This window comes from Pelobates fuscus, chromosome 6 (genome assembly GCF_036172605.1).
Source record: "Pelobates fuscus isolate aPelFus1 chromosome 6, aPelFus1.pri, whole genome shotgun sequence".
In the NCBI taxonomy this organism is placed as follows: domain Eukaryota; kingdom Metazoa; phylum Chordata; class Amphibia; order Anura; family Pelobatidae; genus Pelobates; species Pelobates fuscus.
In genome coordinates, this window is record NC_086322.1 from 272949894 (window position 1) to 273094072 (window position 144179).

The following is a 144179-nucleotide window of genomic DNA, read 5'->3' on the forward strand; positions in this document are numbered from 1 at the left end:
GTCACATTCAAGTCGCACTGGGAAAGTATTACAAATCAGGAATTTACTCCCACCCAGTGGGAAAAAATACTCATCTTACACCATAAATCTTCGGTAAGCACCCGATATCAGGAAGTTAATTACAAACTCTTATCACAATGGTACAAAACTCCAGCACAAAAATCACAGAGATCCTCCGAGAACCGTTCCCCCTCAATATAAAACAATACTTACTGCACTCGACACAACAACTAATCTCACAATACAAAAAATCCATACTGCGACATATGCTGGATGCAGCCAAAGCACTCATACCCTCGATGTGGAAACAGACAAAGCCACCAACGTTAACCCAATGGTACGACAGAGTTGAGATCCGCTCAGCAGAAAAGATGAGGGCATCCCTCATGGGACAAAGTGAAAAATATGTGGAGTGATGGGGGCCTTGGGTGGGGCATGTTGCCGGGAGACGGGAGGCCGAAGGCTCGAACCACCGTGTTGGCGGGGCGGGGGTGGGCGATAGGGGCCGCACATGCCTGCCAGAAGACGGGACCTCCACAAGGAAAACCACCACATAACCGACCTGACACTAGGGACCAAGCCCAATAAACGGCATACAAGACCCGACCAAGTACTCTTACTAGCGCGACGGGAACACATGTGGGAGATTAAGGGAGACGATCAACACGAATATACGCACAAGCCACCTCTAGAACATACTAAAACAAACAGATGTACATGGGTAATAACACAGCGCACATACCATACCCTAAGGTTAAAGGTACCCCAACCACCGGGACATGGAGAGCCAACAGCCTAGACATGGGGTCACACGCACGAGAAGATATACTTGCCCTGATCCTAGTACCCTTACCACGCATACCACGCCAGCTCAAAGCAACTACCCAGGTCAAAGCAGAACTTTACCCCACATGATACACGATAAACACACAGGGAAACAAAGCCAATACACTCCACAAACGACGGGACACGGTCTCGACCCAACCACACGGACACAAGCACACACCAACATAAGACCCTTTAGGGTGCCCGCACGCTACTGTATTCACCACCTGAACTCCGGCAAACGACTGCAGACAGGATTAGGGACCGCCTGACGGCCGCACTCTCACAAGCACAACTTGTTACACAACAGACTGGCACTACAGTATTGGAACAGAATGTTTTGTGCTCTTCTTTCTTTCCATTCGATACTAGTTCCTTTAAGATTGTTTATGTTTTCATGTTATGGGTCACCTGACTGGGATACCTAGGGACCTTTGTATCTCATTTTATGCCTTTCTCTCGGGAATCTAGGCACCTCACAAGACCAAATAATGTTTAGCAGGTCGAAAACCTGCGAGTTTCCACCAACCTATTCACGTTATGTCACGAAAACTTTGACAAATTTTCAATAAAAATTTTTTTTTAAAAAGGCAACACATGAGACACAGGCACTCACTATTATCTGCTTGGAATACGTGGAACCTGCGAGTCCGCATAGCTCATTGGGGCCTGCAAGCCCACATGCAAATACTTTATGTTGTTGTTTCCAGGGACCTGTGAGTCCAACCCCTTTTTCTTGTTGAAAATACATTGCAAATACATTAATAAAAATCATATTTACAAAAAAAAAAAGTAAATGACTTTATCTTTGTACTCTGCGTGGTTTTGCTCAAAATGACGACGTAAATTAGCAGGTGCTAATGAACTGTTTGACAATATTTTATTGCAAAGTACGCATTGTGCTTCAGGACAATCTTTATTTCTAGCACTTGTGAATCCAAATGACAAGTAGCTTTCATCATATTTTCTTTCCTTTGTTTGAGAAGAAGATTGGCTAGCATTGTGTGCTTTTTTTTTTTTTTTTTTTTTGACTTGTCACTTGTCTCTGCTATTTGAGGAACAGTAGATACAACTATTTCGGGCATGTTTTCTGGATTTTTAGTTATATCTTCCTCAGTTTCTATAAGTGCCGAACAGAAAGAAGTAGAATTATTTTTTTTTCTCTGAAGAGTTCCCTGCTTTAACCAGCTTTCCAAATTCATGGTTGTTTATTGGTAAAAAAACAAATCAAAACCAAAAAAACAAATCGCACAACCTGACTGAAAAGGATGCTGGTTTTGATAACATTCTTAGAGAGAACTGAACTTAAAGGACCACTATAGTGCCAGGAAAACAAACTCGTTTTCCTGGCACTATAGGGTCATTAGGTCCCCCCACCCTCAGGGCTCCCCTCCCACTGGGCTGAAGGGGTTATAACCACGGCAACGATCTGTGCTCGCGCAAGAAGGACCCAGAGGAGCTGCAGGCTGAGCTCCCGGGTCCTCTCTTCCTCCCTCCCCTGCCGGCTGCCCGCACGGTGCCTGCGGACAGGGGAGGGAGCAATTGCCCTCCTCTTACTCCCCCCTCCCCCTCTTCTTACCCCCTTCTTACTCCCACTCTCTTCTTACCCCCCTTCTTACTCTCCCCCTCTTCTTACTCCCCCCTCTCCTTACTCCCCCTTCTTACTCCCCCCTCCCCCTCTTCTTACTCCCACCTCTTCTTACTCCTCCCTCTTCTTACTCCCCCCTCTTCTTACCCCCTCCCCGCTCTTCTTACCCCCTCCCCCCTCTTTTTACTCCCCCCTCCCCTCTTCTTACCCCCTTTACTCCCCCCTTCTCTTCTTACTCTCCCCTCTTCTTACCCCCCTCCCCCCTCTTCTTACTCTCCCCTCCCCCTCTTCTTACTCCCCCCTTCCTCTTTTACTCCCCCCTCCCCCTCTTCTTACCCCCTTCTTACTCCCCCCTCCCTTCTTACCCCCTCTCTCTCTTCTTACCCCCCTCCCTCTTCTTACCCCCCTCCCTCTTCTTACCCCCTCTCTTCTTACCCCCCTCCCTTCTCTTACCCCCTCCCTCTCTCTTCTTACCCCCTCTCTTCTTACCCCCCTCCCTCTCTCTTTTTACCCCCCTCCCTCTCTCTTTTTACCCCCTCCCTCTCTCTTTTAACCCCCCTCTCTCTTTTAACCTCCCCTCCCTCTCTCTTTTAACAACCCCCCTCTCTCTTTTAACCCCCCTCTCTCTTTTAACCCCCCTCCCTCTCTCTTTTAACCCATCTCTTTTAACAACCCCCCTCTCTCTTTTAACCCCCCTCCCTCTCTCTTTTAACCCCCCTCTCTCTTTTAACCCCCCTCCCTCTCTCTTTTAACCCCCCCTCCCTCTCTCTTTTAACCCCCCCCCTCTCTCTTTTAACCCCCCTCTCTCTCTCTTTTAACCCCCCCTCTCTCTTTTAACTCCCCCTCCCTCTCTCTTTTAACTCCCCCTCCCTCTCTCTTTTTACCCCCTCCCCGTAGCGTGGCCGAGCTGCTCTGCGTCCGCGGTGCCGGCAGGATTGATAGGAAGGTGCACACACACTGAATGTGCACCTTCCTGTCAGTCCGGCCGGGTACAGGAAACAGAAACTCCTGTTCCGCGCGGAACAGGAGTTTCTGTTTCCTGTACCCGGCCGGACTGACAGGAAGGTGCACACTCAGTGTGTGTGCACCTTCCTATCACTCCGGCCAGCACCGCGGACGCAGAGCAGCTCGGCCACGCTACGGGGAGGGGAGGTGAGAAGCTGCAGCCGCCTGAGCGCTCTTAAGAGAGCGCTCAGGCGGCTGCAGCATTTAAAGGGGCGGCCGGGCCCCCTGATGGCGGGCCCCCCTCCCGGCCGGGCCCTCGGACCATGTCCGAAGTGCCCGACCGGTCAGTCCGCCCCTGATTGGGAAACACTGGCCTAGATGCATCAAGAAGCATATTTCAAATCAAAAAAGACAGCTTATATAATCTTCATTCTTCATACTCCATGTGGAGTATTTTTTTAGCTTAGAATTATGGATTTTGGTAGTTTCAGGTGATGTGTCAATTGAAGGGTAAAGTGACAACTCTTCACCTACAATTAGTATTGTGGTGGCCGCCCGGATAGGAACACGGAATTCAGCGCCAAGGATGTATTTTTCCCCTTCTCAGGAACTCTGCTGCACCAAATCCAGTAGTAGCACTGTTGAAGATTATAGCTTCCCAAGAAATATAACTCCAGAGTAGGTATAGCTTTCCCCCACAGACATTAGTCGAGACTTAATGCTGGAAGTGAACTGACTTTATTATGGGCCACACAAGACCTTTTAAGCATAGACCCCTATATGGGGTTTCTCACACAAACATACAGTGTTTTTCTCCCAAGATCCTCTGTGCCTGAGAGATAATTGAGTAAGAAAAAACTATAACTCAATTATCTCACCGGTCTTATATCTCCAGATAGCCTTGATCTGAGCACACAACATATCCAAAAAGCGCTCAGATCCCACGAACACAGCTGAAATGCCACTGGGGTAAAAGTTTGGTGACATCATTGGCATAGTTAAAACGGAGGTCCTATTGACCACAGTGCGAGTATACGAATATTCAGGGTGAGAGAAACATAAGTAGTACATTGCAGTAATTATAAGCCTGGTTGGGACCCATACAATTGAGACCTTTAGACAATAGCTGCAACTGTGTATTTCAAGTCCCGTCTGTGGTGTGTAGAAGAATAAGAGGAAGAGGAGAGGGTGAAAAAGAAGAAGAAGAGAGGTTCATCATGAAACATGGTTTGCAAGGAGGGCAGAGGTGAGGGGTGGCATCCCCTGGGACCCAGTAGACTGCAGCAGTGGTCAGGTTAGGTCGCACCAGGGTAAAGTTTTAACCGACTGCACACGAGGCGCCTGCCCAAAATAGTTTCAAGAGAAAGGTGGCGGCAGTTGGTCTCTTTTGGGAGTACAAACCGCACAAAATCCTGAATGCTTCCTCAGGTTCTTGGGTAATGATTGTTCACCTAGTTTGTGCGAACAACCCTACCGAACAGCGCTGGGTGTATGGAAACAAAAGCAGGTGAGAATGGAAGTCCAGCGGTATTCGCGAATTAGAGTGTCCAATTTTAGTTCCATGCACTCGATGACAAAAACAGCTGTCTGCATTCTTGTGACAAGATTGCCGCCAACTCATTTTCCATGTGTTCGTGCATACGAACGGCGGCCACCCAGCAGAACGCTTAGAATCCTGAGGTGCGAACTGATGATGGAGGTGTCAGTATAGGTCAATGGGATTAACAAGCTCTAAGTGGGCTGAGTCTAGGTAGTAGAACAAGGGGAATTCTTATGTTTATTCGGTTAACGAACGGAACTGGGAAAAGGGTGTGAGAAAGGTATATACAGTGACAGGGTGTTCTGTCACAAGTATAAACCCCAAAACTACCAATTGAATCCCCCCAAGGTGTAGTGACAAATCCAAACTAATTAAACTGTATTTACCCTCTCACGTACAAGAGTAGATATAATTAAGGATTCCTATACATCCTCAAAAATACAAAATAAACTGAAATATATCTACAAAAATACAAAACACAAAATACAACTCATAGGGTAGTATTGTTAAAACCCTCTGGATGTTATAATTTCTAGGTACCATTCACAAAAATCGGATGCAAATTCAGGCTCATCAATATTATGTAGATATCAGGTGTAGAATATTCTCCAAATATTCAGAGGTACATGTAATGAAAAGTAAAATTAGGCATAGTGCAATACTGACAAAATTAGACGTTGTCTAAGCTCCCTATGAGCTCTCTCCATCTCAATAGCTGTGTCACATGCCCTACCCAGCACCATATTAAATAGGTGCTGCAAAGTTGATTGCAACATTTGTGAGGAACCTTCTACGATGGACATCTGATCTTAATATTATTACAACGTCCCCAGTTCTCCAGGTTGTCTATTCGATGTGGTAGCTGGGCAAGCTTTTTTGAATTTTAACTTGGATAGCCTTTGTTTTTAGCTTAGCAAGTGCCATGTTTCCCAGCCACTGGGGAATCAGCCACTGCTTGTTGTGTAAGGGTGCCAGGCTCTGCTGGCTCCACATGCTGTGTAGGCCCCAGTGATGTAGTGGTGCAGAACTGGGAGATTAAAGGGGGAAAGAGCTGAGAATGTGGTCCTGCTTGTTTAGCTGAGCCTGCTGATTGTTTCTGCTTGCCCTATGTCTTTCCAGGATCGGGGAAAATGCTTATTAGCAGTCTTTGAGCTGGAGTACCAAATGACTAGGCGTCCATCTTGGTCACCCACACATGCACACCTCCAGATAAAAACCTCTAAAGTAAGTTATCATCTGATTTAAAATTAAGCTGTTTTTTTCATGCAGGCTGTGTCAGTCACATCCAAGGGACATTTGGCTAGATTGCATAAACAGAAATAAAAGTGATTCAGCTCCTAATTGGCAGAGATTTGAGAAGTGAAACTACAGTGGCATGATCTATTCGCCCAAACTGCTTCATTAAGCTAAAGTTGTTTTGATGCCTATAGTGTCCCTTTAACTTCTTTACAGAGCATCCGTCACTATTATTCCTGATTTGTGGATGTTACAATAATGAGACATCCATCCCCCTCTCTCACCTAAACCCCTCCAATTGGAACTACTTGAAAACACTTGACATAGGCACCGTCGTTATTCGGCAGGTGTTAGTTTAATTTACCTTCAATAAGACTCGGACACCAGTTGTTCTGTTGGAGCATAACGTCCACAGCTTTTATTAAATCTTAAACAAATGAACATATTTAGGGTCATTGTCATTTCTGACATTTCGTTACTATCCCCCCCGCACAATAACCCCTGACAATGACCCTAGCACTTAAACAATAAATAACATTCCAATAACATTTAATTTATAACACACGGCCTACCAAAGAGGCCCCAACCAAACGTTACTGTAGGGGTGTACCCAGACACCCCTACCCCTTAGGTTCGTAGCCACCGAAGAGCTTGAACCTACCAACACTCTTATCCATCTGGCCTACTCCAGCCTAGGCCTTGGCCTATCCACTTCCAAATCCAGCCAACTTCCGACTTTTACCATGCCCTGTTCCGCCATAGCACATGCCTTGACCCCTTAAGGATATGTGCGACCCCCACCACACAAAAACAGGGCCCGATCAATACCCTCTTGAAAGCCTAGATTAAGTAAATCGCTCCCCACATCTGATAAATGGACACCGTCCCTCCTGAAGTAACCAGGCAACATGCCCTCTAACTCCCTGTGCCGAACCACTACACCTCCTAAACGCCGAATAAACACTGACATGGCCCTATTAACCTTGCCCCTGCAGCGCGCCACTGCAACTGGGTCCCTGGCGTGTCTCCAAGCAAAACGGGGGACCATCTCAGACCAAACCACCACCAGCCAGGGACCAGCTCCAATAGCCGATCCATGTCCCTCTTCATTCGCCTCACTAGCTCCCTCTGGAGGACAAGCCCTAGATCGTTCCCCCCGCCATGTATCACCACCACGTCTGGCTTCGCCCCTCCGTACAATTTCCTGAACAATACACTGCTCAAACCTTGCCAACCAAACCCCCTAAAACCAAACCATGAGATCGCCACCCGTTCCCGAGGAAAGCCCAGCTGTGTTCCGCTTCTTCTAGCTGCAGCTCTCTTCTGTGCCCAATACACAAACGAATGGGCGATCAACCACACCTTCCAACCTGCAACTAAACAAATGTTAGTGCCTTGGCCTCCAACCCACAGTCCCATTATCATCTCCCCCTCCCCCTTTTTTTTTTTTTACACCAACCTGTCGGGTCTCACATACGATCGGAAGCGCACGGATTCCCATCTACACATACTTTTGATCCTCTCGTCCCCCAAACCCAACCTCGCCGCCTCCGTTGCGGCCCCAATACGGAACGAGTGTGTACCAAACTGCATAGGCTCCAGGCCCATTCTCAGCCGTCCCATCCGAAAGACCCTAGTAAACTGAAAACGTGACAACGCCGTCCCATCAGCGTGTACGAAAAAACAGCCCTTACCCTCAGGTCGGAGCGCAAGGTACCCCGCTCCTCGCAGCACTGGGCATACCTCGGACCCCGGTAGCTCATACAATACCACCGTGCAGCCTTTACCAAAAACATCCGTTTTTGATCGGCACAGCTTGATACTCACCCTGTCAGTATTGATCACCACATCCTCTTGTTGCAGCCCCCCAACCCCTGCTGTGTTCCCACTTACCAACTCGCCTATACGAAAAGCCCCAAAAAAGGCCCAGACAAACGCTTCTGCGAACAACGCTGCCTCATAAGGCGATCGGCATATTGAGGGCAGCAGCTTCACCAACCCCTGAAGTATCCCAAAAGACACTGGTCGCCTCGAATCGACTGTTTTCTTTCCTCTCCGGAAGCCCTTAATTGCCTGCCGGACCAAAAAATGTTTAGTAACATCTTCCCACCCATTAAACTTGAATAGAAACGCCAAGGCCGACATGTGTCTGTCGACCATGGCAGGTGAGGCCTGTTGTGCAAACAACTGGCAAAGTATCCATAACAAAACATCCAGCCTCCGCTCCCCGGAAAGCTCACCCCCTACCTGTTCCACCGTTTCGTCCCACACTTTCCAGACCTTAACATACGCCAACCAGGTGCTTGGTGCCAGCGACTTCCTTATGCACTCCCCAAGCAGGCCATCCCGAGTTGCCACATTTCGACTGGGCACGCCCGCCCTATCTTCGCTGCACCAGGAGCCGCTTCCCCAAAACGTTCCCACTGCAAACGAGACAGTGCATCAGCTACCACATTCTTACACCCCGGGATGTGTCTAGCCTTGAACACAATGATAAATGACATACAAAGCAAAACTAACCGCCGTAGCAAGTGTACCACCGGTGGTGAGCTAGCGGACAGGCTGTTAATAGCCTGCACAACCGCCATGTTGTCCGAATGAAATGTGACTCTTTTGTTAGCAAGCTCCACGCCCCAAAGCGACACCGCGACCACCACAGGAAAAAATTCCAGAAACGCCAGGTTTCTGATAAGCGGGGACACCTTCCACGACTCTGGCCACCTTTCAGCACACCACTCCCCTGCCAAATAAGCTCCGAAACCTATGCTACCCGACGCATCCGTAAACAGCCCTATAGCGTCAGACGACACCGCCAGTTCCCTAAAAAACACCGTCCCATTAAAGTCGCTTAAAAACTGATCCCACACCCCTAGGCCCTCCTTCATGTCGGCCGACACCCTAATATAGTGAGATGGCAGCCGAACCCCACTAGTTGCCTGAGCTAACCGCCTGCAGAAGACCCTACCCATGGGGATAACCCGGCATGCAAAGTTAAGACTCCCTAAAAGTGATTGCAAGCCCCGCAACGTAACCTTCCTTACCCCTTTGACCGTGACTACCAATTGCCGTAGATTCTGCAGCTTATCGACCGGCAGCCTGCATTCCCCAGCACACGAGTCGATTTCTAAACCTAAAAAACAAATGCACGTGGTGGGGCACCGTTCCGAATCCTGAGGGCCGACGCATAAAAAATCGTCCAGATAGTGTACCACCGAGCCTCCCGCTGACTCTTTGCGCACCACCCATTCCAAAAACGTACTGAACTTTTCAAAATAGGCGCAGGATACAGAACAGCCCATAGGTAAACACAAATCCACAAAAAACCCGCCCTCGAAATAACATCCCAATAGGTGATGACAGTCCAGGTGTATGGGGAGCAGACGAAATGCTGCTTCCACGTCCACCTTCGCCATTAACGCCCCGAGCCCTGCTCTCCGAACCAACTTGACGGCCTTGTCAAATGATGTATAGGAGACAGAGCACAGGTCCGCGTCAATGTCATCATTGACCGAAGCCCGTTTTGGGTGCGACAAGTGATGAATCATACGGAATTTACCCGCCTCTTTCTTTGGAACAAAACCCAAAGGGGATATCCGCAGATCCGCCATTGGCGGGGCCGGAAACGGTCCCGCCATCCTCCCCAAGTGAACTTATTTTAACAACTTTTCTCCCACCACCCCCGGGTGTTCCTGCACTGATTTAAGATTCGCGCTTACCCCACTCGGACGCTTGTCTTTGAAGGGGATTCTGAAGCCCTCTGTGAAACCCCTCCATAAAAACTCTGCGTCGTACTGGTTATCGTATTGCCTTAGCCATGGCAACATCGCGCCGACCTTCACCGGAGACCGCCCCAGCGGGAGTTGCTGAGGCAGCTGCACCTGCTGTTCCTCCTCCTGTACTACTCTTCCCTTTCTTGAAGCATCTATTGACCCCGTGGCTTCCGCCGCAACCCGAACATTCGTGTCTGAACCTACACGAAGCCCCCCACTTACGCTGGCCTTCATTGTACGCCCAGCAAAAACCCTTTTTTGGACCCGCCGGCACTGTGCTCCCAGTGGCTGCACCGACTGTCCCTGGAAAGGGCGTGTTTTTCTGTGCCATCATCAGCCTCATCCAGAGCGGTAGGTCCATTTGGTCCCACCGCATGGATGCATTCGCAGCCAGACGTTGACGAAACTGTTCGTCATACTTCCACCATGCCAGCCCCCCGTAAGTCCGGTACGCATCTCCTATCCCGTCGAGATAGCAAAACAACTGAGAGCAACAATCCGCCCGCTTTTCACCTATAACGCTCGCCAGGATACAAAATGCCCTCAGCCAGTTCCCAAAAGTTTTTGGGATTTTTCGATACTTACGCCTCTTTTCCTCTTCTTCCTTTTTGGCATCTTTCTTGTCCTCCTCTTTGAGGTCCAAGAACTCCTCCAGAGGAAGAAGGGAAAATATTTCTACAAACTCACCTTTCCATATCTTCTCTTTTACCTCCACCTTCAAGTGACAACCCAAAGGTCCCGCGAAGGATACGTGCACATTTTGCCGCGCTACCTCTGAGATGTCACCGCACTCCACTGCCTGCTCTTTGACCCCTTCGGGCGACTCAACAGGCGTCAATGCTTCTCTTGCATCTCCACCACTAGCCCCCGCCATGAACGATCCCGTTCCTTTAGCCACTGTACCTGGATCCCCTTCCGCGACCCACACTCTACCAAACTTAAGCGACTCCCTACCCTCTTCCCAAGAGTCCAAAAAGGATTTTAAACAGCCTATGAGTGTTCCTGGGTGTAATGCAGAGGTGGACTCACCGTTGCTGCCCCCGGCCGCTTCAGGCCTCGGGGATGCCGTCCGTCCACCAGCCTTATCAGGCCCCGGAGCGTCCATTAACCGCCGACTCCTGATCGCCTGGTCCCGCCGTGGGACCGCAGGTGTATGACTCCGCGACCTGTAGGGAGAAGACAACCTGGGCAGTCTGTTTGATCGGTCCCTTGCCCGCCCTTCCTCCCTACGCTCTTCCCTGCCTTCCCAATCCCGGCCTCTCCTCGCTGCCCGACTATCCCTGCTGTCAGACCTCCGCCGCCGTTCCTGGCGACTCCTGTCAGATGAACCTGACGCACTACGCCGATTACTCCTCCACCTGTCCTTGGAAGCTGACCTCCGCTTCCTGACTCCACTACTGGACCTGGAGTCGCCGCTCCTGCCCCGCGACGGGCTCCTATCACCGCTCCTCTGTCCCCTCGCCATGCACCTGTCCCTGCTGCGCCTGGCGGTAACGCTGCGCCGCTCCTCACTTATTCCCCTCCAAGCGCTTGTACCGCTGAGCACGCCCTCCTGGGAGATGCCTGTCGGGCCCTCCCACTCTTCCCTGCCTTGTCTGTTTCCTCCAGCCGCTCCGATCCCCTGTACCTCCCTGCCTGGCTGTCTGTTAGATGTCATCCCTCGCCCTGCGCTGACTTCAGCCGACTGACCACTAATGAGCTCCCTGGCTGTTGCCGCGCTCCGCAGACTGTGGCTGACCCTGCTGCGCTCCCTTCCTTCACCCCGCTTCATGCTCCCCGACCTGGCCCTTGGAATGGCCGCCCTTTGTGTACTGCCGTCCAGATCCCCCCTAGCCTGTAGTGGGACCGCTGTATAGGGGCCAGCAGCATTACTCTCCCCTTGGCTCTCCGAATCCCCCCTGGTGGCTGACTCACCGCATCCAGATACTCCGGTCTCCCTGGCCTCCTGGCCGCCTCCCGACCTGGCCACCTTCCCGGCCGCACTGGATACCAGCTCCGCTCCCGCCTTCCTGCCAGCCGCGGATCCGCGGGGCGCCATCTTGCCGCGTGGTCCCTTGTTTGCGGCCTTCCTTGCCTGGCTGACCGCCTTGCTTATCGGCGCCGGCCCGAAGGGCTCCTCCGACGTCGAGTTGCGGGTGCCAAACCCGGGCTCAGGCGCTGGGGCGGCCTTGTCCTCCGCGCTGGTCTCCGCTCCGGCTCCTGGGATGTTGCAGCAGCGCCGAGCTGCTGATGTAACCACGCCATGCCTCTGTCTCTCACAGCTGCCCGAACTCCCTCCAGGATCTCTTCCAGCGACGCCATGCCTGCAGAAACGAGAAAAAGAGAAGAATCCCACAGACCTGACAAAGAACAGGTGAGTGAAATTCTGTTAAAATGGCCCCTCTCTTAGGATGGCCGATTTTTAAATTGCTCCTAGACCACCCCCACGCTGCATTACCCTAAGCCCACCCCTCAATCTTTTCCCTGCCCACTCTCTGGCCCTGTCAAGGCCCACTCCCCCTCTGCGCTGTTCCATGGGCTTCAGTCTCAAGCCAGGTGCACCTCTTGATTAACAAGTGATTAACAAGTGAGGCAAGGCAATGTATTTCTAAATAGCTTTTTCCAAAAATATACACATTTGCTATTAATTCTACTAGTAGATTATGGAGATTATTTTAAGATGTTCATTAGTGCCTGTGGTACTATACGCATGAAAAATACACATTAATACTCTCGATTTAAATTAAAAAATAAAATGTAAATTTCGTATTGCAGAATCTGTCTTCTACATTTAAATGATTCACTACTTTTAATAATGCTCCCACCTTTACACATAATATTTATTTCTTCATCTAAATTTTTTAAAATGTCTTTTTACGGTGTACTAATTGTTTTAATTAATTCCACAGAACAATTCTCCCGCCAGCATGACACGTTTGTATTAAATTTCTTTTTTTTTTTTTTTTTTTTATTCAAATTTTCCTTTATTTTGTTGTGCATAAAAGATTACAACTTTGCCTGTATAGCCACAACAGCTTCAACAGGTGCGATGGTCACAGAGTTTTGAACAAAATTATGGCATGAAAACAACTTACGTATGTTTTAGTCATATAAACGTTTCCTAGTATAGTTAACAGGTTTAACTGTAGCCTTATATCATTAAAGAGACAGCAGCCTAAGGTCGAATGAGGTTGTAGCGAGTGTGAGCCGTGGGTAACAGTGCCCTGGTTGCGTATTTGTACATACATTAGTGAAGGCAGATATGTGCTTCAGGGATAATGTGTAGGTTTACATTTCCATGGTCAAGCATATTAAATGACTGTAGAACAGAGAATACCCTAAGCTCACAGCACCAAATTTAGTCAGGTGATGTCATTATGTATGCCAGATCTAGTTGTGGCGAAAATGTGAGTTCCAACTAAAACGAATGGGGGGCGGCCTGTGGGCAGCAGGGAGATGTGGGTCGAGGTGTCCCTCCAGTCGCTTTAGCTTGGCGCATGAGGGAGTGGGCTTGGAGGTCCTCGGTAGTAGGTCATTTTGTGGTGCGTGTCTCGTGGTCCGTCACTGGAGGCCTGTAGTGTGTGTTTGTCAGGGGTCCCCGACGGGGCCCCTGGGAGCCGCTTGGGGTGTGGTATGTGCTGGCCTCGTCTAGGTGAGGGAGTAGGTCATGTGTGTCTGGTATTTAGAGAGGCTTTCTGTCTTGGAGTCGTCGCTCCGGTAGGGGGTTACGGGCGGTATGGGGTAGTAGATAGGGGGAGCAGTGATGGTGGGGAGTGGCAGAGGGTTGGAGTGGGCTGGGGTGTGAGAGGTGAGGCGTGGACCTCAGGGGTCCGCGCCCGGGTCCGCGTCCCAGCCCCCCCCGCCCCCGGAGCCGGCAGATGCATGTTCGTCCGAACCTGTCTCTGGTGTTCCGTTGTTCCTGCTAGGTCCTGTCAGAGGGGGGGGCCTTTCGGCCGTTCCGGGGGGCTGCGTGTCGTCTCTGGTACTGGCTGGGGAGGCGAGCCATCGGAGCCAGTGGTACCATGTGTCAAGGTAGCGCTGCGTGCGTCCCGCCGCCGAGAGGATCAGCTCCTCAATCTGCCTAATATCCTCCACCCTGGCCAGCCATTCTCTCAGTGTCGGGGCCGTGGTTTTTTTCCAATGCTTCGGGATGAGACTACGTGCCGCATTTAGGAGGTGTGGTATCACTGATCTTTTAAATCCGGATATGGGGATTGATGTTAGTTGGAGCAAGTAGGTTTCCGGTACGAGTTGTATGTTCGCATCCGTCATGGTCACTATTACCGCGTGGATCGCCGTCCAAAAGGGTTTAATAAATGGACAAGTCCACCAGATGTGGAAGAGGGATCCCAGTTCCTTTCCGCACCTCCAGCATTCGGGTTCGCAGGTGGTCGTCATTATGGATAGCTTCTCAGGTGTCCTGTACCAGTGTGATAGCAGTTTATACCCGGTTTCCTGGAATTTGGTGGCTATGGATGCTTTGTGTATGAGCGTAAACACTGTGGTCCATTGTTCCGCTGGTAATGTGTATCCTAGGTCCCGTTCCCAGTATTTAGTGAAGTAGGGGAGAGGCGTGTCGGTGGATGGTGTGATCTGCATGCGGTAGAGGAACGATATTGCGTGTGGTGGGCTTGGAGGGTTCGTGCATACCGTCTCAAATGTAGTGAGTGCACGGGCTGCTGAGTCCAGTCCGGGTGTGGTCTTCAGAAACCTCGTTAGTTGGTGGTATTTGAAGTGGAGTGGCCAGGTGTGCGGGTTATTCTGGACCAGGTCTCCCAGAGGCGTGATTGAGCCCTGTTTGTACACGTCCTTCAATCTGCAGGGGGTCGGTAGTCCCAGCGCCGTAGTGTAGCGGGGGTCCTCCGCCAGGGGGAATCTTGGGTTGTGCGATACGGGACAGAGAGGTGAGAGCTCCGGAGCCATGTCTTTTTGCAGTGCCAGTTTCCTCCAGATGGACATGGTGACCGTTTGTATTAAATTTCAGTTAATTCAAAACAAAATCAGGGAACTTATAAATCCATATACCTCTCGGGTGCAAATCTCCATGTGTGTCGTTTTCTAGAAAAGAAATTGTCCCACGTTTCATCGTTTCTTGCTTTCTGCATTTCACTAAATTGGAAAGAGAATTATCTAATACAGAATAAATTCTATGTGGGATTGGATATGAGAAAGAGAATATACCTCTTGGTACATTACTTTGTCTCAAATATAAAAAGGCTTGAATAGAATGAATCATAATTATGAATTATATATACACATGAAAAGCGTTATTTAAAAGATTGAGACAGTATAAACGCAGTAAAAAACCACAATAAAACTGTCCCCTTATAAACAAATGCTTCTTTTTTAGAAGTTAAAAAGTAATGTTTATCTCTAAATTGCCTAAAAGACATCAGACATCCCCGATTGTAACCCGGTAGGTTCACACAGGTGACGAGACACATTCCTGCACCTCCCATCATGGCAACACATATTGTTTTACCTTCAAGAATTATTGACGCTGTTTGAATTAACATATTTATTTTTCCAACCAAACTGACAAGCGGTCTGTTTATAACTAATTGTTTACTGATGGTTGAGATGTACTATTGTAAGCATGTTCCTCGACTTTACTGTTCTGTACCCTGCTCTTTACTATATATGTAAAACGTAAAATGGAAAATAAAGATTGTCAAAAAAAAAGTAATGTTTAAAAACAATTGATACTAATAAGTCATATTAATCCTTTAGGATAAAAGTGATGGTGTCTCCCATAGAAGTGTGCTAAATTATATTTATCAGAGTCTGTATAGATGTTTAAAGGACCACTATAGTCACCCAGACCACTTTAGCTCAATGAAGTGGTCTGGGTGCCAGGACCCCCAGGTATTAACCCTTCAGATGTTTACATTGCAGGGTTAATCCAGCCTCTAGTGGCTGTCTTCCTGACAGCCGCTAGAGGCGCTTCCGCGACGCTCAATGCGAAAATCGCAGTCAGCGTGCAGAACATCCATAGGAAAGCATTGAGAAATGCTTTCCTATGGGCAGTTTTAATTTGCGCGCGGCTCTGGCCGCGCATGCGCTTTCCGCTCCACTCGGGCACTGATGTCGGAGGGGGAGGAGAGGTCACCAGTGCCGAGGGAGCCCGGCGCTGGATTAAAGTAAGTAGATGAAGGGGTTTTAACCCCTTCAGCCCAGCGGGTGGTGGGACCTAAGGGTTATATAGTGTCAGGAAAACAAGTTTTTTTCCTGACATTATAGTGATCCTTTAAACAGCATTTGGATAAATACTTGCAAAAACACAATATTCAGGGATATTTATTTATTTATTTATAAAATATTTTACCAGGAAAGATACATTGTGATTTCTCTCGTTTTCAAGTATGTCCTGGGTCCACAAATCATTGCATTGTTACAATTAGGGTACAATAAAATACAAAAACAATATTAATACACAATGAATACAAAATTTACCATAGAACAGGTAGGAAATATATAATCAACCATGACAGGTGCATTCTGTTTTGAGGTATGTAGAGAGGGATCTCTTAAAGGACTTTAGGCTTAAGGAAGATTTGAAAGTGTGCGGGAGGTCGTTCCACAATTGCTGAGCTCTGTAGGAGAAGGAGGATCGAGCTGCTTTCTTTTTGTATTGAGGTAGACTAAGTAAAGTGTTGGTACTGGATCGGAGGTTATAGGAAGTGGGAATAGCCGGGGAAAGCATTGTGCTCAGGTAGGGTGGGAGTTTCCCAGAAAAGCTCTTAAACACAAGGCTGGAAAGATGAAGGGTGCGTCTGGATTCCAGCGACAGCCAGTTTAGTTCTTTTAGCATGTCACAATGGAGGGTCCTGTAATTACATTGTAGCACAAATCGGCAGAACGAGTTATACAATGTGTTGAGTTTATTAATGTGGGATTGCGATGCAGGTGCATATACTACATCCCCATAATCAATGATTGGCATCAGCATTTGCTGTACAATCTTTTCCTTTACTGTAGGGCTTAGGCAGGATTTGTTTCTGTACAGGGCACCTAGTTTTGGATAAAGTTTAAATGCAAGCTTTTCTATGTGCAGGCCAAAAGATAGATTGGGGTCTAACTGCGGTCAGTGTGCCATTTGAATTTGTTTTTATGGATAGATGGGAATTGTGTAATTTGTGTAATTTAGATACTGTTCCAAAGATCATTGTGACAGTTTTGTCAGTGTTCAGGAAGAGTTTGTTTTTTGCGATCCACTTTTCTACCTCTGTAAACTGGTCTTGGAGCACAGCCTCAAGCTGCGGTAGATTGGAATTGCTCGCATAGATTACCATGTCATCTGCGTACATGTGTACATTTGAGGATTTGCAGACATTAGGCAGATCATTTATAAATAATGTAAATAGTAGGGGGCCGAGAATGGAACCTTGGGGAACACCACACGTGACTGGTAGAGGGAGGGAGTTGTTGTCAGAAATGGACACATATTGTGAGCGATCCGATACATACGATCGAAACCAGTCTAGCGAATGATCACCAATACCTGAGTTTTTGAGTTTGTGCAGTAGAATGTCGTGGTCTGCTGTGTCAAAGGCCTTAGCAAAATCAAAGAAAATAGCTCCAGTTAGGTCTCCTTGTTCCATGCCAGTGTGGATGTCATTACAAACTTTTAAGAGGGCAGTTGTAGTGGAGTGATTCTGGCGAAAGCCCGATTGATCAGGGGTCAGATAGTTTGATTGTTGGTAGTACTCACATAGTTGCGTATGGACGCATTTTTCTAAGATTTTTGACAATACCGGGAGCAATGATATAGGGCGATAGTTAGAAACCAAAGTAGTGTCACCACTTGGATATGGATAGGCACCATAGGCGTGCGCAGCCTATTGCATTAGGGTGTGCAACCTAAAGCACAAGCACACGCCGCGTATATATATGTATGTATGTATGTATGTATGTATGTGTATATATATATATATTTATACATATATTTGTGTATATATACATATACACATATATACACACACACACATACACTGCTGTGTGTGTGTGTGCTGTTAGTGTGATGTGTGTGTAAGGGTGCTGGTAGTGTACTATGTGGGTGAGGGTGTTTGTGTGTGCGCGCTTGTGAGGGTGCTGTTAATGTACTGTGTGTGAGGGTGCTGTTTGTGTGTCTGTGTGTGTGTACACTTGTGAGGGTGCTGTTAATGTACTGTGTGTGAGGGTACTGGTAGTGTGCTGTGTGTGTTTGTTAGGGTCCTGTTTGTGTTTGTGAGGGTACTGTTTGTGTGCTGTGTGTTAGGGTGCTGTTTGTGTAATGTGTGTAAGGGTGCTGTGTGTTTTTGTGAGGGTGCTGTATGTGTGGGTGCTGTATGTGTGTAGGTGCTGTGTATGTCTGTGGGTGCTGTATGTGTGTAAGTGCTGTATGTCTGTGGGTGCTGTATGTCTGTAGGTGCTGTATGTCTGTGGGTGCTGTGTATGTCTGTATGTGCTGTGTATGTGTGTGGGTGCTGTGTATGTGTGTAGGTGCTGTGTGTGTGGGGGTGCTGTGTATGTTTGTGGGTGCTGTATGTCTGTGGGTGCTGTATGTCTGTGGGTGCTGTATGTGTGTAGGTGCTGTATGTGTGTGGGTGATTGTGGGGGGTGGAGGTGGGGGTACATTACTCAATATCCCCCCTCCCTTCTTACTTTTTGAGGGGAGGGGGGATTCTTGTTCCTTGCTAAATTCTTGGTGGTCCAGTGGAGGTGGGGGCAGATCAGTTAATACCCCCCCCCTCCCTTGTTACCTTATGCCTGGGAGGGGGGATCCTTGTTCTGCCATCCTTCCCTGGTGGTCCAGTGGTGAGTGAACTCTAGCCTGCGGGGCTAGAGTTCACTCTTGCGAGATCTGAGCGTTGCCGCGGCAATGCTCAGATCTCGCGAGAGGAACCCGGCGGAGCTGCTGGTAAGAGCTCCGCCGGTCCTCTCCTGCCTCCCTCACTGCCTGTGGGTCGGTGGGGAGGGAGGCTGAGAGCAGAACCGGTGTTTGGATAGCGCCGGCTCTGCATGAGCCAACAGGGGGGATCCTGAGATCTCCCCTGCCGGTCTCAATACATAGGCGTGCCGCGGGGATTAGGGTGTGCCCAGGCACTACTCTCGCAGTCTTCCAAAGTTTGGGTATGTATCCAGACACTAAGGATTCGTTAATTAGAGTTGCGACAGGTTTAGCAATTGCCGGCGCACTGAGCTTCAACAACATTGCTGGGATTTGATCAGGTCCGGACTGGTTTTTCATTTTTAGATTATTAAGATGTTTTTCAATGACACTAACAGGTACAGGTCTGAAAATGAACTTGTCTATATTGGAATTTTGCAAATTTAGTGGGACCTGAACCACATTTGTAATTTCAGGATGCGTGTCATTTATTAGCTTGGCAATCAGGGCAGTAGAGCACCCGACAAAATAATTGTTAAAGGCATTTGCTACATCTAAGGGAAGTTGCAGGGTTTGGTTATCCACTTTGACAGTGGAGGGTTGGGAGTGGATTGGAGGAGTTTGTAGTTTATTTATGACTTTCCAAAAGTTTCTAGGGTTTGAGATGTTATTGTTCAGATTTTCATAGAAATATTGGGCCTTGGCCAATTTTGTCTGTTTTGTGCATATATTTCGCCATTGTCTTGTCAATCTTTCTTTTATTGAAGCATATTAGATGGGGTACAGAAACAAAGAAAGGGAAATGCAAAAACTGGTTACATTAGAGGGTAAGTACATCAGTAGCTTGAGAAATTACATTTCCTGAGTAGAGGATGCTTCATTTTTATATATTTTTAAATCGTGTCAACATAAGCGTATAGTAATTAGTATCGATGCCTATTCTGCTAGACTAGGGTAACAGTGGACTATGCAATACTTTGGCACAGTGGTATTTAGTAGAATGTGAGGTCATAGTAGTAGAGATAATAATGCGAAGTACCATAATTGAAACATCACATAAGTTAAGACGGTTACATGACAGAAGACTCAAGGCTTATGTGGTATAACTATGACATGGCAGTAGCTTCTTTCCGCATGCCTATCTAATCATGCTTGTTCGGCTAGTAGGTTTGAAGTTATTTGCTTAACTGATAATATGCTCTCTGAATAGCCACTAATCAGGGGCTGTACATGCTAGGTAGTGGGAAGCAGGGTAAAATTAAAACGACAGCTAGAAGTGCTAACAAGTTGGTTGGATATCAACCTTGGCATGGTATGCACGCTTAGTAAAAACATCAAAATACAAGCTAGTACACATGTCGTATGACTACATAACATAGGTTGGACACGTTAAGAGTATAGTGCCGCTGAGTGAACACCATAGATGCTAAAGGCTTGTAACCATAAAGCAGTAGAGACACAGGACTAGGTTAGTGTGACACCAGGTGAATGGTAGGTATGCCTCATAGAACTGTGGTATAATACCAAAGCATAGTAAAACCTCTGGTGCTGCAGCTATAGCAAATGGGACCCTCTAAAGGCAACACAGGTAAGGCGGGGATAGACACGTTTAGTTTAAAGCATGGAGTATAGTCTTTTCGCCCTCATATTTCACCGGTTATTCAGCATGGTGAGTATTGGTGTGAGTCTCCCAGTGTTGTGGTGGTTCTGTATCCGTGAGCCACCGACCTTCAGCCCAAGGCCTTGACAGGCGCTCGTGCCCTTTAGCCATTGATCCTATCAGTGGGATCGTGGGTCCTGGCTTCTGCCGGGTCACGGTTTTCCCCCGAGGATGTATGGCAGGCTACAGAGGGGTTCCTCTTGGTGAGCGCCCAGCTCAGAAGAAGGGCAAGATGTCTCACGGGCAGCTCCGTCCACGTGAGTACCGTGTAGTTTTGGTGCCTTAGTGCCTTGCGTCGGCTTGGACTCTGGAGTTTGGTGCCGCTTAATGGTGTGGGTTGTCGGGTGTGTGCAACTTCGTGTGCTGTGCCAGATTGTATCTGTAGTCGGCTTCACGCTTTTGTTTCCCGCTCTCGTGGCCTCCGCCATCTTGGCCGCGTGTCTGAGGCCTGCATGGTGGTCTGCGAACGCCTCCGTGTGTGGCTTGGGGCATGGACCGGGATCACCCCCCCGGTCCAGTGGGGGGGGAACAGGACCGGGTCCGCCGTTGCACCTTGTGTGTTCCGGGCTCCGTTGGGCGGGATAGTGGAGCGGCGGCCGTCCACTCCACTCACCGCCAGGCAGGTACCTGCTGTATGCTGCAGGGGACCCCTCCTCCGGGGGACTAGAACTCCGGGAGCAAGCCTCTCCCCGGCTCCGGTAGCCCGTGCACTTTGCGGGTCGAGGTTGGTGTTCGCTGATTACAGTTAAATTTACGTTTTACAGGTGAAATCGAGTATATTGTGCAGGAGCTGTGCTTTCCTGCGACTGCTAGGCTCGGCGGCCCGGCCCCGCCCCCTTCGCCATTGTCTATATGCACAGTGATCATTCATAGAGCCAGTACGCTTAAACTTTGACCACAAGGAATCCCGAAACTGGTACATTTGGATGAGGTCAGCTGTGATCCAGTTCATATGTGCTCCTTTTACCCTCACCTTACGCAGCGGGGCATGCAAATTCCAAATTTGTAGGAGTTCAGACTGAAAGAATTCAACAGCACAGTCTAGATCTGGGATAATGTTTAGTCTGTGCCATGGGAGGTTCTTGCGTGCAAGAACTATTATTTTTAGGATTCAGCCAATCAATATTAAAATCTCCAAAGACCAACCGTTCACTTTCATGGTTTTGAGCTATGGTTTCACTAAGAAGATGGGCTATGTCAGAAAGGGAATGCACAGGGGAGCTAGGTGGGCGGTAGATTCCTGCAACAATGATTGATTGACTGCACGGGATCTCAATTGTGCCAGAAAGGAAGTCAAAGGTGGCAGGGGGACTAAGGTTTTGTAAAGGGGTAAACTTTATGGAATTGTCAACATAAATAACAATGCCTCCTCCTCTCTTTGCTCTGTCATTTCTAAAACATGAATACCCCTGTATTGCAATGGTGGTGTCTGGTATTTTAGTCGTTAACCAAGATTCTGAGAGCACAATGATTTTTGGTTTGTTATGGGAACACCAGGCTTGCAGTGCATCCAGTTTAGGGAGTAAACTACGGATGTTGCAGTGCACAAAAGAGAAACCTTTTTTAGTGGGGAGATTAGGACTAGAATTAGCTGGGGGACCAGGGTCAGACTCCACATCATTTGCAAGGGCAAGTAACATAAGGAATAGAAATTTGGACATCATTTTTGTTTGGCCTTATAGTGAATGGGGTACTTTATAATTTTGTGAGGTGGGGGTAGGAGGGCTATTTTTTAGAACTCTCCACTAGCACTCAGCAGATACGTTACAGGAACAGAGCATGCCATGGTGTATGATAATTTGTGTTCCAGTTTGAGGTGTGTGCTTATGCTGGTGGTGTGAACAAAATTGGATTGAAAAAAGGGGGGGGGATGCATAGATTGACATTTGATTTAAGGTCATTTAAGGAAAAACAAAAGCTAAGATTGAGAATTACAGAGATAAGACAGAGGTATTTAAGTAGGGAAATAAAACCATTAAACAAGGAACAAGAAAGATATATGGGCCTGAGCTGGTTAAACTAACGTTTAACATGATGGACAAAGACAAAGGTGCTAAAATACTTTGCATGATTAGCACAGGCTATAGTTACAAAGACATGAAAATGTATACATTGAAAATAATAAAACTAAATAATAGTCACAAAATATAAAAACATACACATACAACAAAATTAACAGGGTATGTAGAAATATAATGAAATGTCAATCTTCCAGAAGGCTATCTGTTTTAAATGGCCATGGGACAGCTGATGGAGCTCTGAGTTCTATGCTGGACTGGGTATGTTTAAAAATCAGACTGATATATAGATTCTTGATCCAAGTAGATATCTGACTGCCATTCTGGGGTCAAGAAGGATTTTTTACATGTAAGATTTTACTATATTTAGGGAGACAAGAGGGGACAGGGGGGGCTAGATGGTCTTAACACTAAAGGGTCAGGAATACATGTTTGTGCTCCTGACCCTATAATGTTCCTTTAAAATAGTTTTACAAAATAAAAAATGGACTCTACAATTTAGGTAAGAGGTTATCAACATATCAAGTAGTGCAACATGCAAGGGCTCACAAACTCTGTTTCTCCTAGTATTGGACTCAATAGCAGTTAAGCACTGGAGTGAATAATATCCAATCCTGGCTGGGTGCAAACCACCCAGGTGCTTTGTAGATAGGTGGGGTGTGCATCGCTAGGCCCACGCCCTCAGATCCCACTCTTCTCGTTAGGCCCTGTCCCCCATGATCGGTTCTGGAGGGCAGAGGGGACAGGTCTTATGAGAAGGTCGAAGCCTACCTGAGGGAGTGGGGCCTAGTGCTGCACACCACGTCTATCTACAGAGAACCCGAGTAACTGTTATCATTTATATAGCACATTTAATTGCAATGTTGTTGCCCAAAGTGCTTCACAGTTACATTAAAACATACATTTATAAAAACATTAGCAGGTGTACAAAAGGCCCTGTCTATGACATCACTTGCTGCTGCAGCCTGGCACAGGGCAGAGTATTTTGGCGGTTGCCATCTTCAAACGATCGTATTTTAAAAACTATAAATACTACAACAAAGAGCTTTATATTGTGAGTCACAAGACCCAGACCTACATTTTGATGTATAGTATGTCTCTGAAGTATTAAAAATGAAGGCACAGTCGCAGTTTAGAAATTGCCCTTCAAATGTGAGCTTTGCAGAGTGTAGTTTCAATGAATGTCAATGGACGGCGTGAGTTGCAAACAAATGGTCATATTGTGAAAACTATAAGGACTATGGCTTAGCCATGGACATTTTTAGTGGCAGCAGGGATAGCTGAACGTTTTGATATAAGATTTGTGTAGGTGGGCTTGAAAATGAGGGAGTGGTGGCAGTTTAGAAATCATGTCCTGATTTTTCAGCTTTTGACAGCTCCCACTCTAGTTTTGAACATTCTGCCATTCATTCCTATGGGACCAATTTCGCCACAAGAACGACGTTATTCCGTGAACCATTCGGCGAAACGTTCCACAACGTAATAGCAATCCGATCGGGAACAATCCGCCCGTTTCGGTATATTACTGTCTATGTAGTGTAAAAACTGTGGGAGGAGTTAGGGTGGCAAATTTGGCTATAATAAGAATAAGAATAATATATATGTGAGATAACATTAAGTGGTCTTGCTATGCAAGAACACTTAATAACGTGCACAGTAGTATCATTCAATGAAGTGTTTAGAAGGAAATAAAATGTAAGTCTTATGATTATGTTCCGCTAGGGGATATATATGATTTGATTTTTAATTTCTTTAAAGTATATTTTAATAAATGCCTTTTATTGTTTTTTTTTTAACAATATTATGCTACCAGTGGTTTTCTATAACTCCCAATCCCTTTTGGTGTTTTTTTTTGCGTATGGCATTTTCGTGTTAGCACACCTCTTTACTGTGTTCATACTAAGTATCGGCCTTTTAAGTAGCACATTCCCTCTAATTTAATTTTTTTGGGTTGTTCTACTTACCCTAAAAGGGTGCAAGGGCACTCCTGACACCTTAAAGGGACACTCAAGACCCCTAAAGCACTTTAGCTTTCTGAAATGTTTTATGTGAAAGAGTATGTCCATTCTTTTCCATTTTGCAAAAAGTGCAGATTTCAATAGAAATTGACACTTTTATAAATAAAAATGGCTACACCCCCCTGGCTTCTCAAGCAGAAAACAGGTAATGTTCCTTCCTGGTTTGTTAGCTCAATGCAGCTGACCTCAAGAGACAACAAATGCACAGAACACCTAACTTACAAAGAATACTAACTGAGCTGCATTTGGTAGTCTGTGATTGGACAGCCACAGAAAGTCTGGGCGGGGTTAGAAGGGGAGGGTTTGCAAAGGCAGCAGACAAGAGAACTGTAGGTTTTGCAAGCTGTTTTTATATATACCCCCAATATAAAATGCATTATTAAATGCATGTAAGTTTTTATTTAGGGTATAATTATTAAACAGTGATTTTAATTTATTTTGTGTTTGGGCACTGGAGTGTCTCTTTAATGGTGCTGCTATGGGTTTTTATTTAATGCACCTTGAGAATTTTTGCAAGCAGTATTACTAGTACCCAATACACTGTGTTATTACTTATTTAAAGGTAGTTTATTATGCAATACAAATATTTTTGTGAAATGTGCAGTGGTGAATAAAAAGTCGATTAGCATACGTACAAAGTGGTCTGCAGTGTATGTGTCTACCTCTTCCACAGTGTTAATGTCTTAACTAAGAAATATTTCTTCATATAACAGTCCATTTAAATAAAAGAAAAAAACTGTTGTCTAAATATATATATATTTTTTTTGCATTATTTTTATGTAGCAGCATAAAGCAGTTTAGTTGTTCTACACTGTTTGCCGCGGTATGCATACCACATCACCCACTTTCAACCAATCAAATGAGTTCTTCATAATTGTATGTGGCGTGTTCTGAAAGACCATATCACAGCTCCAGTTTTGATATCATAAACATGTCATGTTTAATTCTATCCACTTAAAATCAAAATATTTGGCAGCCAACTTCCAATTTCCTTTTGCTGATTTCTGCAGAGCTAAGCAAAAAATAAAAATACAACTTGCATGAGACTTTTCCTGTGTAAAATCAGAATATGATGTTTAAACTTAATAAAAGTTTGATTTTTTTAAAATAAAAAAAATATTTATTCAATTACAAAAAAATATTTTATTTTACTTTAAAAATTAAACACAAAATACAAAAAAGTGATGCGAATGTGCATGTAAGGCTGGGGGATGGGAAAGGGGGGTGGAAAAATCTGTTCTACATTGTGGTGTGTATTACACACCCTTTGCAAATGCGTTTAACGTGATATAAAGTTTTGTAGACCAAAATGTTACTTGAGGCAATTGATACAGGGAAAATCCTGAGGAAATGTGATATTTGTGGAGAGATTAATAAAAAATATCCAGTTGTTTTTTATGGCAAATGTTCGAAATATTGCTTAATAAACAGCGACCTCAATATTTAAAGTCGCTACTAGATTGTCTCCTTGTCATACCCACGTCTAGTTTTAACATTTCTCACTCAAAAAAAACGCTCTTGTATTCAAATGGCTTGAATTCAAGGCTGCACTGTTTATTATATAAATACTGCATTAGAAATTGGTAGAAATTAAAGGACCACTATAGTGCCAGGAAAACAAACTCGTTTTCCTGGCACTATAGGGTCTTTGGGTCCCCCTCCCGCCAGGCTCAAGAGGGGTTAAACACTTACCTTTCTACAGCGCCGGGCTCCCTCAGCGCTGGGGGCTCTCCTCCCTCTTCCGACGTCATCCGCCTAATGCGCATGCGCGGCAAGAGCCACATGTGCATTCAATCAGTCCATAGGAAAGCATTTATGAATGCTTTCCTATGGACGGCAGCGTCTTCTCACTGTGATTTGTGAAAATCACAGTGAGAAGCGCGGAAGCACCTCTAGCGGCTGTCAATGAGACAGCCACTAGAGGCTGGATTAACCCTAAAGTAAATATAGCAGTTTCTCTGAAACTGCTATGTTTACAGCTTCAGGGTTAACCCTAGATGGACCTAGCACCCAGACCACTTAATTAAGCTGAAGTGGTCTGGGTGCCTATAGTGGTCCTTTAAATAAAAAAAAAAGAACTCAAGGGGGGCGGAGTCAACAGCCAACGTGAGCAGACGCATGTCAGCACAGTTCCGCCAAAATAAGCCTGAAACAAGCGATATAATCACCCTAAAAGCATCATTTCCAACCCCCGCTACGATACCGCAGGATAGGGAAGAAATCCAAGCACCAGGGAACCGCAAAACCAGCTGGGGCACGCGACATTGGGGACCTTCTCCTCCGTCCCGCAAAGGCCTCAAACCTCACCACGCCAAAACAACATGGCAACGCGACCTCGGCCTCCTCCGTGGAACAAGCAATGGATGAGCTGGATGAGTTCCCGGGCTCTGGGGGCTTACACCAGCCCTCCTCCGACGAGGACAGCGAGTTACCCTCCACGAAAGGAGATATTAAAGCCCTCCTCCGCAACCTCCGCATGATGTTTGCCGCAGATGTAGCCACTCTGCGCAAGGAAATACAAACTGTGGAGGGGAGAGTCAAGACTATGGAGGGACACTCAGAAGACCTAACAGCCCGATGTATACAGCTAGAAGCCCAAAATACTGAGCTGCAGCGCAATCAGTCTCAACTTACCTGCCGCCTCGACGCAATAGAAGATCGGCACAGGAGCAGAAATTTAAAAATCCGGGGAATCCCGGAGACAGTGACCCCGAGCGACTTACCGCAATACTACAGGAGACTACTCGCCTCCCTACTCACACCATACCAAGCAAACCTTGCCATGATCGACGGGATCTACCGCATCCCGAGAGCCGCCAAAGCCCCGACAGACACCCCAAGGGATGTCATACTACAACTACAGACATGGGCAGCCCAATTGGCACTTATGACAGCGGTGAGAGAAAAAGCTACCCACCTTTTTGAAAACGCTACCTTGTCTTTCTACCGGGATTTGTCCAGGCCAATGGTGCTCTGGAGAAGCCGATTTAAACCACTGACAACCGCGCTCCGCCAACACTCCATCCCATACCGGTGGACATTCCCCAGAAGCCTGGTCATCTCCCATGGAGGAGCCACAACCCGCTTAACAGACGCAGCGGAAATGGACTCAGTGCTGATAGCTCTAGGATTGACGGCATACCCAGCACCAACCACCCAAGCCGCAAGACAGCAGCCCCCTCACGTCTGGGACATGACCAAAGTACAACCGTTCCAGCCGTTTGGGACTCCCGCCTCATCCTCCACTGCATTCAGAGCGCAGAGGGTCGGCCGCCAACCAACTGGCACCTGAGCCAGGGAGGTGCACACAGAGGAACAGAGACTACCAGACCTGTCCGACTATACTGCTGAGTTTACATTTTATTTTAGTTGCAATTTTCATTATATGTTCCGTTGTTTATGTTAACTGACCAGTCATTGCATGTTATACTTACCTTCACGCCTCAAAATGTACATTGTCCAACACTAGAGAGAGGACAAACTCATACAGACCACACAGGGATACGGGGATGAGGTACCGAAGACGGCCTCGAACAGGGCAACCGTAAATGGGCCAAGCATAGACAGCCTACCCCCCTGCAGCAAAGAAATACCTAGGCCTCCTCTACACACCATTTCCCCAAGACCTAGTTTTTTACCCTGGCAACATTCACTAAATGAAAGGAATAGGCTGCACCCCTTACTTATTTTTTGTCTGCTGCTCCTTAACTTTCTGCGGGCAACAAATTCATTGTAACCCTGTACACCAATTCCCCGAGCATTTGCCACCCAGAGGCATCACGCAGCTAACAGCTGTTCATCAGGTCTAGCAGTCAGTCTATGCTTGAATGTGTTATTTCCCCAATTGGCTAGACATCTCCGCACAACACTATAATTACCATACAAAATGGGCTTCCTTATCGGCAAGCCACTCAATGCAAAATTCTTGCAGTACAATCTATATTATTCCAGTGAATGTCTCTTCCACGTACTGAGCTATACCTATATATCTCCAACTCAAGTTATACACAGATGGCAAGTTTGAAGGCTAGTGTGTACTGATGAGGGTCGTTTACCTCGCATGATAAGTGACCACCTACCTTAAGTTACAACTATGTATCTCACAGCGTGATGTCACACAGGTTCATCCTGACTTCGCATGTTCAATTTGCTATGCCTGTCCCATGACAATCTCATACCACATAGATAAACGCATACTCCCCACTACGACTAGGCATGTGTATTTTGTTCTTAGATTGTTTAAGAGCCTGCTTCACATTCTGCATGTCTAGTGTACACACGCAGGTTTGCATGGTTACCATACCTTTACTGATGAAGCATCACTGAGCTAACTGTGTTTATACTTTATATTTTATATTTTAAAATTGCATGGACAAACTCTTTTGTTTACGCTGATCGAAAACCTAAACTGTTGCAATTTTGTTATCCTTAACCAAAAATGTGCCTGACAATCGATTGCCACGACCTGTAATGCAAATGTTTATTAACGTATCCTGATGTCGCTATTGTGGCACATCGAGGCTTACTGTTACTTTTTGCACACCAAAAATAAAGAATTACAAAAAAAAAAAAAAGGGACTCAATTTACAAAATCCCAGCCAAATCATAGTTTAGTGCAGGAGTGCCAATAGGTAGATCACCAGATGTTGTAGAACTATAACTCCCATGATGCTTTGCATGCCTTTGGAATGCCTTTAGAATGGCAAAGCATCATGGGAGCTGTCATTATAAAACATCTGGGGATATACATTTTGGGCACCCCTGCTTTAGCAGCTGCAGAAAACCCCCTCACACACCAGGATGAGATGCTCCAATAATCAGCGTCTGTCAGGGTGGCGGTCCGGTGCCCGGGACCCAGACACAGTCCGGGCGGCGGTGCGAGGACCGGAACCCAGTATGCCTGATGTTCAAAGTAGGAGTCACAGTGTGGAGGTGGATTAACAGGGTCTGGTGCAGGGTAACCGCACACCACCTGGTGTTGAGCACCAGCGTTTGTGCAGCCACATACCAGAACCCTGTTTCAGCTCATGCGGATCCCAGGAACTAGAAGCAGGAATTAAGCAGACCTCCCACAGCTGAATAGGGAGGTACTGCAGCAGATATGTATCCAGTACAGAAACAAGGCAAGACTAGAGATAGGCACCAAACATGGAAACGAGACAGAACTAATAGAACCCAGAACCAGAGAAGGATAGTAAGCTAAACCCAGAACATGTACACAATACATAAGGGAAACATTAACAGAACATGGGCAGGACAGGACTGTACATGGACTGGGAATACAAACTAAAACAATACAAGATATGATAGGCAAAACAAGAGGAGAAATAACTAAGTACTATATATGAAAATCATGGGGATTTAGTCACATTATATGATCATACATCGCATAAGCCTGCCAACAACGCCAATGTACTTAGGAGCAGACTCCTGTAGCCAACTTCACAGCTTCCAGGGCTTCTTGGTTCACTCCGATTGAATGATAATTTAAACGGAGGCAAGGGCTTTCATAGAGATGCATTTGTGACGAACTGAGCCTCGTCACGTGTTCTTGGAGGGGCCGGCTGGCCAGCTTTTTACCCACCGACTATGGGCCAGGTCAGCGACTGTAAAGACAGCGGGGAAGAGTCTGCGCTTAATAACAGAGAAGAAAGCAGCAACCCTAAAAAGGGAATCCCTCAAGACCCTTGATAAGATAAGAGGAAAAAAGAGGAGTTAAGGGCTGCGGTATTGGACAGAAAACAGTACCATAAAGTAGAAACCAATTGAAATAAATAATCAGCAAGCGATAAAACCTGGGTATAGTAGTCTCTATTGCAGTTATTTAAAAATAATAAATAAAACAGAGTCCATCCAGATGTTCAGTAAAAATCAAATGATAAAAAAGTTGAATAAAATCAATAAAACCGTCTCACTGATATATGGATAGGGTATGTGTGTCATGGAGTAACCCTTCCGGGTTCGGCACTCAGCTGTGAGGAGCCAGACCCCGCCCCCCTCTGACACAGCTCTGACGGTATTTAGGGAGACTGGGCCAGAGGGAGGCTGCTTGGTGATTGATTGTGTGAGCTAACGTGTGAGCTGCCTCCGCGAGACCACAGGCTCAGCTACTGGGATCTACTTCCACCGGACTTGCCTCTCCACAAGCTCAGAAAAGCCGTTCCAGCCTTTGAGCAAATGCAAGGATTGCTGCATGCCATAAAGGATTACTGGAGAACGGATACTTTGCTACTTTACAAGTGGACCATATCTCTGAACTATTGGAGGACTACCCATATTAACCTTAAGTATATCTTTCAGCTATTTGTCTACAAAATCATTTATTAATGAACTAATCCTTGCTTACTCAAACCTTCATTGATACAAGTTACTAATCTCACGAAGGACAACTCCCATCATGCTTATTCACTATGAACTATTCTTGCTTTGCAAACATTCTTAGCTACTTGATTATTGTTCCTATTGAATATTATTCTCATGAACTTAAAGAATGTTACTTAATGGATCTCTGAAGAAATACTTAATAATGAACTTTGTGTTGTTGATTACTTGCACTTCTTCTTATTGGATTATTGCCTAAATGCAATTCATTTAAGTTTAACACTTATTAAAACTTCGGTTGAATCAAGTTACCAGAGATTCTCTCTTTTCTTAAAGCTACAGTATTGATACTTAGGGATTCTCCATTTCTTCACTATTGTAATTAGGGAGTTTACAAGCTGCAGTTGAGTTCCAATCCAAATCACCCCTAGTAGCGTAACAATGTGTACAATCCTCAGGAGTTGATCCGTCCGGGTTGTAGATAATACGTATATGTGAAGATAAAAGAAAACACAAAAAACTGTCAATGGTGAAATATTTTAGCTTCAAGGGTAAAATAAATAAAAAGGGAGGATGGTACACTCACATTTGATGGAGCTAGGGCCTGCTCTGGGGTGAAGGGCACTTAGTGGTATGATCCCCACTAAAGACCCATATTTTATTCTTCTGGTTCGGCACTTGCCATTTGTGTGCATAGAACCGAACGTTAGCTCCCTGGCGGCCGTTCGCATGGACCAAAACCGCAAATAGACTTCAGGGGGACTTACCTGCGATTCCATGGAACTATTTTCAGCATGAAGACTTTGCGGTTCCCGGTCAGTCCCAAGCGGCCACTTAGCCGCGATTCTATGAAACTATTTTCGGCTAGGGGACCATCCATGTGGTCGGTCAAATTATGACTTCCACTAAATTTCTGTACCCTTGAGCCGATCTGGGTGATTTTTGGATATGTTGGGCACCCAGATCAGGGCTATCAGTGGGGTTTATGTATTTTTAAGGCTGTTTTGGGGTGAGAAATGTGTGGTTTTTGTGCCTGGAGATAATTGAGTTTAATACAGTGCTAACTCAAATATCTCCCAGGCACAGGGGAGGGATTGACCTATTTTGTATGGGAGTGTCCTGGACCTGAGAACCAATGTAATTGTGTATATGTTTTTACTGTAGTCTACTCCAGGGGGGAGTTCCCCTTGCATGGGGACCTGCATATATGGCCAGTTGTGGCTGCCTTTAAAAAGATTTGTTTTACCCTTCATGAAGTCTAGGCTCATGTTTGGGGGATTGCAGAGCTATATTCACTCTGGGGATTGCTATAATCACTATACTCCTCTTAAGAGCAGCCTGCTTCGCACTCTGGACTAGGAGATGTCTACCCACTGGAAGTTGGATCCTAGTCTTGGGTCCAGGGTGGGTGGAGGACAGCGAGACCCCAACCAAGCTGCGGCTGTTTGTGAGGTTTACGGTGGTTATGGTGTCCGGTGCGGTGCTTATGGTACTCAAGGATTAGCAGCAATTGGCGGAGGTACCCAGTCGGGTGCCAGGCGGTCCATCACATTGTCAATTTAATGTTTTCCTATATGAAGCATCTTACAGGGAAATTGCCCCATCTAGCTGACGCATCTGTGGCAAATGCAGCAATTGCACCTGAAAAGAAATGGAAATCATCACGGGCAGCGGAGGCTTACAGCAGCAAGAGAGGGCTCACCTCAGGAGAAAGAGCTGAATTTACTTTATTTTTTTCATGAATTGGGGAAGGGGGTGTCTGGCATTAAGTAAAGGAACACACTGAAAGTTAAAGCCGAATATTGTTTTTTAAACTCTAATCACAGAAAATGATCTGTAGAGCAGATGACAATATAAATGATGAATGTGTTCAACTGCAGTAGCTCCAGATTAATAAAAAGATACAGAGCCAACGTGAAGGTTAACATAAAGCAACAAGCAATTTTAAAGGCATAAAATACAGAAAAAAACAGGCCGCGCCAAATAAGAAATACTAAATAGTCATATACAGATACATATACACAATATTATATATAAAAATATTGAGCTACAACTTCTGGAATAAAAGGGAATAATGACGGAATATTTCCGTCATGTGTCCCTAAGGGGTTAAAGAGTCCCAGCAAAAAATATATTTTTTCTGGAGATAAGAAAGATCAGTCTGTTATCCTCCTTAGTGTTCACTATAACAGTGTCCTGGCAGGGGGGATGTACAGGTGGTGAGGGAGTTTATTTACTGTACAGCGCCCTTGTGCGCCCTGCAGTATGCCGGCAGCCGGGATATGACGTCACCCCAGCATCGACATCACTAGAAGGCAAACATCCGATCTCTGCAGGGAGAGCACAGTGATCACAGCACAACCCACTGCCCATCAGGGAGAGTATCCACTATTAAAGTGGGTCCAGTGGAGGCACAATCTATCAGAAAGGACTTGATTAGTGGGCCCACATCAAATGCATGCGCAGTCGTTGGGAGATTAAATAATATAGAAAGTCAGCCTAGTAAATCCTCCGTCAAACAAGAGGCGCAAATAATGCCTTATAGACTTGTGTGCGGTGGAAAAGTTTGGTTCGGCCGATTAGCTTCATCTAAACAAAAATGTTTTTATTTGGCCAACAGAATATCATTTATGCGCCTGGCGTATTGTCTGAATTTGTCCATGCAAATGATTCAGACAAATCAAAAGGGAGCAAAAATTCACCAATCATTGGACTTCAAAATACATACAAAATATTCATATGGAATAATTTGCATATAAATATGGCTAAATCATGACCGATTACAATGGTATTTTACCCTTCAAATAGTCAGTCAACATTAATTCATTTGAGCATTCATTTAGCATTTGGTTGCGAATTTGAAGTGTTCAGTCTGGCTTACTTTTTGCTTTGATTGATTTATTCAAATTACTGTCCCTTAACCATTAATCATCTCTTTTTTTGACGCTATGGGCAGAACTTCGAATCACAAGTAAACCGAATCAAATCAACCATTGCCGGTTTATTTGTAATTCGACCGAATGGAAATTCATAGTGACGGAATTCAGATGAGCCACCAATCACCCAAAATTCTAAAGAATATCGATTCAGTCTAATGCCTAATTGTTGTAAACAGATTCCAGAAAATATCTAAACTACTGTCTTAAAACGCAATTTAAAATAGATAAATTGATAGATAAAACCTGAAATAAATGTGCAAACTTGGGATATCTATATATATTGTGTCATATTGGTCAGTATAGTCATATATATGTGTATAATTAATGAATCACACCCTGAAGCTGGGCACAGATGCTGCAGTGAGATCTGAAGCCCATGTCCTTTATCCCTGTTTCCATGACAACCGTTGGGCTTATTCCATGTCGGCACAACACAGAACTGAGCTGAATCGCTCTACGTAACTCTTTCCATCCTCCCTCCATACCTATTAATTTTACTCCAGCCCTTTCGCTAAATCCCTGCCTCTTCTCATCCCCTTCTTTTCATTTTTCTGGTTCGATGTCCCCTTCGGTCTTTCCCCTTATGACAACGGATTAACCCTGCAAACTTGGAGGTAGGTAGCAGCCACTATCACTCTACTTACATTCCACAGTGAGAGGGATGCAAACTAGCGGATAAGAGTTAAATGTATATCGGGCAATCTACTATTATTAATGGGCTAGAGACAAACATCTATGGGGTGATAGAATACAGTATATGAATGTAGATAATAGACAAACATGCATCGTGACGCACTGTATGGAGGGCAGATAGAGGTGAAAACATATTGGAAAGGAGGTGTTGGATCATTACACACACAGATGGGTTAACGCACCACATGTAAGAGTCAGATGAGAACAGGCATCGCATTAAAGGTTCGAGGTAAGGATGCATTTGTCATAACACAACAGGCCTTAAAAACCGATGGAATGTTCGTATTGATTGCCCCACATTTAGCATTTTTTCCTAGAACTGATAATATGTGAATGTGATTCTATGGGCTAAACATAGCACGGAAAATAGTTCTTCGTTATTAGGACAGATGTAATAAAATAAGAAGTCCGAGAGCTATTTATGAGCATTGATTGTGGGTGTTACAGGTGGCCCTGCTTTTGGGAGCTACAGACTTGGGAAAGAGTGTCTGCAGGAATTCAGATGTGGAATAATCACAATTCGCATGATTCTCAGCCAACTACAGTTTTAGCATTCATTTTGGTTAATCGTGAGGGTATTATTTCTCAATAGAGGAAACGTTGCAGATTGATTACTCCTGATCAATATATCTGCTAATAAATGTGGTATGATCTCAGATCATGTGTATTGGTTTAATCTATGTCTTGAAAGGTTTTAGGTGAATGAATATACATGTATGGGAGCAGACAGTGTATGTAAATTGCTTTGTATTTCAGAAAATGTATTTCTGTTTCACCCTGGTATCTTTCTTTACGCACAGTGCTCTTCAGCAGCAAAGCATCGTAACCGTGATCCATATTTATAATCCGTGTTATCTCTCCTCTCCTAATTTGCTGCACCCCTCAGGGTTTGACATTACCCCATCGCCAGCTGCTGAATTCTTGCTAATTATGTCCAGCTGTGACGTTGAATCCTTGGAGCCACTGCTCGGTGCCCTGGAACTTGAATGCAAGATTTGTTACAATGGATTTGATACAAGGCAACACCGCCCTAAAATGCTGGGCTGTGACCATCGCATGTGTGCACGCTGCCTCAAAAAGATGGCTTACACCTGGGGATCGGGTCCACCAACCACCCTCAGCTGCCCGTTTTGCCGACAGGAAACCGCACTACCTGAAGATCTACAGCTCCTTCCAGACGATAGCTGTCTGCTTTCCAAACTTAGCTGCCACGAATGGACCAGAAGGCGTGGCTGCTCTGTGGCCCCTGAAGTGCTCCTAAGCCCTGGGGATCTATGTGGAGGTCCTAGTTCCTCCGAGTGCCTGGTTATCACTATCATGGAGGTAGCTGAAGAACCCCCAGGTCCTGGCGAGGACATGCCAGTGCTGGACATTCTTAGTGTGAAGATCTCATCCAGTTTGGCATGGCTACCTAGTTCTTGTGTCCCTCACCATTGTTGCCCATGCAGACCTGTGCCACGTGTCCTATTAGGCTTCCTGTGCCTCGTGTATTTTAGTTCACTGCCTCTTGGTGTCTATCTCCTTATGATACAGCAGCTGCCCCTTGGCATTGTTCTGGTCAGCTTAGTGCCATGCACCCTTGTACTGTGTCTATTGTGCCAATGTTTGTGCCACGAGCTAGCCGCAAGTCTATCTGACTAACCCTGGTCTTGCATTCTACCGAACTTCACCACAAGCGCCCACAAATAAGCAATGCCTGTGCATTTTGTCTGTGCTGTGTTCAATCCTGGTTTCAAACCTGTTTCATGTATGTTCCGAACTGTAGTACCAAAACTACACATTGATATTGTGTATTCGAAGGGTGACGTTTATATTGAGATATAATTAGATTTCTCACGCAGTTCAGAATTTTTTTAAAGATTTATTAACTCATTCTGTTCTAGTTCGTTGTCTGTATGTCAAATTTACATATTTTTTTGTTATAGCACCAGTCAAAAAATAGTTATATATTTATACGAGAGAGAGAGAGAACGTTTAGTTTTGTTGAGTAAGAGAACATGCTCCAGTGATTAACATAGGAGCTGAAAGATAGAGTTGCTCACTGCAAGGCTGTCAAGAAGCATTTAAATAGGCCAGACGTGCTGATTAAAGGATACCTCAGACTGCCAATGTGTCACAATCCGTCCTATCATTGTGATGCTAAATCCCTTAAATATGCAATATTTTGGACACTGTTTGCCAATCTCTAGGACAGTGCAAAAATCTTTATGTGACCTTTATCTGTGGCAAAAGAAATAGAAGCCAAACCGACTGAAATTGATGTATTATAAAAATATATATAAATATATATAAGTGGTTCATCACAAAAATAAAAAAAAAAGGTATTAAAAATGACATGATAATAAAAATAACATAATAAAACATTGACAGTAACCTTATACTAGTGAACTATGAATATTTATTAAAGCCTTGAAACGATATTTATAGAACTCATAGATCTGTTATAGAATACATTATGTGGTCATTCACTTGTTTTAGAGCCTAAATTTTCAGAATGTCTCGCCAGCTTGAAGGGGTGCCGGTAAAGGTGGCATGGGGACCACTAGCAGGGGCATTGCTAAGTGACAGTGGTTTCAATCTAAGGTTGAATTGCAGAATTCAACCCTACATCATGATCTATGTCCAACATCAACTTGTTCTATGGATACCAAATCTTTGTCTGATTTCAGAATAATACAGAAACCAATATTTACAAACCACACACACCGCACTAAACTGTTTGCATTTAGAAAAAAAACTATTACCCTAGAGCAATACCCCATAACAACCTATATAATTAAAGGGACACAAAACAGCTTAGTAGATATATCCCTAAAGAAAACATACATTTATTACTTCTGCATGTTATCTTTGGGGGTTTAGGAAAAAAAATTAAAAACAGCTTGCAAAAGCTGCAGACCTGCTGTCTGCAGCCTTTGCAAGCCCTCCCCTCCAGCAGTGACTTTCGTTGAGAAGTTTCTGTGCCGGAGCCACGAGCGTGTGCACGTGATGGCAGCTTCCCAAAGTTTTTGCAAGTAAATGTAAATACAGCTCTTTGAGAAGTTCGGAGTCATGCCCTAGCTAAGTGCAACTGACACTTAGTGAGCTCTGTGGACCATTACTCAATTCTTAATTTCTATATTCTACTTTTTTTTAATTGTGTAGCATGGCTGAGATTTCAGAATTGGTTTGTGTTCCTTGCTAGGATCTTCCTTCTGCCTTGTGGGAGAACTTGCTAAACAAAGGGCCCCGGTGGTGAGGACAAACCCCATGCCCTTCGGGCCCTGCACCCGTCACTCTGGGCCGCTGTGATTAAAAAATTCCCTTTGGCCAAATTTTTTTCCCCAAGCCCAGTCCCTCCAAGGCTTCCCAGGTTCAGAGCCGTGCTGAAGTGCTCTCGCATGGAAGAACGTTTGTTTTTACGTAATGCAAACAATCTTAATAACATGCTTGCGCTGCATTTACTGGTAAATTGTCTATAGTTTCCCCAAAGTGAGATACTGGAGAGTAAAAGTGTGGCAGGGCTTGTAAAAGGCATCGTGCTTGTGTAGGGCTGCCTGTGGTGTTGTATGTGTTTGGAAGCTGCTTGTGAAATTGTACGTGAGCTGTTTGTGGTGTAGGGTTTGTGTAAAGGGGTATGTTTGTGGTGAACTTTGTGTGTCTATGGGCTGTAGTGTGTGTGTCTAGAGGATGTAGCGTATGCATTTGTTTATGGGCTGTAATGTGTGTTGGGACTGTTGTGTATGTGTGTCTAGAGGGTAATGTTTTGATGTCTAGAGGGTGTATCGTGCGTATATAGGGCGTGGTGAACGTGTGTGTGTATGTTTGTTTATAAGGACAGTAGTATGGTGTGTGTATGTGAATAGGGTCTGTACTGTGGGCGTTATAAAAGGGGCTTTAGTTATGAAGGAGGAATTAAATAATAATAATGTTTTTTTTAAATGAGTGTAACAGTGTGTATGTGAAGCCCATTTCATTAGGGTGTGCACCAGGAAATTATTCCCCCATGTTTTTTTCTAATGTTATATAATGTGACTATTTAGTCAAATGTTGAGCATTGAGCAAGTTCCTCTCTCCCCAAGGAGATAGTACCCTTTGGATTATATTTTAAAGTAATAGACCACTTTGCTTCACTAGTAGACAAACTGGTCACTCATTCACTCACACACACACACACACACACACACACACACTGAAAGACAGTGACACACACAGTCATACCTGAAGATGCACTCACAGATATACACAGACACACAGTCACACAATCATATACAACTGAAACATGTACACACAGATACACACTCTCAGAAATAAAGATAAACAATCAGTCATGCAGACACAATACACACAAGACAAAATACATGTGGGAAGTAGTGGAATTTACATTTAGTACAAGATGGGAAGGGAGATTGTAGTCAGCCGCCCCTTAGCTCAATATAGCTAGTGGGGGTTTAGGTGCTGTAGTGTGTGTGGGGGAGGGCTGTAGTGAGGGGATAGGTACTATAGCAGTGGGCTAGAGGCAGTAATTGGAGGCTAGGGGCAGTAGTGGGGAGTTTGGGGCTGCAGTGGGGTATTAGGGACAGTAGGGTGTAAGTTGTCGGGTTAATAGATGTAGTAACAATGGGGTGTTAAGGGCTGTATGGGGGTAGCAGCTGAGGTGGAATTAGAAGATGTAGTGGGGGATAGAGGCAGTAGTGGGGTGTTTAGGAGCAATAATGGGGTGCTGGAGGCAGTAGTGCTGGTTTAGGAGCTGTAGGGAGGGGGGCTAGAGGCAGTAATGGAGGGCTAGAGTCTGTAGTGAGTAATTAGGGGCTTTAGTTAGCCAGTATGGGCTGTAGTCGGGGGAGGGGACTGGGGTTGGTCTAGTAGTGGGGATAGGGGCAGTATTGGAGGTTAGGTGGTCTAGTGGGGTAGATTAGCAGCTTTCTGATCCCTGGTGGTCCAGTGGCAAATACGCTCGTCAACACAGTTCATAGCCTCGCTGTGTGTGAGCAGGGATATGACGTGTTATCTCCCACCACTCTTCATAGCCTCCGGCATGAACACAGAGCCTGAGCTGGATGGAGGCGCTGCTGCTTGGCCACGGTACAGTAAAGGGGCGGAAGAAAGAGACAGCGGCATGCCGGATCTATTATTAGTCCTGAGTGCCCTGTTCTAGCCAGACAAAGGGCTAATTATAATAAATGGCACAATTTAGGCTAGGAGCTAAAATGACTCAGAGCCCCCCCACTGCTGACACCCCTGATGGAAGGTCTGGCAAGTGAGTTGTGGACCTACAACTTCAAGACATCACACATCCCAACATTTCAAATGTGCTAGGAGGGACACTAATTTTAGGGATGTGAGTGAGTGTGTGGCCAGGGGTAGAGCTCTTCTGAGCAATTTCTGGTGATTAATAATTCATGCAACTAAAATGTAATTAAGACAAGAGCACTCTTATTTACCCAAAATTACATTGTAGTTTAAAGACACATTGTTGTAAGCTCTGTAATACACTCAGACACACCAACAATATGGAGGGACATTAGGATAGAAAAGAGAGACAGAGGGATTTGGGCCCAAAATAGGGACTGTCCTTCCTAAATAGGGACACTTGGGATACATGATTCAAGCTTCTGAAAATAGTGGGAGGTGTTTTGGGATGTCTATTAGACCAGTTCTACAGGAGTAAGGCAATAATTATATAGGGATAAATTGCATGTTCTATGTGTGTCGGACCATCCACACAAAGATCTGTGCGTTTGGTGTGTTTTCCTCTACCGCTCAGGCCTGTGCTTGCTAGGTTATAGGCATTTAGGCAGGCATCATTTAAATTGCAGCTCAGCAACATCTGTAAAGCGGTTTAGTAACCCTGAGAAAGACAGATTTTTCACCAGAGAATACGGGTTGGGTAAGTGTCATGGCAATAGACAAGGTCGTCTCATAATAATCTTCTTGTATGTGTGCTGCATGTCAATACACTTAACGGTTAGTGCTTAATCTTGGTTTGTGACATTTTTATCACTTTATCAATTACTTAAGGCTCAACGACTCAAAAAGCTCCACTGTACAGTCATCCTGTTGCATTGATTACGATTGGCAGAACCTTCCTTTATGTGTCATTTAATTAAATTAATTCCTACAGATTATAATGGAAAGATTAGGCCCGTATTATGTCTTCTTTAAGTTCCTTTTATTGCATAGGGACATATAAAACAACAGGGTGCAATATACACAATAACATTCCACATATATAGTGAATAAGCTTGTAGAAGACATGCCAAAGAAGTCCTAACAATATATGTAATTGTCAAAGGTTATTGGAATTCTGTCAAAACAAGATCTAAATAAAAGGGCAAGTGATGTAGAACTGAAATTCATGCAGATATGAGAAGGGTAGGTGAAGGTCGCCTTTGAAAATCATGGTTGTGCTAATACAGGAGCTACAACTGTCCCAATTCCAGGATTTCAGTTAATCCGACCTACGTTCACATTAGACATGTGCAATTAGTTTAGTTCCGAATGTAAATTCAACCAAATTTCGACAATTCGGACATTAGGACACTTCCGAATGTCCGAAGTGCCAAATTACCAAACCGCCGAAGTGCTTTGGATTTGTGAAGAGTGGCAAAACAAGAGAGGGAGGAAAAATTACGTAAATGATTACAGCAATCTAACCCTACCCCTAGATGTGTAATTGGTTGTGTTGGTTAGGGTGTTAGGGGTAGGGTCATAGTTATGGGTAGAGTTAGGGGTTATGGTTAGGGAATTGCCAAAGTCCTGAATTGCGGAAGTGCAGAACCGCCGAATTGCCGAAGTCCTGAATTTCCGAGCCGAGCCAAACCGAAGTGCAGAGTTGCCGAAATTTCAGAAGTGCCGAACCGAACTGAATTTTTTGCCCATGCACATCCCTAGTTTACATCAGGATGACATGTTCCTTCTCTGGACAGCCATGCTCATTTTAGGCCATTACCAGTGACATTTGGCATCACCCCCCCTTGGTCCCAGAACTGCACAAATGGATGGTATTGTATAATATGGGGGAAGACCGTATGCGGAATCTGAATGTAACGAGTTTAAATCCTGGCAAAGGTCATTTCAATATCAGTTTAAGTGAAGGTTGAGCACCATAACCTGCAGGATTATTAAAGAAATACTTCAATGCCCAAATACAAAATAAAAATCAGTATTGTATTTATCCCATAAATATATCCCAAATGAAAACATTTGACTATGGATTTTTTCATTAGGGGTATATGTAAAAACATCTTGCAAAAGCTGCAGATCTCTAGTCTGCTGCCTTTGCAAACCCTCCTCTTCCAACATGCCCAGACTATTTGTGTCTGTCCAATCACAGACTTCCCAATGCAGTTCAATGAGAATTCTTTGCAAGGCAGGTGCTCTGCCTCTTGAGTTCAGTGCAACTAAGCTAACAGAACCAGGAAGTAACAGGACCAGTTGTCTGCTTGAAAAGCCAGAAGGGTGTAACCAGTATCATTTTTTTTTTAAAGTGCCGATTTTTATTGATATCTGCCCCTTTTCTGAAACGAAAAAAAAAAAATAGGACACACTCTTCACACTTAAAGCTTATCAGCAAGCTAAAGTGCTTTAGGGGTCTGGAGTTTCCCTTTAAGTAAGGATGCATTACAGCAGGGGTCATCAACCTGGTCCCTACCGCCCACTAGTAAGTGATTCAGGCTTTATTGTGGGCGGTGGTGGGTTCTACGGCACAAGCCTTGCTGTAAGCCCTCTCGGGCTGGTGAGAATATCACAGATCTCCCTCACTGGCCCACTGCAACTTAGTTCCAGCAGAGGGAGGAAAGGACATGGGAAACAGTGTGTTCTACCCGCAAGCGGGCAGTAGGTGTTAAAAGATTGACTACCCCTACATTACAGGGACATTTAGCATACCCATGGGATGGACAATCCCACCATCTTCATACCAATGAAAATATACCATTTATTAATTCAACATTTTTATGTGATGTGTCTGTACTCACTCGAGAAATTGGGTAGCCTGGTGGTGAGTACCCTTTTTTTCTGTGTTCGTAGAACAGAAGCGCAACTGCTGAAGATTACAACTCTAGGACAAGCATACAAGCTGTGGTAATAAAAAAATTATAAAAAGGCACAATATTAACGGCTAAAGAAGCAATGATCATCTCAAAAGAGATGCCAATTGTCAATATAGTGAACAACAGATAGTCTTAGAAATAGTATGACATACAAAAAAACTGTACAACTAACCACAAAGAGTATAACATCTTTGAAGAAGATTGTCAAAAGCCGAGCATGTGTCCTTTGTAAAAACTGTAATTAGTACAGGACTCATGCTAAGGACTCATGCTAAGTCCATTGAAAGCACAACAGATGATTGCTGGTAGGCAAATTGCAAGCATATCATATTCAAATATAGCAGCATACAATACCTTAGTAAAGAAAGCGGTAGGCATGTGTAGGTAGTCAGTGATACCTGTTGGGGTGGAATAGTGTTGTTTGACAATAGGTGAGCGTCTGCGGATAGTGGCTACTGTTCCAGGTGGATGACTCACCATATCTTCAAAAGTGGCAACAGTGGTGAGACTGCAGGATCAGCTGAATGGATGATTCGAGTATAAAGAAGATGAAGTGGATTTACAGTTACGTTTTTCTTCATGCGGGAAGCCTCAAATGCAGGTTGAACCACAGTCAGGTTAAGAAAAGATTTAGAGCCATGTTGGTTAAGAGCAATGGAAGTGGAAATGTGCTGGATCTCAGCTGCAGAAAATGAACTGAGCTGATGGTTCTTGAGCTTAATTGTTACAGGTTGGAACATATTGGCAGCAGGTATCCATGCCAATCCACTCACAACAAATAGTTGACGTCAACAGCTGTATTAACAGTGTACGTAAGCAAGGCAGTGGCCACAGAAGCAGAGTCAATGGATAGGGTAGTAGTCATCCCTGGTTGTAACCAGAGGATAACTAAAAAAAACTAAATGGTGGCCAGAGGTCAACAGTAAGGACCTTAAATCCACATGATATTGTGTCCAACAAAGTGTGGTAGGTATAAAATGTTGTCTGTGCTGGAACCGTCATGATTAAGGTTTGTAACTAACAGTGAGAGCAATGGTGCAGCCTAGATAGGTGTTGAGGACCAGTCGAATGGTGGAGTGACTGCTGCTAATTAGATGAAAAGTTGTTCCCAAAGCCCACAAATGGCCTGGGCTTCTCCATCTGCTTATTGCTAACTGAAGTAGGTCAGTTATTTGGCTCTGGTGCAAGATAATGTGGATGTTGGTGGACTGCTTGGTCTTGCCCAGAATGCTCCTAAATGTCATTGCACAACCCCTCCTACTGGAAGTTCACCACATTGTGTTTATATGTAATATATATTCAGTGTATAGACCCACACAATACCAAAATAGAGTATAAACATTTTTATTATCAGATTTTGCAGTATTATCTCTAGTCCATAAAGCTTCACTCACCCCCATTCATACTTTAGTTATGTTTTCCAGTCTGTAGAGGAACAATTTACTCTGCCAAAAGTCAGTAATTGCTGATCTAATGAATGTAAAGTTGCTGAAAATGTAAGCGCACCCCCTGCGTGATATTAATCCTACAGTCAGGAAGGGGGAGGAATGAATAGACTACACCATTTCACTGTCAGCACTACATTAGCATTCCTGAGATTCATAGTAATGCCTTCAGGGTTGGTGCAAATACCTATAAAGCTACATTCAATGCACGTAATATTTAGCTAAGCCAAATTGCATATTAGCATACGAAATATGCAAAGTGAGAGAAAAACTGAAGTTCCCCTCCCTTTTTTACATGTCGGCAATGAATGAGCCTTTTTCTTTTCATGACAAAATTCTAGAAATGCTTATAATGTGTTTCTGAGTTATACGACTGTGTGGTTTTTGTTTGAGAGGATTCAGGAGTTCTCTTTATTCAATTTGTTTGATTGCAACCACAATACAGAATGACTAAATGCAATTACAGACAAACATGGAAAATAAAAAAGAAATCAATAAACTCATTAATCCCCAAATTGCACAGAATGTTGAGAGAGTCAAAATTTCCATCTGTAGATTTGTTGTTCAGCAAATAAGCTTCCTAAATTTATGAGATGCATGTGGGAAAAGTTAATTAATACACATAAACAAAGAGCAGCCATGATGGCCGTGCGTGATTTAGGTTTTGTACACATGGAAAGTTTATTTATATGTCGATTCAAAAATAAACCACTTTTTAGGCATAATTGGTTTTGGCTTTGAACAGAACTGGAAGTGTAAGCAGAACTAATATACAGAAAAAAAAATAGATAACAAAACTGCAGCGTATGGATAGTTAAGAAATCATGTTCACAACTATGAGAACTCTGATTAAGGAAATAATCATTGTAAAATCTTAAAGGAACACTCCAAGCACCATAACCATTACATACAGCTGTGATTAAAGGGACACTATAGGCACCGAATAAACTTAGGCGTTATAAAGCAGTTTCGGTGTATAGACCATGACCCTGCAGACTCACTGCTCAATTATCTGCCATTTAGCAGTTATATCACATTTCTTACGATTTATGCAGGCCTAGCCACACCTCACTAGGCTCTGACACCCACACGACAAAATAAATATTTCATTTTCAATCAGATGTTTTTATTTTAACTACTGCTCTGTAAATTAAACTTTGAGAAATTCTAAATTAAACAGAATGTGCAATAAAGGCAGTGTAAACATTAGACCTCTCTTTACAGGAAGTAGCTGTGTAAGTCACATGCAGGGAGGTGTGGCTAGGGGTGTATATAAAAAAATAAATAAAAAAAAAAGTGACAAACTTGTGAATGGCAGATAATTGAGCAGTGAGACTGAAGGGGCATGATCTATAGAGTTCAACACTGCTTCATTAAGCTGAATTGGTGCCTAGAGTACCCTTGCACTCTCCCATATCAAGTCGTTAAACAGTTTGAGAATAGCATGACCACTTAACTTGGGTCTGCTGGGTGCTACCTCCCCTGGAGCCAGTTTATTCTCCTGCAAGGAGCTTTCATTAGCTTTAGTGAACTTAACACTGCTATGCAGGGCAGGTTCGTTGGCTAGAGCATTTTAAACAGTTTGACTACTTTCTGTGGGAGGATGCCTGGGCAGACTGTAGTGGTTAAGATGCTTGCAGTATTCCATTAAATTTTTTGGAATTCGCTAATTACGAATGCATTCAATCAGGTTAAATAGTGGACAACCCTCAACAATAAATTATGAACCTTTAGGAGACTTCTTAATGAGGTAATCTAAAAGGAAAGCCAATCTGAATTAAATTCAGTCCACGGGCTGGATAAGTATAATGAGAGTTGTAATTTTCTAACAGCCGAAGGGCTATCTGTTGAGATGCAAGCATCTCCACTAACCCACAAAAAAAAAAAAAAAGATTGTCCTTAACCCCTTAAGGACCAAACTTCTGGAACAAAAGGGAATCATGACGTGTCAGACATGTCATGTGTCCTTAAGGGGTTAAAGATAAATTCCCTTGCTGGACTATTTCGTTGGCCACACTGGACACTTCCAAAGATCACATCTCTTAACCAACCAGAATTTAATTTTAAACAAAGACAAGAAAAGAAAGTGGAAAAATTCAGTAGTTTGCTCACATGCAAATGGCATCGCTGTACAGCAGTGAGTAGCCTGTTTTTTCTTTTAACACCACCACATCATTTGCAACAACGTAGAAAGGGAGATTACCTGAATTTATGCACTCTCGAGATTACATCTCCAAATCTGACCTAATCTTCTGAATGTGATAAAGGGTGAGAATCCCTAATCAGACTAGAAATCTTTAGATCTTCCCAATACCTTACACCACGTTCCTTGACTTATCTTATGGCCATTAAATGTTTAGTGCCATTATTGTAAATTTGGAAATTAAATAATCCGACACGGATTGCCGCAAGAAAAACAGAAGGTGAGAAACTGCTGTCTCTCGGACTCTTCCCCCAGTTGTTGCTGAACTACAAATCCCATGATTAACTGTTGCGTTCAAAGAATTTTGGATGTTGCAGGCCATCAATATCTGGTGGTGGGGGCAAGTTTGAGATCCCTGACTTAGAGAGAACTTGCTGGAACAGGCAACTCCACAGCCAGATGTAAATTCAAGGAGAAAACAACGTCCTGTTGCATTAGCGTTCGCAATATCAGTCCCATCACAGCCTTCTTCATATAGAACCTTCTACGTTCTCTGATAAAGTGCATTGCATAAAGGGAGCTTGAAGCTGGACATCCGTTCTCAAGAACTCTGTTGATGAAAACCTCAGTCCGTCAGAGTGATCACATCATATTCTATCTCATGCTGTAAGGCAGTTTCTCTTTCTGTCGTGTACATTGTCTGAGCCATTGCTGCATCCGCTACAGCTAGCAAAAGAGAAACAGGTTAGGTCTGTTATACATGGTAGCCAATCAAATTATGAATACACATTTAGCCAGGATTCTCACCTGTAACTGCAGAGTGTGCAGCAGCTTCAAGCTGCTCCTGTGTTAAGAGCTGGTGCGTGGGTGACATGGGAACAAAGTGAATCTGTGGATAAAAGAATTCAATGCTTAGACGGTTTGATCAAGTCTTACATAACTGGCAGGGGTAGGCTGGCAAAGAGACACTTGCTAGCGTGAGCTGATCGATTGTGATGGTCTTTTTTTTTTTTTTTGTCAGTCCTGTCACAGTGCATACAAGAGTAATAAGATACCTGTGGGTCCTGGAGAAACTGCGTTCCTGGCTCATACTGAATGTGGGTAATTTGTCCATCCTGAACCTGTGGAAGAGAAATAAACACCAAGACATAAATCAATATTAAAAATTAAATAAATAGGTATTGCATATATATTAAACAAAATGCCTCCCCAAAATATAAGAAATTTTATAACAAAGTATAGAATATACATTAATACCCTTAAAATGATAAAAAATGAAGGGAATCACTGTGCAGAATAAATTAATGTTTTAAAATCTATAAGAGTGTATGGTGAATGCACTGTGCTCAGGATATGAGTGATTTTAAACGGATGAGATGCCATTTACTGGAAGCATGATGGTAGATTTTTTTTGTAGATTCCTATGAACTGCAAAAATCCTGTATAAAGCATTCTATTTTATTTAGAATACTGCCGTATTTGACATTTCAATGAGCCACCTAATCAAAAGGTTTCCAGGACTCTGATTGTACTAACCTTTCTCTATGAGCAGATTATCTGAGTGAGACCAAAGATCATGCAATCCAAGAGAACTACAAAATTAATTAATTAATACAAATATCTCTTGGTCGATGAAGGAACAATGTCACTTAGGTTAAAACACTATTATTCCTCAGAATTTTAAGCAAACAGTAAGTTTTGCATCACGTAGAAAGTCAAAGTGTCCTTAGATAGTCCTGTTATTTTGAGCCGATTTACCAAGACAATGTTGTCACCGGCTAACTTAATTATGATAGATATATATATATATATACACACACACACACACATACATACATATATCTATACATATACACACACACACACAATATTATTAGTGAAATCTCAACCAATATGGGACCTCTATGTGTGACATGCAAATAAAAACAATCAGGGTGCTTAAAGGAGAAAACCTGTTCCCTCACCAGGTATTAACAAGCTTATGATACAATAATACCCTAGGCACACCAAGGATAGGAGTACAACAATGTATATTATTTCTTTGAATATATATTTAATGGAAAAAGTGCAATAGTACAGCACAAATGTACACATAGGCTCTAGGTCAGTATATCTGGTTTATATTTTATGGGTTGTTAGTTCAAGCACTCTATATTCAGAGCAGTTTACTTACCATGCATGCAAGTTGGTATATTTAATGGCATTATTTGTACCTTTGCTCTGTACTATTGCAATTTTACCATTAAATATGCATTCAAACTAAAATAAATTTTTGTACTCATATCCTTGGTGTGCGTTGGTATTATTGTATTCATAACTTAGTGATGGATCAGCTAATGAGGTTAGCTAAAGCATGTTATATCACCAAGTCATTGAAGTTACCCCTGATTTATAGTGATGTGAACGGAACCTGGCTTCCTAACAGACACTGCTGGAAGTAATTAGATATGACAACACACTAGCACTCTATGTTAGCATGCCAACGGTAGTGCAAGGAGAAACCTTAAGTTTTCTCTGCTGTGGAAGCATACAGAGATGTTCTCTAACAAGCTGTGGGACCCGGTCAGGGAAGTTAAAAAGATATAGAGACAGCTTCTCAGCTTGGGTGCAATTTGTCATCACTGCTATTTAATTTGTCAAACCCTGATTTAATCAGCAATTCTGATCGGACTGACCAGTAGTGACCAATTGTGATATCTGAAATTAATGGCTTTGATCTTCTCATTATAAGACAATGAGAGCAAGTAAGAATGTTTACCTACATTCAAATGTAGGATTCTTTTTATAATCAGAGTGTATTCCTTCATATACAATAATTACCATTTTACAAGAAAATAGAACTTAATGCAGGCAAAGATTTCAGAATGTATACATACAGTAAACTCCTCCTGTTCCCCTGAGAGATAATAGAGTCAGGAACTGTACAAACTCAATTATCTCCAGGTGCAGAAAAATACAACAATTTTACAACACCCAAAAAGTACCCCCACAATACATGGAAGCCCCTCAAGAGTCACATCCCCAGATAGCCCTGATCTGAGTGCTTAACATATCCAAAAAGCACTCCGATCGGTTCAGTAGTTTGGAATTCCCATTGAGGGAAAGTTTTGACCGGCCGACCATGAGGTGTAAGCCCAAAATAGTTCCAGAGGAATCGTGGTAAGGGCCGGTCTCAGTTCAAGGAATTTTGTACGAAAACCACAAACGAAAGCTTTCAAGTGTTGAATGTTCTCCCCAGTCGGTAGTTCGTATCTCCCGAACGCCGTTCGTATAAGCAGTCGGGAACTTAAACAGGCAGTAGTTCCATCTTCACTGGTGTACACGGGAGTGCCTGGCTGAAATCAGTTCCAGGCACTCGACGACCATGTACAGCTGCCTGCGTTCGGGAGACAAAATGGCCGCCATCCATTCTGACCACCACGTGTTGCACAAAATGGCAGCCACCCAGGGGAGCATTCTATTAATTGTTTCTATTGTGGTTTTCATACTGGATACTTTGTATTCCATGTTCTAATGAGGTGTTGTGGTGGTCCTTGTTCGGGAACTGAACCAGGTGGGTTCGAACAAATAAACGAACATAAAGGAAATTAAATGTGCTGCACCAAGTGATGGGGTTATTCCTTCACACTGCTCAAGTGGCGCAAGTTAGAAACCCCAACCATGAATCAGTGGATGGGCAAAGTTTAGGAATTATACAAAATGGAGTCCCTCACGGCCTCTCTATATGGAACGACTGAGAAATGTACCCAGACATAGGCAAAACGCCTAACCAACCCTGTCTAAGGGCCTTTTGTCTCTTCATTCACAGAGACCTGTGACTATTCCTGAAACTCATGCTAGATCAGCCAGGGCCCGATAGGTGTCCATCGGGCCCTGGCTGGGGAATAAAGGGGGTCGCAGCCTTTGCAGAATAGCATACTCTTTTGCAGCCTCTTGTATCTGCACTCTGAATGTCAACACCCAACTTCTGTGCCAATTATGGCTTGATCATTTACTACATGCATAATACAGCCTCTGTTATAAACTGAGGAAAATACAAAAACTAAATAAAGATTGTCCAAAAAATTAATTAAAAAGGTGATTTTACTCCCCCTTTTCTCCCACTCCGCAACGGCTGCGTCAATCATCATCTCCTTATAGAGCTGCACTGGATCAATGAATCTCTATGGGGAACGTTCGCTGTCTCCATGCAGATTTTGGAGACACTGAACGCCAGTTCGACTCTGAAGCAACTGTAGTGGCCTTCTAAGTGACCGCCTCTAAAGGGGATACTAGCCAGCAATGCAGACATTGCCTTTTGTCTGAAGACTATATGGAGAGGTTTAAATAAGACTCTACTGCCAAAATACAAATAAATAAAAAACACTGTTTAGTATAAATACCACAATGAAAACATACATACATTCGATTATGATTTTTTCCCCCATTGTGGATATATCTAAAAACTGCTTGCAAAAGCGGCAGTTCTCTTGTCTGTAGTCTTTGCAACACCTCCCCTTCTAACTCCGCCAAGACTTTCTGCTGGTGTCCAATTAAAGACTTCCCAATGCAGCTCAATGAGAAGTCTTAGTCAGGTGCTCTGGGCAATTATCTGCATCTTTAACTTGCTGCTACGGAGCTTAACAAACAAGGAAGTAACAGGACAGCCAGGTGAGTTTAACAATGTTATTTTATAAACTAACCATTTTCTATTAAAACCTGCACTTTTTGTAAAAAAATAAAAAATAAAATATATATATATATATAAATATAAAATAAAAGACTTCACGCACGGACTTCTCAGCAAACTAAAGTGCTTCAGTGGTCTGGAGTGTCCCTTCAATATAGACGAAGGGATTTCAGATGTAAAAGCATGCAGTAACCAGGATGTAAAAGGGACTTAACAGACAGAACATTCTTATTGAAATCTTCACAAAGAACACATAAAACACAAAATTATTACTGATTAGGCCTTAATGGTGTTGTAAAAGTAAATAAGGATTTTTAATATTGTGTTCACTTATCCCCTATATTAAACATGTTTAGGGGATAAGTGATCATAATATTAACAATCCTGAGAAGTGCCAGATAACCTTGAAAGATTTGTAACACTATTAAAAGCGAAAATATATACATATTTTTGAATTAAAAAAAAATAAAAAATTGCCTAACCATATATTTTTTTTTTTTTATTCTTTATTTTAGGTTTGTCAGAAAATGCGAGAACACGTCTTGTGCAGTTGGACCGGTTTGCGCAGAAACCGTCCATTGCGTATACATTTTTGTTGTTACAAGTCATAGTTTCGTTGCTTACGCAGAAGCCAATATAGACTTTAGTGTGGGTGTCTTCACAGTCGGTTTGCGTGGGTGCCGACCAGCACTCCCATCATCTGACATTTTCAACATTTAGTAGTTCAAATCGTATTATACTTGTGCTCATTACATGTTCTTTGATCATTATTCAGTAGAGAAAATAAGTTTGGAGGAGTGGTTAGGTAGGAGAAGAGAAAAGAAAAGAAGAAAAAAAAAAAAGGGGGGGGGGGGAGAGGGGAGGGGGAAAGAGACCCATGCTGTGGGGTATGCGGGTCTGTGCGTTGGGTTCTTGCCACATGGGGCTCACTACCGGAGGTCTGAGTATATTCTCGAGCCGGTGCTGGTGTAGGGGGCCTAATTCTGGGCAGTTGGAGGCGCACCTTTCCCGGGATGGGGTGGGCTCTGCTGCCGGGAGGGGGGGGGGGGGGGAAGGGTTATGTCATTCTGTGTAGGTCTGAGTATTCCACCCAGGGTTCCCAAACTTTGAGGAAGCGTGGGTATGTGTCTCGTACCTGAGCTGTCAGCTTGTCCATGAGACAGGCTTCTTTGATGTTTTGTATTATCTTGTCCATGTGTGGGGTGTCTGCTTGAAGCCATGTCAGTGCTAAGGCCCTCCTGGCTGCAAGAGTTATTTTGTTTAGGAGCTTTTGGTCTTTGTTGGGTAAGGTGTCTATTGGTTTGGCTATTAAAAATGTCCAGGGATCTGGTCTTATTGGTTTTTTAAGTATCGTTGTCAGGAGTTTGGCCACCTCGTCCCAATATCGGGTAAGTCTCGGGCATGTCCACCACATGTGCAGATAGGTCCCCTTTTCCCCGCATCCTCTCCAGCATGTGTCTGTGGGGGTCTTGCCCATTCTGTGCAGTTGTACAGGGGTCGTGTACCATCTCATGAGTGTCTTGTAACACTGTTCCTGGTGTATCACACATATAGAGGATTTGGCTGCCGCCTCCCAGATGTCCTGCCAATCCCCTCCCTCTAGAGTCTGTTGGAGGTCTGCTTCCCACTGCAGGATGTAGGAAGGTGTTTGAGTGTTCTTTGTGGGTGCACTCAGTTGGACATAAAGACGGGTAATAAGGCCGGCACGTGATTCGTCAGACACGCAGAGTGTTTCAAAAAATGTGGGCTTGAGGCTAGCCGCCTGTGCCACCGCAGGCGTTTTGGCAAAGTCCCTAAGCTGCATATATCTAAAGTAATCTTTCGTGACTAGCGGTGCCAGGGTTTTCAGATTTTCGAATGTGCGGAACACATTAGCCTGGAATAGATGGCAGTAGCGTTGGATTCCCGTGTCCTCCAGACCTCGGAAGTCCCTTGGGGACATTCCCGGGGGGGAACGCTTTGTTTCGGAGGTATGGGGTCAGGGGCGACGTGGGGTAGGTGAGTGCATATTTATGGGCCGTGGCATTCCAGACTCTGATGGAGTTTAAGATAGCCGGGCAGGTGGTGTGCAGGTCGGGACGGTCAGCTTTTGGGACCCATATCCAGAATTGCGGTAGGTCTGTTCTCATCAGGAGCGTTTCTATGTCTACCCATCTGTGTCTGTCAGGTGGCGAGTGCCACTCGATTATCTGTGCTAGATGAGCTGAGAGGTAGTATAGGTGGAGGTTTGGCAGGCCCAGACCTCCTTTGCTCTTGGGTGTGTACATTGTATGTCGTGCTACTCGGTGTCTTTTCCCGGCCCATATGAAGTTGTCTACTGCTGTTTGGAGCGGTTGTAAATTGTTTTTTGATACTGCTACCGGCAACGCCTGGAAAAGAAACAACAATCTCGGCATGATATTCATTTTGATGGTGTGCAGCCTACCCAACCATGAAATGGGTTTGTCATGCCACCTTTCTAGGTCCTGTCTTAGGGTGGTTAGCAGCTTTTGATGGTTCTCGGCATATAAGTCCGAGTAGTTTGGCGTGAGTTTAACTCCTAGGTATTTGATGGCCTGTGTACTGATTTTTAGGTCGGTCGTCTGTCGCAGCCACCGGGTCTCATCGTCAGAGAGGCCCAGGGGCATACCCACCGACTTTTCCATGTTTATTTTAAAGCCAGACACTAATTGGTATGCACTTAGGATGCGGAGAAGATGTGGGATCGATTTGGTGGGATCTGTAATGGTGAGCAACACGTCGTCCGCATATGCCGAAATTTTAAATTCCTCAGCCGCGATTTTCACTCCCTCAATTCCCCTCTCCGTTCTGATCATATGCAGTAAGGGTTCGAGTGCAAGTATGAACAAGAGGGGGGAGAGGGGGCAACCCTGACGAGTACCGTTTTGAAGATCAAAGGGCCGAGGGGCTGTACCGGGGAGTGAGATTTGAGCTCTGGGGGCCGTGTAGAGCGCTCGGGTGGCCTGTATGAACCTAGGGGGTAGCTGTAACCTTTCCAGGACTGCAAACATGTAGGGCCATTGGATTCTGTCGAAGGCCTTCTCCGCGTCCAGGGAAAGGACCAGGGAAGGCCTTCGGGTCTCGTTTGACCACCAGATCAGGTCCACTGCCCGTCTTGTGTTTTCGTAGAGTTGCCTGGTCGGGACAAATCCCACCTGATCCGCGTGCACGAGTCCCGTTAGTACTGAGTTGAGTCTGATGGCCAGGATTTTTGCAACCATATATTTTTTTTAATGTGTGCTTATCCACAATAATGCAGAGTTGGTCTTAGTCAGTGCCAAAACAGCAATCTCGCTAAGCATTCTTACTTAAAGCATTTTTAAAACCACAGAAATGCCAAGTATCATCATGTGATGAAAAAGGTTACTACTATGGAATAAAGTATAACAATTTGGAGGTCTAAACTGGTATTCTGAATGATGCTAATATTGCAAATTATTGTAATCTTAAAAGGATACTATAGGCACCAAAACCACGTTAGCTTAATAAAGTGTTTTTGTATAGATCATGTCCCTGCAGCCTCACTTCTCAATTCTCTGACATTTAAGAGTTAAATCACTTTATTCATGCGGCCCTTGTAACACCTCTCTGCAGGTGACTTACACAGGCTACCTAAACGGCCAGGGAGGTTTGCAGACTTGTTTCTGGGGACACACACACACACACACACACAGACTTACGACTACTAAACAGCCACTTTCTTTTTGGCTCATTTGGGCAATGGTGTTTCCCTTTAACTCCTAAACGGCAGAGAATTGAGCAGTGAGACTGCAGGGGAATGATCTATCCACCAAAACTGCTTCGTTAAGCTAAAGTTGTTATGCTGCCTATAGTATTCCTTTAAGTTAGGTAAGCAGGAATAAGCTTACCTTGATTGTTAGTCAATACTGTGCATGAGATTATAGGGACACTAAACAGCAAAACTGGTTTTAGTGCACAGTTTAGGTTTCAGGTTAGGAAATGGCTGTGGAAAGATATTTTAGACTAAATTTTAAGTAACTATAATACTAAATTCATCTCCTCGGACCACATCCCCACAGCCACATCTTCAATTACCCCACCACCAGTGCACGTGCCCACAGCCACAATCCACCACCAGTACATGGCCCCACAGCCATATGGCTCCCAAGAACATCTCTTACAGCAAATTCCCTTCCCACAGCCCCTTTTAGGTGTTTGCACAGAGACTATCATGACGTAAAGGAGGGTTCAGATGTCAGGCACCATGATATACTCATCCCGCAATGTAGTTTGGGGTTTCAATCTATGTACATAGAATGTCACCCACTATAACATTTGAAGGGGGAGACATTAACAATAGGCGCCCATAAGTCATGAGGGATCAACGTTAAATACAACGCGCTGGCATCTTATTTTAGTTTGACACTATGAGCTGTGTCCTTCATCTAGCTGCACTTCAATTTTCAAACAGAACTTCCAGGCAGATTTCGTAATGCAGGATGGGTTTGATGGGGTTGTTCTAGCAAAAATGGGATAACTGGAATGTCCGCAGCTGAATAAAACCGATATATCAATTTATTTATTTCTCCTTCTGACGGACAGTGGCTTGATGGGTTAAGTAGTGCGAGGAAGTCCTGAAACCTAGCTGTTTGATATCAGTTCTATACACGTAAGAGACATGGATAGAACAGTTATGTTTAAGGAGAAGAAAGGCACTTTTAGTGTCAGAGGAGCAACATAATTGTTAATCATTGAGTGGGGTGCAGATTGTAAACAGGACAGAAATCTGTTATCCAGAAGTAACTACCTGAATATGGTGTCCCTCTGGCAGCACTACATATTCCTGTGGAAGTAGGTGAGGGACTCCTTCCTGTGAAATAATGTACTGCACCTGCAGAAAGGGTTATAAAGAGAGAGTATAACACAATGGAGATGGGTATCTTACATATATAGATGTATGGATACAGTAAGTACCAGGGAATGATAAAACAATTGGAAAGAACAAACAAAACTGTGTATAAATGGCAACACATTTACCTGGTTATCTGCGGTGACCAGTTGCTGAAGGGTTTGTCCATCCGCCGTTGTAATTTCTTGGATGTAAGCTGTATTCTCCTATATAGAAACAGGATACAATAGTGTTCACTTACTTTATAATCAAGATTAATACAACCCACTAAAAAAAAAAAATAAACAACCCCTTCAACAAAAAAAAGAGAAGAAACAAATAAGCACATGGTAGTGGAGAGAAGGATAAAACCAAGAATAGAAGACCAAAAAAAAACCCCAAAAAACATACCGTATTTATCGGGTATAACACGCACTTTTTTCCCCTGAAAATAGGGGAAAAATCGTGGGTGCGTGTTATACGCCGATATCCCATAATTACTTACCTGTCCTGAAGCGTGGGCCGGCTTCACAGCGCGCACCGCGGTACAGGAACTTTAATTTAAGGTTCCGGTTTCCGGCGGGACTGAAAGGAAGTGTGCACAATAGTGTGCACACTTCCTTTCAGTCCCGCCGGAAACCGGAACCTTAAATTAAAGTTCCTGTACCGCGGTGCGCGCTGTGAAGCCGGCCCACGCTTCAGGACAGGTAAGTAATTATGGGAGGGGAGGAAAGTACACTATGGGAGGGGAGGGGAGGGGGAGGAAAGTACACTATGGGAGGGGAGGGGGAGGAAAGTACACTATGGGAGGGGAGGGGGAGGAAAGTACACTATGGGAGGGGAGGGGGAGGAAAGTACACTATGGGAGGGGAGGGGGAGGAAAGTACACTATGGGAGGGGAGGGGGGGGAAGTACACTATGGGAGGGGAGGGGGGGGAAATACTATGGGAGGGGAGGGGGGGGAATACTATGGGAGGGGAGGGGGGGGAGAATACTATGGGAGGGGAGAATACTATGGGAGGGGAGGGGGGAGAATACTATGGGAGGGGAGGGGGGGGAGAATACTATGGGAGGGGGGGGGGAGAATACTATGGGAGGGGAGGGGAGGGGAGAATACTATGGGAGGGGAGGGGGGAGAATACTATGGGAGGGGAGGGGGGAGAATACTATGGGAGGGGAGGGGGGGAGAATACTATGGGAGGGGAGGGGGGGAGAATACTATGGGAGGGGAGGGGGGAGAATACTATGGGAGGGGAGGGGGGAGAATACTATGGGAGGGGAGGGCGGAGAATACTATGGGAGGGGAGGGGGGAGAATACTATGGGAGGGGAGGGGGGAGAATACTATGGGAGGGGGGAGAATACTATGGGAGGGGGGAGAATACTATGGGAGGAGGGGGGGGAATACTATGGGAGGAGGGGGGGAATACTATGGGAGGAGGGGGGAATACTATGGGAGGAGGGGGGAATACTATGGGAGGGGGGGAGAATACTATGGAAAGGGGGGGGACACTATGGGATGAGGGGGGGGGAATACTATGGCATGAGGGGGGAAATTTACTGGAATTTCTTTCTAAAAATGAGGTGCGTGTTATACGCCTGTGCGTGTTATACGCCGATAAATACGGTACTTTAAGAATATTAAAAACATAACATTGCTTAATGTTAACCTGATTAGTAACAGTTTCCTCCTGCGTTAAGAACACATGTTCCTCTTCCAAAGGGGGCCCGGATGTCAGCTCTGGAAAGATAGTGAATGACAGATTGAAAAATGGCTCCTAAATACTATACACATACAACGTGTTCTCTCTATGTATTCTAGCTAAACCTGACCTTCATTCTCAGGCTGTGGAACGCTGCCTCCATTATGTAGTCGCTGTATGTGGAATTTCAGATGACCTTTCCGATTAAACCTGAAAATACAGCACAGGTGTAAAGGAAGGAAGGTGGAGTGGTAAAAAAAATAAGCTTGAGAAAACAAGGCTAGACAAGCAAAAAGAAGGATAAAAGACAAGAGTGTTGTAAAACAGAATATAGTGTGAACTGAAACATAACAAACAGACATGGAAAACAAATGAGGCTTTAGAAAGCACAAAAAGAAGAACAATAAACCGGAAGGGATTACAAAATAATATAAGTGGAAGGGTACAGATGTAAAAGAAAACAATGTATAAAGAAGATACAATAATTCAATTAAAAGATGGGGTTCGAGAAAACAAAAGGAAAAATGGGAATTAAAATATAACCGATAGCAACACTATCTTAGTACCTTTGTCCACACAAATGGCAGAAGTGCGGCCTGTGGTTGGTGTGCGTCATGGCATGTCTACTTAAATCTTTCTTATTCCTGGAGGCAAAACTGCATTGATTGCAGCGGTGAGGACGAAGATCAGCATGCAACGTCATGTGATCCTGGAAGGAAGATGTCAGAGAATTTAGAGTAAGAAGAAGATATTCAAATTGAGCAGATGTGACATGGTCGTGCATGTGTCATGGCTACTGTGAAGTTAGATGTGATCAAAAACTACAAGTGTGAGGCTAATGCTGTGTCAGAACTGAATGTCTGGCTTTTTTAGGTAACCAAAAAAAAAAAACTCAATGGAAAGACACAAAGGTGACACATGGACTACCACAATGCTGAAACTGTTAGTGACAAATACAAGTTTGAGAAATGTTCAGTTTTCCCAAGTTTACCAAAGCCAGTGGTTTACCAAAACCAGTGGTTTGTTCACTAAACTGGGTGTTCTGGAGAATTGGAAACCGAATTGAAGACTAAAACAGAAAAATACCCCAACTAAGTTAAAATATTTTAGGTTTTAAGTTAAAGGGAAAGAGATTACAAGGGGTCTATTTGAATAGACAGGTCCTGAACGATGGTAGAGTGTAGAAAAATAATAGGGAGAGTATAAAGACAAGGATGAAGTTTAGGGATATCCAGCAATACAGCTCCCAGCGGTTTTGAATCATGAAATAGAAATACTTAAAATAAGACGTACAATCATGAGGCTGAATGAACGGGATATATATTGTAAGGTTATCTTTGTAAAAGAGGGAGAGCACATTGTAATAGGTGCTGTAAGAAAGAGAACCATATGATTACATTAAAATTAGTGAAGAAGCAGTAAAGTAGAGCTTTGAATTGCCTTACCCGAACTTCAGGCCAGGACGGTGCAATGAAGTTACAATCGTGGCACTTAAATCCATTGCTTCCCTCTACGTGTGCTCTCTTGTGACTCTCCATTTCTGCTCGACCCCAGAAGGAGGAACTGCAAAACTTACAGGAAAACTTCTTAGCAACAGGAGGTGGAGGAGAATTACCTGAGGCAAGCTGAAGGATGGGAAAATAAAATATCAAAATGAGAAGAGTTTTGGGGAAATCAAGCACATGAGAGAACTGGAACACAAGGAAGAATAATACGAAATGGGACATTACCTGAACTTGTCGAGGCTTGCGTAGGACCTGAAGTGCCCTTTTGTCTTTTAAATTCTCACCCAGAAGAGTTTGAGGGGAATCATTTGGGATGTCAGCATCACTGTAATCAGAAATATAGAAATGGATATTGTATAAGAAACTTGCATAATCTAAATGGTACAAAATAACAGATTTCCAGACTAAACACTACAGTACCCCATGTTGTGCTCTTTCTTTATCTACAAATGTTCTGATCTCCTGTTAGTTACACACCAGAACAATGTCACATGACTAATTTGCCTCAATAATTTCTCACAGCTCCAAATTAATTTCTTTTTCCCTCCTTGAGGAATACCTGCAAAGCGATGTCTGGATGTTCTCTGCATTTATTAGACTATACTCTGCAGCTGTGAATGCTGTGTTAATGGTGATCTGCTGCACGCCTGTCTCCTCAAATCCAGCCTGATGAACCTCTGACACTTCTCTTTCATCCATATGCAGGGTCAAGACCTGAGTCATTGGTGGTTCTTGGGCACCATCTGATGCCTCCGATCCTTGACCATCCCCACAAGTGCCAGACTTAACCACAGCAACCTGCAAAATACATGTGTGATGGTTCTAAACAGAAAAGTACCCATAAAACAATACATCAGAAGAGTAAAAAAAAAATAAAAAAAAAAAGGAAAACCAAACAAGCCAAAGGCGAACAATTGTAAACAAGGACATCAAGATCAAGCTTCAGATACTGATATCAAAAGGAGTATAGAAGCTTCCTCACACCTGGAAAAAACATGCATGTTTGGTGCTTTGTTCCGTACAGTGTCATCGGTGTGCCTGCATTGTGAGACATGGTTCCATGTGGTGTAATTCTTGTGCCCTGTCAGTCTTGTGTGCACGTAGAAAAGGTGCTAAGCACGGAAACATTCCGATAGGATGATGGAGGATAAATATAGTGTGAAAGATTGCAATGTGATGCAACTCAACTATGGAAGGATAACAACAATCCAGGTGAAATGAATGCTGGATTGAAAAGTCTGTTGGGAATTGTGCACCTTAAAGGGAGTTTTACATGAAAAAGCCTGAGAGTCCTCCTTAAATTTAATATAAATACTGGATTATTAATATTGCACTTTGATAACTATATGCTTTGGGAATATTTGCATGGATGGGCAAAAGGAAAAAGTATCTCTATGGCTGTTCGCCTGTAAACATGTGTAGGATTATTTCGGAAGACATACCTGCAGGCCATCACCAGAAGCATCTCTTTGTGCACTCATATTTAAAAGCAAGTCAAGAGCAGCTCGAGTCGTGAGTTCTTCCTCACCTGAAAAGAGAGGGAGCAATGAGTATCTCATTTTCAAAACTTTTTTCCCTTAAGAGTGCTGCACATCCCCCATTACAATAACTAGCTCTTTGATCCACAAAAATATTAAAATCTGCAGAAAGGGGCATGCACATTGATTCAAACATAATGCTTCAGTGTACTAATATTTTTTCTCACCTTGGTCATATATGATTGCAGCAGTTTCCAGACTGTTCTGAGACTGCTCTTCTCCTGCTTGTTGTGTCGGTTGGTGCAGCATTGCTAGTTGTGTCTGGGGGTTCTGAACAGAAGCAAGTCAAAAAAAAAAAAAAAAAAAAAAAAAAAAAATGTGTGCACATTCAGAATGAACAGTAAAAAAAACTACATTACCTTGTATGCCTAGTTATTTTCACTACAGATTATTATCTACACATCTTTGTGCCTGCTGATCAATCTCGAGGCTTACATAGAAACATAGAATGTGGCGGCAGATTAGAACCGTTTGGCCCATCTAGTCTGCCTAATTTTCGAAATACTTTCATTAATCCCTGGCCTTATAGTTAGGATAGCCTTATGCCTATCCCACGCATGCTTAAACTCCCTCACTGTGTTAACCTCTACCACTTCAGCTGGAAGGCTATTCCATGCATCCACTACCCTCTCAGTAAAGTAATACTTCCTGATATTATATTTAAACCTTTTCCCTCTAATTTAAGACTGTCCTCTTGTTGTGATAGTACTTCTTTTAACCCCTTAAGACCGCAGGACGCTCTATGCCATCCTTATTTTGGTGGCTCTAAACGCCACAGGACGGCATAGAACGTCCTGCGATCTTTTGTACTTACCCGGTTGCCGGCGATCCCACGCCGGCGATCGCGGTATGGGGGACTTACCTGGGAGCCCAGGGAGTCCCCCTCTGTCCTCTTCGGCCCCCCAGGGCCATGTGATCGCGAGGACCCCGCGATCACATGGACGGCATAGCCGTCCATGTCAATGCCAGCAGGGGGAGTGCCTGTAATGACAGGTACTCCCCCTGCTGTCTGAAAAAAAATAAAAAAAAATGTTAAAACAGTGTAAAAATAAGATTATATATACTTAGATCATATATATATATATATATTTATTATATATATATATGATCTAAGTATATATATATATATATATATATATATATACACACACACACATAAATATACATACACTGTCTACGTGTATTTTAATATTAATATTTACATAATTATATATATATATTAATATCAAAATACACGTACAATGATATTGATTAAATATATATATATATAATTTTCATTATATATATATTTATATATATATATATATATATATATATATTTATATATAATAAAAAAAATATATATAAATACGTTAAAATTAAAAAAATAATAATAAATAGATAAAATATATAAACATGCGTAATTTCGGGGCGGGGCCTGACCTGCAAGCCGATCGGTCGCATGGCGGAGGAGCTCCCGACAAACATGCTGCCTACAAGGAGAATACCCACCGCTACTAAGCTTAAAATCTTGTCGGGAGTAGCTACCCAGGACGGGGGCACCCTGGCGAACCAGAGGATACCAGACCCGAGTTCCTCCTGCAATCCTGAACCGATGAAAGCGGACTGCGGCCCACGGCAGATGGAGCTGAGGGGAGACGGCCGCTCTCCTCGCCCAAAAGCTGGGGGTACCGAGCTTTTGCATACCCGCTCCCCCCCCTCAGGACCGGCGGGGGTGATCCCGGTCCAACCACCCCTGGCATCAAGGCTTATAAGGGTGAGAAAACAGACTCACAGCGGGTTGCCTGCAAAAACGGGGGGACACACAATGGTGGATGCCACGTGTGAACGCAGAGACACAAAATGGCAACATATTTGGGCACGAATTGAAGCCATAATAGACACCCTCTGGGCAAGCCTGGAGAGCAGACAGCAACAGACCGCAAAACCGGCGAATACGCCTGACAAAAAGCCCAAGGACCCCCGCTACAGCCACTTTAGCGACCCCATGTTACAATCACGAAGATGGCGCCGCAGACGGAGACCCCACCCGCGTGCACGCAAACCGACTCCTCAGCGGCACATGGTGAGGCTGACCCGAAAAGGCCCAAGGGCCACCACTAGACCCAAGGCTTGGCAGAGAACCGCGAAGATACCGCCAGCAAGAGAGCATACCGCACCACATCAAGCACAGCCACAGCTGAAGAGCGTCCCACTCACCCAGCCGAACACTCTGTACACCGGCAATATCTGCGCAGATCAGCGTAAAGGCAAGTGGCCGAGGAGAACGACGGCATCCACACCACCCCACTCTGCCCGACCTCTGCGGGACACTCAAGCATACCCGAAGCCCTCCTGTAAACGAGGCATAGGCTGATTGGGCACAAGCACCCCAGGAGTTGGTAGAGGCCTTTACACACTGCCTCTGCAGTTCAGGACGCTGCCCAGACCTTTCCACTACCTCCAATACTGAGACTGACTTAGCACTTAAGTAAACCTCACAGCCCCAATGTGTAACATCTCTCTTGTCTGGTTCACACAAGTTTAACAATTGCATGTCGCTCTTAGCCTAAATGTTCTATGCTGTACTGTCCACACGGGGCTATGTCACCTACTACTCACGTCCTGAGCTATCATTTGCAGACTTATAAGCTTGATATGTCTAGAGAATGTAACAAGGCTACTTGACAGTCTAAGAGGGCTAATGTGATGTTTTGCAGCGGGACATGAGTAATCTCAATGATTAATGATATTATAGTCGTTTTATGCCTTCACCAGTTAACTGCCTCCTAGAGGTCTCCTTTTGCATAATGCATGCGGGTGCTGTTTTTTCAATATTTTTCTTTATTTCTCACCTTGATTTTAAGTAAGTACCCTTAAACTACTCATGTATAGCCTGATGCCGGGGCTAACAGGAAGTTTTTCAAACAGTTCACCTAAGCGACTTACTATGAGGGCTTTGGTCATAGCGTGTACCCAGCTTGTGCAGATTATTAAACTTCCTGAGGGGCCTACTGTGTGATATTTAGCGTGTTCCCAATCAGATTTGACCAGGATATTCACAGTTGTTCCCTGCCTAGCATGTAACCTACCCTTAATATTAACTTCAGTAACCATAACGTAAGCGTTGTTTAGCATACTTAATTTTTATTTTATTAACCAAGCTTGTATCAATCTGTTTGCATGACGTTTCTAAAAACAAAAAATATGGCAGTCTTTCTTAGAGGTGTATTGTTCACTATATTGTTATCGTCAACTCGTGTTACCTCACAATGCCTCCTCTTTCTTTTCTGTACCCCATATCGCATGTGCCATAATAAAAGAAATATTTACAAACATGCGTAATTTCGTTCCAACTGTATTTTAAAATTAATATATATATATTGATATCAAAATACATGTAGAACGAAATATATATATCTATATACATAAGTATATACGTGTATATCACTATATATACCTATATATAAATAAAAAAAAAAATTATATACATATATATATATACACACACACACACATATATATATATATATATATAATAATTCTACGTATATATTTATGTAATAATTTTACATAATTAGGTCATTTTATTAATTACAATTTGCAGGACCTGCCTGACCACCCAGGCCGAAAGTTCAGGGAATTAAATTTTCTAGCACTATATTTAACCCTGTAACTTTCCAAGACACCATAAAACCTGTACATGGGGGGTACTGTTTTACTCGAAAGACTTCGCTGAATACAAATATTAGTGTTTCAAAACAGTAAAATATATTACAACGACGATATCGTCAGTGACAGTGACATTTTTTGAATTTTTCACACACAAATGCACTTACACTGACGATATAATTGTTGTGATATGTTTTACTGTTTTGAAACACTAATATTGGCGTTCAGCGAAGTCTCCTGAGTATAACAGTACCCCTCATGTACAGGTTTTATGGTGTTTTCAAAAGTTACAAAGTCAAATATAAGGTTTGCGTTTCAGTTTTTTCACATTAAAATACGCCAGGTTGGCTTTGAGACCGTATGGTAGCCCAGGAATTAAAATTATCCCCATGATGGCATACCATTTGCAATAGTAGACAACCAAGGGTATTGCAAATAGGTTATGTTCAGTTTTTTTTAGTAGCCACTTAGTCACAAACACTGGCCAAAATTTGCGTTCAAATTAGTTTTTTGCATTTTCAAATATTAACACTAACTTTGCCCAGTGTTTGTGACCAAGTGGCTACTAAAAAAGACTGGACATACTCCAGTTGCAATACCTTGGGTTGTCTACTTTTGCAAATGGTTTGCCATCATGGGGGTAATTCTTATTCCTGGGCTACCATATGGTCTCAAAGGCAACGTAACCAATCTGGCGAATTTCAATGTGAAAAAAACTGAAATATGTAACACGCTATATTTGACCCTGTAACTTCCCAAAACACCATAAAACCTGTACATACCTGTTTTACATGTGAGACATCGCTGAATACAAATATGTGTATTGTATTGCAGTAAAAGCAAACAGTATTTTGACATTCACAGTTAAAATGTCACGTAGAACTAAAACAATTAAAAAAAAATCTTATTTTCTCCCATTTTTAAAATATTTTTTTCATATTAAATTATGTTCCATACCTAAATATTTGATGTTAAACGAAAGCCCTGTTTCCCCTGAATAAAATGATATATAATAAGTGTGGGTGCATTTAATATGAAAGAGGTGAATTATGGTTGGACAGACATATAGCGCAAATGCCAGGTTTTGTTTACTTTTTTTTGGATCACAACTTGTACATTTGGCTGTGGTCTTAAGGGGTTAAATATAGTCTCCTCCTTTACTGTGTTGATTCCCTTTATGTATTTAAAGGTTTCTATCATATCCCCCTGTTTAGTCTTTCCTCCAAGCTATACATGTTAAGATCCTTTAACCTTTCCTGGTAAGTTTTATCCTTCAATCCATGAACCAGTTTAGTGGCCCTTCTCTGAACATTCTCTCCAAAGTATCAATTTCCTTCTTGAGATATGGTCTCCAGTACTGCGTACAATACTCCAAGTGAGGTCTCACCAGTGTTCTGTACAATGGCATGAGCACTTCCCTCTTTCTACTGCTAATACTTACTCTATTGTTCAAGCTTTCATTCTACCCCAGATTGTTACTTCCCTCAGTTCTCTCTAATATCGTATTTGATAACTGCAGTGTTCCCATGGCTTTCAGGTGCTCTAATCTAATAGATCATGCTCCTGACTTGTGCTGCCTCCATTTTTGTATTACTAGGCCACTTTTCTGTCTCTTTCATACATGGCTCTGTGCGCTCATATTTACTCAAGAGTTTGTGTAAGTCCTAACCTCAACTTCTGGTGCTTGTTGAGCAGGGTTCTCCAACTGGTCATGTTGCAGTTTCAGTTTTTCAATTTGTTGAGTGGAGAAAAAGGGTAGCTGACGGCTTGGGGTTTCCTCAGGGTGGCGCTGGACCCACTCTTGAAACAGGTTCGCGTGTCGACACTTCACATGGAGGCGCAGATTCTTCTTGTGTTTGGTATGGAAGTGACAATAATCACAAGCAAATGGCTTTCCACCTAAAAAAAAATTAAAAGTAAATCAAGTAAGATTTATGTTCTACCATTAGGAAGCTATCCCATAAACATATGGTTACCCTCCTACCCGAGTTACCCTGGAAAAGAGCAAACCTGCGTGCCTGGTGGCTTGGTGGGACAGCAAGAAGTCCTGACGGTAGGTGTGATACTTGCACTGAGTACATTTGAATGGTTTGTCATTCATGTGAGTGAGCTGATGATTCAGAAGCTGCTTCCGATCTTCACACATGTATTCACAGAACTCGCATTTATACCTGGAGGGAGCAGACATTGTGAGAAGGTGGTGAACCAAAGTCCATGGGATTTAATTATGTATGCATTCAGCATTATGTCAACAGCATTAGCCAGACATGTGAATGTTTCAAGGCGGTCACAGAGTATGGCATGAAAAGTACTATCACAGAGTGTCCAGAGTAGATAGAAATATTTCTGTTATACTAGGGATGTTAGGTTAGTTGAGGGACATTATGTTTTAGTGAAGGGATTTGATGGAACAGTGATGGTGAACACGATCCTAGCAACCTACTTCTCTACCCTACCCTTACCCTTTGTGTTACATTACCCCACTCCCTCTAGCATGCAGGGCCCTCAATCCATGTGTGTCCAACTCATCTGGTTACAAACACCTGTCTGTTAGACCACCCATTGTACAGCGCTACGGAACTTGGCGCTTTATAAATAATAATGGTAACCGCATATATGAGAATACAAGGGTGAGTAGGTGTTGCTGGAGCTTTTCTGAATCTGTTAAAAAAATGTTTAGAATGTTGTGCTCTTGAGCTACAACATCAACCTTCTCCCTACCCTTTCCATACCGAACACCAACGAATTGTATGGAGCAGGTTAACATATATAAGTGATGTTAAAGTAACACAGGCGGCAAAAAATAAAGACATAAGCCCATCAAGTTCAGTCTTTCATAGACACCTTCAGTATGCAAAAATGGCAGTCACATTTCTCCCCGAATAATAATAATAAAAAAAAAAAAAAAAAGTTACCCAAACACCGTGACCACTTCAGTGATTTGACGTAGTCATGGAACTTGGAGTCTGTATGTGCAGCATTTCAATTTAAAATGTTGCCCATAAAGAGTTAAACCCTTTCCTGAGATGTAACACCATCATGTCAGTTCTCTGCATATTTGGTTATGTCGTCAGCAACAGACAACCAACGACATACACCAACAGACAACCCACCCCCCTCACTGTATTATCACTGTAATTTTAATAAGAAAAACTATTTGTGCAATATATATAAAAAAAAAAAAAAATAATGTTTTGACAATGGGATGTAGCATCTGAATTTGCACAACAAACCCATCTACTTAAAAGTCCCCCACTATATAATACACTGTATTACTCTGTTTTTCAACCTAATGATGCTACCCAACATTGTGTTATGCTGAAAGAATAAACTCACTAATGCTTTAAAGCTTCTTAAAGGAACAGTAGTGTTCCAATTCTTGGAATTCTAGAAGGAGAACATTCATATAGGTTGATCCGAGCACATTTAAAGTAAGATACTGTAGACCATTTAAAGGAATACCAGCGTTTAGAATACAAACATGTATTCCGAGTGTTAGAGTGTTTATCTATCCATTTAGATACATGGACTCTCCCTAAACAAAATAGTTTTACTTACCTTGCCACACCAGTCTTGACGTAGCTGCCTCTATTACCCTGAGATCCCTAACAGGGGCTAGTAGGCACACCTAGAAATTGCTGTGCCAGTCAGCATCTCTTTAGTGCCCTCGGTATCCCTATCTCCACTTCCTTGGAAGGCCCCTACATTACCTGAGCAAAATGATCCTCTAGCTATCTCCAGACAGCTTGTCTAAAATAGCTCTGCAAAACAGACTTGCAAAAAATACAGAATCTGAGACCTATTTAATATCCCTAAAAACATCTGTCTCATTTTTTCGATTAATATACAGCTGCGGTATTGTATCAGTGTATAGCTCTCAAATGTGCGTGTTTATAGTCAAGTTACCAACTTGTACAATAATGGAAAGAAACGATTAGCATTTATATCGAAAACAGCATTCGAACTCTATTATTTATATCCTTTGCAATATGCATTACTTGCTAAAGGAATTCTGGCAGCCTACTTAAAATATAGTAGTAATTCACAAACTGAGGACAGCGCACTCACACTTAGGAATCCAGGTGCTTATCAGGGCCAGGGTTGGCAAAACCCAGTTTAGTAGATAATATAAATTAGGTCGAGGCACTCAGGATTGCTGCAGAAAGGCAGGTTTATTGGGACAAAAAGTGCAACGTTTCGGCCTACACAGAGGCCTTTATCAAGCTCGATAAAAGCCTCTATGTAGGGCGAAACGTTGCATTTTTTGTTCCCATATTGAAAATATTGAGCATAAATTGTATAAAAGGAGAACTATAGACACCCAGACCACTTCAGCTTACTGTCAGTTTAACCCTACAATTGTTGTTATTGCAGTTATTGAGAAACAGCAATAATTACATTGCAGGGTTAAGTCTACCTCTAGCGGATGTCTACCAGACAGCCACTAGAGGCGCTTCCGGGCCATTACACATCTTTTGGTTGCCTAACTGATCCTGGACGTACTCACACTATGCATGAGGACATCTAGCGTCAGCTAAAACCCCATAGGGGTGCATTTGGTCGACATGGGCAAACGTCGGGGGAGGAGGTGTGAAAAAGGCACTCTAGAACTAGAAACACAATTTTGTATTCCTAGCCTATGGTTTCCCTTTAAGCAAAACACATTAATATATCACATTCTGTAATATGCATAGAATGCTTAAATAACTTGATTTAAAACAAAATTAAAATACAGACTCACCTCCATCCTTCCTCCCCCCTCCCAAAAAAAACAATAGCTAACAAAGTATAAGGTAAGAAATCAGAGAAACCAGAAGATGCTGAGAAGGAGAGATGAATCACCCAGAGAACACATTAATCCACAAACCATCATCATGCAAAGCATTCATTATGAACCTGCCAATCACAGAGTTACACAGGAGGTTAATTGTGCAGAAGAATTCCTAGGGATTCTGGCAAGGGAAGCCTTAACCTACTCTATACTTAGCACTCTCACAAAAAGAAGGAACGAAAGATAAATAATAGTCTTTTTAAAGCGTGTGCAACAGATTTACATTGTTACCGATTCTCTCAAATTGTACAGTGTAATAGGCGGCTTAAATTCGAGTCCTATATGAAGGCTGACGATCTCTACTGTGTAGCCACTGTTACAATATATCTGATGTTTGCAAAGAGCAGTGAGATAATCCAAGGTAGTGGACCAAGTTTAGTAGGCAAATGAAAATTTTGAACAGGAAAATTAAATAAATGAAGTCAAGATACCAATACACTAATACCAAATAACTCCCTTCGACAAGTGAGTGACACATATAGAAGTCACAAAACAGCCCAACGGATATAGTTTAACTGACAGTTAACTTCAATCAGAGTTTAATCCAGGAGTGTTCGGAACTTTGCAAAGTATTTTAGATCATGACATTTGATAAATCCTACACAGTGAGCACTGTAAGCCAAGCATATCAAACAAATGGCAGTTGATAATAAATTGCCATTCATAGTTAATCTAAGCAGTTTGGGGGGGGGGGGGGGGGGAACAAAAACATTGCAACTTTGGGTAATTCTCAGCACTCCAACATATTAAATACTACTTCACACACTCTTTGTTTCAAGGGAGTTCGTAGGTTTTTACACAAGCCTATCGAGAGCAGATTCGTTTCTATTTTCTCTTACTAAAGGCAAAAATGCTTAAGATAGGGAAGACCCCCGTCTCCAGAGACAGCAGAACCCATGAGTCCAGAGATGCGTCATAAACGTAGACTTTTGCTAGCTGAATTGGAGATACCAAGTGACCTAGTTACTATTTCTGAGCCCCAGTATGCAGCAATTCTATGCTCCATTTCACATCAGCTTTGTTCACCAAGGTGAAAAAGTGAAGAATATCGGTGGCACAAAGAAATCCAACCACTGTTTCTCCGCTGATCACAGAGAGACACAAGTCTACATATATTAGGCTTTTTTTTTTTTTTAAACATCCTTATTAAGTTTTGCTCTACGCATACATCTATCAATATTACACTTACACACACACAAAACCTCCTCATAATTACATTTTGAAACTGCTAATTAAATACTCTTGAATACTCAATGCTTAGTTTTGGCTGGACAATTAAATCCCATGTTAATGCATTATTGATTACTGCTGAGGACTCACAGTAGATTGTCAGAGTATACAAATAGTCCAACATGCTGGCTGATCACCATTAAGAGGCAATATGTATATTGAAAAGATGTAACTGGTGATAAATATAAGAAAATAATTAAATAGATTCACACACACTAAGAAATACAGTGTATAAATAAATATACCACCTATTGTAGATACATCTGCAAAACAAATGGAACATACATAGTGCTTTCCATATAGGTAAAGACAAACAATCTATAATGTAAGAGGATTGAACTCACAAGGATGGAGCCTCATAGAAAAGCGTTAAAGAAAAGCGTTATGACCCTACAGTTTTAAAAGAACAGGTTCATCAGGTGAAAAGTATGGAGAGAACTGAGGTACTTAAATATAAACCGAAGAGAGACACATCAATAAGGGAAAAAGAATGGGTACCCCTGATTTTAGATTATAATGTTAATTCTAAACAGATTAAACATATAATCAATAAACACTGGCATGTTCTGAAAACAGATGAGGATCTTAAAGACATTATAAGCGATAAGCCGAAGGTTATCTTTAAAGGTGCTAAAAGTATTAAAGATCATTTGGTAAAAAGTTTTATAAATTGTAAACAGGGAGAAAAAATTTTTTTTTAACCAAAAAACAGGTTTTTATCTGTGTAAAATATGTTTACCATGTGAAAATACTATTTTTAAGAAAGATACACAAACTACGTTTAAGTCTAATGTCACAGGAACCTGTTTTAAGATACGTGATATTGTCACACGTTACTCTACTAATGTGGTGTATCTCCTCTGGTGTCCCTGTGGACTCCAGTATGTGGGTATGACTACTAGAAGTTTAAAAACCCGCATTATGGAGCACATGGGGAACATACGGAGGGGATACACCAAACATAGTGTATCAGCACATTTTCTTGAACATCATAATGGTGACACTTCCCTTCTAAGTTTTATGGTGATTGGGAAAAAGCGGATGAATTGGAGAGGAGAGGATAATGTCCGAGAACTTAGCAAATTAGAGGGCAAATGGATTTTCACTCTAGACACCATGTGCCCTAAAGGTCTCAATATAGACTTTGAATTAGTCAATTTTTTTTTTAATTCTTTATTTTTGTAGTGCCTAGGTTTACAACATTCGCTTGTGAGGTACCCCAAAGACAGTCCTCAAGCGTGGTAAAAACAGTTGAACGTATAGGTACTTGGTAGGTCAGGCACATTTTTTGTATGGCTATAAACAAGACAGATTAACTTCGCATAGGTGTTTTCTTAACATAACAAATTAACATTGCTGGAAAGTACACGTTGAAGGTATCGAGTGGGTTACTAGACAGAACACTTTAGAGCAGTTAGTAGAGTCTGCACAATTTTAAAAGGGTATTACAGACACGCATGAAGAAACAGTTGCCTTGCATAGGTAGTTCATATTTGAGCTATGGTTAGCGAGCTAATGGCCTGTGGTTAGTATAAGATATTGTTTGCTCAACTGCTGTTATGGGCAACTAAAAGATAGTGCTGTTAGTAGAGTCTCCGTTGTGAGATACTGGGGCTAGTACTGGCATTATTGTGAAATGGACTGTGCGGTGGGATCTTGCAGTGTCTCTACTGCAGGGGCACAGAATGTGCGCTGGTGTGGTGGGTACCTTAGTGGGGCTCCGTCTTTTTTAGGAGAGGTCTACGTCCCTGTTTGTCCCTGGTGGGTGGCTGTGCTGTGTGTCGGTGTAATGTAGCAGGCAACATGCTGGACATCCTGCACATTTGCAATGAAGCGTGTAATATGCTAGACAACTTGCACAGTTGCAATGTAGCATGCAACATGCTAGACAACGTGCACGTTTATAAAGTAAAGTGTATCTTGTTAGACAGCTCGCATTTTTTAGTTTTAGGTAGAATATAGCATGCTGGGCGGCTTGCACACTTTTAAAGTAGGAGATAACTTGCTAGAAACCCTACGCATTTTAAAAGTAGAAGAACACATGCTGGGCAACTGGCCCGTTTTTATGGTACAGTATATCATGCTAGACATTTTTTTCTCTTCTTTTTTCTCCCCTTTCTCCTTGTCAAAAAAAAATAAATAAATAAAAAAAAAAAAAAAAAAAAAAAAAAAAATAGGAGGTAACATGCTAGATAATTTGCACCTTGTAAAAGGTAGAATATGATATGCTAGGCAACTCGCACATTTTTAAAGTTGAATAGAACATGCTAGACTATTTGCACATTTTCCTTCCCTTTTCCCCAAAGTATATAGACACAATTTTATAGTTTTATAGTAGTTCGACTGTTGTAGGAACATGCACAATTTTAAGGTTATATCGCTTAAATAGACATGCACATGACTATAGATTAAACTAGGCGTGTCATGCTTCAGGCTTGGTCTAAGCAGGCTACACTTAGAAGTGACTGTAGTCTGGAGCTTCATTGTGTTAGCGTTATGACATCATTGTTAACTAAGCAGTACTAAAACCTTATTACAACTTGGTAAAACAGAACCTAAACATAGTAAATCAGGCTTAGTCGATAAAGCAGATAATCAGTTAACATTTCCGAGTCACCTTGTCTAAGTAGGTCAAAAGCTAGTTGGTGGAGCCTGAATAGTAAAATAGACGATATGGGTCTTAAGAGAGAGAGAAAAAAAAAAAAAAGGCGTAAGGAAAGAAAACAAACATATGAGAGAATACCACTGATGAAAAGGAGCTGGAGAGCATATATAGCCCTAGTCCATGTGGCTGACAGGTTGCGGAGTCAGTTCAGCCTATACCCGACAGGTAGTGTCCCCATAGCCAGGGTGAGTGTTCATTAGTGGGCCCAGCTCTCGAGGTTCTCCATCTTGTGGGCCACGGAGGGGCTCTCCACCTGCGTCTGTCGCCAGTGTCCCGCTGCTCTGGCTTCTGATCAACGCCGCGACCGGCATTGTGAGTTGTCGAGTGTGAGGTTGCGCCTTGCTGGGTGAGGGTAGTTGGGACCACTGAGGTGCGGGTGTATCGAGCCTGTCGGCGGGACCATCCCTGAGGCGTGAGGGTGGGTGTGCTGGCGCCCATGATACCTGGTGCTGTTTCCCGCTGTGCTGGTCCTCGGCTCAGGCGGGGGGAAGCCCTAGAGGTACGAAACGGACACCCGCCTAGCCGGCGCCGGGCGGATCCATGCAGCCACCGCTCTTATCGCCATCTGAAAGGTTCGTCTCTGGGCATGAAGCGGTTTCCAAAGGCTGGTGCAGATCCGCACATAGAACTCTTGTGCTTTCTTGGGAGGCTTAAGTAGCGTGCGTGTTGTGGCAGGCTGTGTCCGTGCCGCCATTTTGTTTGGGCCTGGACGGTCCCATGTTGTCTTGGGTTTTGTGTGTTTGGCTTCCGCCATTATGCCCTGCTCTGGTGCTGCAGGCTTGCTGCGTGGGTTCGTCGCTTGTCTCCTGGGTAGTTGGGCTTTCTCCCAGGGTTGGATCGGGATAACCCCCACCGATCCGGGGGGGGGGGGGGGAAAGGGGCGCCATGTATCTAGGGCTACTTGCGAGAGGACGGGGAAGGCGGCCATCTCTCCCCTGTTCCCGCGTCCACAGGTCGCGTTCATGCATCTGAGGACTCCGTGCACCGATTTTCTCGAGTGAGGTATCCGGGTGTTCGGTGGGGCACACTGAGTCCAGGTAGGGTAGTCTCATGTGGGTGAGCGCTTTTCCCCCCGATTATTTTGTGGTTTTTCAGGTTTAGTCGCAGGAGCTCTGCAGCCATGCGTGTAGTCAGGAAGCTGGTCAGGATCCGCCCCCGAATTAGTCAATTTTTTATAATTCTTTTATTGAAAGATTTTTATATAGTTCCTATTTTTTTATATTTCAATATATTGAATTTTTATTATATTTATTTTTTATTTTGGACATTTCCTCCCCTCTAAATATCCACTTTGTTTCACCCATCATGGTCTGTGTTTTATGCATTCTATATTAATATATATTTTTTATTGATTCACAGCTTTTTATTTATTGATTTACAGCTTGCTATTTCTTTTATTTTTAATTGCGTTTTGTTTAGCATGTATGGGCAAATGCCCTCTTTCAATATGGACACTTTTTGGACAATTTCCACCATGCTCGAGTTTGGAACGCATGGTGGACCGCAAAAGCATCAAGTGACAGCACTCAACCGGAAGTCACGTGCTTTTTTGCCGAAACCGGAAGTGATATGATCGGCGGCATTTCGGAATTACAGCTGGACCTAGTTGGACATATCAAGGGGGTTATTTAAATCCTGAAGTTTCTCCAGTAATTCAGCACTGAGGAAGGCCCTATCAAGGGCTGAAACGCGTTAGCACTTTACTGGACTTTTATTGGGACTTTTCCTGTATGGCGGTATTTTTTTATTGTTTTTTATTCTGGCCATAATTGCGGTGCAATACTGTGCTATATTCCATTTCTATACCTGCCTTACCTTTGTCCCTATATATTAATATTTTATTATTATCTAATACATTTGTATTTTACATTTGAATTCGTGGACCTCGAGTTCTTCAACAGAAGTTTACCGAGAGCCTGGACAGGCACCCAAGGGTGATGTACATAGAGCCTATAAGGCTCCATCCTTGTGAGTTCAATCCTCATACATTATAGATTGTTTGTCTTTACCTATATGGAAAGCACTATGTATGTTCCATTTGTTTTGCAGATGTATCTACAATAGGTGGTATATTTATTTATACACTGTATTTCTTCATGTGTGTGAATCTATTTAACTCTTTTACTTTGGCTTTAGGTGTTAAGGGATTACACCTCTTTTTCACACTCACTACTATTGTTTATATTTAAGGTTGGAAACGCCTACACAACTGTATACTTTTTGTATATTTTGTTTGATAAATATAAGATCTTTGCTTGTTAAACAGAAAATTACTGACCCGCCATTTCTCTAGGGTCTTAGAAAAACACTGGGAAATATGAGAAGAATAAAAAAACAAAACAAAACAAAAAAAAACAAAAAAACACAACTTCATTATCTATACAAACAAACACTGTAGTGCTTACCAGGGTTCCATTAAAAAAGAGGGAATAATCTACACCCAGCCAAATTTTATGAGTGTTATGGTGGTCTGAATAATTAGTGGTAATTAATTTGCGGGATTGCCCCGGACACCCACATATAAAATGAGGAGTGTGCTAGTTTGTTTCAGCTCATTACACAAGTCTTTGTGAAAGAGGATGGGGAACCTATTAATGTGGTCTCCAGTCTTCAAATCTGTAGCTGGACATCCAAACAAATTGACAGCATACAAGATTTGATGTGAGGAAACACTATTCTGCATAAAAAATGCACCTCTGAAATGTGTATGACAGAGTGATAACGTCAGCTGGAATTTTGAGTATAATCGAGGAATGATGCTTTGCAGACATGCTCTGGGTCACTCTTAACTGTAATAATATTAGGGAAAGAAAAAGTTGCATGTGGTTGAAAATGTAACACCTGCTGTGAGCCATCATTGCAGATTCGTTATAAAATATAAAAAGTAGATGCATTGTATGTAAAGATATGGTGCTATAATTGTATTCTGGGTGAGTACCTGGTGCTGTCCACACTCTGAAGGTGAGTCAGAAGATGCATTTTAAAAGTATAACGCTTCTTGAATGCTTTTCCACACTGTGAACAAATCAAAATAGTGTAGTGAACATTAAAAAAAATAAACACACAACATGTGTTCCTAAAAATATGAAAACACTTTGTTGGTTACCTTGTCACACATATGTGGTTTCTCAGCACTGTGAGTCTTCAAATGTTGTGTCAACCTCTTTTGCATATTATAAACACGGTTACACACAGGACACGGGTAGGAACTTTCTTTCACGGGCTGCAAGGAAGAAGAGAAAATGAGCTTGCTGGTGATGAAATGTCTACCATTAAACAATATGTGGCTTCATAAGAGTAACTAGATGAGCACTAAAATGAAAAATGCAATGGGAGGTAAACAAAATGTCCAGGTCTGTGACTGTGATTGAAACGATGGAGCAGACAGGGCAAAGAATCTACCATACATTGTACTAATAGTAATAAGAGTTAGAGCAGTGCTTTTTTTATATTAATGCCCCACCATTTTCCATATTGTCTTACACCTCATATAACGATACAAACCTTTTGATGTGGATTAGAGCAGGGTATTCCAAACCAGTCCTTAACACCCACTAACAATTGGTTGGCCATCAGGACTGTTTGGTAGCTACTGGACATCTTCTCTTTGTCTCAGACGTCTTTTACTTGCTCCCTCGCGTGACTTAGAGTTAAAAAAAAAAAATATATATATATATATATATATATATATATATATATATATATACACACACACAGGCTTCTAGACCAAAGGACATTATTGCCAGACAATTGGTCCACTTGGTCTCTTGGCCGAAACACAATTGCACCTGCTGCAGCTTTAAAGGGTTACTCCAAGCACCATGACCACTTCAGTTCTGTGAAGATGCAGACACACTCATTCATTAACTAAAATCGGTCAGCTGATGCACTCAGCCAGTGAATGAGTAACAGGATCAACATCTGGCTTCTGCAGCCCTGCAGAAGCCAGATGTCGAAAAACCCAACTACAGAGCAGATCCTGCACCCAGGAGGAGCAAGTAAGAGGGCAAACTGCTGGTAAATGGCTTGCTCCATTGGGAGAGAATTGCATTAAGATACACTTCTACCATCATAACCACCACAGCAGATATGTTGAATAAAGAGGGCAGGTTATGTAAGAAGAATGGTATGGGATCTAATGCACTTACCATTTCTGTTTTCTTCTTTCTAGATGAGAGAGAGAAAAAAATATTCAGGTTTTTATTGTTTTACCAAGTCACACAATCTCTATGCTCTAGAGAATATGAGGTCTTCTGCTCAAAGGAAACTTTCACATTCAATTCTGTCTACCAGCAGCTCAGCTACAAGAATTTTTAAAAACAAATTCCCCTTTATCTGACAGAAATACAAATCAAACATACGTAGGCACACTAAAAACACACAAAACATGTAACCCTAAATGATAACTTTAAATTCCAGTAAGCACCAATAATCTAAAAATGAACCCGGAGTTCAATATACTCAAATAAATTACAAAACAATGCTAAACATGATCTTGAAACGGTATTTGCTTTGCCAATCTGAAAAGCCTTTATTGAAATATTAAAGGAATCTAATTTATGAATTTACCTTATACAGACAATGCATTATTAAAATGAAATAAAAGAATACTCGCTTCTGACATGGTTCTTTAGGTCATAGTAGCTTAACTGGAAGCATAGCAGACTTAGAAAATTTGTCTATTTTGACTGTAGAGGGATACTATAGTGCCAGGAATACAAAGTTGTATAAATAAAACAGAATCACAGATGGAATATCAAGCCTCGGTGGAGAAAGTTTTCTACATAAATAATGAAAAACCCACGGATTCTAATTACGATATTTGGTCTCATTGGACAAACAGACCAAAGGGGTAGCACTCCGACACCGAGCCACAGTATGTAAGTATTGATGTTGGTGAAGTATTAAAAACCTATTTTGTGATAAAAGTTTGTAAGTATGTTTTAGACCTGATGGGAAAGATATATTTTGTAAGACTTTCTTTATATTAGCTCTACTTTGATGTATGATACATTTTCTACTTTAATACAAAAAAAATAAAAAAATAAATAGATGTAAGACAGACTGTGCAAATTACTTAGGATATCTATGACCTGTGTGCTGTACTTGAGGAGGGCAAGAGAGGAAGCATAACTTCACTTTGTTCATAGTGTTTAAAAACACTGCAAAATACTGAAACCTTTTTTCTTGTGATAAATGTACTTTTAAATTATAAAAAAAAACAAAAAAAACCCAGAACAACTTCAAGCGAGAGATAAGAGAAACTGGATACATAGAATGGAAAGCAATAAAACCAAAACATAGAAAGGGCCCACTTCTAACATCACAGGATGTTTATTGTGATAAGTGCCTATAGCTATAGCAATTAGTAACGCATGAGGGAGGGTGGGAGAGCACTGTACTAAAACATCTGCAAGATGCATAGCACATGAAATAGTTCATTAAAGGGACACTATAGTCACCTGAACAACTTTAGCTTAATGAAGCAGTTTTGGTGTATAGATCATGCCCCTGCAGCCTCACTGCTCAATCCTCTGCCATTTAGGAGTTAAATCCCTTTGTTTATGAACCCTAGTCACACCTCCCTGCATGTGACTTGCACAGCCTTCCATAAACACTTCCTGTAAAGAGAGCCCTATTTAGGCTTTCTTTATTGCAAGTTCTGTTTAATTAGGATTTTCTTATCCCCTGCTATGTTAATAGCTTGCTAGACCCTGCAAGAGCCTCCAGTATGTGATTAAAGTTCAATTTAGAGATTGAGATACAATTATTTAAGGTAAATTACATCTGTTTGAAAATGAAACCAATTTTTTTTTCATGCAGGCTCTGTCAATCATAGCCAGGGGAGGTGTGGCTAGGGCTGCATACACAGAAACAAAGTGATTTAACTCCTAAATGACAGTGAATTGAGCAGTGAAATTGCAGGGGAATGATCTATACACTAAAACTGCTTTATTTAGCTAAAGTAATTTAGGTGACTATAGTGTTCCTTTAATATATCTGCTTCTATTATAAGTGCATTTATAATAATTAAATGTACTTTATCAATGTTAATATGAAGGTGATGAGAACCCCGCCTCCCCCACACTGCCGTTACGTAATCACCTAGGAAAGGAAAGGAAAGGAAAGGAAAAGGAAAAGCAAAGGAAAAGGAAAGGAAAAGGAAAAGGAAAGAAACTCAATTCAACATAGAGATAAACTCAGTATCATGATAGGCAGCTGGTGAAGAAATGGAAAAGAAAACCTAACCTTTAAAATATTTTTATATACAGAACATGGAATAGTCTGGAGGGTATGTAAAGTGATACAACATGATTATAGTGTTATATCTCTGCCCGCCATTGCAATTTTAATAAATCTAACATAAGGAAAGTGCCCAAATGAAGATCACTTAAAGTAACCACTCACTGTTCTCGTTTGTGTATTTCTGCGTGTCTGACTACATCCTTCTTGTACACACTGGTATAATCACAATGTTCACATTTGTGTGGTTTGTTTCCTTTATGGTTAAACATGTGTTCCTGGAGGGAGACATGAAAATAGATTAAAAAGCCTAAATTACTGAAAAGAGTTTACAAAATATAAATTAGAGGAGAATGGATTAATGGATGGATAACAATGTACTACATATACATTTGGAAAGAATATTTTTTTTACTGGACTGAGAAGACAAAATGGTTATATTCTCCACTTATAAGAAGTTTATGTTGCTTAAAAAAATGACAGTTTCTTTTGATAATTATCCAATAAACAATAATGTTGCAATTTTTACTTTTCTGTGTTAGACATAGCTAATTTGGGCCATTGATGCTATTCGTATTTCCATTTCTCCCACCCACTCACCTTAAGTGAAGACCATCTACGACACTGATAACTACACTGAAGGCACCGATAGGTCTGAGGATCATTCCCATCATGTGAGCTCACGTGGAACGTAAAATCCTCAAGTGTAAGGAAACGGGAACCACACACACGACACAGGAATGGCCTGAGCAACTGCTTATTTGGCGGCTTGTAGTACCTAGAGAACACATACACCAGATTAGAGAGGATATTTACTGCACCAGAAAGCAGTGTGAAAGAGGAGATTTGAATTTCGTTATATTACAGAGTGCAAGACTTAGAAATACCTACAGCAACTAAAGATCATAAAATAAAAGGCGAAAAGAACTAAAACCAATTTTACTTTATACATTCATCCGTTTTTGACTGTTTCTACCTGTATAACTATGAACAATAACAATTGAAACATGAAAGAAAGAAGAAAAAACAAGAGCCCTGTCTTATGTAATCTATTCCCACGTTGCTGCCTTGCTTCTTCTAATTGCCTGTTTGGCACACAAAAAAAAGATTATTGCTAATTTTGACCTGATCTTCACTAACCTGCGACTTCGATACCTTCTGTACTTTCTGCCACGGAAATTTTTAGGGATGTATCCACGTGTTCTATTGGGTAGTTTCTGCTCCTCGTGGTTGTTAGAAGTGGGACCGTTGTTTTCAGTGGCAGGGGTACTGGTGGCAACTTCATCCTGATTGTCTGTAGCTGTTGGCATTGTAGTGTCCACCTCAGGACCTACAGAGAGCACCACATAAGCAGCAGATCCAATGCAACGAGGCAATACGAACAAAGAGGCACACAACTCACCCTGAGTACGCTGAATCTTACGTGGACGTCCAGGCCGTCTACGTGGTCTTTCCCTCGCAAGGGTTCCATTGGAAGATTCAAACTGATAATTGCGACTTGTCTCTTCTCCTGGGCTGTAGTCACTGTCACCTACAAAACACATCAAAATGAAACCAAGGTTATGGGAGTAAGTGCATTCACACTGTCATAAATAATAAATATAACATCTGTAAGTATTAATAATTAAACTGTAACAGTGGCAACTTGCCCATTATTTCACATAACAAATGATCACATCAATCAGTGCTCCTGTGTAGCTAAGCACATCTAACTGTATGGCGGGCCAAAAAAGGAAGTGTTCCTACCATCTGGATCATCTATGGCTCCAGCATCCACAATATCATCATCCTCCTCTTCCTCTTCTTCCTGTGTCTGCTCTGGTTTTCTATCCTTGTCCTTTTGCTCATTCTTACCTGAGAGAGGGGAAAAAAGGCAAAAGATCAGGTCTGTTCTAAGCAGACAATTTTAAACTAAAATGATACAGTTATGCAATGATATAGGGTGGTCATTCATATTTATGGCTGCAAGTTTATTTTAACTAAATATGTAGATTCAGGGTTATCAGCACGTAGCTCTGTAGATGCAGTGGAATTGCTGCTCCCATGATGCACTGCAATCCTCTTAAAATTAAAAACCGATTATGGTTTGCTTAGAAAACATGTAAATCAACTGGATAACCAAACCAACTGGACAGTTAGCTACAGGTTGATATCATATTCATGTGTAAAGGGAATGCCTGGAGTTTTCAGACATAAACTAACACAGGCCATTTGGAGACATCTTTTGAGTCGGCAAAGGTTAGATCATTGTATGGTTGAAGCTAAAAATCATGAAAAGCGGCAGTTTGACTGGTTATCAATGCAGCAAAAAACGTGGACTATTGTGTCCGTTTTTAAATTTGTGTTTTTACCTACTGCAAGCGATATATTCAATCTCCAAAAATATATTCATTTAAAGCTGTTAAATTAATGTTATTTTCAGAATCTGACTTCTCATCCTTAAGGCCTGCAGAAGAACAATATGAGATGCCTCCATGGTCCCTCACCTAGTTACCACTGAACCAAAAGAATCCTCAGCATTCGGCAAACAATTTATGCATTTGGCTGAATAAACCACATGCCTTAGTTGCCGAGTGACTAAGATTATTTCGATTTTTTGCAATTGATGTTATGTGGCTGAATATTCTTCCTACAGGCACGGAAAAAAAAAATAGATTGCTTGAGGAGGGAGGGCAGTCTATTTATTTTTGTTCCTTACAGTTACCATCGAAGTCGGTCCAAAGTAATAAACAGCTACGGGATCTACTGTGACTTGTGGTCTATTTGCTTGAGTACCACTTCTGGTAACATTAGTATGTTGGTTGAGTTGAGGAGCATAGGTGCTGCACATTTTTTAATGGTGACATTCAGAAGTTGGAGTATTGGTAGTACTGTATGTATAGTTTCTATAGGCAAGTTTGGATATAATGCAGCTCACTGTACTTTCTTCATAATGGTCTATTGTATGCGCGTTAAAAACATAGTTTTCTTAATGTATTCTAAATTTACAGGTTGCCCAAGAATTTCAACAATAATTTCTTCATGAAAATATTATGTTGACACTAGTGTGTGCACACATTGAAGAACTAGCTAGAGGAAGACTGTTGTGATATATTTACTGAAAGGTCTTAATTTAAAGCCGAGAAAGTTCAGTTTCCAAAGTCTCAATCTCACATTAAAGTAAATACAATGGTCAGATTAAAGGTTTGCAATGCAATTAATAACATTTATGTTGCTGGTTTATATATATATATATATATATATATATATATTTTTTTTTTTTTACCTCTTTTGACATGACGTTCTCTCACATGGCGCAACAACGTGGTCTTGGACACACTCTTGTACTGACACATCTTACACTTGTATTGTTGCACTATTACAACTTCCATCATCCCTTCGAGAGCTTCCATATCAGACACACCCTCAGGTCCACAAGAGCCATGTGATGGAGACATCTCACCATGTGCCACAGGACTCAGTGTTAGCTGGTAATTAGGAGGAGCTGAAACAATGGTTAACATTGCTTAAAATTAAATACATAATCTCCAACATCTAAAAGTATAAAGTACCATTGGATTCTCACAAAGTTAATCTCATACTGGCTCCAGAACCAAACTCTATTTAACCAAGAACAAGGTAATGTAAAAGTATATATACACTGTACATCATAAAGCGGTTTACTGAACTGTGAATAAAATGCAAATAATCATGTTGTATTATCTACAAACAAGCTAAAAATAGAATGTTTCATTTGCAGGTGAGTCTAATAGGTAGAAACTCTTTGCAACCTCTTCTAAACATGCATATTTATACATGCCAATGCAATGTAATGTAATAAGTAGTACATGTAAAAAAACTATTTGGTTGCTCACTACACCTTGAATAACATGATTGCTTCATGACAAAGGTCATTGCAGCACAAAATATGGTGGAACTTTAGAAACAAATAAGTTCATTTTGGTTCATTAAGGTACATATCACTGGACTTCAAGATGCCCTAGCAATGTCTCATTTGTCCTGCATATGTAGAAAATGCAAAAAGAGGCAATATGGCTCACATACACTGAGATGCCTAATGTCAGTATGTCTATACTATGAATAAATATGTTGGAGAAAATGCAGAAGGAGATTAAATATGTGGCCAAGTTTCAGTATATGGTAAATGCCTTATAGTGACACAGTACAGAAAACAAACAACTACACACAAGTATATACTCTTCCTCAATATCTAGCAAACAATCAAAAAGTCACCCTACACAGTAGGCCAACTGCTATCCTGGTTGTTAATGTCTCCAGAATAAAAATGATATGCTATACTTTAGTGGTGTCCAATTTTGACTATCCGGCATATAACAGTCTGCCAGCTGAAGAGATAATGTGTACCATATTAACAAAATATTTCAATACTCACCGTCATCTGAATCCTGCAGGATTAGGTACTGCGTAATCTCTTGGTTCTTGCCCTCGGAGCTTGTCATGATGCAGCCTGAAGACAAAAGAGAGTCATTGTAAGAACCCACAACTACACAGGGAAGGAGGGTTCAAAGACTGTCAGAATGCCTTATTATGAAAGGGTTTAATCGTTTCCAGCACCCACCTCTCTTTCCTATTTAAACATGTGTCTCCAATTAATCAATGCTTGATTATAGAGTCTCAAACAAACTGCCTCAGTTTGTGTTTGTAGCGGGCCACAAGTGCCATGCCCACTGAATATTCACATGTTTTGCCTTGTATTTTGTGTTCCCAATGTTTATTCTCACAATTTCCCCTTGTACTCTGTGTCTCCCCATGTATCTATAGGTAATTGTGTTGTATTCGTGCGTTTTACCTGCTCCCTGTTCGGGAGAGTTCATATGAACGGGTTCTGTTCGACTCCCGAACAGGGACCACCCCGACACCTGATTTAGAATGTCTATTTAGAACGTTCACACCTCGTGATGAGGTGTGCATACCGCAAAGAAAACAAGCGGCGTGTGCTTCCAATGGGTGGCCGCTGGTTCGTATAACCGAACACCAACCAGGGGCAGCATTCGTATGCCGAACTGGCATATACGCACACGGGGTCAGGTCCCTGTGTCGGGGGCCGTCCAACCTGCTCCCAACTGAGCTATAATACCTGCGTTCCCCTCCCGGGAGCTACAAGGCAAGCCCCAAAGGTTACCCCCCCGTATGGAATAAGTTTTAATGTGTGTCCCTGTGTACTGTTGGTATCTCCCAGAACGGAAGATTGCTATATGTAACCCAACCTCCTCCTGCCTGGGATTTTGTTGAATTGAATGGAGACCCTCTGCGGGCATCTGTGCATAAAATCAGTGTGTTTCCAATAAAGATTGCCAGCGTTTTAACCTCCAGAACTGTGTGTCGTCTGGTTACTGTAGGGATGGAAGATTTAATCCCTGTGTCTGCTGTTCCAGCTTGCAGGGGATGCAGCGGGGAAAATCCTTGTAAGGACCAAGAGCTTCCAGGACTGAGAGCCGTCCAGCCCTGGAACTGCATGGAGCCAAGTCCCCTAACCCTGTAAGAGTTCCTGATCGGCTGAAGAATGGGAACCGGTCGGGTTACCAGGTGTCCCGCTACAGTGTTCCTCTTAAGATATCCATTTGTTTGCGGTTTACCGATTCCTGGGTCCGGACTTTGGAACTGCTATCCTGGTATCTCTCTTTCTCGCCTAATCCTGTTGTACTTCAGCGTAATTCTCAGATAGACCCCATGGCTTTTTAAACTCTGCTCATGGTAAAATGATAATCACGCTTAAGACCCACTGTATGGTTACTTTTTATTACCAGACTGACTTCCTGGCTTTATATTACGGTTACTTGATAGTCTTCATGGCATACAACCTTGCTCACTGAAATCCCACAATGCCGATTGCTAAATTCACTGTACAGTTACGACAACGTTTGGACAAATCTTCAGGACGTCAAAGCTTTTGGTGGGTAAAATTGACAACTCAACTGCTATGCCCTCTGCTAGGACATTACCAGCTGGAAATTATCAGACCAAGGCCTTACTATCACGTTCTAACTTTCCTCATTGTTATACACTGCTTCATTGCTCTTGGATTGAAAAATCGTTGACAAACATTACTGCAATATACAACTCATGCTTCAAAGTTCAATTTTTTTCCAATTTGTTTAAGTGCTTCTAAACTAAAAACCTTTAATTTATTCCTAAAGTTACTGTGTCCATCCACTGTTGCAAGCTGCAATACAAAAATCACCCAAAAATGTGACAAAGGCAAATATTTTTGCCAAGGCCCAAGAGGAAACAAGAAAAACCCAGAGCACAGTTGTGAAGTATGGGTGTAAAACAAAATGACATTATATGCAGTAAAGTATTGAGATGGACAAGCAGACTCCTTACCCTGAATAAGCTGAGGGTTAATAGAGCTTTGGATAATTCTATCTACAGAGGAGCTTGTTGAGTAGACTTGCCCTGGGGCGTCAGAGTGCAGCAGGACAGCTCCTGTGTTCTGGGTGAAAAGTGAGTGGCAAACACTGCAAACTCCCGGCACAGAACAGGAAACGGGTTGGCAAGAATCCATCTGTGTGTGGGCCATAGTTTCCTGAAGAACAAACTCCAAAAAATCAAAAATATGAAGGATAAAAGAGATTGCATATAACAAAGCAGGTAGGAGAGAAAAGAAAAGCAAGGAAAACCAACAAGTCTGAGAATTTGTATAATAGAAATATACATACTGTAACAGCATTATGAACTGAAACTTCTGGTGCCACTGTGACTGTGTTATCTGGGCTCAGCTTCAGGTCAGAATTCGTGGGACCTGAACTACTCACACTTACGTCCTGTGCATTAATGTCTTCTAGGTTTTGCTGAATTCCAATGTTGGGGGCACCCTCGATATCTGGACTCTTTTTTAAAGTACATTTGGTTTCTATATGTGAACTCAGCTCAACATGATCTATACTTTGCTTTATTCCCATATTTTGATTTTCTATATCCAATCTCTGACATTTGCCTTGTTCATCATAGGACTGGATTACATGGGAGTCCATGTGATATTTGTTAAGAACTGTGCATAAATTATGTGTCCCTGTATTATCTAAAATCTCTTCCCTGCTTGGATTTTGTGTGTTATGCAAGTTATGTCTTGTTTTTGACTCCACCAAACCAGTATTTGTTGGGCTATGTTGAATATTTAGATCTTGTATGCCATTGTCTGGTATCAGATTCATGCTGGGTTCATTTATACAAGAGTTATCTGACACTGGCTCAGTGTTGGACTCCTGCAATATCATAATTTGTGGACTCTGGTTCATGACTGTCTCACATCTGTCCATGTGTAGGCTTGGCTCCTGTGTGTCCGTGCTACTTTGCCTCAATGATATTCCAGAATCCTGTGGTTCTTGGCTATCTGGCTTTGAAGTTATACACAGATGTGGTTTGTTCAGGTGTGAGGTCTGTCTTATGTCCATTGTCTTGGCATCCATGTAATTTAAGCCCTGGTTTATGCAAGACTCATGAGGCAACACAGCATTTGGTTTTTGTCCATTGGCCAACACATGGGAGTCCAAAGCTGTAGAGTCTTGGTTTATACAAGTTTTCTGAAGGGCAATAAAATTTGTCTTCAGTCCTATGTCCATCTCTTGGACATCAACATCATTAGAGCCTTGGTTTGTACAAGAATCATGAGCGATTATATCATCTGGCCTCTGTTCCATGCCTAGATGCTCAATGTCCAATATTTTGGCAGTCTCTTCTGGAGCAGGAGTTATATGAATGGGAGTTGCCTCATTAGCACACAATAATTCAATCGAGTCCCTGTCCACTCTTTCAAAGACAATTTCTTCCACATTTTCACATTCAACATCCATTTTTACAGGCTGTGAACTCTGCAGAGAAAAATAAAGTCAGTGAGACATAGATGATATTCACTTTGGCCTTCAATATGGTTGGATAAATGTTTAAAATTACTTAATATTATGAAAATAGTTTAATTTTTATAATACTTTTGATATATTTTATAAAAGATATATGTATTGATATTTAAAGTAATTTGAAAAGTTTATCCAAAAATATTAAATCATTTGAAAAGCTTATCCAACAATATTAAAACTTTAGCTACACATGAAATATTTTCACATATCATAGGACCCGATCAGCACAATTGATGTTTTTTTTTTTTACATTGACATTATAACAGAAAGTCACTTTTGGTAATGTTGATATCTAAAATATATAACATACACATTAACTAATTGTCTATGGAATTGGGAACTTTTTTTTTTAATTTTAGCTGAAACTACAAAGAGTGTGATTTCTGTAGTCAAAATGTATTAGATTTCTGTATATTTGCAACAGACTGGAAAGTATGGATCAGCTTATAACATAAATCTGGCGACATTGAAAGGCTGAATTTGATGGATATGTGAACATTTTAATTAATACTGCAGTTATGTATTATAGTGTAATCTAATTCCTCTTTTCCAAAGTACCTACTTCTAAAATGTGCCCTTGATACTCTCAGTATCTTTTATATTGTTGGAACATTTATAATATCACTATATATGCAAGTGAATTTACTCATCGTGCATAGGGACATTTTCTAAATTTAGTTTTAATTCCAGTGAATAACACTTATCTCTATATTATATATGAAATCATTAGCTGAAGAAATAGTGTAGCCCCAAAGTAATGAATAATAAAACATTTTTAATTTCTTTTTATTTAAATCAAATTTGACTTTTATTTCTTTTCAAAATACTTTTGAAGAAAAATTCATCTTAAGATAGTTTCTGTTTAAGATGTATTGTAGTCCAATTGTATACAGCATGACGAAGGGATTAGTTTTGTAGCATGAGGCTACATAAAATATTTAAATTTTATTAAGGTAAATTAAATCCATTAATCCAAGGTGATTTAACATGTGTCTGCAGATAGACCAAACACTTACTCCATAGAAATGTATTATACAATAAACATACAATGTTTAGAAAAAGACATAAAACCCACTGTTATTCTGAAAATCAGGGGTGCACAACAAGGTAGATACTCTGATGTTATAGAACTACAACTCCCTTGATGTTGTGCATGCATTTGGAATGCCTTTAGAAAAGGGGTGCCTAATACGTCGATCGCGATCGACCAGGCGATCACAAAGGCGATGCTGGTAGATTGTGGTCGGATCTTGACCGGCGGGAGCACATAAAACCCCCGCCGGTCACTCTCTTAAACCATACCAAATGCCCGAGTATTTACCCAGTAATCGGCATATGTCCTCAGAGGGGATGGGAGCTGCGCGGAGCAGCATCTCTTTGACAGCTGAAGGGTGCTGGGATATAGGACCTCATATCCCGGCGGCCAAGTGCTGTGGGAGAGAGGAGGGCAGCTACACCTGGTGGGACTTTTGTGGAGCAATTATAAGAAACAGTAAGAGAGAGTGTGTGTGTTTGTTTTTCACTGTAACAAGACCACTTCATTGAGATGTAGAGGTCTAGTGCCCCTTTAAACTTTAAGAAGATGCAGAAACATGCTGAGTACCAATGACTTCCAACCTTAGGCAATGAATGCATTAGGAGACTAACAATTACTGTTATCTCTCAAAATTGCACTGAAAAATAAGTTATTTTAATTACTGGGTCCCTGGAAGTCCTGAATGCCCAGGCACCGAGTATTACAACTGCAGCATCAGATTTACCCTACTTACCTATACACAAAGAGACAACTACTGACCTGCAGCATCTATTAAAGGACCACTCTAGTGCCAGGAAAACATACTCGTTTTCCTGGCACTAGAGTGCCCTGAGGGTGCCCCCACCCTCAGGGTCCCCCTCCCGCCCGGCTCTGGAAAGGGGAAAAGGGGTAAAACTTACCTTTTTCCAGCGCTGGGCGGGGAGCTCTCCTCCTCCTCTCCGCTCCACCCATTCGTCTGAATGCGCATTCATCCGGTCGCATAGGAAAGCATTTACAATGCTTTCCTATGGACGCTTGCGTGCTCTCACTGTGATTTTCAGTGAGAATCACGCAAGCGCCTCTAGCGGCTGTCAATGAGACAGCCCCTAGAGGATTTGGGGGAAGGCTTAACCCATTAATAAACATAGCAGTTTATCTGAAACTGCTATGTTTATAAAAAATTGGGTTAACCCTAGCTGGACCTGGCACCCAGACCACTTCATTAAGCTGAAGTGGCCTGGGTGCCTAGAGTGGTCCTTTAAGGTGTCGGTAAGCTGGAAAGAGACTATGATAAAACAGACAGCGTGCAAAACATTGATATGGATTTATCCCATATGTCACTTGGCTGGGATATATATATATATATATATATATATTTTTTTTAATTCTTTATTTTTGTAGTGCGTACGATGGTAACAAATGCTTAAGAGGTACCCCAAAGGCATTCCTCTAGCGTAGTATACACAGTTAATACATAAGGGTAAACAGTAGGTCTTGCACATTTTTTGGTAAGGAAATTGACAGTATAGGTTTACGTTGTTTAGGTTCAAAAAGCAGCATAGATTCCATTTATATAAGACAATAAGTAGTACCAAGATTTTCATCGCGAAATTTAGCAGTTTAAACAGTAAAATTTTTGTTCAGCCCCTGAATAAAGACTGGTTATGAGACCTCGCTAGTTTGCAATAAACATGTTAGACTAGTTAGCTATATGGCTACGTTATCTACAGTTAAGTTTGCAGCTTGGTATTGGGAAAAAAAAAAAACAAGTTGCAAAAATAGTAACTGAACAGTAATGGTACGTGTTGCCTGTAGTGCTGCGTGACCTGTAACTAAGTGTACAGGTTTGTATAGGGTGAATTTTACTTGTTACATCGATCCTGCTTGGTCTATCGTTGCGTCGCCATAGGTCCCCTTAAGATGATAATGCATAGACAGCACAAATTTTTGGTTTTGATGGTATGAGGGTTAGACAGTGGGAAAACATAACATAAGATGCAAGCATTGTCTTTAGCATTTGTAATAACGCATAACCTGGACAGAGTGTAACGATTATAACTAAGCAGGCTTAGGTAGCCCCACGCCTATAGCGCCTTCCATGCAATCAAACTTTTTAACGGCAGTAAGTAAACCAGCTGTAGCATTTTTTAAGTGGCGGCAGACCCCTCTCTCAAGATGCTACTGCACTATTATGAACAATGAGTTAATGATTAAAGCAATGTAAGAGGCAAAGTGATATTTCAGTTAATATATACATTTTTAGTGGTCTGTAGCATAGAGATGAGCGTTTAAACATTAGATTGTCTGTGTATGCTATACTGACACAATTTGGTATAATTAGGTTACTGCTCCCTGGTGTAGCTGGTGTATGTATCTAATTGTTGGGGCTTTGATGGGTAGAGCCTACACTCTGCTGTGGGTCTGCGGGTATATGTGTGGTGGACCTGTATGAGCTTGTGTAATTTGCATCTGTGATGGAGGCAGCAGTCCTAGAGTTCATGTGGCTGCCCCTTTATCGAGTCCGTCAGCCGATGCCTTGCGGAGTCTTGTGGGCCTCTTGTGCTGGTGCACGCTTCGATGCCTGCAGTCTGATGATGTGGCCCTCTTGTCAAGTAAAGTATAGTCCCGGTTGTGGGTCCCACCTTCTGGTGTGGTCGTCGGCTGCAGCTGTAGCGGTGAAGTCGGTTTGCCGCTGACGCCAATTTGGGCCTCATGGGCCGCCTCTTTCTTGGTCGGTTGTGGTGTTTGGCACTGCATCATGGGGGTCTCGTTGATTTTCCTCACCTTTGACTGGTGGCCTCTGCCGTTGGCGTGGTTCTGGGCATCTGTCACCCGGGTGGCCCTTCTCTGGTGCTTGCTTAGCCTCGGGTGGGGGTCTGAGTGTGTCGTGTCTCTCTTTTGGGTCTCCCGTGGCGGGCCTTGTGGTGTGCCATCGGCCAGGTTCTTTGATTCCGGGGGCCACATGAGCCTCTCTAGCTTCCCCCAAAAGGGGCAGAATATGTTGTTTAGTCGGAGCTCTGTGTCCCTCCATACTTTGTTTACGACTGCATTGTGTGTGCAGTCTGCCATTTTGTAGTCCCCACCCGCGGCCTCCATATTGCTTGTTCGGGTTGTCGGGCTTCCTCTTGTCAGGAGGATCATGTGGGGTGGGTCCGGGATAACCCCCGCCGGACCAGAGGGGGGGGAACGAGGATTCTGTGGCAAAATTCCAGCCGTTCCCGGCGGCAGGAGAGCGGCCGTCTCTCCCGCGCCCGCCATGCTGGGAGGCCTCACCAGGTTATCGGGTGTATGCTGGAGAAATAGTCGCTTGGAGGGTATCGTTGAGTGAGTCCCGGTGTCCCCCTTCGCCTGGTAGCCTTTATTTGCCATTTGGTTGCCGTTTTTGTTGCGTAGTGTTGTTTTTCCTGCCGCCTTTGGCCGGAGCTGTTGAGGCCAACGTCCTCTCGGCTCCACGGTCAGGCCCCGCCCCCCTTGGCTGAGATATTTTAACAGTAAAAATGAGTATCCTGCCAACATATTTCTTTTTCAAGCTCTGCCATTCAGTCGCCATTAACCTCTTAAGGACACATGACATGTGTGACATGTCATGATTCCCTTTTATTCCAGAAGTTTGGTCCTTAAGGGGTTAAAGTTGGGACTATTTGGTCACACGTACGGCAACGAAAATAGCAAAAATAATTGTGTATTAAATTCCAACTGCCTTGTCTTGACATTTTCCATAAAACATTTCTTTGCACACACTCAAAAAGTGGAGCATCCTGTAGACTTGTGGTATCTTCTACAGACCTCAGTATTGCGATTAACAAGAGCAAAAAATGTATTATGGCTCCATTAAGTAGAGCTGCCAACCAAACCTTTCACCCCAAAAACTAGGCTTCCATGACATAACACTCCCATTCCCGAAATAAAAGAAAACTTTAACAATGCATCAACTCAATGCAAAGAAAGACTTGACACACAAATGTGCTCACTTAAACCACGTACAAACAATATATAAGGAATGATAAATGGCTGTCTAGCCAGTTTCCTAGGTGGAAGAGTGCCAAGCTAGATAAAATTATAGAGGGAGGATACGGTCTAATGACAACAAAATTGCACAAGATCAGACCCCAGGGTAACAAGAGGATTAAAATTAACATATTTTGGAGAATGCAAGGCCATTTCAAAGAACACTACCTTCCCCATAGCCGCTTCAGCTCAGTCTGAGTGCCATATTTCTTTCAGGGGGTTAACCTATTGTAAAACAGTTGCCAAAAAAGTTGGTCCTATGGCGCATGGTACTTTTACTTAATTATCTGGATAACCCAGGTCAGCATATTTCAAACTTTAGTTTTAACTGTGACATAAGCACTTTGAGTGCAAAGTGGACAAAATTCATAATCTCTGGAATTATTTCCCCCCCAACATCCCTTTATGACACAGGAAGTAACGACAAATCATTAAGACACATGACGTGCTTGTTAGCCTATCCTTTAAGTGCCAGCAGGGAATAAATCCGGGCCAATGGGGACATCTAGGAATCACTAGATTTAGTGGCCCCATGTGGACGATGCGGTATACAACTCTTTAAGTCACCAAGAACGATGGTATTTAGCCACAGTGACTGCCACGGACAGGGATTCCCAGGTTCACTCTGTTACAGGCGTCTGAAAAGATCCTGCATGTTACAGTCCACTGTGGTCAGGGGTGAGTTAAATGTGTTTGTTTCTGCACCACTTCCATGTTTTATTGATATTATTATTGCTGGCATTAAATAGTGTCAACAATTTTGCATTGATTTACAATATTATAAAGGGAGAAATTTGACAACAGATGAGACAATTACAATTGTTACAGGAGTTTAGGAGGACCCTGCTTGAAAGAGTTTACAGTCACAGGATAGGGCAGGTGTCAAAATTTCCACTGGTGAAAATCTAACCGTGGCGAGTAAAAACTCACCCATTCACATGCTAAAGGGACACTATAGGCATCCAGACCACTTCAGCTCATTTTAGTGTCCTGGGTGCAATGTCCCTGTCCCACGTAGTTCTACAATATAAACCATTGCAGTTTTTTTTTTTTAGAAACTGCAACGTTTCCATTGCAGTACTAAGATAGCCTTTAGTGGCTGCCACCAGAGGTGCTTTTGGGAGTTTATTGGACTCTAGGTCACTTAACTAACGCTGGACGTCCTCACACTCTTCCTGAGGACATCCACTGTCAGTGAAATCCACACAAGAAAGCATTGAGTCAATGCTTAACTATGGGCAGGTAAGGGATTAACCCCTTCAGCCCCCTAGAGCCCGGCAGGAGGGGAACCTAAAGACCCTATAGTGCCAGGGAAACTAGTTTGTTTTCCTGGCACTATAGTGGTCATTTAAGGCTTGCAGTGGCGAGAACTATTAAAGACCTTTAAGGGATTAGAAAAAAAAAATAATTCTCATCTGTACTTTAAAATTGATATTATTTATAAAACGCCAACAAGTTCCGTAGCGCTGTACAATGGATGGACTAACAGACACGTATTGAAACCAGACAAGTTTGATGGCCCTCCTCAATGAGCTTACATGTTAGAGGGAGTGGGGTATAGTGACAAAAAAGGTAAGGGTAGGGTAGAAAAGTAGGATGCTAGGATAGTATTCATTGATGGCTTAATGTTTTCATGACAGTTTCAGGAGAGGAATCAGGGTGCGGGGAGGGAAAGCTGTTCACAGTTAAATTGATATGCTTTTCTAAAGAAGTAAGTTTTCAAAGATGATTTGAAGGAGTGGAGATTAGGTGAAAGTCTAAGAGAGGGGAAGGACGTTCCATAGGAATGGTGCAGCACTAGAGAAGTCTTTTAGGTGAGCATCAGAGGTAGGCAAGTTGGGAATATGTAAGACCACTGAGAAGCAGATTACAGTAGTCAAGGCGAGAGAGGATAGGAGCATGGACAAGCACCTTTGCTGTATCAGGTGTTAAATAGGGTCGGGCACGCGCAATGTTTTTGAGATTAAAACTGCAGGATTTGGCGATTGATTGGACATCAGGGGTAAAAGAGAGGTTGGAGTCAAAGAGAATACCTAGGCAGCGAGCCTTAGAGGTAGAGCGGATGGTAGCGCCATTGACTTGGAGGGACACAGACAAGGGAGTAGCAACACTTGAGGAAGGAAAGACCAGAAGTTCTGTTTTGGACAGGTTTAGTTTAAAGAATCACTATAGTGTCAGAAAAACAAATCAGTTTTCCTGACACTATAGTGCCCTGAGGGTGCCCCCACCCTCAGGGTCCCCCTCCCTTGGCGCTGAAGGGGTTAAAACACCTTCTGCAACTTGCCTTAATCCAGCGCTGGGCTCCCTAGTCGCTGGTGACCTCTCCTTCCCGTCCGACGTCACTGGAGCGGAATGCGCGGCAAGTGCCGCGCGCGCATTCAAAGTGTCCACAGGAAATCATTTCTAAATGCTTTCCTATGGACGCTCTGTGTGATGGAGGCGAAATTCGCCTCCAGCGTCGCAGATGCGCCTCTAGTGGCTGTCCGGAAGACAGCAACTCGAGGCTGGCTTAACCCCAAATGTAAACATAGCCGTTTCTCTGAAACGGCTATGTTTACATGTGAAGGGTTAAAACCTGAGACCTGTGTCCACAAAAACTACATTCAAAGGTTATTTATTTAATTGAAAGTCCCCTGGTTTCCTTAGAAAAGTGTAATCATCCTTCCATAGGTATCAATTTATGGGTTAATAAGGTCCACTTGCTGCTATTTTGGTTTGGATTTAAGCCTTGCGGAGAAAACTGCTGTTCTGTTTACCTTAAATGACATCAAACGAAGATAGAGGAGTGGATGAAACTGTAAAGGGAAAAGCCCTGAGAGGATCCCAGGGGCATGAAATGAAGGCCTGTGTCTGGCGCTGTGTGACACTTATACATCACGTATATGAATCACTGCTGAGGAAGTGAGCAGGTCCCAGGTTGACTCACAACGACTATTTGAGAACCAAACATGTATATACATGCTACAAGTATCCATCACTGTTTATGGACATTGATGCAATGCACAGCACTTACAGACAAGATAATTCTGCTACATTCTCAATTCAGAAATTAGTGCATTCAATGAAAAACAGTCAAAGAAAATGATTACTTTTATAAGAACAGAACCCCCCCCCCTTTTTTTTTTTAAATACATGACTAGTTAAATAAATTTAAAAAACAAACAAACAAACAAACAAACAAAAAACAACTGATGGATTTCATGTTTTCTGCAGAAAAGGATTATGCAGAAAGCTCTGTGTTTAGTTTTTTCCCCAATATGTAAAAAAAAAAAAAAAAACAATAAAATGGAGCAAATTGAGGCAATATTTTTCAGGGTTAGAATAGGCGAATGCGAGTTGCAGAGATAAATTAATCCTATATTTCAAACTGTTGTAACTTAATTCAGCGCTAAACAACCCAGCCAACAGCATTGGAATTACACCTATGATATGGGTTAGAAAACACAAGTATAATAATTTTTTTTTTAAAGAATGTCTGTGCAGACAATGAGAATGCATGGGGCATTGTGTAACCATACTGGCTTTCAATGAATACTGCAGCATTAGAAATACAAACATATATTCCTAACACCATCATTTTAATCTACCTAATTTGGTGCCCCCCTGTCGTGTGATGGTTTAAAAGGTGAGTGTTTCCAGCTCTCATCATGCCAGTTTCCCCAATGCTCCTCTGCCTCTTTGGCTGATATCATCAGTGTTGATGATCTCAGGTAATCCAATGTTTTCCCACTGGGAGGCTAATGCATATTTGCTAATGCGTAGTGCTGCGCCAAATGGCCTCCATGAGACAATCTGTTTGAATTGGGGCGCAAGTACGCAGTGTGCAAATATATAGCCAAATATAGTTACATAGGCTGTATATAAACATGGGGAGTGGGAGAGCTTAACGTCTAAAAAGACAGAATAGTCTAGGACAAGCCAGAGTTAGGAAAACCAGAAATGCAATGTAAAGATTGCATTATTAATCCTGCAATGTAAACATTGCCATATGTACTAAACAGCAATGTTTTCAGTTGCAGGATTAAAAAGACAGGGGCATGGCGCACACATCTATTCATTGAGATGAAGTGGTCTGGGTGCTTACAGAGTCCCTTTAAGCATATTAGACATTTGTTCCTATACACACGGAAATATTTTGGAGCATGTGAATGAGGGAATAATGGCTTCACCTGCCAGGAGTCGCATCACTGCTAGACTCGTCCATGACAGCACAACACTAAGGTCTACGGAGGATCCCCAAGAAGCCTCCATAGAGGACGTCTTATGGTAAGACAAGATGCCTGAATCCCACAGCCATCAGTTGTTGATGGCAGACCTCTGCCTTTGTCAAACTCAGGATGGTCCATAAGAGAAAGTAGTACAAGGTACCCTGACAGACTGCCTCTAATGACACTCTACCAGACAGTTACCAGACTAGTTAGTAGAGGCACTTCCTGCATTTACACAGGAGTTTAACTTAGTGAAATTATGCTGAAAGTCCTCACGCTTTGCACAAGGACTTTCAGCGCCTTCAAAGACCCCACAGGAAAGCACTGAGTCAATGCTTTCCTATGGGAAAGCCCTTATGCGTGCACAGTGATGTCGAAGGAGCCTGATCCAGTGCGGAGAGACCTCGGCGCTGGAATCAGGTAAGCGAAGGGTTTACGTTAACCCTTTCCTGGCTGCTTGGGGGATTGTTGAGGCAGAGGGACACTACAGTGTTAGGAATAGTTTTGTATTCTCAACACTTTAGTGTTCTTTTAATAGGTGTAAAACATGCACTATTTTAAATATATCGCAATACTTAAAAGTATACTATAGTGTCAGGAATACAAACATGTCTTCCTGACACTATAGTCCTGATGTAGCCGTTTAGATGACCGACCCTCCTCTGATCTCAGTAAAAAGATTATTTTACTTACACACGCCGTGCTGGTCTCACCATGGCGGAGATCATCATAGAGAAGCATTAGGAGGTTATTGCGCATGCACAGCAAAACACCATGCTGCACCACTCAACATCGCCTCAGAGATGCATTGAATCAATGCATCTCTATGGGGAATGTTCAGCGCCAGCTCTGAACACTAGTGCTGCACCCTGTGTAGCACTGAGATAGGAAACACCTCTAGTGGTCATCTAATTGACTGCCATAAGTGATGTTACTAGGCACCAATGTAAGCACTGCATTTTCTCTGAAAATACAGTGTTTACAATGAAAACTTATTCAAACCTTCAACCACAACAGAACCAAATGTGAAGCGAGGAAACTATGTATAAATCAACTTAACCTAATATGGTGTACAGCTTCCAAAAAGGTACCTCCCAAATACATCAGAAATATATATTGTTTACAATGAAAAGAATGCATGGGCAGGCTGTAGATACCATAATCACTACATTAAACGGTAGAGGTTCTGGTGACTGTAGTGTCCCTTTAATATTTCAAAGTATTCATTATTATTTTTTTTAAAACAGCAACAGTCCAGTTTAAACAAACAGACACACTAATGAGTTTTGCAGAAAATCAATTAGTTTGGCGAGGGAGTCTAATATTTCAAAACATGCTAAATAATACACCAGCAAATTGTGCGTTCAAGGATTGACCAACATTCACTCTAGTCAATTTTAGGAAACCTTCAAAGAAATAAATACTAGCATAATAAAAAATGCATTGGCAATGTTTTTTTACAAAACAAAACGGGCGAAATCAGTCTAGCTTTAGAGCTGTCTGTTGAAGTGAATGGGGGAATTGGTTTCTGACAACGCGTAAAAGCTTTGAGTTGCCCGGATTAGGGAATATGTTGTATGGGCTCCCAGCTCCATTTAACTTGAGAGCATGCAAGCAAATTAAGCGTCACTTGCAAGGTTAGGCCAGAGCTTGGCATATCACAATAAGTCTTCATATTTAAAAAAAAGTTACTCATGCACCAAGTAGCTTGAACTCTGCTGATGTATTGTTCAGTGGCCATTCCCAAAAGAAGATTGAAAGGATATGGTGTCCGACTGGTTCAAAACGCTATCTCACTGTGTCTACTTAGTGTAACAAAGTAAATCAGTCAAACCAATATAAATTGACTGATTTCCTTTGTTAAGCCAAGTCTAAATTGAAACATCCCCTAGCTCTAAATCTAACCCTTAATCTCCTTAAAAAAATAGCCTATAAATATAGTAAAATCTTACCTTCATTCCAGTCTGATGGTGCTTGCTCTGCCCCTGATCTGCCTCCTTGGCTGAGATCTTCAGAGGTGATGAACTCAGCCAATCACAATGCTTTCCCATAGGAAAATATTGTATTGGCTGAGCTTTATCAAGGAGGCAGTTCAGGGGCAGAGCCAGCACAAGCCAAATACGGCCTTGTAAAATCAGCATCTCCCCATAGAGATTCATTGAATCAATGCATCTCTATGAGGAAAGTTCAGAGTCTCCATGCAGAGGGTGGAGACACTGAATAATAAAAATAAGAAAAAAGTAGTGCATTAATGTAAAAACATTTTCCCAAACAATAACCATTAATGTATAAACTCACAGGGCAGCAGTGGCTATGTCCATTATATATATATATAAATCTATATAGGTGTATCAATACAACTTCCATAGAATGATTGGTTACACTTTAGAAAGTCACATTTTAAGGGGCAAAACTAGTTGTGGTGAAGACAGCATCTGGCAGCCTGAAGAGAAAAGTCCATTATATGCCAAGTTGAAGGTCTGCAGTTGATGCTTTGTGGTGGGCAAGTTACCTAACATTTGTGCCAATAGTGATTATACTATAAACTGTAATCGCAGACATGTAAAGACTTGGCAGAGTACATTTTATCCCTGTGTGAGCTGATTTTAATGGCACTTTATGTGAAATAAAGCACTTGATTCTAAGCGATTCGGCCGTCCTTGGGGAAGATCTGATTGTATACCCCTGGATCCAGTGGTATCAAGGGCTTGATCCTCCTGATGCTCAGCTGTTTAAGTGGCACATAGCCACTCCACATTTATGGTTATTGTTCGTGGAAACATTTTTTATGTTAATACACTATATGTTTGTCATTTTTATTTACAGAATATTATATCCGGTGTATTAAAATTAATTGAGAACACCGCTGTACCCACCCTTTGAGCGCTGCATACAGCTCACCACTCAGTCTGGAGCTGGACCCACTTTTTCCATAGTTCACTCAAACGTTAAAGGCACACGGTTGGCACTGAAGTTGCATTAGTTTACTGAGTAAACCACAAAGAGAGATTAAAAATAAATGAAAAATTACTTACGTATTTAAAATAAATATGCCATTGACATTTGCACCTTTTCACTCAACCTCAATAATTTTCTACAAACAGGGGTTTATAAATAATGTACTGGATTCTTATTGTGGTCAATAAGAGATACACGGCAGCAGTCTGCAAGAGAAGAACACCCAGTCATACGTCATTAAAACACAAGTAATTTTTTAAACTGCAGCTATATAAACCTACTTAAAGACATAACTGACCCATACAACTGATCCCACTCATTTTTAAAGACTCTCATGCAACAGCTCCATGGTTACGACTAGGTTGCATTCATGCGCTGAATTATAAATCCTTTAACCTCACACTGTACAAGGGTATGTGGAATATGCTCAGCTCTGTCAGTGAAAACATAAGTAGGGTAAAGAACATTTTCACTACTATGTATATTCAGTAATAGTAATACCAAATGAGCATAAACACATGCAAAAACTTGAGCTTCCTTAAATTAGCTTGAAACGCTCATTCCATTAATTAAAGGGACACTCTCGGCACTATAACCACTTCATCTGACTGAAGTGGTCATATCTACAGGGTAAAACTGTTTTAAAGCAAAGCGTAGTCCTTAAAGCGCCACTGTCATGCCAAACTTACCTTTCCCCAATCGATTCCTCTTTTCTCCATCTGTCAGGATCTGTTCTCCATTTATTCCGGTCTGCTCTAGTTTTCTTTAAAACATAAGACAAAGTAGGGTCTATTTTGTCTTATGTATATTTCCTACACCTGACCAGCGGAGGAGCAAAGTGTGCTGTATTTCCGGGGGTCAGAGCGATTTCCCACAATTCTCACCTTTCATCCGTGATCTCGCGATGCTTCCTCTCAGTTTTCCCAAATGTCCTATCACTTAGAACGCCGGCGAAACTACAGAATTTCGTCCTAACAGAGAACAGTTTTTCCATTCGTGTTAAGACGCAATTCGGGACTTTGTTCGGATCAGAATTTCTGATCTATTCGTGCCGCAGCTGTATCTTGCAGCCGCTTAGTCGATTACCCACGGTATTAGGTTCCCACGGTATCAGGGAGCTATCTACCAAAAGGCTGAAAGACCTAAATTGGTCTTTCAGCCAAATTTACTAATACTAAGAAAAGATTACTTAGTATTAGTAAATGCTGCCCTACTTGCTATATCGCAAGTAGAGGCATGTCTATTAAACAGTGAGCAGCCCTAAATGACATTTGACTTAGGGCACTCCGATTGGTTGATTCCAAGCAAACCAATCTGAGTGCTCTGACAGGTAAATGAAGAGACTGACAGGTAAGTCTCTATATTTACCTGTCACAGCACTAATTAGTTGGCTTGGAATCCAACCAGAGTGCTCTGAGTAATTTTACACAGCATAGGGGTGGGGGCTCGGGATAGAGGACACTAAGGTTTTTATTATTTTTTACAGTTTAATAGACATGCCCCTACTTGTGATATAGCGAGTAGGGGCAGAATTTACTAATACTAAGTAATCTTTACTTAGTATTAGTAAAATTGGCTGAGATTTAGGTCTTTCAGCCTTTTGATAGATAGCTCCCCAACACCATGGGAATTAGAGAGATATCAACTAAGCGGCTGCAAGATGCAGCCGCGACACGAATAGTTCAGAATTTAATTCTGTTCTCATTCTATTTGGACGAAATTCGATAGTTTCACTAGCGTTCTGTCTAAGTGACAGGACGTACAGGAATACTGACAGGAAGCATCGCAAGATCACGGAGGAAAGGTGAGAATTGTGGGAAATCGCTCTGACCACAGGAAATGAAGCACTCTGCTCATCTGCTGGTCATAGCTGGTCAGGCAAAGGAAACCTACATTAGACAAAATAGTTCCTACTTTTTTTCTTATGTTTAAAAAACAAACAAACAAAAAAAAAAAAAAACTAGAGCAGACAGGAAGAAATGAACAGATCATTACAGAAGGAGAGAAGAGGAATCAATTAGGGGATTGGGGAAAGGTAAGTTCAGCATGACAGTGCCGCTTTAAACCATGTCAATCAGAGAGCTGGTAGTTACAACTTAAAGGACCACTATAGGCACCCAGACCACTTCAGTTCAATGAAGTGGTCTGGGTGCCAGGTCCATCTAGTTTAAACCCTGCAGCTGAAAACATAGTTCAGAGAATGGAGTAATGCTTTCCTATCTACGGCTCTTGCCACGCATGCACATATGGTTCTGAAGTCGGTAGGGGGAGGAGAGGTCAACAGCACCGAGGGAGCCTGGCGCTGGAGAAAGGTAAGTGGCCGAAATGGATTTAACCCCTTCAGCCCAGAGGGGGGGGGGGGGACCTAATGACCCTATAGTGCCAGGAAAACGAGTTTCCTTTCCTGGCACTATAGTGGTCCTTTAACCTTTTAAGGACACATGACATGTGTGACATGTCATGATTCCCTTTTATTACAGAAGTTTGGTCCTTAAGGGGGTTAAGGCTCTCAGCAAGCACAGCATGTTCAAATCATAAGGAATTTCCATCCTGTGCTGACAGGAACGGGCTATGGACTTGAATGTGCTTGTTCCATTACATCCGTGCTAACGTCCCAATTCATTGGTATGGGAGCCGAGAGAAAGATGGTACCCTGGCACCATGCTTAAACAAGCTTTCGGGGTTATGGTGTCTAGGATGCCCCTTTAAGCTACTTGAAATTGGTTCTGCTGGGTATTATATCTCCACATTGAAAATATGGTGCATTGCCACTGAAAACAATGTAGTGGTCCAAGATTAACCACCAGCTTCCATGAACACCTCTGCTTTTAGAAGGTCATGGAACAAGCAATCTGTGCATGCAAATTTTTTGTTTGAAACACTCCCTATCCAGAGAAATATGCCCTTTTGTGCTGGGGTCTAGTTGAATCCCTGGCAGCACACGTTACTTAGGCAGCTTGGAACTCTATTCCGGACTGACCAACGTTAGTTTCTGTGCAAAAAGTACATATAACGAAGGGCTTGACAAATTTATTTGGAATCTAGGAGCCAGCTTTTTTTTTTTTTAAGGGACACTATAGTCACCAGAACCACTACAGCTTAATGTAGTGGTTCTGGTGCCTATAGCCTGTCCCTGTAGCCTTTATAATGTAAACGGTGCATTTTCAGAGAAAAGGCAGTGTTTACATTGCTGCCTACTTAGACCTTAGCGAGAGTCCTGTGTCAGTGCTCTGCATAGACGCGCTGAATGTTACCTATACAGAACATTCGCAATATACTCCCAATGTTTTCCTATAGGAAAGCATTGGCTTAGCTGAGATCATAAAGATTGATGAACTCAGCAATGAAGGCGGGACAAGCCATGGCAAAACCTGCATGGCGTGGGAAAAAAAAGGTGAGTAAAAACACCAATCATGTGATCGGAGGGGGGCAGGTACCTAAACAGACACACACACACACACACACACAATGACAGAGGCATACACACGCTGACAGAGACATACACTTTCTCAAACACTCACAAATAAAATTTTTTTTTAATTTTAATCCACCTATGTAACTATGTATCTAACTATGTAACCTAGCCTCCCTAACTTTGGGAGAGCTGAGTAGACTTTCCCTGGGGTCCAGTGGGGCTGCTCTCTCTTCCTGTGTGAGAAGGAGCATGCAGCTCCTCACTGCTCCCGGTGATGCCGGGGCAGGAATGATATCATATTTCGGCCCCTGGCATCATTAAACAGTGCGAGGGAACAGAGAGGAGCCGCTGGAAGATTACTGCTCCCTTGCACGCTGCCCCAGCCGACCGCCTTGATGCTCCACTGAGCCGGCCGCCTCTATAACGCCAAGGGCGGTCGGCTGCAACGCTCACTCAGCCGGCCGCCTCCATGAAGCCCAGGGAGGCCGGCTTACTTTGATTCCAATCTGCTGCTGCTCTGCATGCTTTGCTGACATCATCAAAAGTGATTCTCTCAGCCAATCACAATGCTTTCACATAAGAAAGAATTGGATTAGCGGAGACTGTCAAGGAAGCAGATCAGGGGCAGAATCAGCACAAGCCAAACACAGCCCTGGCCAATCACCACATCCTCATAGAGATGCACTGAATGAATGCATCTCTATGTGGACAGTTAAGTGTCTCCATGCAGAGGGTGGAGACACTGATTGGCACAGCACTGCCCTAGAAAGCACCTCTAGCAGCCATCTGAAGAGTGGCCAGTAGAGGTATCCGTAGGCTGTAATGTAAACACTGCCTTCTCTCTTAAAAAAAAAAAAAGAAGAAAACAAAAACAAAAAAAAACATGTTAACTGCAAAAAAACCCTGCAGGGAATGAATATACTCACCAGAACAAATGTACAGTAGTTGTTCTGGTGTACTGCAGTGTACACTAGAAGGACGAGAAGGCTTATTTCACTCTCTGCTGCTAATCATATCGTGATAAGCTGTCACAATATAATTTAAATCCTATATAACACTTTAATGAGAAACACCATATTGCACCATTAAAAATAGCAGATACAAACCAACATTTTAATTCATTAATCCATTGGACACAAAAACAGTTTTATTATCACTAACAAAAAGAGCAGCATGCTCGGGGAATTGATTTTCATTAGCCATAAAGCATCTCCAGGTGACTTCTGGTCCTTTTAATGCACATAAATTGCAGAGTGCAGGAAGAGTGACCAGACTGCAAATTTGAAACCAACAATGTATTTGCCTTGTTGAGAGGAGGTCTGACGGATTAAACATACAAATTTTTAGTTAAATCAATAGTGTGGTAGAGATCACAAATTAATGGCAAGAGAAGTGTATATCTTTGCTTAGGATTGCCAGACTTGTTTCCCTGAAGGCGTCATGATGGACAGCACATGAAAAGTGATGTTGTGGTATGTAAAATTGATATGGGTAAAGAAGGAAATCAGCTTTATATCCAGTAGTCCTAAAAATATGTTTTCCCTTCTATCAGTGTGACCACTGTCCATTCCCCATAGCTGATAAAAAAAAACCCAACATTTACCAACCTAATTTCGAATGCTGAAATTCCTCCACATCTACAGATGTCAAAATGCCTGCTGACATCTTCTGCAGACTTATCCAATACTTCTCGTGGAGAAGTATTGGTGAACATATATGCATCACTTGATTTTAAGACAGAGTTTGAGTGATATAGGGACGATTTAGAGATCTACCACCCAAAAGTTTAAATAAGCTTTTAAACTTATCTTACTTCCCAGAAGCGCCACTTTCGCCAGTCGTCCTGCTTCTGTGGGCATCCATGAGACCACTCTAGTGGCTGTCCAAATGACAGCCAGTAAAGGTGGTCTTAGGCAGCAAGGTAACATTACCTTTTCTGAGAAAAGGCAGCATTTACACAGCTAGGCCGGCAGCAACAGGCCCCAGAACCACTACATTAAAGCGGCTTTATATATTTTGCGAAGACTCCTATGGGGACATTATAACTTATCTGATATTATTCACTATTGCCTGCAGGCGTCACCATCTTTCTTTAGTTCCTGGCACATGCGCAACTGTACAGAACAGATAACTATGGAGGATCCTGGGAGAGCTACCACTGATATCTTCTTATGATGCATTTTTTTTATCCACAGCCGTCACTAGCAATTGCTAAAGGAGGTGACAATTCCTTCCCAATCAAAAGATATACTGAGACAAAGTAGACAGCTTCACCTTTTGTCAAGCAGATGAAAACTATAGAGTAACCAGTGAGGAGGGCGGGGTGGCGGGTTAAGCAAAAAGTTATTTCAATGAAAGATTCTGCAGGATCCTCCATAGCCCTCAATGCTGTACTCACATGCATGCGCAAGAGTACAAGCGCTGACATTTGCTCCTAGCACTAGCTGAAGCAGTGGTTGTCAGCAGCCACGAGGGACAATGTCAGGTAAGACCTTTCGCTGCATCCCATGGCCACTGGACCCCCAGTGACGATGTTACCTTTGGGGGTCTTTGCAAATTATGATAACGCAGACGGTGACAGAGCCGCTTTAAACTGTTGTGGTTCTGGTAACTAGTGTCTCCTTTAATTTAGGCTGCAGCACCTGCTAGACTGCCTGTTGGTGGGATTCATTTCCAGGGAAACATTTCACTACTTGTATATCTGGATATATTTATATATTAATCCTGCACTGGGCTCTCACACACGGTCAGGGCACCTTGTTACAGGATATATAAACACACACTGGATACACAGCAGTTGTATATCTGGATATATTTATATATTAATCCTGCACTTGGCTCTCACACACGGTCAGGGCACCTTGTTACAGGATATATAAACAAACACTGGATACACAGCAGTTGTATATCTGGATATATTTATATATTAATCCTGCACTGAGCTCTCACACACGGTCAGGGCACCTTGTTACAGGATATATAAACAAACACTGGATACACAGCAGTTGTATATCTGGATATATTTATATATTAATCCTGCACTTGGCTCTCACACACGGTCAGGGCACCTTGTTACAGGATATATAAACAAACACTGGATACACAGCAGTTGTATATCTGGATATATTTATATATTAATCCTGCACTGGGCTCTCACACAGGGTCAGCACACCTTGTTACAGGATATATAAACACACTGGATACACAGCAGTTGTATATCTGGATATATTAATCCTGCACTGAGCTCTCACACACGGTCAGGGCACCTTGTTACAGGATATATAAACACACACTGGATACACAGCAGTTGTATATCTGGATATATTTATATATTAATCCTGCACTGGGCTCTCACACAGGGTCAGCACACCTTGTTACAGGATATATAAACACACTGGATACACAGCAGTTGTATATCTGGATATATTAATCCTGCACTGAGCTCTCACACACGGTCAGGGCACCTTGTTACAGGATATATAAACACACACTGGATACACAGCAGTTGTATATCTGGATATATTTATATATTAATCCTGCACTGGGCTCTCACACACGGTCAGCACACCTTGTTACAGGATATATAAACACACTGGATACACAGCAGTTGTATATCTGGATATATTAATCCTGCACTGAGCTCTCACACACGGTCAGGGCACCTTGTTACAGGATATATAAACACACACTGGATACACAGCAGTTGTATATCTGGATATATTTATATATTAATCCTGCACTGAGCTATCACACACGGTCAGGACACCTTGTTACAGGATATATAAACACACACTGGATACACAGCAGTTGTATATCTGGATATATTTATATATTAATCCTGCACTGGGCTCTCACACACGGTCAGGACACCTTGTTACAGGATATATAAACACACACTGGGTACACAGCAGTTGTATATCTGGATATATTTATATATTAATCCTGCACTGGGCTCTCACACACGGTCAGGGCACCTTGTTACAGGATATATAAACACACACTGGATACACAGCAGTTGTATATCTGGATATATTTATATATTAATCCTGCACTGAGCTCTCACACGGTCAGGGCACCTTGTTACAGGATATATAAACACACACTGGGTACACAGCAGTCTCTGTGAGGACATGTAAAGGACTGGGCACATTATTCCCTCCACAACCAGCAATATGAGGAGACACTCTGCTCACCTGCTGCTCTCACTCGGCAGAGTTTCCCCCCTCATTTAACAATTGAAGGACTTGCCGAACTCCCTCAGTAGCAAATCGGCAACAAGAAAAAAAAAATAAATAAATAAAAATTCAACGACAGCTGCCGTACAGAGAGAGGGAGCCTCCACGCGGCGTCACTTTACGGCGCTGTCGAAAAGGCTCCCTTCCCTTCCCTTCCCGACCAGAAACCATAGACATATGCCAGAAACCCGTGCCATCGATTCCGATTGGCTGCCGGCTGCCACGTGATGCCGTGAGTGCACCCGCTCACTCCTCCTCTTTCTTTTTGTCTCCGACATCTTGTGTGACAGCCGCCGAGGCCGCTCGCACGTAATGGATGCTCCAATCTCTCTCTGAAGCCCTCACAAACTCCGCGGGCGTTACTGCTGCGAAATGACAATTTAAAAAAAAAAAAAAAAAAAGGCATAGGGTCATAAATTGTTACTCCCCCCCGACTTTTGCAAAAGTTCACATCCTGGATATTTAATAAGACGTATAATTTGGCTTTCAATGTGACTTTTATCACCAATTTCGGCCTATGTATTTATGGTTCCTCATGGCTCAGGCTTGTCTCTATTTTTTATTTTTTCCTCTCGTTTCTACAGAAATCCCTTGCGTTAAGCCCAACCAATCTAAGGCTTGGTAATACGCCTCTTATCTTTCCTACCTTAAAGTGGATCTATACCATTTGTTGGAGCTTATTGTCATCCTGACTGAATCTTAATGATAGACCTGTAACTCGTGTAGCATTTTAGCAGCCGCCAATACATATCACCTATATGTACAATTTTCATAAGAAATCTACCCAGGGTATTTAGAGATTCATGGAGCCCTTCTATAATTTGTATTGAACTTAGAGGAAATATTTTTTACCCTCTGCATTCTTCACTTAGAATTTACTTTCACAGTAAAATATTCAAGATTGTTGTTCACTAGTATAGTTAAAGCTCCCAATGTTCTACTTATATGTATCCTCTAAATGCAATAGTGTTTCCCCCTTGAATAGGTAGTGTTTTATTTAATTTTTTTGTCACGTTACAGGGTCATATTAGGGACATGTACATTTTCAGTTTTCTGACATAGCGTTTGGTTGCTGGACTAAGGTCTTGCTTTGGTGCTTAATAGCGGTAAAACATTTTTAAATTACTCCATAAAAGTATACCATGTACAAAAGTACAGATCCTATGGTACTTCTCATTATGTGGAGCGGTTTCCTATAGCCATTTTATTAGAAACTTTAGCCATTTTTAAATATTCCCCCCGCTCACCCCATATTTGTCTCTGGCACTGCATTTATGCTGTGAATTTTGTAAGCTTGACGTTTGCTAATGCACTAAAGCCTCCAATTTCTTCTTAGATGCATCCCCCAAGTGCAACAATACAACCCACTTATGTTTTGTTTCCCTGATGTAACCGGGACAAATAAGAGACCTACCCACTTTCACTTTTTATATATTGCATTATGTGAAAGTTTGTAGTTTTGAAATGAAAATTACCATATAAAGGCATACCAATTTGAAAAGTAGAAAGATAAGGGTAATTCTCATGGTGAGCCCATGCGTCATTTCGGGGCACTTTCAGGTTCAGAAATTTAAAGAGACGTGTTCTTCTGCATACAAGAACAGAGATGTCCTCTTTAACAACTTCCATACTTGCTTCTGATAAATAGAACTTTTAAAAAAAGCTATTTGAGGGAAAGTAGCTCTTTTTCTAAAATATATTAAAAAAAGATAAAAACATGCATGCAAGATATGGAACTAAAGATTGGCCATTGTGATAAATCTTGAAGCAACTGCCCACACAAAGTCCGTTTGGGCATTCTGCACAGTGGTCCCTTGTGTACATTGGTTGTGCCTTGCGGTAGCACACTCTGCATCACTTTCGGGTGGTGAGGGTTTTTCCAATTTTGGAAAAAATGAAATGCTGCACTCCCAATTCTGTTATTTGCAGCTCAGAATTTGGGAAAGTGCTTTGCACGCCATGCATTATAAGTAGCAATGTCGATTAAATAAATCACCCTTTTGTAGCAATTTCAAAGCAGAGGTCTCACCCCTTAATTTTTTTTTTTTTTAATCATTGTGTAGGGAACTCTTTACGGACTGGCCTTAAATTTCCACGTGCTACAGTTTCAAAGCAGTACAACATTTGGAATAAGAAAAACTTGTACAAACATTTTCAATTTAAGGGTGGTAATTTTTATTCAGCAAGGAGTAAATTAGGTCCCATACCACTTAGGCACTTGTGTTAATATCATCTGGGCAACCTGGAGGGTCAAGAAGTGAGTCCATGCTCTTGTATACCCTGGCCTAGAGGAAACTGTGTATCCAGTAGTATTGTTGCAGACTATAACTACAGTGTTTAGAGGGTACATAATGTCTATGCTTAGATTCCCTTTGAAAGTCATCATTTAAACATTTGCATAAAATATATACTTGCGAAAATGTGGCCTGTGAGTGGGTAATAAGGGACATTTTAGAAAGCATATCAGTCTGGGTATTTTTTTAGAGGGAGACATAGTGTTATCACTGCAATGCATAAAATGCAGCATTTTAAATTGTCATCATGGGGAGTGAAAGGTAGTGATAATGGGGTCGCGGCTCCAATATATGCACAAAGTTTGTCTTTTTACCGATACCCATTAATAAAGTCAGAGCCCAGAACGTCTGCAATTCCTGAACATCTGTAGGCTGCTATGCTTTTTTTTTTCTGGCAGTTGGGTATCTGGGATTTTATGCAAGGTACTGTGCAGCATAAAGATTAATCTAAGCCCAAGTACTTTATCCCAGAGGAACCTGATGGCAGTGAAAGCAGCTATTTTTGGTACCTAGGCATTTCGCACTGTTCATGTCAAACCATAATCTGGGCTAGCGTCTGGGTCGCGCATCCTCTGTAGTAGTGTCACTGTCATTAAACCTAACAGCATCAAACTCCTGACGCAGAGTTAGTATCACATTGCAAAATGGCATATGTCTCCCCTACACTATGTAAGCTTGCCATTTAAAAAAAAAAAAAAAAAAAAGTACTTAACATATTTTTTTCTTCTAACAACCAAGCATCTCCTCTGTTGCCAATTACTTTGCTAAAACCTTTTTTTTATTTAATACATAAGCATTTCCTGCAATTTTCCCCTAAGACAAAATATAAATCTAACCCTTTTTAGTGTAGAAAAAATGCAGCGCATCTACAGGTGATCATGGTACTATACAGCAATAATAATATATATTTTTAAATGTAGCTTTTCTTTTAAGCTTCCAAAGTTTAACACAATGGGGCGCAGGTCCCTACTTTTGGTGAATATTTCTTGTCTTGCAGGACTTTATACTAGTTTAATTTGCAAAGAACACGCATTTCCTCCCAGATTTTACAATTAACATGATGTGAAATCATGATTTTATTAATGACACGTGGCGCCTATTATTATGCTTAAAGCGGCACTGTCATACCAAATGTACCATTCTCCTAGTGTTTCGTCTTCTCTTCCTCTCTCAGAATCTGTTGTTCTTTTCTGACCTAGTGTTCTTTAAAACACAAGGCAAAGTAGAGACTACTGTCTTATGTATTTTTCCTACACTTGACTTCCTTTGATCAAAGGAGAAGCTTAAGTCAGCTCTGTTACCTGTGTCATAGAAAGTTTTCCCACAATACTCACCCTCCTCCTTGACAAAGGAAATGGAGCCGACTTAAGCTCCTCCTTTGTTTAAAGAAAGTAAAACGTAGAAAAAATACATAAGGCAAACATAACCGATTCTGAGAGGAAGAGAAAAGGAAACAGTAGGAGAAAGGAAAGTTTGGTGTGACAATGCTAATTGAACTGTTTATTTCCTTCAGCAGCAAAGAAATATGAGAATCATATGAACATTAAACACAACACTGTAACCAATCACAATAGTGTGCTCCATAAATGGTGCGACTTACTCCTCTTTCTTGCGAAAAAAACAAAGACCAAAATAATCGAACACTAGAGCCAAAAAATTTATTGGCATCCAATCCAAAAAAACCTAATCGACCAATAAAACAAACGAAGGTGCTGGGGGGGTCGAAGCCTGGCTGCAGCAGCGACTGGTCGCACGAGCTCGGAGCTCCCTAACAATAAAGCACTATCTGACGATAAACTCGACTTGATTGCACCCACAGTATCTCAGGGGATCCCCCTAGCTAACGAGAACGTTATGGGACGCAAAACCAAGAAGCCCAGGCCTGATAAGCCCAGCCCGGGGCTCACAATCGGGGACCTATGGCGGCAGACACATGGAGCCACTGGGCCCAAGATGGCCGCCCTCACCGGAGGCTGTTCTGACTACTCCAAAGATGACTCATTGGGAGCAGAGGAATACCCGCTGGCACCAGAGAGACCCATGCGGAGACCACAGGACACGGATGCATCCCCCGTGACAAAAGCTGTGCTACAGGAGATGTTGGCCGAGCTCCAGAGAAACATCTCAGCGGACATAGCAACGATCCGCGGGGACCTAAGGGGCCTCATAGGCCGCATCGGTAAACTTGAACTCACCACCACAGAGAACTCTCAGCATCTAAAGTCACTCCAGCACACAGTGCAGGAACTGCAAAGCCAAAACCATATATATGAACGCCGGTTTGCCACCCAAGAAGACTCCCGACGCCAAAACAACCTGAAGATACGCGGAGTGGCGGAGGTGATACCAGATGAGGAGTTGCCACACTTGGTGAGACGCCTAATTGGGGCCTTACTACAAGCCCGACAGGCCAAGTCAGTGGTGATCGAGGGCCAATTCCGCGTACCCAAACCTCTCAGGGCCCCGAACACAACCTCCAGGGACCTGGTGGTCCGTTTTAGAAGCAGATCCGATAAAGCTGCAATCAGGGGTCACTCACCTTACATTTTTGAAAATATGCCCCTCACCGTCTATGCCGACCTCTCGGGAAGCACCCTTGCATTGAGGAAATCGCTCCGGCCCTTCACTGTGCTCCTGCAACAGAAAAACATCCGCTACCAATGGAAGCTTTCCCGTACATTGATGGTGCATCAGGGAGACTCTCCACACGCCATTCACAACCTTCACGAGGCTGCCGGAATACTACCATCACTAGGAATGCCTCCAGATGCGCTCAACCGAGACATTCAGTCTGAGACACCGCTTGCTCATGTCTGGGACCCCGCGATCATCCCCCCATTCGTCCCACGACGACGCACCCCTGATTCCTATGCAGCTTCTACCACCTAAAAATGTGATTTTTCAGCACTGATAATCCTGATTGCACTTCGCTCTACAGTATTTAATGAAACGCTGAAGCCTTGTTGTGAAAAGCTGCTATTTCAACATGTTACTTTACAAACTATATATATGTTTGTGTAATTCACCATCCAGGAGAAGGAATCAAGATCACACTTTTGTCATTTCTTCAGGGAGAGCATGATGGTGGGATCACATTTTGTTTTGGAGCAGCAAGAAGTTTTGCAAGGTCTCAGATGTTTTTAGGATATGTTGTCTTTGTTATTGTTTATGGAGCAATTTTCTTAACCTATTAGTTAAGTGTACTCGGGTATGCCATAGGACTATAATTAATATGATTTTTTTTGTAAATCAGTTTTTATTGAAAAGTAAAGCAAGCAGTACATATGTTAAGAAGATTTGCAATTTGGGACACGCAGGTCTCCAACATATCGTCAGTTTGAGGATACTATTCACTTCATGTTAAGGTTACTGGCTATGTCGGGGATTAAAGCTGTAATACGATCCCCTGGTTTTTTTTTTGGCTTGTTAGCCGAGTCCTTTCCATGTCCCTCAGTCTGCACCTCTCCGCGGGGCACAGGGTATCTATCTCTGGAACTAGTGTGTGTTCCCACTTTGTGGTCCTGTTTTATCCACCAGTTATGCTTTGGGATCGGAGCTTGCGCTGCCATTATTTATCGTTTTTTCGTCCCCGTCAATGTATTATGTACCAATTAGATATGTGTTCCCGGTTATGCAGTCTAATGGGGAAGCAGTTGTTGCTTTCATTTGGGAAGTTATGTAAGTGATGTCTAGAATGGGTTAAGGTGAATTTCCAAGGTTTTCAGGCATCTGCCCTGCTGTTTGTTCTTTTGCGATCTGTGCGTTATGTGTGTGTATGATATGTGCCCACCGGTGGTGAGTGGATATTGCTGGGTGAATTATATATGTGTTGCGTCAGTTATGTGATGTGGTGCGTTTTCGATGGGAGGTAATACTCCCTTCTGTACATCAGATTTTCCTCAGTCTTACCTATTCATGGTATGAGATTGTGGGAAGCAGGGGTAGGTGCGGGAGGGAGATAGAGGGGATAGGACTAGAGGGAGCAATGTATGGTCCATGCTAAGGGGGAGTCGGAGCCCGTGCGCCGCTTCTGGGGTCCCCCCCATTCCGCGGGAATTGAGCGATATACATAAACCAGGGTTGCCACGCTTCCACGTGTTTGGTCCTCCTGCCCATCAGGGAGGCATGGAGCGCCTCCGCACCCTGAATGTCCTCTACTCGTCTGACCCACTCCTCCTTCGTCGGTCCTTCGTCGGGATCTCCGTCTGTTTCCAGTATGCCGGTATGGAGGCCTTAGCTGCGTTTAGCAGATGGCGCATGATCGATTTTTTTTTTTTTGTAGCTTGATATCGGTTGTTGAGAGATATGCAGGAGTGCGAGTTCCGCAGACCAGTCTGGGACTTCTCCCAATACCAGGGATACCTCATTTTTTATCATTTCCCAGTACGGGGCTATGGCGCTACAATCCCACCAGATGTGTAGTAGTGTGCCTCTTTCTGTTTGACATCTCCAGCATGTCGGTGGGGTCGATGGGAAGATTCGGTGTATCACGGTTGGCGTTCTATACCAGAAGGAAATCAATTTATAGTTAACCTCCTGGTAGTGAGAGCTCATGGAGCTCTTATGTTGCCACAGGAGTGCCTTGTCCCATTGTGGTGGTGTGAATGTTCTACCGAGCGATTCCTCCCACTGCCTTCGGAATGTGTTATTGCCCGTGCGGTCATTCATGACTAGATGTTGGTAGAGAATGCACACTGCGTGGTCCAGTCCAGAGCCTTGCTCACAGAGCTTCTCGAACCACGTTAGCTCCCTGTTCAGTCGTTCTTTATGTGTGAGGGTAGTATAGTTTTAGTTGCATGTATCGGAGTGTGGTGAGTGCGGTCCGTGGTCTACCCTCCAGCAACGCATCCAGATCTCGGAGCCCTCCGTCTCCTATGGCCCTTCGTATGGGAAGATATTCTCCGTCGCCCAGGAAGCTCCACGCCCTAGCTGGCAAGCCTCCGCCTATTCTGTTATTGTGCGTCACCGGTAGAAGGGGGCTGGGTGTTGGTGAGATATATGGCCGCTCCCTTAGTGATTTCCAGTTGCGTAGCATTTGTGTCACCGGTCCGTCACCCACTGTGTGGTCTCTCAGGCCCTGGTCCCCCGCCAAGACCATGTTTTCCAGCGTCTTTTTGTTAATTGTTTTGTCTAAGGATACCCATTGTTTCTGTGTGGGTTGCGTATGCCAGTCAAGAACTTTTTAAAATCCGGCAATGCCAGTCCCCCGTTGGGTCTGGGGAGGCAGAGTATGTCGTGCCGCAATCTGGATCGTTCGCCCCGCCACATGTTCGCCCCGCAAGAGGTAGTCGATCCGTGCATAACGGTTGTGGAGAGCGGATTAATGTGTGTAATCTTTACTAGACGGGTTGAGGGTCCTCCAGCAGTCAACCAGCCCCAGCCCATTCAGCGCGCGTCGAATGGATCTGATGCATCTCTGGGGGATACAGCTATGTCCCGAGGAGGAGTCCAGCGTTGGGTCTAGGGGTGCGTTAAAGTCACCCCCTACTATTAGTATGCCCTCTGCAAAGTCCCTTAGTTTAGCTAATGCACCTTTGAGAAATTAAGCTTGGCGCCTGTTGGTGACATAGTTGCGAGCGTGTATATTTTGTCTGCTATAATCCCCTTCAGGAATAGGAAGCGCCCTTGTGTGTCTTGGACTCGGTCCAGTTCCTGGAATTCTAGATCTGCTGCTATAACGATGGCCACTCCGGATTTGCGGGCTGTGGGGGGATTGCAGAAATAGTTGTTTGGGTAGGATCTGTCGCGTAACTGGGGGGCTGCAGCTTCTTTAAAGTGTGTTTCCTGAAGCATCGCCACCGCGATGTTTTCTCTTCAGTTCCCGTAATAGGTGTGTTCGGCGTTCTGGGATATTCAGGCCCCTACAGTTAAGTGTGAGGACAGACTATGGGCAGTCGGTCTTTTCCCACCGGTTCTGGTGTTTGGAGATCCCCGGTTTTATGGTGGCTGCCCCGGACTCCTCCCCCCCCGTCACAGACCAAGATAGAAGGGGGTTGGGTGAGAGGTTGGAAGTAGGGGGAAGTAAGGAAGAGTGGCATGGGCGGTGTTAGTGAAGGCGGTGAGGTGTGTGTGGTGTGTGTATGTGTTAGTGGGTGGTACACCAGTCAGGTGAAGACCACCCCTGGGATTGTATAAATCCCGTGGCTACCCCCTCTTATCAGGAGGATACTCGTGCAGCAACTAGAGTCGTCAGGGTCCCCCTCCTCCGTCCAACTGTGTTGGTCCCCCACGGTCTAGTAGCAAGAGATTCAGCACGAGCATGTTGTGGGATACGCAACCATAACTCTGTCCAAAGATAAGTCAACAGATGAGAGGTGAGTCCGTCCGCCCCACCGTGCCCCTTTCGTAACATGACAAGTATCGCACCGTTACATTTTCAATTAATATATACACAGAAGAAGTCATTAAAATAAAAAAGAAACGATCATAACATTGTGAAATCGAGTAAACAGAACTTATACCAACATTCCCGGAGTCCCCCCTCCCCTCCGCCCCCCCACACCCCCCAGGGGCCTCAAAGGGGAGGAGGATGTTAGTCAGTGTCCCCAGGGCGTGTGGGCAGTGCGGGGGGGGGTTATGTGTAGCCAGTGGTACTCACTCATTCTTCCGGTGCCTGCGCCTCTGGGATGAGTGTCCTGGCGGTGAACCCGCTTCTCTTCTCCGGTTTGATCTTTGAGGCCTGGGTGGTGGACCTAGGGGTCCCAGGATCCAATTGGTGACCTGTACAGGCGTGAGGCCTAGCTCTTCCATAAATCGTGGCACCTCTTCAGGCCAGCGCAATGACACCCATCCATCGCGGTTGCGTGCCAGTAGGGCAAACGGGAAGCCCCACTTGTAGGTAATGTTGCGGTCTCGCAGGGCGGCCGTCACTGGTCTTGGTGCCTGGCGTGCTTCCAGCGTGATGGGGGAATGGTCGTTATATAGAGATACTTGTGCTCCCCTGTAAGGCCATGTTGGTCTTTCGCGGGCCTTACGCATGATAGCCTCCTTTACTGGAAAGGATGGTAGACAGCATAACAGGTCTCTGGGGCCGTCCTCTAATGACCTTGGCCTCAGCGCTCTGTGTGCCCTCTCGAATTTGAAGCCTTGGGGGGGCCGCCGCTTGCAGCAGCGTGTTGAACAGCTCGGTGAGGACTGTTTCTGCGTTTTCTTCCCCTTCAGACTCGGGTACTCCGCGGATTCTGATGTTGCAGCGTCGCCCCCTGTTGTCCAAAACATTCGATATGTCGTCTCATGGCAAGAAGCATTTCACCTTGTCGGGCCACTGCGTTATCTGTTGCTGAGAGTTTGCTAGTCTGTGCTTCCTGTGCCTGCTCCAGTGTCTGGATGCATCCCCGCCTGCGCGGTGACTTCAGACCTGATGCCTGCAATCTCCTTCCTCAGTGTGTCCTGGATGGCGGTGGTGAGGTTGTGCAGGTCCCCTTTAGTGACCATAGAGGCAGTCAGGGTCCGCAGTTCTTCCCCAATGCGGTCCAGTATCGCGTTTTCGGAGCTCGCCGGCGAGGTCGGAGCCATCTTGGGGCTTCCCGCCTCGCCGCTCGCACCGGGTTGCGGCTGCAGAAACCCATCTAGGGGGCCTTGCTGTGCACCCCTCGGTGTCTGGGGAGCCTCCAGGCGTCGGTTGCGGCCCATTTAGTGTGCGTCGCTGATTACCGTGCGCTGTAAGGGGTCTGGTGGAGCGGAGCTCTCAATTCATGCGGTCATCCCTGTCAGAGCCTAAGCCACGCCCCCCTATAATTAATATGATTAACTGTTGAGTGCAAAGAGGACTAGCAAAAGCATTTTAAGAGTTTTTACAAAACGAGTTACGGGCTATTGTAATACAAGTCTTTGTTCCTTTCTGGTTATGAAGCTTCACGATAATACATAACAATGACAGGCAGAATTTAGTTTCTTGGGGAGAAGGGAATCGAATAATGCTTAGAAACGGTCTTCAAAAGCAAAAAACATGCTTACAGTAAAAGTTCACTGTGACTAATAGTATGTGGAGAAAAACATTCATTACAAGTATGTGTTTATCACAATGTTTGCTTTAGTATTGATTTTTTTAATTTTATTATAAAAAATATATATTTTTTTGTTACGTGTATTTAAGTTGCATATGTAAGTATTATTTTATGGTGTATATAAAAGTGCAGATTCCTATTGGATTCTGCACTTTTTGTAAAATGACAAAAAGATGACCCTTAATACATGGAAGCTAAAGTGCTTTGGGGGTCCAGAGAGTCCCTTTACAATGAGTTAATATTTTGAAAAATATTTTATATATTTGTATAATATATAGATATACTAGACCAACCGCTATCGCTCAACACCAGGGGGATAGACACTATCATACAAGAACCGGCTCTACAGCACACACAATCGCTACGAACCCACGCCACGAAACACAGCACGGCTTCCACCAACGTAGCACGGCCCCAGCGCAAGACAATACACTGCAGACCATCAAGCTCCAGGCCCAAACACTAGGCTACCTATGCTCATACCGACAACTAGTACCCCCACACCAGACACACCAGCTATATTCCCACTGCGCTACAGCTATGTGCCATGAGAATGTTTCTCTTTTAATGTTTTACTGTTGTATGCCAAACGGTTACCAACTTTATTGATGCTACTGCTATTCCTAGCTTATTCCAACTTATAAACAAAAATGTGCACTTCTCTGCAATGTCACTGTGATAACCCTGATGCTCAATGTATGCGTGCTGTTGTGGCACCTGATATATGCCTGTAACCACCTTTGCACAGAAAAATAAATAATTATAAAAAAAAAAAAAGGTTTGCATTCAAGCTAGATAAAAGGTAAAGGATGGTAATATCCAAGATCCATAACAATCTAAAATAATTTCACTATGACAAGTAAAACAAAGCAATCAGTTGATCATATCAATGAAATATAACATGTCGGCGAACAAACATATCAACATATCCTCTCTCCGAGATCATAAGCTGGAAGTTACACGAAGCTCTCACTCCCGTTTCTTACAGCCTTTGCCTGCAACGGCTAATCCCATAATGCACTTGACCTGCAAATAAAGTGCAATGAAATCAGCTGGTGTTCTATTCCTCTCAAGACTTGTTTCGCCTGTAAAATCTGCTTTCTCTAATTGGTAATCAATAGTATCTTGTCCATATTTATGTATCTAAGATCGTGAGCCTGTTCTCACTCGCGTTCCTTACGGTCTATGTCTGCAACTACTAATCCCATAATGCACTTGACCTGCACAGCGGCATGTCACTTCCGGGCCGGGTTCTCCGATCTCTTGGTATATAGAGCAAATGATTATCAGGCCATAAGGAGTCCGTTATAGTACATTTATATTGCACATATTTGCATGAAAATGTGTATATATAAAACAAAATTAAAGTATTGTAAAACATAGACTCATCAGAAAAATACATTTATATAAAACAAATACCATAAAATATGATGGGATGGATTAAAATGTGTGTGCGCGTGTGCATAATATATATATATATATATATATACACACACACACATTTTAATCCATATGGAATAAACTTCAATATTTCAGAAGGTATTTAAAAATTAATATTCACTCTAGAAATGCAAATATAAAAAGTGACACAATTGTAAAAGCACAATTTGAAATCTGCAATAATACCAATTGAGCTTAAAGTATTAAAGGGACGCTATAGTCACCAGAATAACTACAGCTAATTGTATTCTGTTGAGAAGAATCATTACCTTCAGGCCTTTTGCTGTAAACACTGTCATTTCAGAGAAAATGCAGTGTTTATATTACAGCCTAGGGATAACTTCACTGGGTCATGGCTGCCTAAAATGCATCAAAACATTCAGTGTCTCCTCCCTCTGCATCAAAACATTCAGTGTCTCCTCCCTCTGCATGCAGACACTGAACTTTCCTCATAAGATGCATTAATTCAATTTATCACTAAGGACATGCTGACGGGCCAGGGCTGATTGACTTGTGCTGGCTCTGCGCCTGATCTGTATCCTTGACAGTCTTAGCCAATCCTACGGGCATGCAGTGTGATTGACTCAAACCTCCACTTTTCTGATGTCGGCAGACAGAGGCAGCAGCTACAGACTTGAATACAAGTAAGATTTTACTATATTTAGGGAGGCCATGGGCGGGGCTAGATGGTGGTTATCACACCGCAGGGTCAAACATACATGCTTGTTCCTGTAAGGTTAAAAATCCACTTAATTTCAGTTTTTCCCAACTTTTTAATAGCATCTCCCCCTTTCCAATATCTGTCCACTTGTGCTGGTATTGAAAAGAAATGTAAAAAATGTGGGCCACTCTTATGTATCTGTTTAGAAGTCGAGGAAAATCTGCTTACTTTTCCAGTAGCTGTGGGAACCAAGGCTGAGATCCGAACTACAGTACCTTTTGGGAAAATGAAGATGAGCCAGAACCTGAGATAAAATTGTAGGTAATACATAATGCTGTCCTGAAGACATAAGGGAGTTCAAGAAATAAAGAGGTACATGTCTAAGGTGCCAGTCCCCTGAATATTGAAGATAACGAGAATTCCAATCCACTGTGGAATTGTCAAGACCTGGACAAGACCTGTTCCGCTACAATGGACCATAATATCGGCGTCTGACAAGGGACTTCTTGTAGAGCATTCTTTGTTACTAATTAGGGATTATTCTAGCTTCAGTGACTAATCTAAATTTTATTAAAGACAGGAGGCGAATATTTGCGTTACTTTCTCTACTGAATCCTCCCAGCAGCAATGAAACAGTTAAACAATTGAAAACAAAATCAACCAATCAGAAGACATCCATACAGTAATATGTGGCTATGAGACTCCTCCCAATTCCTCTTTCTTGATGCAGCCGAAACTTGAAGTCCACCGTGTAAACCAGAAAATAGTCCGCAAAACACAAAGTGTAGTCAACCATGTAAACGAGGCATAACGAGTCCAATGAAGAGACGAATCAAGGATGCCGTGAAGGACAAGAAGAAACTTCACACTAGAACGAAAAGAAAATTTGTAAAAGTATGGTGTGATTGGTAGACTGGCAGTCATACAGGAACAAACACTGTGACAAGTTGTGTCAATAATTATGCGATATACATATATTATGAAAACTAGCGTAATCTAAACATCTTACAATAAAACCATGATCAAAAGATATACAAGGCAAGTAAAATGCGTGTAAGACCTTAACTGAGTATCCACAAGTGAACAAAATAAAGGGGTGGGATGAAAGATTTAAAGAAGCCAATGGGTGGGAAAATATTCACCTCCTGTCTTTAATAAAATTTAGATTTAGTCACTGAAGCTAGAATAATCCCTAATTTTATGGCAAGACAGGAGGCTTCATATTTGCTGTTTTAACGCCTGGAGAGTAAATGGAAATAAACGTGAGATGCAGGTCAGAAATATAAGGTACGGAAAGTGGATTCTCGTGAATAATCAGCAGAAGATGGAACATCTGAAAGAGACCTCCTGGGGACCAAGGCAGAGGACACAGCCGAGCCACGCACCGAATTGGCTCCAAAAGAAGCTTCAATGCTCGCAAGACGAAGCCCTCTAATACGAATAATCGTGATCGTACACATGGTTATGAGGACAAATCTAAAATACAAACAGATAATAGAGCCTGAAGAGATAGATAAGAGTGACAAATCACTGTAAGCAACGAGCAACACAAAGAGAAGGTTTATCTGGAAAATAAGGATAAAAAAAAAAGAGGTGGAAAGAACCTTTGTGCAACCAACAAATGAAAAATGAACACACTCATGGAAGTCATAGGCCATAAGGCTAGTTTTTGTTGAGAGTTGGTGCAAGGAAAGTTCCGAATTAGTAGGCAAAGCTTCCAGGAACGACAACATGAGAAACCTCCCAGAATTGGGTGTATTGAGGGAGCTGAGGGTCGAGAAAGACAAATACCCTGTAACAACCTGCAAACTGATGCATTTCTGGTTGGGAAACATCCTTATATCGGGATATGAGCTGCCAAAATAGCAGAAGAATGTTTATGGTATGGTAAGACTCCTTTGTCAAAAGGAGAAGATAGGAAGTTTTATAATATTCACCAAAGTAGTTTCCAAACACCAGCTAACCCAGAAACGCCATGCTGAAAGGTATGCTCTACAAGTCCCGGTGGCCCATGAATCCCAGAGGAGTCCTCGAGACGAGTCAGAAAGTCCTGACACATACCATGAAATCGTCCAGGCCTCAAGTCGAAGACTACCTTGGATGACAAGATGATGCAAGTCCCCTGAAGGATCTTGGAGGAGATTGTGAGGTACCAGGAGAAGCAGAAGGTAATCTGCAAACATTTCTAGGAGATTGGGATACAAAGTCTGGGCCCTCCAGAGAGGAGTTAAAAGGATCTTTACTCCAAGAACCCTGCGATGATAAAGAGTTCAAGAGATCTTTGAAAAGGGTGGAAAGGTATAAGCCACTGTCAATGTTTGCCATTGTCACTGTAAGAATGCGTCGACGGCTTAAGACATCGGATCTGGTAGCCAACTGAAAAACCGGGTCGGCCTGACAATTCAGTCTGGAAGCAAACCGGTCCAGAGTGATTGGCCTGCGAAGCAGATGTAGATGAGGGAAAATGCCTGGAACCAGGTGCCAATCGCTGGCATGTGTCCAGTGACGGGAGAACAAGTCTGCCACGAAATTGTCCTGTCCTGGAAGGTATTCTGCTCGAAGAGAGAGGTTCATGTCCAGACAGAACTGATAGTTTTCTCATAAGGTCTGACAGGAGCTTTGATCGATAACCCCCTAGACAATTGACTTTACGGACATTGGAAACATTGTCCATTCTGAGAACCAAAGGACTGTTGTAGGAGTCCTTGGTGAAGCTGTGAATCACAAAGGAAGCTGCCATCAGTTCAAGGCGATTGATATGCAACGTGTGTTCCGATTGTGTCCAGAGTTCACCTGTGGAGAGGTCGGAACAGGTAGCCCCCCAACCCAGGAGGCTGGTGTCTGACTCCAGGATAAAATTGGGTTGCTACCAGAGTATAGCTTTCCTGTTCCAAGCTTCCGTCTTGTGGAACCACCAATCTAACTCCAGTCGGACCTTGTCGGTAAGAAAATTGGTTAGTCGTATGACCTGGATCTGTGAAGATAATGTCTTGAGACATTGTATTGCTCTGTAGTGTAAAGGGAGACTGAATATAGTCTTATGATTAGCGCTAAATCGCAAAGATAAACTTGTTGAGGGGACAGCAGCTTCCGAAACACCTTTTTGATGGATTTTATCTTTGAAGACGGGAGTAGATGAAATAAAAGGACGGAGTAGATCTGAAGACCCAGGAAAAGAATAGTCTGAGATGGGATCAGAGAAGATTTCTTGAAATCATTACAAATCCGAGGTTCTGAAGGAGAGACTTGGTTATTTCTGTATGTTTTTGAGGGGTGAACAGATCTTGAGCCATGATTAGGATGTCGTCTAGACAGACGATAGATCCGATACTTTGGGACTGAAGAAGAGCCATAACTGGTGTTATCAACTTGGGAAAACAGCAAGGGGTAGAAGAGAGACCAAAAAGGAGGCAAGTGAGTTGTCCGAGATCTTGTTGCCAGAGGAATTGTAGAAAGGGGCAGTGGGAGAATGCCACTGGAACTGTTTAAGTACATCGAAGCGGGAGAAGGTCTCGAAGCATGTGTATGCCTTCCATTTAAAATTTTCCATTTTAATTAGTTTCTTAAATTGGTGATAGGGTGAAATTCGTTGGATTTCTTCTGGACTAAGAAACCTAGGTGTGCATGGAGAATGTTTGATTGCACCCTTGTCTCTGAGATTGCAGAGTTCTGAGTGTAAAATGGTTGTGATCGATCCTCTTGTCTGTGAAGTTGTCTGTGATAGGGGCGGGTATCACCCGAGTTTCAAGGCTCAGTAGGATGACGCCTATAGCTTGTGAAGACAGTCCTGCCGGTAGCTCGGCCTCTATGCCAGAAAAAGGATGAGAGCAGAACACTCTGTTGCAGGGATGTTTAAGCTTTATTAAGAGAGGTGAAAACAGAAACAGATCTCTCATGAATTGATCACCAAACAATAGGCCATTAGCCTCTGGACCGAGTTCTTTAGAACTTAAATTTGCCAATTATGCTTCAATCTTGTTTGACTGCTTTGCGTTGTTCAGCTGAAATGGCTACATTAGCGTTACCAAGTAAACATATGCCCTTTGTGTTCATTCTCTTACCAAATGTGGACCCAAGGTACCGTCTGTTAGAGCTTTATCAACAAGTATAAAGATTTGTATAATAGGGCCAGCGATGTCAAGCAGATTGCCGTGAACTGCTTTTAAACCCTGTTCAAGGCCTTTGCGGGGTCTTTACCCGACTTGCTTAGGTGATCAGGAGAGTATCAAATTCAGGTGTGAGTGCCACCTCTAGGTATTGTGATGTGGAGATTCTGCTCTCAGCTGATTCGGAATCTTCTTTTCAAGCGGCTTGTGGAGCCACATTTTCATCAGAATTGCGCTATATGGTTGGATGGGACCCACTAAGCCGAGCAGGGATGTTTAATGATCCTGGGATTGAAAAAGGGTTGGCCACTAGCATCTAGTAAGGTAGACTGATCCTGGGCTTTGGAGGGATTAATGGTGGTAGAGGCTTGGTAAACCAGAGGCTGATTAACAAAATTCTCCTTGACATAAGGAATATTAGCGTGCAACGCATCAGTGGGGATTTGTCATCAGAATACCCTGCGCAGTACTCATCCACGACTTGTAGGTCATAGTGGAATGTGGAACTCTCTAGGGGATCAGTTATCTGTTGGCCAGAGGAGGTGTGTGACAACCTCGGATTTAGCCTGGTGCCTTGCCTTTACTGGCTGAGGCACTGTTGCCCTTCCAGGGATGTTTGTGCGGAGCCAGTTCATTGTGAGATACATTATGTGAATCCTCAGTCAGATATGAAAGGGGGTCACCCTATTTGAGTAATTGGGGGTTACCCTTTGAAATAAATCTTGGGGGTTACCTAAAGATGCAGCAGTCACCCATTTTAATATATATATATATGTGTGTGTGCGCGCGCACGTATATATGTGTGTGTGTGTGTGTGTGTATATATATATATATATATATATATAGTATATAACAAAGACGCAGTGGGTAGCTAAGTAGTGATGAAAATTACCACTATAGCAAACAGGGGTCACCCTTTGAAATAAATATTGGGGGTCACCCAAGTAAACCATATGGGGGTTACCCAAAGATGCAGCAGTAAATGGGTCACCCACTTTATTAATAAATAATACACACACATGTATATAAACAAAGACGCAGTGGGTAGCTAAGTAGTGGAAAACATTTCCAATATAGCAAACAGGTCACCTGTTACAATAAACCCTTTAGGCAGATTAATGTTTGGATTTATTTATATGTTTAGACAAATAATTCCACTTTAAATAGATGAATAGATAAATAGGTAGAAACTATTTAGAATGTATTTTTAAAAATTTGATTATTGAATAGAAGTACATAGAAATATATTTCACAAGAAAAACTTACCTTGGAACTTGGTGAAAAGAAACTGTCGAAAAAACCCCAAATGGCTGCCAGATATGAAGGAGACGGTGGCCACCCGTGTCACAGGAAAAAGGCGGGAAAAATTGCCAGATGGGCCGCGCAATACTAGCGGCAGTGAGTCCCGACTAGTAGAGCGTCGGGGAGATAAGCAAAAAGCCGCGATTAGATCAGCAAAAAACCCTAAACTGAAAGGGAGGGGAATAATCAGAGCTGAGGATAACAGGATAAAATTACTTAAGAGCCAGTGGGAGTGAAAGAAAAAACCCTGTGGGCAGACAAGAGGTCGGCCCTGAGTGGAGAATCTATATAATGAAGCATAGAACTCAGAGCTCCATCAGCTGTTCCATGGCCATTTGAAACAGTCTGATTTTTAAACATACCAAGCCCAGCATAAAACTCAGAGCTCCATCAGCTGTTCCATGGCCATTTGAAACAAGTAGCCTTCTGGAAGACTCACATTTCATTCTATATCTACATAACCTGTTAATTTTGTTGAATGTGTAATGTTTTTATATTTCGTGACTATTATTTAGTTTTATTATTTTCAATGTATACATTTTCATGTCTTTGTAACTATAGCCTGTGCTAATCATGCAAAGTATTTTATCACCTTTGTCTTTGTCCATCATGTTAAGTTAGTTTAACCAGCTCAGGCCCATATATCTTTCTTGTTCCTTGTTTAATGGTTTTATTTCCCTACTTAAATACCTCTGTCTTATCTCTGTAATTCTCAATCTTAGCTTTTGTTTTTCCTTAAATGACCTTAAATCAAATGTCCATCTATGTACCCCCCCCCCATCTCTTAGCCCATCTGACCCTAATATACATCTCTCTCCCACAGTCTGATTTTTAAACATACCAAGCCCAGCATAGAACTCAGAGCTCCATCAGCTGTTCCATGGCCATTTGAAACAGGTAGCCTTCTGGAAGACTTGGGCCCCACCCACCCCATGCTACATTTATAGATAGTCTCCCACACAACTTTCAACCTCTTGAAATTGACAGGTGTAAACACTGATCATCACACCCTTCCAATCTTTTAACTCTATAGAACACATACCCTCTCTCCCTACAAATAGATATCTCACACACCAATACTATATACTTTTTGTTTAATTTTTGCTTTTCACATTTTCTGTTTGTTTCATTTTCAACTACACACCTCATACCACTAACATGAATCCAAATATAACCATACTGATATTCTTAATAACCCTTTTTTTTATTCAATTTTGTTCACACCACTACCAGCATAAGCACACACCTCAAACTGGAAAACAAATCATACACCATGGCATGCTTTGTTCCTGTAACTTATCCTTATCTGCTGAGTGCTGGTGGAGAGTTCTAAAAAATAGCCCTCCTACCCCCACCTCACAAAATTATAAAGTATCCCATTCACTATGTGCCCAAACAAAAATGATGTCCAAATTCCTATTGCTTATGTTACTTGCCCTTGCAAATGATGTGGAGTCTAACCCAGGTCCCCCAGCTAATTCTAGTCCTAATCTCCCCACTAAAAAAGGCCTCTCTTTTGTGCACTGCAACATCCGTAGTTTACTCCCTAAACTAGATGCACTGCAAGCCTGGTGTTCCCATTACAAACCACAAATCATTGTGCTCTCAGAATCTTGGTTAACAACTAAAATACCAGACACCGCCATTGCAATACAGGGGTATTCATGTTTTAGAAATGACAGAGCAAAGAGAGGAGGAGGCATTGTTATTTATGTTGACAATTCCATAAAGTTTACCCCTTTACAAAACCTTAATCCTTCTGCAACCTTTGATTTCCTCTCTGGCACAATTGAGATCCCGTGCAGTAATTCAATCATTGTTGCAGGAATCTACCGCCCACCTAGCTCCCCTGTGCATACTCTTTCTGACATAGCCCATCTCCTTAGTGAAACCATTGCTCAAAATCCTAAAAGTGAACTGTTGGTCTTTGGAGATTTTAATATTGATTGGCTGAATCCTAAAAATAATAGTTCGTGCACGCTTTTTAAGACTTTGCAGCTAACGCAATTAATCTCCTCCCCAACTCGCATAAATATTAAAAGCCTTAACCATACCCTACTAGATTGGATTCTCTCTACTTCTCCTGATAGAATCCAGGAGGCCGGTGTTCTCCCAAACACTTTCAGTGATCACTGTTTAGTGTACTGTGTGCGCAAAATTAAGGCTATTAAATCCGCTCCCAAGGTTAAAATAACAAGGTCCTTCAAAAAATTTAATCTTGAATCCTTTCTAAAGGACATCAAGAACCTCCCATGGCACAGATTAAACATTATCCCGGATCTAGACTGTGCTGTTGAATTCTTTCAGTCTGAACTCCTACAAATTTGGAATCTGCATGCCCCGCTGCGTAAGGTGAGGGTAAAAGGAGCACATATGAGCTGGATCACAGCTGACCTCATCCAAATGTACCAGTTTCGGGATTCTTTGTGGTCAAAGTTTAAGCGTACTGGCTCTATGAATGATCACTGTGCATATAGACAATGGCGAAATATATGCACAAAACAAACAAAATTGGCCAAGGCCCAATATTTCTATGACAATCTCAACAATAACATCTCAAACCCTAGAAACTTTTGGAAAGTCATAAATAAACTACAAACTCCCCCAATCCACTCCCAACCCTCCACTGTCAAAGTGGATAACCAAACCCTGAAACTTCCCTTAGATGTAGCAAATGCCTTTAACAATTATTTTGTCGGATGCTCTACTGCCCTGATTGCCAAGCTACTAAATGGCACACATCCTGAAACTACAAATGTGGATCAGGTCTCACTAAATTTGCAAACGCCCAATATAGACAAGTTCACTTTTAGACCTGTACCTGTTAGTGTCATTGAAAAACATCTTAATAATCTAAAAATGAAAAACCAGTCCGGACCTGACCAAATCCCAGCAATGCTGTTGAAGCTCAGTGCACCGGCAATTGCTAAACCCGTCGCAACTCTAATTAATGAATCCTTGGTGTCTGGATACTTACGCAAACTTTGGAAGACTGCAAGAGTAGTGCCTATCCATAAAAGTGGTGACGCTACCTTGGTTTCTAACTATCGCCCTATATCATTGCTCCCGGTATTGTCAAAAATCTTAGAAAAATGTGTCCATACGCAACTATGTGAGTATTACCAACAATCAAACTATCTGACCCCTGATCAATCGGGCTTTCGCCAGAATCACTCCACTACAACTGCCCTCTTAAAAGTTTGCAATGACATCCAAACTGGCATGGAACAAGGAGACCTAACTGGAGCTATTTTCCTTGATTTTGCTAAGGCCTTTGACACAGTAGACCACGACATTCTACTGCACAAACTCAAAAACTCCGGTATTGGTGATCATTCGCTAAACTGGTTTCGATCGTATGTATCGGAACGCTCGCAATATGTGTCCATTTCTGACAGCGACTCCCTCCCTCTCCCAGTCACGTGTGGTGTTCCCTAAGGTTCCATTCTCGGCCCCCTACTATTTTCATTATTTATAAATGATCTGCCTAATGTCTGCAAATCCTCAAATGTACACATGTACGCAGATGACACGGTAATCTATGCGAGCAATTCCGATCTACCGCAGCTTGAGGCTGTGCTCCAAGACCAGTTTACAGAGGTAGAAAAGTGGATCTCAAAAAACAAACTGTTCCTGAACACTGACAAAACTGTCACAATGATCTTTGGAACAGTACCTAAATTACAAAAATTACACAATTCTCACCTATCCATCAAAACAATTTCAAATGGCACACTGACCGCAGTCCACTCTTTCAAATACTTGGGTATGATGTTAGACCCCAATCTATCTTTTGGCCTGCACATAGAAAAGCTTGCATCTAAACTTTATCCAAAACTAGGTGCCCTGTACAGAAACAAATCCTGCCTAAGCCCTTCAGTAAAGGAAAAGATTGTACAGCAAATGCTGATGTCAATCATTGATTATGGGGATGTAGTATATGCATCTGCATCGCAATCCCACATTAATAAACTCAACACATTGTATAACTCGTTCTGACGATTTGTGCTACAATGTAATTACAGGACCCACCATTGTGACATGCTAAAAGAACTAAACTGGCTGTCGCTGGAGTCCAGACGCACCCTTCATCTTTCTAGCCTTGTGTTTAAGAGCTTTTCTGGGAAACTCCCACCCTACCTGAACGCAATGCTTTCCCCGGCTGTTCCCACTTCCTACAACCTCCGATCCAGTACCAACACTTTACTTAGTCTACCTCAATATAAAAAGAAAGCAGCCCGATCCTCCTTCTCCTACAGAACACCGCATTTGTGGAACAACCTCCCGCACAAATTAAAATCTTCCCTAAGCTTAAAGTCCTTTAAGAGATCCTTCTCTACATACCTCAAAACAGAATGTACCTGTCATGGTTGATTATATATTTCCTACCTGTTCTATGTTAAATGTTGTATATATTGTATATTAATTTTGTATTTTATTGTACACTAACTGTAACAATGCAATGATTTGTGGACCCAGGACATACTTGAAAACGAGAGAAATCTCAATGTATCTTTCCTGGTAAAATATTTTATAAATAAATAAAATAAATAAAAAAGATGTAATAACCATAATTAAGACCAAAAAATACAATTAAAACAATGGTATGGTAAAAAACTGAGGTAAATATATAGCACTAAGGCCTGTGTAATCAGAATTGACTCACCTGGGAGGGAAGCAACAAAGAAAGAGGAATTGGGAGGAGTTTCGTAGCCACATATTACTGTATGGATGTCTTCTGATTGGTTGATTTTGTTTTCAATTGTTTAACTGTTTCATTGCTGCTGGGAGGATTCAGTAAAGAAAGTAAAGCAAATAAAAAGCCAACTGTCTTGCCATAAAATTCGTAAATCTCTTTGCAAATAAAGTCTTGTTGATCGGTTAACACTAGCAGATCCCATGGTGGAGATACCTGTGTAAGGATAGAGGTTAGTTCCAAATGATACCACTGAACAGTTTGTAAAAGCCAGACATCTGATCTTATCATAGCCCAAACATGAGAAAACTGGTCAAGTCTGCCTCCTACTCCTATATGGGAAGATTGGGGAATTGGGGAACCCATAAGGTCGTCTGCCGGGTACAGCTCTGTATGATCCATGTGAGACCCAAGCTGGTCCCTGAGATGGGAAAAACAGAGTGGCTTTAAACGCCCGAGCGGATCATTGTGCCTGAAAGGATCTTCATTAAGCACTATATGAGCCACGGATACCATGGACAGACTGCTCCTATCTCTGCCTGCCCCTCCAAAAATCTTGGGTGATAACTCCTGTTTCGTTGAACTTTGCGCTTTGTCTAGCGCAGTGAATGTTTTGACCACCGGCTCATTGACTGCCATGTTAACTTAATTTTGCTTAAAGGGACACTACCTGTCAAAGAGAATGAAGCCCCCATCTTGTGACTGCATGACGAGATGCAAGAATGCAAATCTAGATAAGGAGAATAATGCAGTCTAAACAATCACGGACACCAGTGACAAAACTGAAAGCCCAGCAAGGGTGTAATTAAGTGAGAACAGTACAATTGCAGACCGCAACATAAAACAGGCTAGCCAAACCTTAAAAAGTATTCAGTACAATCCAAGGGGAAGAAAAAGTGTTTAAGATTTGGTAACAATTGTGTTGAGTGAGCCCAGGGAAAATGCCAGGAGCCGTTGGTTGAATCAGCAGTTTCCGAAGAACAGCGGTCAGAGAAACCGCTCAATTCGCCTACAATTTGTGTGATTTTGGCATTTGTGCGAGATCAAAATGACAACGAATGAAGCGCAAGTGCGCGGCCTATTGAAACCAGGGAAATGACTGCCGTGAAAATGGAGCAGAGGGCAGTGGCATCAAATCAAATCAAAGTGTGCGTTAAACAATATGTACACCCTATACATTTTCATTAAACTAAACTAACAGAATGTAGGCAAAAAATATACAATCATTTTTTACCGTAATTAAAACCCCTCTTTCGTTTTATACTGAATTGAGGCACTTGTACAACATAGAAACATAGAAACATAGAATGTGACGGCAGATAAGAACCATTCGGCCCAGTTTTCTAAATACTTTCATTAGTCCCTGGCATTATCTTATAGTTAGGATAGCCTTATGCCTATCCCACGCATGCTTAAACTCCTTTACTGTGTTAACCTCTATCACTTCAGCTGGAAGGCTATTCCATGCATCCACTACCCTCTCAGTAAAGTAATACTTCCTGATATTATTTTTAAACCTTTGTCCCTCTAATTTAAGACTGTCCTCTTGTTGTGGTAGTTTTTCTTCTTTTAAATATAGTCTCCTTCTTTACTGTGTTGATTCCCTTTATGTATTTAAATGTTTCTATCATATCCCCCCTGTCTCGTCTTTCCACCAAGCTATACATGTTAAGATCCTTTAACCTTTCCTGGTAAGTTTTATCCTGCAATCCATGAACCAGTTTAGTAGCCCTTCTTTGAACTCTCTCTAAGGTATCAATATCCTTCTGAAGATATGGTCTCCAGTACTGTGTACAGTACTCCAAGGGAGGTCTCACCAGTGTTCTGTACAATGGCTTGAGCACTTCCCTCTTTCTACTGCTAATACCTCTCCCTATACAACCAAGCATTCTGCTAGCATTTCCTGCTGCTCTATTACATTGTCTGCCTACCTTTAAGTCCTCAGAAATAATCACCCCTAAATCCCTTTCCTCAGATGTTGAGGTTAGGACTCTATCAAATATTCTGTACTCTGCCCTTGGGTTTTTACGTCCAAGATGCATTATTGATGTGGGATTATTAAAAATCTTTATTGTACTTGTATTGAATTATTGTACTAACTCCATTTTAACCTTATATTGTGACAATCCTCCATTTTGTCCTCCTAACCTGACTTCTTCAATCCTCCATTTTGTCCTCATGACTTAACTTGTTCATTTTAAAACTACCTTACGTGACTGAACTTCTCAACCCAATTAGTATAGTAGACAAAGACTGTATTTCCCGCAAGGACAAGCACCAGGAGGTGCTGGCTACTCCTTAAAACTTGTAAGATAGTATAGTTTGAAGGCCATGAGAATACAGTAGTAATGAAATGTTCTATTCATAAGAGACCTTGCACCTGGACACGAAGCCTGATACCATTGACCGTGTAAAATGACGCTCAAGACCCCCTTATCCCCACCCGTGTCCAGAATAATCCCACCTCTGGTGGGTGGGCACGGGACTAACCTCTTAATTTTTTGAACCAATAAGTAAGACACTAACCCCGACACTTAACAATTAATCCAATTGATGATGTTTATTTGCTGATATTCTAATAATCAATGATGACGCAAAATGCCTCTTAAAAGGGCCTGCGCGCCCGCTTTTACTTCACTTGCCAATAAACTTTCTCGAAGTTATTTTAACCTGAACCTTGTGTGTCAGACTTAATTACTTCAGCGTATATACGCAATTCAATTTTATTAATTTGGACAGGAACAGATAGACATTTAAACATTTTGGTTTACTTTTAAAAAGTACCATAACATTATCTTGCACTTATCCACATTAAATGTCAGTTGCCACAACTCTGACCATTTTTCTAGTTTACAAATAACAGAAAACAGTATAGAAGTGGCGCTAAAGGATCAAATAGGTGGATGGTGCAGCCAAAACCAAGTATATCACCACTATATATACTTAAAGAATCATGTACAGCCGAAAAAAAGGTAAAAGCGCACACACACCAGACAGGAGTGATTACCTGAAATCTGGCAAATAGGTATCTCCTCCTTTATACACAATAATTAGATTCACTATTGGAAAATCCCTATACAAAAAATATAAACACAGAGGACATAGTGCAACCTGTATATTATATATAAAACAAAGGGAAATTCTGAGATGAAATCACTCACACTTTTATGAGCCGTTTAAAAGTAGGCTCAGGACTTATGCAGCTTTCATGTCACTTAAATGGGACATGCACATTTCCTTGAATCCTCAGGCCAGTTCCCCTTAGGTCTCAATGATCATCAAGTTTGGAGTCAGGAGCCAGGAGTGTCAGGATAAGTAATTTATTTTAACAAATAGTTAAAAGATAAGTAATAAAAAGCAATATTGCAACACTCAACGCGTTTCAACCAACTGTTTGTGGTCTTCCTCAGGTGCTCTTCTAAATTACAATGGATGTACCACAGTTTATATAAGGGGTAGTATTACAGACTTAATTGCTAAATTAACAACACTTGTATAAGTAATTAGCCATATATGGTCCGGACCGGATGTGGTCTGCCACCTCCAATATGGCTCCACATCCGGTTCGGAAGGACACACAAATAAATCCAATAATACATAAATAGCATCAAAACACAGTATTAGTAGTATATATCCACCTCCCATCATAGTCAGCATCCATGATATAATAAGATCGTGTGTGACTACGAAAAGGGGGGTATTTTGAGTCCTATCGGTGTTCCGTTGCATCACTTCCGGTGACGCGTCCAACAATGGAGTCCGTCCGTCGCGTCACTTCCGGTGACGTGTATAGCGGCAGAAACCGTCCATGTCACTTCCGGTTTCGTAATCGGACGGCGAAAGAACTCTCTTCCCTCTTCTAAGGGTGTAGTAATGTCCGTTATCAAATTGAGGGCAAGGTGGCCATCTTAAGAGTGGGCAAGCAGTCCTCATATAAATATACTCATTTCGAAGGGCAAATATTGCATACAAAAAGAAACAGAATAAAAAACACATATTAATTACATCATCCAGCATAGATTAAAATAAATGTATCTTTAATGTAGCTCACTAATATGAATAATACGGAAACTACAATATTATAGAGAGCATAAATTTAAAATGCTTGATGGACCCAATGCAGTCACTATACAAGGATAACTAAAATCCCATATTTATAAAAACAGCTGTCCAGCAATTTCTTGATCCCCAACCGACAAAAACAGAAAATCAAACACTTCTCCAATAAATAGATAAAATCTATAAAACCTGGTAAGAAAGGCTAAAAAGGGCCATAAAAATAAAAACAGAACAATATTAAAAGAATAGTACTCTCATGTATAAACTATCTCAGATAACGTCAATTATAGCAGCTTATTGATCTCAAAATCAATATTTAAACCTTTTGGAGCCAGGGAACGTAATTCAAAAATCCACTTAGATTCTTTTAAACTAAGGGCTTTGGATATTTTTCTAGTTTACCTAAATCATTTTCCATTTGGCTTATCCCTCCTGGAACATCAACCCTGTTACATATCTTAGTATCATCCGCAAAAAGACACACCTTACCATCAAGACCTTCTGCAATATCACTAATAAAAATATTAAAGAGAATGGGTCCAAGTACAGATCCCTGAGGTACCCCACTGGTGACAAGCCCAAACTTCGAATATACTCCATTGACTACAACCCTCTGTTGCCTGTCACTCAGCCACTGCCTTACCCATTCAACAATATTGGAATCCAAACTCAAAGATTGCAGTTTATTGATAAGCCTTCTATGTGCAACAGTGTCAAAAGCCTTACTGAAATCTAGGTAAGCAATGTCTACTGCACCACCCTGATCTATAATTTTAGTTACACAATCAAAACAATCAATAAGATTAGTTTGGCATGATCTCCCTGAAGTAAACCCATGTTGTCTCTGATCTTGAAATCCATGTGTTTTTAGATGTTCAACAATACTATCCTTTAACATGGTTTCCATCACTTTCCCCACTACTGAAGTAAGGCTTACTGGCCTATAGTTGCCCAACTCCTCCCTATTACCTTTCTTGTGAATGGGCACAACATTCGCTAACTTCCAATCTTCTGGGACTACTCCTGTTAACAATGATTGGTTAAATAAATCTGTTAATGGTTTTGCTAGTACACCACTAAGCTCTTTTAATAGCTTTGGGTGTATTCCATCAGGTCCCATTTACTTATTTGTCTTTACTTTTGACAGTTGAAATAGAACCTCTTCCTCTGTAAACTCACGTGTAATAAAGGACTCATTTATCCTTTTTTTTTTTTTAACAGAGGTCCATTTCCTTCATTTTCATCTGTAAATACCGAACAAAAATAGTTATTGAGGCAGTCAGCTAGACCTTTATCCTCTTCTACATACCTTCTTTCTTTTGTTTTTAATCTAACTAATCCTTGTTTTACTTTTCTTTTCTCATTTATGTATCTAAAAAAAGTTTTTTAGAGGCCCCCTTTTTTACTGACTGTGCTATTTTCTCTTCTGTGTGTGATTTGGAAGCTCTTACAACTTGCTTAGCCTCTTTCTGCCTAATCTTGTAGGTCATTCTGTCTTCCTCACTCTGGTTTTTTTTATAATTACTAAATGCTAACTTTTTGTTTTTTACTATTTTGGCCACATCTGCGGAGTACCACAGTGGTTTCTTGAATTTTTGGCTTTTACTGACAAGCCTAATGCAATTTTCTGTTGCCTTCAGTAGTGCAGCTTTTAAATAATCCCATTTCTTTTGGACTCCATTTAAATTGCTCCAGTCTGATAATGACTCCTTTACACATATTCTAATTTTAGAAAAGTCTGTTTTTCTAAAGTCTAAAACTTTTGTTTTTGTGTGGTGTGACTCAGTCACTGTTCTTATATTAAACCACACTGACTGATGATCACTGGATCCTAAACTTTCACCTACAGTAATATCTGATACCAAATCTCCATTTGTTAACACTAAATCTAGTATGGCCTCTTTACGAGTTGGCTCCTCAACAACTTGTTTTAGAGACAATCCCAGTAGGGAGTTTAGAATATGTGTGCTTCTGGCACAAGTAGCTATTTTTGTTTTCCAATTCACATCAGGAAGATTAAAGTCACCCATGATGATAACTTCCCCCTTCATTGTCATTTTAGCTATTTCTTCAACTAGTAGATTATCTAACTCTTCAATTTGTCCTGGGGGCCTATAAATCACACCTACACGAATTACTGTGTGATTACCAAATTCTAACGTAACCCAAATGGACTCTATGTTCGTCTCACTAACTTTTATTAGGCTAGATTTTATGCTATCCTTCACATACAGGGCCACCCCTCCCCCTTTCTTGCCTTCCCTGTCTTTTCTATATAAAGAGTACCCTGGTATTGCTATGTCCCAGTCATTGTTTTCATTATACCATGTCTCAGTAACAGCGACTAAATCTACACTATCAGTTGCCATTATTGCCACAAGTTCATGGATCTTATTCCCTAAACTGCGAGCATTTGTAGACATGACTCTAAGCTTATTTTTTAACACACTTGCTACAGGCACCTTCTGTCCTTGTTTTGGGGGACAATTGGATTGATGTTTTATCACCCTTTTGCCCCCCCCCAGTTTAAATACATCTTAGCAAAACCTCTGAACTGCTCACTGAGAACATTTGTTCCCTTTTGAGAAAGATGCAAACCATCTTTTTTGTACAGTTTATTTCCATTCCAAACAGAGCTACCATGAGCAATAAAGCCAAATCCTTGCTCCCGACACCATTCACCAAGCCACAAGTTAAAGTCCCTAATACGCATCCGCCTGTCATTCTGAGTGTTATGCACAGGCAGAACTTCAGAGAATGACAGTGTGGAAGCAACCTGCCGTATATTACATAGTTACATAGTTAGATAGCTGAAAAGAGACTTGCTTCCATCAAGTTCAGCCCTCCTCACATTTGTGTTTTGCTGTTGATCCAAAAGGCAAAAAACAAAAAAAAAAACCAGTTTGAAGCACAATTTTGCAACAAGCTAGGACAAAAAATTCCTTCTTGACCCCAGAATGGCAGTCAGATTTATCCTTGAATCAAGCAGTTATTACCCTACATTGAAAGATTATATCCTTGAATATTCTGTCTTTGCAAGTATGCATCTAGTAGCTGTTTGAACATCTGTATGGACTCTGATAAAACCACTTCTTCAGGCAGAGAATTCCACATCCTGATTGTTCTTACAGTAAAAACCTTTCCTTTGCCTTAGACGAAATCTTCTTTCTTCCAGTCTAAACGCATGGCCTCGTGTCCTATCTAAAGTCCGGTTTGTGAATAGATTTCCACACAATGGTTTGTATTGGCCCCGAATATATTTGTATAATGTTATCTATATCATTGGCAAAAACACTAAAAACTTCCTTAACCTCTGAAACCTCATTGCAAGCCAAGTCATTTGTCCCTAAATGGACAAGTACATCCAATTCCCCTTCCTGCTTTGCTTGCTTAACAATATTACAGATACGTCTCCTGTCTCTGTGAGCAGTAGCTCCGGGAAGACACCTCACAAGACCACCATTGTCCATCTCCACACCTCTTATGATGGAATCCCCCAACAACAACTGCTTTCTATTAGGCCTCACCATAGTCTTCAAGCCTCTCTGCACAACACCACTAGCCTCAGTGCCTCTCTGCACAACACCACTGGCCTCAATGCCTCTCTCCACAACAGCACTAGCCTCAGTGCCTCTCTCCACAACACCTCTAGCCTCAGTGCCTCTCTCCACAACACCTCTAGCCTCAGTGCCTCTCTGCACAACACCACTAGCCTCAGTGCCTCTCTGCACAACACCACTAGCCTCATTGCCTCTCTGCACAACACCACTAGCCTCAGTGCCTCTCTGCACAACACCACTAGCCTCAGTGCCTCTCTGCACAACACCACTAGCCTCAGTGCCTCTCTGCACAACACCACTAGCCTCAGTGCCTCTCTGCACAACACCCCTAGCCTCAGTGCCTCTCTGCACAACACCACTAGCCTCAGTGCCTCTCTGCACAACACCACTAGCCTCAGTGCCTGTCTCCATGACACCATTACACTCTGAAAGTGCAGAAAATGAATTATGTAGAACAGACTGTGCAATATGCCTTTTATCCACAACTCTAAGTCTACCAGATCCTACAGTAATCTATCTGCCATTCCTAGTATGTCTCTGTGGCAGTGGCTTTGCAGCAGTTCCAGCCTGAGTTTGTTTACCAGATAATTTACAAATCTCAGTCTTCAAAAATACAATCTCCTGCCGCAAGATAGAGAACTGTCTACAGATTAGACAACAACTAAACCTCCAAAAAGTGGAACGCGAAACAAATGCATAGCAACTATTACACTGAACTAAGTCTGCCATTCCAATGAGATCAATTATTTAAATCAAACGAATCTTAACTTTTTATTTATCCTCCTGAATACCTCAGATTACCTTGTTTATCTCCAGAATATCTCCAACCACAGACACTTAGAAGCAACACTCTCCAGAATATCTCCAACCACAGACACTTAGAAGCAACACTTAGATGAAGCAACCAAACTCTATTAGCCAAACTAATGACAACAGCCCTTATATACTCTTAAAATCACCTCCCACTAGGAATGTTTAACACCTGGGTAGGCCTCTGCTTATTAGCAAACAATAGCTAATTTACACAGCAATCAATAGCAAGTAGCTAACTAATCAAATCAAATGCCTTATAATTACCAACAGGAAATCCAAACCTTGTGCAATCAGTAACCTTTTCCTACAGATGAATCTTACCTGTAACAGTAAAAAAGAAAACTCTTAGCACAACTCTTAGACAGTTGAAGCTTCTGTAAAACTCTCCAGAATATCTCCAACCACAGACACTTAGAAGCAACACTTAGATGAAGCAACCAAGCTCTATTAGCCAAGCTAATGACAACAGCCCTTATATACTCTTAAAATCACCTCCCACTAGGAATGTCATTCCAATCCCTAAGCAAATATGTCACAGTAATTGTGTTCATATAAACCCCAGTTGACTCTTGCAGTTAAGGACACAATTTATTGCGGTTTGTGTTCAACTGCAATTTTTCTTTTTCTTATTTATTGCACCAACACCTATTATAACGTTTTTAGGGGGCTTTAATTTGATGTTATATATGCATATATAAATTCTCATTTATTACAGTTATTAGTTATTTATTACAGTAATAAACTTACATATGTCCAGCTTAAAGGAACAATGTCGGATAAGGAATACAAACATGTATTCCTGACCCTATAGTGGTCAACTAAACTATGGGAAAGTGTTGCATTCGCTGATATTGTCAACTCTGATCTCCTCCAAGAAGGCTGGGTGAGGGCAGAGCCAAATGCAGCGCTGGCCAATCAGCATCTCCTTTTAAAGATGCATTGGCTCAATGTGTCTTAATGGGGAAAGTTCAGCGCCTCCATGCAGAACACTGTGCAGCACTGACCCAGGAAGTACTTTTAGTGGCCGTCTGAGTGAGTGCCATTGGAGGTGTCCCTAGGTAGGTAGTAATGTAAACACTATCTTTTCTCTGAAAAGGCAGTGTTTACATTAAAAACCATGCAGGGACATGCTATAGACAACAGAATGACTATATTAAGCTGTAGATGTTCTGGTGACTAGTGTCCCTTTAACCCCTTCAGGACCGGCCTGTTTTTGCGATGTTTGTACGTTAAGGACCAGAGCAGTTTTAACACTTTTGTGGTGTTTGTGTTTAGCTGTAATTTTCCGCTCTCTCATTTACGGTTCCCATACAAGTTATATACTGTTTTTTTCACGACAAGAAGGGCTTTCTTTACATACCAGTATATATATTATGTCATATATTGTATTTAAAAAAAATAATAAAATATAGTGAAAAATAAAAAAAAAAACATGTTTTTGGACTTTTACTTGAAAAATCTTTTACTTATCTACAAAAGCTAATGAAAAAAACTGCTAAATAGATTCAAAATTTTGTCCCGAGTTTAAAAACACCCAGTGTTTACATGCTTTATTGCTTTTTTTTGCAAGTTATAGGCCTATAAATACAAGTAGGAAATTGCTGTTTCAATATATATATATTTTAAATGTATCAATAGTGACATTGTTACACCGTTATCTGTCATAAATCCCCGAAACACACCTAACATGTACATATTTTTTAAAGTAGACAACCCAGGGTATTCAAAATGGGGTATGTCCAGTTTTTTTTAGTAGCCACCTAGTCACAAACACTGGCCAAAGTTAGCATTTATATTTGTTTGTGTGTTAAAAATGCAAAAAACGCTAACTTTGGCCGGTGTTTGTGACTAAGTGGCTACTAAAAAAAGCTGAACATACCCCATTTGCAATACCTTGGGTTGTCTTCTTTCGCAAATGGTATGCCATCATGGGGCTAATTCTCATTCCTTGGCTACCATACGCTCTCAAAGGCAACCTAACCAATCTGACAAATTTCAATAAAAAAAAAAAAAGTAAAATCAAGCCTTATATTTGACCCTGTAACTTTCACAAACACTATAAAACCTCTACATGTGGGGTACTGTTATACTCAGGAGACTTCGCTGAACACAAATATTAGTGTATCAGAACAGTAAAATATATCACAGCAATAATATCCTCAGTGAAAGAGCTGTTTGTGTGTGAAAAATGCAAAAAACTTCACTTTCACTGACAATATCATCGCTGTGATATGTTTTACTGTTTTGAAACACTAATATTTGTGTTCAGCGAAGTCTCCCGAGTAAAACAGTACCCCCATGTACAGGATTTAGGGTGTCATAGAAAGTTACAGGGTTAAACACAGTGCTAGCAAATTAAATTATCTGGACTTTTGGCCTGGGTTGGCAGGCAGGTCCCTCAAATTGCAATCATTAAAATTACTTAATTAGGTAAAAATATTACATAAATATGCACGTAGAATTTTAATATATATACATATTTATATATTTGACGTCTACGTGTATATTTATGAAATTATTTATGTAATTATGTATGTGGACATATGTATATTTCGTATTATTTTTATTTATTTATTTATACATAGATATATATATCATTACATTCTAAGTATATTTTGATATAAATATATATATATCAATATCAAAATACTGTTAGAATAAAACTGAATATATATATAATTTTTTTTTAATTATTAAAAATTATTTTTATTTTTTGTTATTTATTTTTATTAACATATTATTTGTATTTTATAATAATATATATATATACCATATATATAGTTATTATATATATTGTATATATTCGTGTGTAATTTAAATATAAGTGTATTTTTATAATTATATACGTATATATAAATATAAAAATACACTTAGTGTGACATTATATATATATGATATATATACATATATTATATATAGGTATATATAGATATAATACATGTATATATAGCATATATATACACATATTTTTTTTTTTTTTACACAGATTTTTTTTTTACACTTTATTTTGGATTTTTCACTTGCAGGGAGACTGCCTGTCAGCACAGACAGTCCCCTTGCAGGCAGACACATGGACACCTATTGCGGTCATGTGATCGAGTGATCACATGGCCGTGGGGTCCTGATCTGCCGAAGGGGGACTGCCTGGGCAGACAGGCAACCCCCCTGGACCGGGTGGAGCACTGATCGCCGCCGTGGGACCGACGGCGATCAGGTAAGTAGCCCAAAACCGTTATGACGGTTCAGGACCGTCAGCGGTCCAAACGCACGTTTTACCGCTGACGGTCCTGAACCGTCAGCGGTCGTTAAGGGGTTAAGAAAAGTAATTTCAAATAAATGTGTATTTGTCCTGATTTTCATAGTACATAATATGGTTAGGATTACAGTTTGTGTTGAAAGGTACAGGTCCCAAAAAAGTAGTAAAAAACATTTCAAAGTGCAACAATTTTAAAAGTTGGTATGTTTGTCTTGTAAGCTGTCACAAAAAACAAAATATAAAGTAGACATCATAGGTTATTTATCTAAGGGTATTTCTATTTCAACTCTAATTACCGCTAAATATTGTAGTAAAATTGCTTGGTTTTTTTCCCCCCTACTTTTTGAGAAACCCATAGAACATTTTTTGTGTGTGTGTGTGTGTGTGTATATTTTGTAAATCTGATGGGTGCTATTTCAGGATGAAAACCGATGTGTTCAGCTACATCTGATTAGTACTTTGATAACCCCATTGTATTCCTTTGCCACTATCATGTAAAGCTACAATGCCATATAGGAGACGAGGCTATTTTAGTTTATACCGTTTAAAATTTTCATAGATGGATATGATAGGCATGTCTCATTTTGGGCCATAATAACAGTTTCACTGTTCAAATATTTCAAATGTTCTGGGGACTATAGTGTCCCTTAAAATTTGCCACAGTATTTTCACCAATTTATGTCTGTTTGTGGTAAAAACATATATAATATATATATATATATTTTTTTTTTTTTCACATACATGTTGCATCTTTGCTGTGTATTTTTGACATGTGATATGTGCCACTGTTATCCCTCAAATTAATCCCTCCATTACATTGTATGAGTAAATCAATATGCCCAATGGAGACACTATTTTGTGCAGTCACAGTTCTGTAAGATGTGACAATTTCAGTTTTTTTTAAGCGTGGATTTTCATAGATGTGTTGATGGGTCCATGTTACATTTTATTATATTATGATATTTTGCAGCATTTTAACAGGTTGATATTTCAAGCTACACCACAAAAGCCTACTATTTCTTCAAGAAGACACCCCATGGTATTTCAAAAGGCATAATTTGAACCTTAGTGTGCGATTGTATTTTGCTAGTTTGTACCAAGTCTAGTACCAATAAGCATTTTTTTCTGCCTTTTGAGATTTTGTCTATTTTGACGTTACTATATATTTTACATTCCTTATGTGGGCTACCGCAGTATAACACTTCATATGTTGCTCAGCTATGTTGTCTCTGTACAGCAACATCTCATTGTGTACCTTTGCCAGGTATATGACAGAAGAAAAACAACTTATTCGCTCTGAGTGTGGAAAACTTTATAACCGTTCACAATGCAAAAGCTGAGCTGAGAGGCAATCGGGGCAGGAAAAAATGGTTTCAGTTCTAATGCCACTCTGGTAACCAACCCTGCACCTTTTCTGGTGGGTTTTCTTTATGGTGGCTGGTGGAATGTTGAAGCAGAAGTAAACTGTGACCCTGCAAATGTGTTTACTGTGGACTGTGAGCATAAATGGCTCCTTTGTATCTTTATACTTGAGCCAGCAGTTTGTCCTGGCAGAGAGCAACTGTTTCCCCCTTTTAACGCTTTTTCTGCCAGAGCCTTTGGGAAGCCTGTGCTAGTATTGCGGATAGTGCCACAGGCCGCAGTCTCAAAGCAGTGAAGCATTTTAAATACGGTTATAATTGTTATCAATATACAAGTTATACCTGTGACTGAGCTCCAGTACTCCGACCTAGTACCTCCAAGTCTGCTTCTTTTTAGCTATTAGGGACCCTGGAGCACTTCAGACCCAGTTTTCTAGGCTTGTCTTGAATCATTGAGGGCCATTTACACCCTGGACACACTTTTCATCAGCAGATTATACTCGTTTCCCCAAACACCAGCAACTAACTTAAATATATATAGCACACATTTATGCCCACAACAGCCTCATTTACGAGCACTATATTACAAGGAAGGGTGGGGCCAGACAAAAGCAAGGGCTGAGAACCAAATGGGAGATTAAGGTACAAGGACAGGGCAGCTAGTTTAAGCAGGTCTGGCAGTGTCCCTGGGACAGCGCCCTGCTGGGGAAACAATAGGACAGGACAAAGGGGGAGGGGGAAAGGCACAGTCAATCAATACATTCAATGTACCCTGCACCAATAATGGGCACAGGGTGACTGAAACACAAGGGAATCTGGGGACCTTATAGTGTCTGTCTTCCATCCCCAGTGATGGCTACCATCACAATACCCCTTGTTTAGTAACTGTCCCAGACAATTTTCTCACTAGTCCCAACTATATTTGGGCTACCTGGGGCATACCGGTGGCTCTTTTCCTTCATATGCATGGAAAGGTATACACACAGTCACTGTCACTTTGACACAGTTTGTACAACTTTATCCCATACCAGGATCTTTGGCTGGGATGTACTGTTTTGAACCCCAGGGAATTAGCGCTTTCTACTGAGGACTCGCCATATTTTGCAGAGTAGTTGCCAGCGTCACACTCTGAGGTAGTGTCTGTTGCCTTTGAGTCTGCTGCTGAAATATTATAGAGCTTCTCGGCACTCAACTTCCTAAGCATGGTCAAGTAAACTTGGACAAAAATTTATTTTTCTTTTTTTTCTTTACATTTCACCCCTAACTAGCCTAACTTTAAATCCCTGAATTTCCTGTTAATTTACACCCACCCCAGTTAATAAACAACCATTTAAAAACTATTAAAACAACAAATTAAATAAACAACACCTGAGGGATAAAAAGGAAAAATTAGATAGAGATCAGTATTCTTATCACTGCAGGCATTTAACAAAAGGCAGGGAAAGGGTGATAAAATAAAAAAAAAAAATATTTAAAGAATAGGAAATGAGATATGGATAGTTTAACACTTTGTATGCTTTGCAGGGAGACAAAGTACCACAGCGATCCGTATCTCTCCACTTCACAACTTGCACAGAGCTGGAGGGAGACGCTGGTAGTCTATCCTGGGCATCAAGGCACCCAGCAACAGCATTAAACCCACGATCGCAGCAACTGTGGCGATCTGGCTACAATTTTAGTAATTGATGGAAATTATGGGTAAGACTCACATGACAAAACTTTCCGGAATTTACTAAAATTAACGCCCATCCAGAGAGGAAAAAAACGTTCTTTACAATTATCCTTCTCCAATATAATGTCTCAAAATCTCATATCCTATAAACCCTTCAGGTTTATAAAAGTTTATTTTTAATTATACAGATTTGTGAAAAAAATTATCATTTTCGTGAGTATTATTGCTAAGTATTCGTAATTTAATCAACTTCTCATTGACTTATTACATATAACCGTAATACAGCAATCCTAAAAATAGTTAATTTTCATATTATGTAAATAAAATTTCAC

The 144179-nt window shown here is 42.2% G+C and overlaps 2 protein-coding genes across 4 annotated transcripts; one reads left to right on the plus strand and one right to left on the minus strand.

Moving 5' to 3' along the window:
- The first annotated feature begins 34079 nt into the window (after positions 1–34079).
- LOC134565831 (E3 ubiquitin-protein ligase RNF182-like) lies at positions 34080–36656 on the plus strand. 3 transcript variants are annotated; one of them, XM_063425493.1, is made up of 2 exons: positions 34080–34322; positions 35202–36656. In XM_063425493.1, the coding sequence occupies exon 2, from the start codon at positions 35332–35334 to the stop codon at positions 36040–36042; it is 711 nt and encodes a 236-aa protein (XP_063281563.1). In that variant the 5' UTR covers positions 34080–34322; positions 35202–35331; the 3' UTR covers positions 36043–36656. The 3 variants fall into 3 exon arrangements, with proteins under 3 accessions (XP_063281563.1, XP_063281565.1, XP_063281564.1); XM_063425495.1 differs by having other exon boundaries at positions 35288–36656; XM_063425494.1 differs by lacking the exon at positions 34080–34322 and adding an exon at positions 34559–34630.
- Positions 36657–45860: 9204 nt separating this feature from the next.
- Positions 45861–106669, minus strand: ZNF335 (zinc finger protein 335). The gene is made up of 28 exons (XM_063459164.1): positions 106580–106669; positions 85586–86737; positions 85251–85452; positions 83299–83373; positions 82171–82389; positions 80652–80759; positions 80308–80436; positions 80046–80235; positions 79506–79683; positions 79071–79183; positions 76811–76829; positions 75769–75885; positions 75601–75677; positions 65947–66107; positions 65606–65835; positions 60453–60555; positions 60190–60275; positions 59307–59545; positions 58973–59072; positions 58688–58867; positions 57809–57951; positions 57373–57452; positions 57210–57280; positions 55690–55767; positions 55460–55543; positions 47078–47143; positions 46830–46911; positions 45861–46748 (listed from the first exon to the last, which is right to left on the minus strand). The coding sequence occupies exons 2-28, from the start codon at positions 86717–86719 to the stop codon at positions 46648–46650; spliced, it is 4365 nt and encodes a 1454-aa protein (XP_063315234.1). The 5' UTR covers positions 86720–86737; positions 106580–106669; the 3' UTR covers positions 45861–46647.
- Between the last annotated feature and the right edge of the window lie 37510 nt (positions 106670–144179).

Coding starts and splice junctions, on each gene's coding strand:
- LOC134565831 (XM_063425493.1), top strand. CDS start 35,332: ATGTCCAGCTGTGACGTTGAATCCTTGGAGCCACTGCTCGGTGCCCTG.
- ZNF335 (XM_063459164.1), bottom strand. CDS start 86,719: ATGGATGTTGAATGTGAAAATGTGGAAGAAATTGTCTTTGAAAGAGTG. Junction 79,684..80,045: donor AGAAGGTATCGAAGTCGCAG/GTTAGTGAAGAT, acceptor TGTGTTCTCTAG/GTACTACAAGCCGCCAAATA. Junction 60,556..65,605: donor AACAAGCACCAGAAGTTGAG/GTTAGGACTTAC, acceptor GCTTCTGTTCAG/AACCCCCAGACACAACTAGC.